Source organism: Acanthochromis polyacanthus, chromosome 10 (genome assembly GCF_021347895.1).
Source record: "Acanthochromis polyacanthus isolate Apoly-LR-REF ecotype Palm Island chromosome 10, KAUST_Apoly_ChrSc, whole genome shotgun sequence".
Classification (NCBI taxonomy): Eukaryota; Metazoa; Chordata; class Actinopteri; family Pomacentridae; genus Acanthochromis; species Acanthochromis polyacanthus.
Genome location: NC_067122.1, coordinates 8,829,548 through 8,957,031, shown reverse-complemented (window position 1 = coordinate 8,957,031; position 127,484 = coordinate 8,829,548). Strand labels below are relative to the sequence as shown.

The 127,484-nt window shown below is 40.9% G+C and overlaps 1 protein-coding gene across 12 annotated transcripts; it reads left to right on the top strand.

Moving 5' to 3' along the window:
• The first annotated feature begins 8,646 nt into the window (after positions 1-8,646).
• On the top strand, positions 8,647-125,733 carry rapgef2b (Rap guanine nucleotide exchange factor 2b). 12 transcript variants are annotated; one of them, XM_051954361.1, is made up of 31 exons: positions 8,647-9,339; positions 37,902-37,972; positions 41,870-41,926; positions 52,927-53,010; positions 65,617-65,692; positions 68,686-68,853; positions 77,438-77,455; positions 95,352-95,483; positions 100,798-100,975; positions 102,929-103,065; positions 103,970-104,128; positions 104,950-105,102; positions 105,262-105,426; positions 105,910-106,017; positions 106,113-106,316; positions 107,999-108,107; positions 108,193-108,469; positions 109,033-109,190; positions 109,673-109,687; positions 110,540-110,780; positions 111,160-111,543; positions 111,649-111,860; positions 112,486-112,609; positions 113,061-113,084; positions 114,231-114,454; positions 114,975-115,142; positions 115,605-115,754; positions 117,483-117,684; positions 117,784-118,298; positions 119,249-119,664; positions 122,980-125,733. In XM_051954361.1, the coding sequence occupies exons 1-30, from the start codon at positions 9,271-9,273 to the stop codon at positions 119,614-119,616; spliced, it is 4,950 nt and encodes a 1,649-aa protein (XP_051810321.1). In that variant the 5' UTR covers positions 8,647-9,270; the 3' UTR covers positions 119,617-119,664; positions 122,980-125,733. The 12 variants fall into 12 exon arrangements, with proteins under 12 accessions (XP_051810321.1, XP_022066727.1, XP_022066709.1 ...); XM_022211035.2 differs by having other exon boundaries at positions 117,784-118,313; positions 119,249-119,539; XM_022211017.2 differs by having other exon boundaries at positions 117,784-118,313.
• The last annotated feature ends 1,751 nt before the right edge of the window (positions 125,734-127,484 follow it).

Below are 127,484 nucleotides of genomic sequence, written 5' to 3'. Positions count from 1 at the left end.
CAATTGTGCAAAAATCCTACATATCATAAAATAATTGTTTTTTTTCTCTAAAGAAGTTTTCCTTTTTTATATAATAAAATAAATTTTGACATGTCATAGAAGGAGACAGTTGGATCAGTGGTTCCCAGTCTGGGGAGTAGGATTAGGTTTACAATAGTTAGACAGTGGCTTAAAAGAAAACTATGCTGAGTTTTAGGTTAGAATTAATGAATTAGACCAAGGCAGAGATTTTGATTAAGCTGTTCTTAATTGGGGATCCCTGATATAAAAGCTGTTTATTTATGAACCATCTGACTGCCATCTACTGTAACTGTGTGTGAGACACGTTCAGACTGTCTGTAAATGCATAAAATGTTCTGTCGCAACAAAACTCCCCCACAGCATGCCTCCAGGTGGAAGTCACGTCGAGGCAGCCTATTACAGCGATGGTATTACCTACAAATTGTCACTGACCCTAAGGAATAGATGTTTGTGTGGGTCATTATGGGACAATTGCCATCTTCTCTTGTGGTGAACAATCTATATAGTTATCTGCTCTAGACATAAGGGGATGTGATTGCTTTAGCTGTGGGGATGGATTATCAGGTGCTTCTCAAATAAGAGTCAGCATCCTTGACACTGTGAGAGGAGAGAAAGACCTCTGATGAACAATACCAGCTTGGTAATCAGTTATTTTTGGAGGGAAGCTTCAATTTGACGAATCATTGCCATATCTAATATGTTATCCCATCTTGAGCAGATTGTCAAAATCTCGGCTTATTCCACACTTGTTTGCCCTGTTCATTTTGTCAAAAATAGTTCTGAATTCTGAGTTGAGATAAAGTACAATCGTAAACGTGCACTTGTGCAGAACAACCTGTAAACAACCAGAATCTACTTGATCTAATAAATAATCAAAGTTTGCTTTTTTACTTAATCGTTCTGGCTGGAGGGCATAAAAAAACATGAAACTGCTGAAAAGTCAAGCCTTTATGGGAATTAGACGATGTTTAATCAAACTCAACACATCTCATTAACAGTAAGGTCCTCCATTTCCCCGTGGGTGACAGGATGCCATCTGCTGTTAGCTCTAACTGTCTCTAGGAAACTAGAGACAGTTAGAGACTAGAGACCTAGAGACTAGGTGTTGACTTCTTGTGAGTCATCCATCATGTTCTTTCTGAGAGGAAACAAATAAGAAGTCATTAGAGGCCACAAAGAGACACTGGGAGAAATAAATCAGGCAAGATCCAGTTGACATTACTGACATCTGTGGTCACTGGTTTACTGACAGACTGTGTTATTTTTTTTTTTGACTGAATGTTTTCTTACATTTTAAAGAGTCCCTTTTTCAGTCAGAGTCATGCACTTGTTACTTCAACAACGACTAGTTCAGTTTGAGAATTACAACTTGCATTGGTGAAGCTTAGAAAAAAGTATTTGAACTGAATGAATTTGCAGATTTAAAGTCTCACAGGTTAACACATACAGTAGAATCCTTAACTGGTTGACATAAACAGCTGTTTAATTTAGAATCATCCCTTTGACAGGGGTTTTACTGTACTGGATGTTTGTGTGTTCCCTGGAAATTATTTTTCAGTTCTACAATCAATAATCACAGACTGGGCACCGGTGAAGGATGGTTTTCAGTATCAGAGAGACAAGGCATCTTTATTGACTGCCTTTAAGTGTAAAGATGAAATTATGAAATGAGGAAAATGCATTTGGGAGGCCTGAGAGCCTGGGAGTTTAGCAAAGGTTACCTAAAGTACTTCAGTATTATATCTCACAGATCTCTGTCAACATAAAAGTGCTGTCATTCCCAGAATTTCATTATTAAGAGTAATCTTTTTTTGAACTTCTTTTTTGAATCGAACTGATGTTTGCCGAAAGCAGCTTGTTGTTATAAAATAGCTGTGTTTTCTGAGTGCATTTTTCCAGAGTCTGATGGTTTAAAAAAGCAGCCAGGGTCCCATGTGCTGTTGATAATTCATCCTTTCCCAACCACCTGCACATTACTTCTTTTGTTGAAGAGGTATTCTGCATAGCAAGCATTAGTCCAATGAAAAGCATTCGTCTCCCTTTGAACTTTTCCCCATTTATTGCCTTTCAACATTTAATCATGGTCAATTCAGGTTGGCTTTTTAAACACAAATTTACCCCCCAAAACAACAACAACAACAACAACAAAACAAACAAACATAAGTGCCTAAGTGAAAATGCCAATTAATGTAAATTATCCTCTGAAGTGACTCGCCTAATTCAACACAGGTGCAGCCAACTGGGGCTAAAATCACAGAAAGGTGTATTATCTAGGTGCAGGGAATGTGTCTCAAGTGATTGTATTCTAAAGACGCATGAAACTGGAAGGCCCAGTCACTGTACTCCTGGTTATGACTGCAACATAAAGACAAAAATACACTTCAAGCAACTCAGTAAAAAGGTTACTGAAAGTCTTAAGTCAGGGGATGGAAACAGAAACATTTCTAAGCCACTGAATATCCATCAATAAAAGATGGGAAGAATCAGGCACGTGTAAATCTGCCAACAGGCCATCCTCAAAAACTACAAAAAGGAGAGCAGTGAGGGAGGCCACCAAGACACCTATGAGTCTTCTGAATGAGATGGGAGAGATTTTGCATACAACAACTGTTGATCGGGTTCTTTACCAGTCAAAGCTTTATAGTACAGCGACAAAGAAAACGCCACTGCTGAAAAATCTCTTAAGGTAAAAAAAAAAAACCTTCCTCCAGTTGACTTCAGTCTCCCACATGCTTTCAGATGAGTCATAGGTGTCTTGGTGGTTTTCCTCGATCGATCGATCGATCGATCGATCGATCGATCGATAAATAGATAGATACTTCATTAATCCTGAGGGAAATTCAAGTACTCTCACATCAGTGACTGGGCCTCCTGCATACAGGTGTCTTTATATTACAATAATTTAAATCACATTCACTGTGCTCACATGATCTCCATTTCACTTATGTGACTTTTAGCACCAAATAGATGCACCTATGTTGAATTAGGTGGGTGTTTTTTAAAAGAATACCTATGAAATCAAGGAAGGAATGGAGGAATGTTCTCATTTCAACACAAAATAGTAGTTTTGGTCCAAAAACGCAAATTAAATTGACCACGATTCAATGTTAAAAAGAATTTTAAAAATCCAAGAGGGAATACTTTTTTAAGGCACTGTAGCTGCCTTGAAACCCTTTGTTTACCGTGATCATGAGTGTGATCTGGTGTGTTTTGCACTGCACATTTTAATGTATTATGTCCCATGTTTGTTTATTATCTGACACATTATCAGCTTCTCCTTTAAAGGAGGTTTTCTTCCAGTCTATTAGAGGATACCTCTTTCTGAACTCATTGACACACGCACCTTTGCCTTATCACTTGTTACTGCACACCTTTTGTTTATACTAAAGTATTATAGGTTTATTAAAACTGTTCAGTATATACTAATGCTGAACATTGTGCTGGTTCTATACAGTTCAAACATTTTTCACCCATGGAAATATGGTGTCTGTGCTTTAAAGAGGTTGTGCTATCTTGTGTTTGTGTCATTATCCACTGAACAAATCTGCAATATTATTTGCCTTTCATGTTGTGTTTTTGCTCAGTGGAAAGCAATTGTTGGACACCTCATGGTAAACATGCGCCTATTTGAGAACCGTAATGACAAATAAACGTAATATAATCTCTTTTTTGGAGCTGTCCGGACTTGGAGGATGATTTCATTACAAATAAACATAAACATGAAGACCTTGAATGCCAAATGTGTTGTCTTACCTTGCCTCTGAATTCTTTTCTGTGTATTTTAAGCCTGTCAGTTCACCACAGTTCAATAAGACAGTGATCTTTCCCTACATCAGTGCCTTATAAAGACATTTTTCTGCTTTTGCTTTTCCATCAGGTTTGCAGATGTTGATCTATATTATATTTCTGGCTTTTAACATTTTTTTTGTGAAAGAAAAACAACTTATATTAGGAGCTGCAGCGACAAAGATGAATGTATGCTGTCTTTCCCTGTAACAAGAATAAAAGTCTGCAGCTTAACGGCCCAAGAGGCAGCAATGTGGGCGACAAACTAAAAGGAAAATCAATATGAAATGCCTTAAACTGAACATGAGCAATAGAGGCTGTTGAAAACGGAGATAATAGTAATAGTCAGGAGTGATTCTGTACATAAAATAAGCACAGATAAAAGGGCAACACTTGCTGGCTTTTGCTGCTTGTACTCATGACCTGAGTATTTCTCAGTTTCTAGCTCAGCCTTTGCTGCGGTACCATCCATCAAAGATGTTCTCTCACTGATATTTTGATAATGAAGACAGAATACTGTCCTCCAAGAGGTGTTGTGTGCTCTGTATGGAGGCGTCTGCTTTCACTTTAACTTAATTTGCTGGAGCTGGTGTTCTGAAATCCCCAATATTAGTAGATCACGTTGCTATGCATTTGACAACGGGTTTATTCCATTTTAATACAGCTGTGACTAAGCTTGTCATGTCTTCCGGCTTAGTCCGATCTGAAAATTAAATAAAATACTTACAGATCCACAGCATCCTTTACATTTCCTATTGCTACGAGACTCTTGAAGTGTCATCCATCTATATCTATACATATCTTACATCTTTTTAAAGCATTAAATATGATGAATTTTGATTGAAGATATTGTATGTTTTAAAAAAAAGTTAAACTACCAGATCAACCTCACAGACTGTTTGTTTAGGTTGTTTTTTAATGTCAGCTGTGCGTCTGAGACCGTCTGGCTGACTTCTTACCTACAGCTTGCCTGCAAAAAGTGGAAGTGTTGCATTATGAATGGGGCAAGCAGATAACTTACAATGCAGTCACTCAACACTGTGCAAACCTGAGATGTTCTCACTTATCCTTTTGACACAGCACACATATGTAATACGATTCTTGGCGATAGACACAGAAGACATTCAATGTGCCTCTTTCAGTTCTGTCTTACTGTTTATTCTGAAACCTTTGAGTGACTCTGTCCTCCAACGCTGCCCGTAACTCAGTCTTCTGTTAGAAATAAAGAACATTATTATTTAACCCTCATCAGTGCATGTGGCAAAACCTATTAATCTGTTCATTGTATTTCATCCGTTTCACATTTCTGTCTTTATCCTCTCAATGTATATTTTCCTAAAACGTGTGTAGTCTATAGATACAAATATGACAGAAACAATGAAATTGCTATTGATGATTACTGACATGTAATGTATACAATATTAGTGTCAGAACTCCTAAATTAAAATGAAACACAATGCAACTGAAGCAGTCATCACAAGAGCAAACATACAGAAATAGAAGATGCACAGTCCTGCTGGGGTCAGGCTGGGGTCCACATGTACCTCAAATGATTTTATATATATAGATATATACTGTACCACAAACCTCGTTGGAATTAAATAAGCTTTAGTGTATGTGATGACAACTATGTGGGTGACAACTACCTAAAAGGGACTGAATAATCCAAATTACAAATAAAAATAGGACAAGTTATATACCCTTGTGGTATATACTGATCAGAGTCAATTAATATTGCATGTTCCATTATATTTTTGTCCTGAGAAGGAGAGTGACACTGAATGTGCATTCGTTAAAATATGCTGAGAGTTTTCTATTCTACAGTGTGTAAAACCAGTGTTGAAGATGTCAGCACTAATTCTATTAAAAATGATGCAACTGTTTATTCCAGGACTGACAAAATTTCTGCATCTGTTTCTCAAAGTCAAGCTCAACGAGATTTTGAACCGAAGCCAATGCCTCTGCGCAGCCATTTGCATAAGCTGCACACGGTCAAATGTAGTTGTACCTTAATTTGCATATTGCTGAGCAGCGTCCCACTGTTCAACAGCTGGTTGTACTGCCATCCCCAGCCCACCTCCCCCACGTAGGCCTGCCTAGGCATGGGTGGGTGGGCATGTGGCGCCGCTCGGCATAAGTAGCCGAGGTCACCGGTGGCCTCAGGTGATGCAGCGCCCACACCGATGTACCGGGAGAAATAATTGGATCTGGGCCTGTAGTCTCCAATTCCATCTGGACCTTTTTAGTGTATGAGAAAAGAAAGTACAAACAATGAAAATGAATCATTTACTCACAAATGTAATGCTACATTCTGGGTAAAAAAAAAGAAAGACGCCAAGGACAATAGTTTTTCAGAAAATACATTTCTGCTGATGCTTTTTTAATTCTTTCAGTTTGGTCTGTATTATGAGCAGTGACAATAAGATAAAAAAAAAGATGTGTGTTGTCAGTCGATTGGACATACTGAAGTGCTCCCTGTGACAGATTATTAGTAGTATAAAAATATAGACACTGACACAAAACAATCAGCAAATTGCAGTGTTAGAACACATATTGAACAGTCTGGCCATCATGTGTCCAATTACAGTGACACGGTACGGTTGGACAATAACTAATTATAGTATGGGTCTTTGTTTGAAGCACAACAGGAGACTGCTTTGTTCTATAATACATACTTTCCCACCAACTGGTATTGATGACAGTAACAACATGTTGGAGATGCAGCATTAGAGACATTGTGTCAAAACTAATTTCAAACTTTATGGACTTAGTTGCTTCTCCTACCTGTAAAAATCATCCTCTGTCCGTGCTGAGATCCTCCTGGAGTAGCTTCATTGTTTTGCATCATATTTTTCTACTGTTATGTATGGAAAATATGTGGATTAGTTGTAGACAAGTTACACCTATTAAATAGGCACCCGAGGGTGATAACATGAGCCCAGCAGTCCGTTCTGTCCTTGGGGTCATGGCTGGTTGTCATGCAACCACTGGTTGTCATGGCATCATTGCTTGTGGCCTAGTTACTTACATTCTAATAACAGGGGATGATTCAGCTGTTGAACCGCCTCATAACACGTTTGATATCAATTTATCCCTACATGACATTAATTAACAGTCCACAACAAAGTGTCAGAAAAAAACATATATTTAAAAAAATAGCACTTAAGTAACACAGAAGTATCTCCTCTTTAGCTATGCAAGCTTTGTTAGCTGCATAGTTAATGAAGTGAGAAGTTACACAGTATTTATGGACACTGGATGTGAGTTCCCACAGCATCTTGTTTAGTTTTCTGACAGAAAGAAAACCTAAAATAATTGAATTCACAGTGAATATTAAAAAAAATGCTGCTAGAACTTTGCATTAATTATTCACTGCGTAAAAAAGAAGAAATTCTTCCCGTAAAATTAGCTGAAATGCCACTTTACAGCTGAATTTTCACAAAGTAAAGTTTCCATTGTGTGTCTTATCACATTCATATAATTTTACTCTGTAATTCTCTGTGGCTTTTGTGGCTAATGTATGCCATTTAAATTAGATATTAATAGACAAATAGGTGGTTCATTTTTTGTACTCATTTAAATAAGCTATCCTCTATAAAGTCACATGGTGGCGCCAAAGCATAATTTTTGCCACATTACACCACACATTTCCTCTCTCTCTTTTTTTTTTCTTTTTTTGTTAAATGGACTCGCCCATGATGAGCCGCCTTCTTGGGACTAAATCTCTGTCAAGAGCGACACAAATAACAACGGCTAGAAGGGAAATGCAATGATTATGCCTTCAATATAGAGTACAAGCCTAATGAATATAAAAACACCTTTACTGAATGGAAAATCCACACTGAGTTAAATACAAGAAGAAACAAATGTATTTAACTAATAAATGCTGTGTTGTAGTGCAGGGTAGATTGCAGTCATTTATTTCAAAGCAAAAGGCAGCTACATAAATTTTGCATATGCTGTGGAATTTTTGTATTTATTTATTTTTGCATAAGTATTTGCAGAGAAATAAAATTTGAGGGAAAACAGTACAGAAGTTTATCTCTTTATTACAGACTCCTTCACTTTTAACATACAGGAGTCGTGCTAAAAAGTGATCATCTGCTCAGAAATTATTTATTTTCCAGTTTATATGCATTGAAAAATAATTATTACGCATATTGATGTCTGTTATGACAGCAAAGGTTAGTCTTTGTGATACTTCAGCATTTTTGTAGGGAAGTTATTTTAATAACCAATTAATGCTATGAATAATTTAATAAAAAATAAAAAAGTTCCTCTTTGATAGGAATTTGAAAATATTATTTTGGGCTTTGAGACACGCTGATCAGTATTTCCCCTCATTTTGTGACATTTAATAGACCAAACAATCGATTAATTGAGATTCATTTAATTGCTGCCCTAAATTAGACTATATTATATTATAACACTGCTTGTGATGTTTAGGCTGTACATATTCTTGTTTCGAATGCTTTTAATGTGATTTACAGATGGATTTTATACATGAAATTCTATGCGCTGTAATGTAATTTTGTCAAATTTAACCTGGAAACATTTCAGTCGTAATGTTGGGGCTGCTATCAGTTTTTGAAAAGTGAAAAATTGCATTATGTGCGATCTTTTAAAGCTATTTCAACCAGTTAAAAGACCTGGATTGGTTGTGATAACAGGTTAAAAATAAATGCAGAGACATATTTAATAACTGGTTAATTTTTAGCAGATGATCACTTTTTTGGCACCGCACCTGTTCAATCACCGCCTCTTTGTGTCAAGCTTTGGAGGTTTGTTTTGAAGGGCTGGCGGGGAGCTGCTGCGGCTAATGCTAGCTAGCTTGACGCTGGTGTTTCAGTCACCATGGTGGCACACAACAGAGCACAGCAGCGGCTGACCTATCCTCACTTTTAGCTCTATTAAAATGTCAATATGATGAATTTTCGCGGTGAGCGTACCGGGGTCTGCCTCTCACTATGGACGCCGGGTTGCCGTTGACGGGTTAGCTGCTAGCCGTTAGCTCACTTTTGTTGCTCGCTCGGGTCCTACATGGAATTTGTGTCGGTCGCTAGCAGAATGCCGAAGAGACAAGGCACGGCTTTGATGAATGCTGGCTCCAGTAAAGGAACAACGCGTTAAGAAGACGACTGCGAGAGAAAATTTGAGTTTTTTTAAGGGAAGTTTTTTTCCTTCCCAGCAAGGGGACTGGTGTTGGCGGCCGGTTTCGGACTCGGCCAGTGGAGAGGTAGAGGCAGCCACCCCCGAGGAGACCGCTCGGCTGTCTGGCTCCAGTCGTGGCCTGGCTTCGGGCACTCCCAGCTTATCCGCTAGCATCGGAGCACAGGCGACAAGAATAAAGCAAGACAGCGGGGACACTTTGTCTGTATATTTCCGAACCCCTGGATATTTTTAAACAGTTTTTTTTGTAAGGATAGGGAACTCCTTTTCCTCCAGACGGCGTCTTCCAAAACAATGGCGTCTTATGTGGATAACAGCTTTCGGCAGGCTGTGATGATGAATCCGGCTGAAAGGACGCAACAGGTCAGAGGATTATTGCATTTTACTACTCGTGGAATCTGTATTGAAAAGTGCTTGTTTCTTTTGTGTTTTGACACTGCCGCTCCGTTGAGACGTTGCAGCCTTCCTGGCAACACAACGTCCCGAAGTGCAACAGTTTAGCGGTGTTTCTGTGGGCAACTGTTGCCATTCAAGCTCGTTCCAGCCGCTACATCCCGCTAAGCCCTCTATCAGCGCAGATAATCAGGGCTACTTAACATAACAGGAGCTGCAGCCACGGTGGGACTCTAACCTGCCCCTCAGCTCCAGCTTGTGCCTCTTTTGCATTTGTGCACTTTGCAAAGGTTTGTCTTTGCAAACTGACTTCTTTTGCATTTTTTTCCGGGGGGGGGGCAAAAACATTAAAAGGTCAAGATGAGTAGCCTACATGAGATGAGAGCCACCGACTGTGTGGCTAATCCTAAGCTAGCCAGTAGCCTGCTGTTGGTGTTCCTTCATATTAGTCCTTTGTGTGTTAAAAGTGGCCTCACAGTGTTTCAGTTTGATTTCTATTGTTCTAGTATTCTGACTGCACTGTACCACCGCAGTATCCTCCTCTGAGAACTTTACAGAGCCAGTCAGATGGCTTCTGAACATGCAAATCTGTGGGCTGTGGTTATTAACCCATCAGCCACACATGCACATCCCCGCTTGCATGACTTCAGATATTTGCAGTTATGCTTTGCATTATTTCTAGACCAAACAGAAATCCAGTTTGGCATGTAAAGAGGATATCATTTCATTTGAGCTGTGTCTCCGCTGCAGACAGATGCTGCCTTAGCAAAGGCTTTGCACACAAAGGACAATCAATAAGCCACCATTTAAACCAGTGGGCTTCATTTAGTGGCACAGCCTCTGCCCGGCTATCTGACATTGAGGAAACAATTATTGTGTCATTGGTGGCTTGTTAAGTGCCCTAGGCCCGTGGTCTTTACAGCTTTATGGGAGCCATAATTTGTACAGATGACAGATGCCATCATGGAGATGGAAACAAACACGAGGATAAAGAATTTGGCTTGTGTCAGTAGCATGTCTTTATCAGTGATGGGTGTAAGCATTAGTATGCAAAGATATTCAAGTTAATGCAACTAAAAAGTTAATAAAAAAAATTATAGTTAGGTCTTTTTTGTGTCCTGTCTAGAAATTAAAAAAAAGTTCAAGCAACACTTTATATATGAGCATATAGGGAATTAATTGTCTAAAACTGTAAAACCTCACTTTTAAGAAGCTTTAGTTGAAAATGTTGGATTGACTTTCCATTGTCCGTCATTAGGTCATATTGTTTGCTTTGTACTTGACTGCTATGGGGATCTATTTTTTGTTTCCCACAGATGTGTTTTGATGGAAAACATTCTGTTTTGGCAGTCTGTTAGATGTGTGAGAGCCACCTGTCAGAATTGGCTTTCAGTGGTAAATCAAATCCTAACCTGTCAAGAATATGCAAAATGAAATTAAGAGCTTGGAGTTTCTGAGCTTGAATGTGATCAGTTTAAAATACTTAAATATAACAAGCCCTTTTGGAAGATACAGCTATAAATCACAGGTACATCTGTAGTCCTGTGATAAACTTTAGCCATGCTATCACCCCATGCTGTGTCAGTATGCAAACATTTAATTCCAGAGGTCTTTGAAATGGAGAAAAATGAGCAGAGGGGGCAAGTTTGAACAGTGACCAAATGACTGTGGGAAAAGCGGAAAGTCCTGACAGGATTTGATTGTTTAGAAATACTGCATCCATGTTGTTTTGCAGTTAAGAGAAGTCCACACAGGAATAAAAGCCACTCGGAAGCCTGGGGTTATTCAGTTTGATCTTCATGGTCTTGAGAATCATGTGACCGTGTGCCTGTGTTGCTCTTCACGTCTGTGTTTTTCAGTAGCAACACCTTTCTCAGTGCTCTTTTCAAATGTCTAGTGACTGCGGTGGCTCACACAGTTTATCCTAATGGTGTTGGCAGGGCCTCTCTGTCAGGATTAGCGAACGGTTAGAGGGATCCGTCTTTATCTCTCAAGACTCACTACTGTGGGGTTTGACCCTCTGACTCACTCTATTGTCACATGGCAGGTTAAATAACCCGACTGCTTGACAGGTAGTGCTCTCGCTGGTTTTGTCACTTCGCTTGCCATGATTTTGGAGTGTAACATGACTGAATTTTTGACAGCGTACAGAGGAGGCAGGCTGATAGTCCAGAAAGCAGATAGAGAAGGCGACGTCATTTTCAGTAGAGCACTGCTGCACTTTTTTTTCTTTTGGCAGTTGTGATATGAATTACGATAACACGACAGGGCTATTTGATCCTTAATATCTTTTTCACACCCAAATTAAATTATGTATCACAGAGAGAATTACATTACTTCAAATAACATGGTGTTCTTCAATGTGCAGTGTGGTTCTCAGTAGTACAGTATTGTGCTGTTTGTCACATTTCACCATATTTTCTCCCAAGCCAGTATTTTTTCTTTTCTCCTTTTATATCATTATAAATTAAACCCCTTGAGTTTTGAATCGATAAAATAAGTGGCCGTTCCTTGCTTTTTGTGTGTTTTATTTAAAATAGTAACTTCTTGGGAAGGATTATCAAACTCTGAGGACAGCCTTTGGTGTGAAGACGGCTTTAATAAGATGCATCTTTGTCAGTGTCACTTTTATTTGAACCATGCAATTCTGTATTTCATGATTCAACTCTTGTCATGCAGGATTAAGAAATAATCAAGACTGCACCAGCTAACCTAAAATAATGAGTAAAATCAGTTTCTTTAATTCTACAGAGACAAAGACCTGCACCCAGTTGGCTCTTAAGGGTTTACAGTTGATTTATTTTCAGCAAGTAGCGGGACCCAAGACAGACATCTCGCCTGTCGTTTAGCCAGGTGGCAAAGCTAAAGGCCAAAAAGAGCAGCCCTCCGCTGTGCTGACCCTGCTTCACAGCCTCATAGCTGGAAGGACAAGCTGCCTACTTTACATTGTTTCCACATATTCAGGACCAGCGGAGGAGATCAGTGCAGGCTTATAGTGACCTTACTCAGAAACAATAGGGGAAAAGCAAATGCATTTAATGGTCCTTCAGGTCAAGAATTGTGGCTTGCACAGAGTAAAATAAATCTTATTTTTTAGTCTGTGAGCCAGATATTACATTTTCATAATAATGATTTATGTTTCTCTGATAACTTGCAGTATGATGTACAGAAAGAAAGGGTCAGGAAAGTCGCTGGCAGTCAGACTGTGCCCTGTTATTGTGTTTTCCAAACTATTTAAATTAAAACGGCATTTATGTTCAGATTAAACTGAAACTGGACTTATTTTTTAGTATAGATCTGCCTTTGTTGTAGATTCTTTCACATCATAGGAGCAAAATTTACTTAAACAGTTTGCAACGGTTAGATTCTTATTACCCACCCAGTATACTATTTAAGTATACTATAGTTTAAAAAAATTGTCCTGATATACTGACAGTACTGAACCATTCCATTAGTTTCAGCTAATCTTGTGTGTAGAGGGGGTTTACATGTCATTTCTATAAATTAACATTTATAACCGTGATGACAGCGCCAATAAAACTGATAAGGATTGCTATTATTGCCAATTATTTATTTAGCAACACTTTTATTGCCCTGCTAAATTATAGTGAAGCTGATATTTAACCTGTACGGGAAGCATTTGCCATAAGTTGTAAAGTGACTGATGTGCACGGAGCTACTCAGTTGCTCAGCATCCTGCTCAACAATCAGGAAGAGGAAGAACGTCAGGATGCTTCTTGAGCGTAAGCAGGAAGAATGTCTTAGAACCTCTGTCGCCCCAGCGCCAGATTTGGTTGTTGTTTTTGTGACTCCTATTTCTGTAAGGGAAGAATCTTGTGAACATCTATTTAGGAACCCTCACTGTCACTGGCTCAAAAAAGTAGGATGGACTTATGTGGTAGCTTCTTGTTTTTCTACAGGAGTCAGAATAACGTAGTTTTCCCAGGAAACACAAGGTTTCCCAATTCTCTAAAACGTCCTTCTGTGTTGTGTATTTAGCCGTTTGTATGCGCTCTGCAGCACTAACTAACTAAAGTGATGTCACATGTTATTCTTGTGTTGAAAGTGGAGACAGAGGCTGCGGGCTGAGGTGGTTATACTCACCGCGGTCTCAGTGACGTAGTCCTCCCAGTTTAAATACAGGGGATGATTTCAGGAAGGGAAAAAAGAAACAAATGCACCAACGTATGATGCCCACACAGAAGACCGGTGCAGCTTCTGACTAGCTCATTTGAATCACGCTTTTAATCGCTCATGAGCTCTTTTTCATTACGCTGTGATATCAGTAAAGCATAGCATTGTCTACTGATCAGTGGACTATAAAAAGTATTGATTGTTTTATTAAAAAAGGATGTATTCGTCAGTGTTATGACTGTACAGGGAGCAGCTTATGAAAAGGTCGATCTTAAATCAAACCTGTAATCTCTTTTATTGCAAGGAGATGACATTTATGGATGGTTTACGGTTTATGGTTCAGGTAAATGTCTGATATCATGATGGACTACATGCCAGAAAACATTTGCATTCCAGAAGCAGTTTTCCTTATTGCAATACCCAAGGATGTTTTTGTAGCCTTGTGCACCAGTTACTCCCTATAATCTAATAATGAAAAGACCAATCCAGTGTAGTTTGTATTTGAATGCACCACTGAGATTGAAGTAATTCAAACACACACCCCATGAAGCATCGTTTAACTCTAGTGAAGCACAAAACCAAGCTGCAGCTCTTTAGTGTTGAGTAATGGTGCCGTTTTTCTTCTTTTTTGTTGCGCTCATATGTTTTTTTTATTTAATTGCGACTAAGGTAGGTGGAGAAGTATAGGTGTAGTTTAAAACCTTAAGTAATACTGTGACTCTCCTTATGAATGTTTGATATTGATGAAGGATGATAAGTGAGTAAATGACTTTTCTCTGGGCATGTGTGGATACTTTATCTGGTTGAGAAGAGTTTGAGGAGGTGATATACTCTGGTTGTTGTCTTGAAACTGATTTGCAAAGCTGTGATCATTGCATTCAGATGCACCGAGGCTACTGAGACAGATAACTTTGTAGAGATGCAAAAGAGGACTAACACAAAAACCTAATTTACCATTTAATTTCATAACTTGAATGCAGCAAAAAGAAGGCATTTACCAATTCGATTTTTTGTCCCCGAATCTGGTCCATTACAGTACATATGTGGCATCAGTGCTTTGTTTTACACGTTTAAGATCTCTATGCCTCCCTCTGTAAAGCTCCTTCAGGTTTTATATGAAGTAACAGGAAGTTTCTGGACTGTCATAATAAAAACTGAGTCAGCAGCTCAACCTAGTTTTAGGAAAGATTTAAGGTAAATACTTCCTCAGGAAGTGCATGAAAAAGAATATTTCATCTGCAGAACTTGCAAAAGAATTCTTGATTTCCTGCAGCTAAATCATGTTCGTTTTGCAACAATAGAGGCAGAGAGAAAGTTGATATAACACAATTTCTGATATGTCTTTTGAGAGACCCCATGGTGGCCTCTGGTTTCTGCACCCTGTTGTTGCTGCTTTCATTTTCTGTCTTGAATTCTGGTATATGGAAGGCTCACCCTGGGTTATGTCACTCATCTGCTGGTTGCTTTGATCACTTAGGTTGCACCTTTCTGTTTCTACTACTTTGCAGAACTTGGCATGAAGAAACGCCATCCCTTCTACATTCACAGTTTGCATGCAGTACCCTAAAGCCCTGCTCTCTGACTTAGTGCTGTGCTTAATTGGAAACTTGAATGTTCGTGTGCAGTCCTGAGGTTGCGTTGCCGCCGCACTTTTATCTTGTCAGATAAGCGAGGATGTTGCCTGCAGGGGTAGCTCCTTGCATTTGAACCAGCTGAATCACACACATTATAAAAAAGGCATGTTTCAGCACCTTGTGTTCGCATTCCTTGAGATATTTTTAAAGCAAAGCAAAACAGCTCTGGTGTCAAGGCTCCAGAAATTCCATTGGCCTTCACAGCAGAAGGCAATAGACCTCATGCCACTGAGCGACCACAATCTTTACATAACATAGCCCAAGACCCGCTTGGCTGCTTGGAGAGCTTAGAGAATAAACCATTCCTGACGTGCAATATTTGCATGACAACCATTGAGAAGCTCTTGGTGACTGTTACTCATTGTAGCAGTCATCAAAAGCTTAATTCCAAATTGAGATTTTGGAAATTCAAACATCTGGAGAAAGTGACGCCTACACTACAGAATAGACTATTAGTGAAACGAATTTAGGTAAATAAGGCCGTTCCTTAGTACTTCACTGACACAAATTATCGCTTTAACAATCAAGATCTTTGTATTATTGTAGTACTAAATGCCACTGAATTGAAGGCAAAGTTACTTTGTACATTCTGATGCTATTTAATCTATAATGACTGTAATATTCTTGTTGTAAACAACAGCCAAACTACTTTGAGTGAATTTGCTATCTAGCTTCAGTCCCACGCAGTACAGGCTCACTCTGGTGTATAAGCTACTGTATAATCCTTCCTCGTGGTGAACTGCTCAGACATGCTCTGGATCAGATGGAGAGCTGATTAATTTGTGTGATTAGAGATCTCTAATTCCCAGTATACGGGTTCACCATGAAGCTAATACTTGTTTACAGTATTTGTAACAATGGCACTTAAAGACAGTTGCTGCTACATGAATGGGTCAAAATCGGGGCAGTGTTCTTACTAGAGCTGCCTTTAAACAAAATTATAATACTTTTGTTTTTGCCGGTTTTAGTTTGGAAATCTGTGAATGAGTTGGGCAACACGCGCGTAGAGCTCCAATCCATTTGTTTTTCTGTCCCTAATATTTGGTAGGAATAAGGTTAAAGTAAATTCTCTAATGTTTACGTTTTGCGCAGGTTGAATTTAAAGTGTTCTCAGACATAGTTTTTATTTAATTAAGTATTTCTTTGTTAATTAAATGTATTGTTCACATGTATTCATTATCACAAGTATTATTTTCATTCATCCCACTACTCTGCAGTGGAACCACAGCCAAGTTCATTAGCATTATGCCTCAATGTGTCTGTCTACTTGTATACACTAGCCAGTTTCATTAACACTATACCTCTAGTGGATTGCTCACCTGCTTAAGCTAAAGCTTTCAAATATTTATCGGTGAGGCACTGCCAGCCTTCTTCACTGCACCGAGAGTTCTGTCTCTGTCATACCGATCAGTGTAACTGAGATGGTGCTCTTGATTTTCAGCTCCTCTTTGTTTTTGTGATATAGATATTTTATTCCAGAGAGTTGACATGACTTGCTCATGATAACAGATTTTTAAGAGGAGCATGAGACTCTCTTTGAGAAGGTCCATTACACTGTATTACTTGAGTTGGATGGAAGGAGATCACAGGAATGAATGGTGTGCCACTAGTGGTGCGACTTTAGACAGTAAGGTTACACAAAAACATAAGGTTTGATTTTGAGTTTTTATTTTGAATTAGCCTCACATATGTTTTAGAGCTGTGCATGGATAGAGTGAGGACATATTAAATTTCCTAAGTAAATATCATGGGATGACTGCCCATATAATTGTTTTTTAATGCTGTACCACTGTTTCAGTGACACACAAAGGCCAATTCATGGTATTCGCATCCCCATGGACTGACTGACACAGTCTTTGAACACAGACAGAAGGCTAACATGTGGTGTCTTTCATAATACAGTATACTATAAGGCATGTGTTGTGACAGTTGCATTTCCCCTCACATTGAACACAAAAAACCCCACAGGGCTTTGTCTGCTTTTGAAACAAAGTGGATGTGACTTTTCACTTTTTATAGCACATAACAAATCGTTACAGATTGTCCTGTAGGATTGTACAAATAATCATTCCTCATGTGTGCCAAGTGCTGTGAAGTAACTTTCTTCCAGAAATTGCTCCAGTCCCAGACACAGTGGGTGGACATAGCACAGGATTTGTTCAGACTTTGGAACTTCACAGTGATGGCAAGCATGTACCAATGAAAACTCCTAAGTCGGACAGTGACTTCTTCAATCATATCTCTCTTAATAATGAAAAATAAAGGCGTTAAAGATGGTGAATCTCCTTACACGGCCTCTCCTTCCAATAAACTTTTGTGTTGAGCACCATTTGTTTTCGTAGCATATGCAGTGTGTATTGGTGTGGCGTGTGTGCGATCACAAATTTTGGACAGCACGTGGACATTTTCGGAGGGGTCAGCACACAGTCTTGCTGGTTTGGGCTGATAATGAAATCCACATTGCGCAGATGTTTGGGTCCATTGCAGACACAGAAAGCTTGAATTAGACCTAACCTGGTGTGTCTGTTTGCTGCTTAGGGAGCCGTTTCACAGTAGAGCTACAACAATTAAACAGTTGTCAGCAGGTATTACATAATAGTAGGGCTGGCCTGAATAGTGATTTCTGGCCTCCGAATATTCGGGCCCTATTAAAGACGAATATCCGAATGTTCGTTCCGCCCCGTAACGTCCGATGGGTTTTGAGCATTTTTTTAAAAAGAAAAATTCAGTCAGAATTCTTTGATTCCAGCTTTTTAAGTTTAAATATTTTTTGATTTCTTTACTCTTCTATGGCAGTAAACTGAAAATCTTTAGGTTGTGGACAAAACAAGACGTGAGGAGACCATTTTGGGTTTTTGGGCAGCACTGATCAACATTTTGAGCCATTTTGTGACATTTTATAGACCAAACAACTAATTGAAATTGACAGATCAATCACCAATGAAAATAATCATGAGTGACAGCACTTCTAGTGACGATAGTTACCCTGATTGCTTTTCATAGATGAGGTACAGTCAGCTCAGTATGTTTTTGAAAAGATACACAGCAGAGGTATGTTGCATTTTGTGATCATTGGGTAAGAGCCAATCAGTTTGAAGTCATAAAGTTAATCTCCCTCCACCAGACCATTGTTGTCAGAGTGCAAAGAAAGTCCACCCCCTTCTAGTATAGTCAAATACACTGCAGATTAAGGAAGATCAGGATCTTTGTGAAGTGAAAGTTTAGGATGTTGAAAGATTAGCAGCGTTAAGAGAAGTTTTTCTGATAACATTATCAGTCACATACCACATCACAGCTGATACCACATTGTTTTGTGAAGACTTTGTGAAGCTCTACGGTGTGCTGCTTGTGCGTTTGAGCTTAACATGGCCTGCCATGCCTCATGCAAACTGTGGTTTATTAACAGCTGTGCCGGTGGTAGGCAGGTGATTACTTGCCATGTGAGCTAAAAGAGGTGATTCATTACGACACTAGCATGAGCGAAAACAGCTGTCTGTGCTAATGGATGCTGTTGTCAAAAGTGAAAACTGCTGGTGCAGCAGCAGTCCTTGAGTTCTGCCAGCAGAAATATGAGGGGCAGTGGACGGCCTAAAAAGACTGCAAGCATTTTCCCTGTTTATAAATCTGTGATTAGGAATACTGTTGTTCCACATCCTGTGTGCAGTGAAGCAAACTGCAGTACGATATCTGTCTTGTTGAAACCTTATCTTTGTAATTGGTCCCTGAGGGTTTGTCTAACCTGTGGCTGGTCACGTTTCCAACTCTGCAGCCCTCTGTCCCTCCGTTGCCCATCAGGGAAAATGTCCGTTCGTTACTAAGACCTCAACGTAATCTGATTCTTGCTGGAATGTTTGACAGTTTCTCACTGCTTCCTGCTTCTGGGATGAAGGGCATAATTATCTTAGCTTGCTTGAACTGAACCTCCAATTACATTCTCTTTCTAACGGCTCTGAGTGCAGATTGCTTGGGTGCCAGTCTGAGATTATCAGGATGCTGTCTCCTAGTGTTAAACCAGAGAGCTTGTGTGTGCCCAGAATTTTTTCGGATCTTTCCTTGGGGAGAAATTTGTGGAAACACATTTACTGCCGTGATGCAACATTCCCCTTGCAGCCCAGTCAACATTTATTTCACTCTGGTGACACTGTGGTATGCTTTTCTCACACCGTTCCAGCTGTAATTTCTCTCTAAATGTTGTGATGTCAGTTACAGCTGAGTATTATTTATTAAATAGCATTAGCTCATTGGCGCCTCAGACTTTGACCAGGCTAATTGACATTTGCCTCGGCTGACCTCAAACAGCCATCCACTCCCTGAAAGACATTTTCCCATATGGCCCTGTATTTCCTTCACACTTAAACCATTCCTGCTGAGACCAACCGCTTTTCATTAATCATCCAAGCCACGATTAGTATGCAGATCTCCTTATGTGTTATGTAGCCTTGATGTAGCAAAGACCAAGCATCAAAAATAGGCTTACATAAGGCCACTTTAGCAGTTCTTTTGGGAGGCTAATGCTTGTACAATCTTCTTAAAGTGGTATTTGCTTATTTGTGATTGAGCAATTTGGTTGCCGTCAATGTAAGCAAACATGCACTGGAAAAGGCCACAGATTACACTCTAGGAGGAAAGTATTGTTGAGAAAAGGGGCGTTAGTCTGAAACGACAACACTACACAATGGGCGTGAATCAGTCACAGTAACAAAGCCGTTTTGCAACACTTGTGAAAATGTCAGAATCATGATGGTCCTGCAAGTTTGTCACCCGCAAAAATCTCAGCGCATTTTCACTGTTCATCATTCATACCGCGAATGTGATTTTGTGTCGAGACTGAATGCTCGTCATTGCAGATTAGTCAGATACTGCGGCAAGTGTGTGAAATGAAAACTAAAGATGATGAGAAATGATTCAGAACCAAGGGCAGCGAGTGATGGTTGATGCTGCAGACATATTTTCATCACTTGGGGAAAAAACTTCTAAACTCATTTATTCTGTTTTTTTATTATTTAGAATAAACTGAATTAACTGTTTCCTGATATTTACACAAAATTCATAACCCAATATTGTCTTGATTAGGCTATGGATAATGAAGAGTGTGGTAGCTGTGCTGGCTACTGCATGTTGTTACCAGCTTCTATGCTCTGCTGAAAATAATGAAGGTACCAGTAAGCAACAATCTGTGCACACTGGTAGAGTCAATGTCATACTGGAGAGGTGAAATGAGGTAAAGAAAGTGAAAGCACCTCTGAGAAGGTATCATTTACACAGGTGTCATTAAATATATATGTAAGTATTCATCAGATGGCAACTTTAATATAGTCCCCATGGTTGTACTAGCAAAAAATTCAGTTTTATTTAATCAATTTCTGCACGCTGGAGGAGCAGAAGGGAAAATACTGCTTGCATCACATACACAAGAGAAAAAAAACAACTTCAGTGTTGCAATGAAAAATTCAGCTGGTTTTCTTGTCGCTGGTTTTTATTTGTATTGTAAGCAAAGAGTTTTGTCACTCAGCAATTTGTGGAATATTACAAGTGAATTTGACAGGACTGACATTTACGATTGATAAGATTGCTTAAGCACATTCAGTTCTTAACCAGCGTGACTAATTGCTGCTACAAATGTCATATGAAAAGACAGCTTTGAGATTCCAGTGTGACCGTGTCCAGTGTGTCAAGTTCTGGTGTTTATTTATGGTGTTTTCTGGGTTTCATCATATATGTGACTCACATTGTGCCAGAGTTCTTATGTGATAGTGTTCTCGCACTCCCCACCTGTGTAAGTCTGACTAAATGAGGACTATATTTTGATCATAATAGGAGAGAAAGATGCAGGCCATTCATGTATGCTTCCCTATAGGCTCGGGCACTTTGAATCCACCAGTAAGTATGGTGCAGACCCAAAACAATGGCTCCCTGTTACTACCAGCTTGTGCTTGTCAAAAACAGTTAAAATCATGCCAATTAAATTGTCGCCACACTGGGAACAACTGTTTTTAGCTAAATTGTACCTACTGCATGTGTGCATATATCAGACAAAGGCTTGTATTGTAGACCGTGAGATGCAATCTAACCCTAGTCTCAATTTACACTGCAGTTTCTGAAAAAGGCTGATAATTGCAATAAAAGAATTATGATAGATTATCAAGGAAAAAAAAAAAGCTCAAATAATTTAGTTTGAGCTTTGTTGTTAACTTGTAAAGGTAGGCAGGTACATGAGCTTCAAATATTCATTTTGTACACCGTTGCCAGATTATAGAGCTTTTAAAGGCTTTTACAATTTTCACTGCTTGTTCTGAGATGTGATTTAATTTTAAAAACAAAACGTTTTATTGATGGGAAAAATCAGTGCATGCAGCAGTATTCTCCAACAGAAGATAAGTCACTGATGACAAAACAAATTGTGATTAAACCCACCATTAAACTGACCTGTATAACATGAAACACTTCAATATCCCAAGAGAATGCAATGAATTTACATTGTGAAATAGGAAAAGATTTACAGTTTTCTCTCTTGTAAATTTGATTTACTTATATTTTGGCTAAGGAAAGGGAAAACCTTAACTTGTGACTGAAGTCCTAAAATCTCACAATGGTCCACCATGTTCCTTTTGTAAAACATCCTCAGGATATAGCCTGAAATCCCCGTCTGTCTGGAGCTGAGGCCTATTTTAGTCTGAGTGAAGTGAAAGGCCTTGGGTGGGATCATAAGGCAACTCTGTAAACAGGAAACGTCCATTCAAGACTAAGTGAGCTTGGTGCACCAATGTGGTACTTATGCAAAGCACAAGACCGCCATAATCATTTGCTCAGCAGTGACACTCATGGATCCTAAGCAGGCTTTGAGAATGCTCAAGCTTGTACTTAGTTATTGAACATGATTTCCAAACAGGTGACATTGTTACCTTTGTCAACTTAAGTGCTATCGCTTAGCAGCTGCAGTGAACTTAACGGGCACCTCACCAGATACATCAGCTCACATTAACCTAAGTGTTGTTTTCTCCCCGTTGGCCTTTAGAAAACAACACTGTCATTGTCTCCCTTGAATTGAAGGTTTACAATGTGACAGTCACAGCCTTTGAGATGAAAAGGTGAGGAGTCGCACCTAGCACAGGCAGGCGCTAGACCCCTTTCTATTGTCATGGCAAACCATGAAAGAGCATAGATGACAATGTCATCTAGGCACTAACAAAGGTGCTGGCTGGCACCCAGCTCAGAGGGAACATGCTGTTCATGTGCTGATAATACTGCAGCCCAGAGACCCTCTGGAAATGCTCCAAACACGAGACCACTAACGCTGCCAAGATTGCATTTCAAATCTATTTAGGAATTTGCTGCACCGGATTGCAATATTTATGTAAGTAATATTTTGTGTTTGAGTTTCATATAATATCAAGCACGCACATATTTCATGTGGCAGATTTTTGACTTATATAGACTTTTGTGCACCAAGGAGTACATACTATTTGACAGCCTTCTTTAATGTGTAATGCACTACGACTGTATTTTCCAATGTTGGCTTTGCTTTTCATGTTTGAAAATGACACGTTTCAGGTGAACAAAATGGAGTCACTAAAGTCGAAGGCCATCTGATTAAAACATTCAGCCAAGACACTACCATCAGATGTGTTAACATGAGTGTTGGTTTACCCACTAAAATACATCATTCTTTAATGCCACGACACAATGCTCCTGAGAATAGTACATCTGATTCTACATAAAATTTCTCCTAAACAAACTCCATTGTCCCTGCTGTTGACCAGGGAGTGTTTCCTTGGGGGCTGAAAAAGAGAAATCTGGCTTGTGTAAAAGCTGTTCTCGATAGAAAGAGTTTCTCTGGTGGTTCCCTAGCAACCAGCAGTCGGAGTAGCATTATAATGCTTGAATTACTTTATGCAGAAGGCCATAGGAGAAAGACGCAGAGATGTAAAAGATTGATTATTGAATTTCATAAATATTTCAAATGCACCAGGGAGAGGTTTTGGATTAATGGCTCTACACTTTAGGAAACAAACCAAATGGATGCAGTCGCAGGAAAGTATTGAACCCGGGCAGTTGGGAAGCAGTGTTATTTTTCTCCCATTGTGGAACTCTGGGGGATTTCATTAGTAACTCTCCTCCAGCCTTTGGCTTCAATTTGTGTCAAGTTAATTGGACAGAAGGAAAAAAGAGGGGGGAAGGCTGGAACCAAGCGTTTTTGGATCATTTAGGCCACCAAGCAAGCCATTTGGCCCAGGAAGATTAAAGCACATCTCCAGCCTACTATATCCACCCTACCCTTTTCTTCTTGTTTTTGCTTTGAGCTCTCATGAATTGATCTTTATATTGTGTTGCGTAACTTTGTGATGATTGAGCTGCACCTCTTTGAGGCCTTTGTTTGAGCGAGATGGGGCGGGTTTCATTTGGCCGGACAGTTGGCTTTGTTCCCGGCTACGGACCTGCTACGATGAGGTTCAATGACAGAGCTGAGAGGTCCCTTTGTGTCCAGCTTGGTCAAAGTCCACCGCTGAATCCACATTGAGCCATTGTTGTGGTTGGAGCTGGTTAAAATAAGGGTGACGCTTTTACCAAAGACACCAAGATTATTAGTCCTCCATATAATTGTAATTACTTGGACTGTGGTTTTAATTGGTTAATGATCAATTTTTGAGTGGAGTGCTGTTGAAAGAGGTAAAATCAGTATTGTTCTTGTGGTAATTGAACAGTTTATAGAAGTGTAGATTTGAAATTTATGATATCTCAAATATTTGCTCAATCAATAATGAGAATAATTGTCTATCAAGGAAACTGATCACTTTGCACACTGTAAATAAAAGCACATATACTACTTTAATAGGTGAGTAAAAGTAGTAGGGCTGGCCGGAATAGTGGTTTCTGGCCTCCGAATATTCGGATACCAAATTATTATCCGGATAGTGCCGTAGCGAACGAATATTCGGGATATTCGGGATATTCGGGTCCAGCCCTAAAAAGTAGTATGTACTTTTAGAAAATCTGCTGTTTTCATTTCTACACTGACATTCTGACACGATTATTAATTGTTCAGAGCTACAGCATGTGTGCTGATGCTGTGTTTATGTTTGAGCACAGTGGTTGACTCTGAATGAGGCTGTGGTCAGAGTGTGTTTGTGGTTACAGTGGTGTCTGTGGTGTCAGGAGGCTGCTGACCTGAGACTGTTTGCTTACACTGAGTCTGCATCAGTGACAAAGACTGCTCTGATTTCTGGTTTGAAATCTGGACTTGTGGCCAATCCAGATGGGTATCAAGTATAAGTGTCATCTTATTAAGTGGCATAAAGCAGCTGAAGAAGCAGGTTCTAACGTGATGCCTTCCTGTTTGAAAACATGCAAGTGGATATGGTGAGAAGCGACACGCAATAGCTGAACTTTTCACCTCAGGATTTCCTTAAGGTGGACCCTACAATTCTGTTTGCACATTTTAATCACAGAATTGTTCTCAAGAAGTGGCACACAGCTGCACTCGTTTGCACAAATAGTAGGGACATTTGAAGGAATGCTTAACTCACTAATTTCTGAACAGCTGAAAGCACTTTAGTTCAAGACCAGTTATATCTGAGTATGCATTTCACTTTATTTTCTCATCAGACTCGTTGAGTGTGTAATATTTTAAGCAGAGATCTTTAATTTATTCTCTTGATGCCGTGGATAGCTCTGACTTCTGGCCCTGCGTGACAGTATTCTGGTATTACAGGGTGTGACTGAGTCAGCAAATAGCATTCAGCGCTAATTAGATAGCTGTGAGATCCTGTTTCGGTGTGGTTTGACTAACACTGTGTGGATAATATTAAAACCCCACCATACTGATGCAGGAAAGTTCCCTCTCACTTAAGGGCCAGTTATCTTGTTGTTATCCTCAAGGACAGCAGTGCGGTGTTTTTGTCCTCACTGCGGCGTTTGAATTAGTAAACAGTATGGGGGCTTAAAGCAAGAAACTGCCTTGTCTCACCTTGTGCAGTTTCCCGTTTGTAAGTTATGCTTGTATTTATTAGCTAATTAATAAAATGTTCTTCACTTGTGCTTGGGAACAATGCAGTTCTTTCCCAAATGCTGACTTTTAAGTTCTTGTTTTTTGGGTGCTTGGCAAATAAACAATGGTTTGTACTTGTTATAAAAACCAAAGCATTTATTCATCGGTGATATGTCTTTCTACTAGAGGTCATGCTGAATGTGTTCTGAGCAAAAAGACTATGAAACTTTCTTTACTTTTCCACCTGAAAGTTTTTTTTTTTTTTTTTTTTTTTTTGAGAGAGAGGGTGTATTCTTAACACTGTAAGATATATTTTGACATTCCACTACGATACTCAAGCTGACTCTCCATATAGCACGACCTTTATCTTTAGATGAGGTTGCTGGAGGTTTGGCTGCACAGTTCTATTTTTGGACATGCTGGGCTGAAGATGCACACACTCATTCACTTCCAAACCAACATCTGTGTCGACTGGCTGCTGCACTGATCAAAGCAGATGGATTGGAGAGGTCAGTTACCCCTCGGCCTTTGCGTTGACATGCTTGCCGCTAACCTAGTTTTGCTTGCTTTTAATGAAATGCACACACTTCTAATTCCTAATTCTTGCAACGAAACTCACTCGGTTACTGCTACTTCTTCATGCCGGCTTGCATCTGATTTGCATGCCTCGAGAGACTGAGTGCAGTTTAGTTCTTGAGGGTTTTGTACTGGCAGGCAGCTCAAGTAGGTGCTGTTAAGCTCATTCACATGCCTCCCTGATTCCCGTTCCAACCAGTCACCATGTCCACCAGCTGCCTGACCACGGTGGGAAATAAACAGCGGCTCCCAAGTGCTTTTAAATTTTGTCTGTGACTGTGGAGTTGTTCTGCTCCATTGGCCACTTCAGCCACCCACCATCATTCAGAGGTGTAATTCTTTTCAATAAATTGCATCCAGCTTGTGCAAAAAAGTGAAAAGGGAGGATGTCTGGATGTATGAGACGCCTTCGTGTACAAAGAAGAGTCTTGCCGCTTTCTTTAACACGTCTGAACAGGTGGCAGTGGAAGTGTAACTGTTTGTTCAGCGCTTAATTCAGCATCCAAGGCAGAGAGGGGAGAAGGTGAGGACCATGTGCTCTGCTGGCTTATCCTGTTGAGCTAACACCAAGTGCTTAATGTTAATAAGACTGCTAATTAGCTTTGTCTAGTATGTGCCAATTTCATTCAGGTGGCACGTGGTTTTAATGTCGTCTTTGCGGCAAAACATGAAGGACAATCCGAGAATTTTGATCAAAATTTTGTGGATTTTCTCCTTTTAATCAGTCCATATTATAAAGAGTTCCACGGAGCAGCATAATTTGTGGTTTGCCTCAATCTTTTGTATTTTGTGGGCTCTTTTGAAGGATTAATGCCAGCTTATGTTTTTTTTAAAGAAATTGATGTGTTTAAAAATGGAAGCCATTCCTTTCTGTCAGTGACGCCTTTTTGTAATCACCACATGCTGTGTCTTTGTAGAATGGCCACTCAGACCTCACCGTTGGCCAGAAAAGCCACAGATAGCGGCGTAACGTCGCTCGTCACTGTGTGACCTTGTTGTAGCCCACAAAGCCTCCACCTGCTCTCTCACACAGGCTAATGGATAAAAATACCCAGCAGATCCCACACTCTGTCAATAGAGATCCAAGGACAGCTTCTGACCACCCTGTTAACACAGGGAATGTACAAACAAAGGCAAGGGAATACTCACATGCCCTCATTCACATTAATGCAAACACAGACAGACATGCACACAGTGGCACCCACTGGAGCATCATACTGCAGCCCTGAGGTGTATGATGAATGTTGTGCACATTTTGGAATAAACTGCCTTCGCTGCTGTTTTGTCCGCTTCAGGGGGGCCGTCCTCCTCAGTCCCACTTGGCACACTGACACAGACATGCTGCAGCGTTTGTGCTGAGCTGACAATATAATGCAATATATTGCCATTAGCAGATACTGCACCGTAGGCAACATGACCTTCCAACCTTCAGCACTGGCTGTCTGACTCCCAGTAGTCTGTTTACCTTGTTACACTGACACAAGCTGTTTACCTCCTCATATAGCAGCTCTGTCCACCTCATTATTCTCCAACACACACTTCAAATTGTTATTCAGTCTGCAGCCCAGACATATGCTCTTTATCAGACAGCCAGACATTGATGAGACTGACATTTCATTTCATGCAAAGCCGCATTAAAGGCCAGCATGAAGAATTTGGAAAAGGCACTGAAGGATTTTGCAGCCTTTGTGCTTGTTTTTAAAGGAAATGACAATTGGACGTTTAACGAATGGGGCCATGTAAGACCTGAGAGACAGTGTGCTTGGATGTGCTGTCTTGAAAAATAGGGCTGCGAGTGAAATTATTTTTACTTTTGATTAAGCAACAGTTAATTACAGATTTATTCTGGTTTTGAAAATCTCAGAAAACAGTGAAATTTGCCTTCAAATAGCTGTAAAAGAGAGACTCTGATGTCACTTTTAGTTAAATCAACACTCTAAAAACTGAATTTTATGCAGAACAGAGAATGAACATCAAATCCTCTCAAGTGAGAAACTACAAAGAGAAAACGTTGGACATTTTTGCTAAAAAAAACTGCATTATAGTGTTTTTTGTCGATTAAAGCCAGCTACTTGTGTTAGCTGTAGTGTAAATGGAAACAGTAAATAGTACAAAATAACAGTAAACTGATTGTCTTTATCTTTTTCATTAAGCATAAGAGATCATTTTTATACAGTCTTCAAATACAATCTGCTATAGAGTACATGATAATGACAGTTAATTTGGTTTCCATCTCATTATCTTAAAGGTTGCGCATTATTATCGTTTATTTTTTCTTATTCTAATGACAACGCTAGTTAGTTGCAGGCCTAGTATTTCTTTAGGACTGATAGTGTTCCATTAAGGCCTAATAGATGACCCACATGTCTCTTCCACTTTGTATGCTATATAGTACTTTCCATAGGTTAGTGAGCTGTAGGGGTTGAGAGGCAAGACTGAGATGGCCTCTTTCAGCCCTCTGTGTGTCTGTGCTTGTGTGTCAGTTATTGGGTGGACACTGAGACATCTAGCCGGTGTCATCTGAGGAATTCAAGCCTCACCCTGGCTCGACACCCAAGATGGCTCCTGTGCTGTCACAGGAAACAGGATCCAGGAATACCGATGCTTCTTTAAGTGACGGGTCATTGGCATAGAAAGGTAAACGCAGAAGAGCTCAGAACTTCACAGGAATGCTGCGGATCTTGACATGGTTATTCAGCTGCAATAAAGTTTTGAATAAAAGACTGAATTAATGATTAACAAAGGTGTTTTTTTAAAATTAGAAGTATGTTTTAATTAGGTTTAAAATTAGAAATGCTCCTCATTTGTATCTCCTTTGCTGCCTGCTAGTGAAAAAGTCTTATAGAAAGTCTGATGTCCAATCATATCATAGTTCACATAACAGGAATTAGCATCAAATTTCCTTCATTCTAGTCTTTCTGTACATCCCTAATGAGCTGTTTTTGCATACTCCATCCTTGTTGTTTGATTCCAACCTTGAAGCGGCCGCAGTAAAGTTCAGGGGGTGAAGGTATGAAGTGAAAAGCTCCCCCCGCGGTGACAAATGAGCAATTGTTATGAAACTAGGTCGTTCTCGCTCCCAAGTCGTGGGGGATTAATTTGTGCTTTTCGCAGCTATTTTTGTGAAACAGAACGACAACAAATCCTCCCTGCACAAAGTGCCGTGATTAGAAAGGCCATTCCTTCTTTGACTGCCAGGGATCAAGGTTGTAAGCATCTTAGACAGGGAGGGTGTAATGAGGCGAGTGGTGGTAAAATGCAGCTTGCCTCTTGCTTGCAGTCTCTTGCAAATTAGAAAGTGTAGTACTACTGCACTTTCTAATTGGATTCCATTATTGACTACATTATTTTCAACCACAAGTCAAGGATTTTCAGAGGTTTTATCAGTACTTTGCTGTTCCATTATCATCTTCCTGTTTAGGTACACTTTTGTGAAACTCTTAAACTCAAAAGGATCCAAAATGTACGTGATGATGAAAAGGAGGTGTCATGCTCTTTCACTTTGCCACATTTGAACTATGAGCGCTGGCGGCTCCTCTGAGCACCACCCTGGACAGAAGGAATGATCACAATTTGCCAGATTTCACAGTTTGCCAGTGAGATGTTACTCGCTGTGAAAACTCTTTCGGACAAGTTCTTTGCGAGTTGCCTGCCAGTGCTGACAGAGGTACATATGCCTCACAGTCGGCAGCTGCACTGGTTTTTCTCTCTCACACTGCCTCTCTTTGTACTTCTCCACATTGGCTTGATAAGAAAAGCTGTACAACTAGCAAAAGAGCTGATTTTTTTTTTTTTTTTTTTTTACATGCATAGGAAAAATCATTCCTGATGGCCATTTTTGGCTGCTTTGATAGACTAGCAATCAGAAAAAGATTGACTGACAGTTATTTTTTCATTGTGGTACTTGATTATTGTGTACCAAGTGTGACATGAATTTACACCATGATGTAGTCTCACACTTACATGACCACAAATAAGTAATCACTTGTTAAAGGAATCCAAAATTAGAAATCTTTGCTTTTCCCGGTTTCTCAGATGTGAGTATTTTCTGCTTTTCTTCATTTTTTTAAAAAAATGTTTGACTTTGAGACAAATAAAACGATTAAATGCGTCCTCTTGGGGTTTCAGAAATTCTGGTCGGTCACTTGGCATTTGACCAACTAAATGAATTGCTGATTGACGAAGCATAGTAACTGACAGTTTACCATTTATGGAAAAAAATTTGTAGCTGCATCAGTTCCACCATGCTTCTATGAGAGAGGATGCTTCTTGCATCAAATGCTGTGTTTGAGTGAGAGAAGAAATGAAAGTGCTGCATAATGAAAGTCTTGGTGCTTAGAAATCATGCCATTGAAGGTGTGGAACAAATTATTTCTTCTGTCATCACTTCTGAGATTCAGATATAATGACAGCCAGAACCACATACATTTCATGTGCTTTATACTATTTCAAAGATATCCCCCAGCACCTGAAACATTACCACAGAATGCAATATGAGGCTAGCAAGAAGCTCTGAACATTCTGGTCCAGACATGATATGGTGGTCTTTCTACTGTTGACAACCTGAACTTAAATTCTCCCCATATTTCAGTTGAACTAATGTATCGAATGATTAGTTGTGCTTGTTACTGCCTGGATACAAAGGCTATCCCTTAAACTCTAGGCTAAAGGACCAATTTACAAATATCAGAATCATGTTTTTGCTGCGATTTTATGAGCAAAGTTCTCACTAGAAAACGTGATTACTCTGTCATTTGGACATTTTTGCAAAGGTTCAGTAAGTGCTACCCATGAAGCCCCGTCTTGTTCTGTCTTGTATTCTGTCTCTGATAATGCATTGATTTTTACCTGTCTCCTCTGGGTCTCTCATCCTACAATTGAACTCCAAATCCACCATCTTGGACCACAACTGATAATGACATTCAGCCAGCTCATCATGAGCGAACTTTAGAGAGAGTACAACAAGCAGTACCATCACCAGGTTCACGTCTAAGATGGGGGAGTTGAGGTCTGTCAGTGGGACGAGAAACTCACTAAATGACATTTGAAACGGCTCCAGCAGTGGTGAGCCTGCAGGTACAGAAACACCAGCAAATAAACTGTAAATAAAATACTTAATCATAGCTCACATTGTAGATGTGATCTGTGTGATTTCTATGAAAATTTCTAAGATCATCCATAATAAAGGCTTGTTAGATCAGCCACACCTACCAACAAAACCAGTAACTCACCATCCCCAGAAACCTTACACAGGGACAAGTACAAGAGGCAAATGTGATGTTGAAAAGTAGTTGTCTTAAAACTGTAATCTCACGTCTCTCTCTGGATTCAAGAAACTGCATACACAGCATCAATCCCTTTTATTGCTGACACATAAAAACATCATATGGTATTGGATTTTTTCAGGTTAAAGTAACATTTCGCAGCTCAAACATGTAACTGGGATCCCTCAACTGAAGGATTTCCTCGACAGTCGCTAGACAAGAGGCTGGCTTCTGGGCAGTCATGCAGACAGCTGGAGATGTTAATGTTAACAAAGGAGACACGATCATTGATTTACTCTGCTGGGTGACTCAGTGAGGCCAGCGCATCACCGAACCAGTCGTTGTGCGGGTTTTATGGCTGGGCAGCACTTAATTAGTCATTACTACACAATATAAAAACATTACATCAGTACCAGCAGTTTGCTGGCTCGGTCTCTTGATACTCATTAACAGATTTGGCTTTTTATTCATTCTGTTGCCTTTTTTTTGTAGCTGGTCTAAGAAGGCTTTCTATCCACATATTTTCTAGTTTTGAATCGTTTGCTTTTATGTTGGTTGTTAAACTGAATCACTGGCCATTTATTGGGTCAAATTAAACATGCACATGCTGTAAAACTGGTATCTGAGCGTTGATCAGATATTCAGGCCATCCAGAAATGCCCTTCACCACCTCCTCCCTACCTGAGACCCTTTTGTTTACCGCTACTGCAGTGTCCCATTGTTTTTGAAATGTTTCAGCCCTTTCCTTTGATGTTTGTCTGCAGTGGGTGATAGATGAATGCAGAGGTCTGCTATCTGCACTCAGCCAGAGCCAAATGAATAAATGGATTGACCATTTGTGGCACAGTGAAAGGGCCTGACCAGAGGAAAGCTATCCTATCTGGCAAACAGACACTGTGGTGTTGGGAGATAAGAAAAGCAGAGCTGTTCTCAAACCATAGTTTAGGGTGACCCAGAGCTGTTGAATTTCTCCGAACAAATACTGAATTTACATTACTGACTGCTGCAGTGTTGAATTCTAAGATGTGCATGTTTTTCCTTTTTTTGGGTCTGGGATTATTGCTGAGAAGATTAATTGAATAATCCATTAGTTAGGCAGCAAACAACACGTCCTTGTCCTTGTCACTTTATTTATTTCCTTATTTAGATCATTGCCACCGTATAGATCAGTTCATCAATTGATTAGGCAATCAACAGAAGATTAAAGAACTGTTTGAAATATTGATGAGTCATTCAGTCAAGCAAAATGCCAAATGTTGTCTGGGTCCAGCTTCCTCAGATGCCACTATTTGCTGTTTTTCTTTGTCGTACACGGCAGTAATTGGATATCTGAAGGTGAAAGTGTTAGAATATGCAAATTGAAGACATTGCTGTGACATCTGAGAAATTGATCGCAATTTTTTTCAATATTTAATGCACCAAATAATTAATATAGAGAATATTCTGTGTATCAGTTTATAATCAGTGACTGTAGCAGTAATGTTTAGATTCATGTCAGTCAGATCCCACAGATTCATGTCACAGGAGCCAGGCGTCAATATCAATATTTTGAAGTGTGCGGAAAAAAAATCTGCTTTCTTTTGCCACTGTTAATGTCAAAATCAGATATGTAGCAAAACAAACAGTCCTATTATCCTTTTAAGTCACTGATATGATTTTTTTTTTTAGAGTGGTATCTTTCCATGCGACATATTTGTGTTCACTGCACCCTTAGGTTTTTTTTGTTTTCTGTGAAGTTGTAATGAACACAATGCGGGGAAAACAGCACAACTTCCTTGACCTCTCTTTGCACACTGAATGGCTTGCCACTCAACAGGCTGGCAACAGGCCCGACACTGCACCCTCTCCCTCTGGGGCCTAACACAAGGGGTAGAAAATGGAGGACGCCTTGGTCAGTGTGTGTGTGTGTGTGTACATGCGTGTGTGTGTGTTTTCAGGCCTCAAACAGGGAAGACAAGGCCTGCTATTGTTTAATTTGTATCCTGGAGAGGAAATGCCTCCACTCGTTTGGCTGCATTGCGCTGCTACCATCTGTCTCACAAACGAAGGTGTAAAGTAGTGACATGTTTCGTTGCATCCAGGAAATAACTGGGGAAGTTTACAGAGAGATTGGCAGTATGTGACTGGTATGTGAGGAACGCCATGGATATTTTTGCGCAAACAGCTTTTTGAAGTATCCCCACGGTTTTATTAAGAACAGCATCTTGGTATGTTTTTCCTCCTGTGGGGGCCACCTGTGTTCCTGGAAGGATTAGTTTGTAAGACGGAAGGGGGAGGGATTAGATGGTGTTACTGGTGTAGCCTGGGAGTTTGAGCTGCCAGCAGTTTTTAAAAAATGAACGAGCTTTGTCTTTATTCAACACACACAATGAGCCGAGTTTTGGCTGGATGCAGCCTTCATCAGCATGTCCCAGTTTCTGCTACCCACTGTTCTTTTTCCTTCCTGCCTCTGTTCTATGAGAGATTGTTGATCCTGCTCTCAGCCAAAGATGTGAATTAACACCAAGCACGCATCACTTAAGTGGTGTTAACAGCTTGGATCAAACACGCTCCACTTTTGATCTTGGTGCGAAGAGGCAAAAGCATAAAATTTAGCTTTTAGAGTAACTGCAGTTCACGCAACGTCCTTTGTTTTGGGATGAATGGGAAAGTAAAGCAAATAGAGCACATTAAAATGCAGTGAAGGTTGCTTTGGGTTTGATGCTCCTGTCTGTACCCTGGAACTTTCATGTTTCCTTTTTCTTGTGCACTTATTGGTGATTGTGTTTGCGCTCAGTGTAAACGGAGACCAGTAAGAGAAAAAGAAAGAAAATCAGACCGGAAAATGTAAGGCCTAGGGAGTGGAAAAGATGGGGTCCTTTACATTCTTTCCATACAGTCAATCTGAAATATTTGAGACTGAAGCCACAATTGATGGTTCTGCATATTTCTCTGTGTGAGGCTGCGTTTCAGTGGCGCTGTATTATTCACTGTGATGTCACTGTGGAGAGGGTAAAAGAACTCACAACACTGCCATCTAGTGGTGTCTCTTACGTTATTGTACCTTTAGTGCTTAAACAGTTAAAGTAATCCCTTTCTTTTACAGTAAACAATTACAAATGATCTTTGTGTTTTATAGTGGTAGCCAAAGGCTAAATACTCTTCACCATTTGTTGTATTTCTTTTGTTTAGCTTTGTTTTATTTCATAAGTTTTGAATAAGAAATCTTATTCTGGTGTTAGATGAGAAATGATTGTCTTTCTTTCATAGTATTTTTTTCGTGTGTTTTTGCATGTAGCGCTAAAAATGATAGAGAGAAGAGGGGATGAAATGCAACCAGGTTCCTGGCAGAGATCCTTTGTGGTTGCACAGTTAGAGAAGTGGTGATGTTGCAGTTATGCGGTTTGTGCTTTTGACCACTGGGGCCACCATACCACCTCAGACAGTGGTTAGCATGGATTCTTTTCTCCGTCTATCATAAATGTAAAGACATAATGTCTAAGAAGGTCTTTACAACATTGTGTTACAAGACACCAATATACAATAAATGCTTTCATGAGTAGTTTTACTGCTTTTACAGTGTTCACCAGTGCACACTAGTATTTTGAAAAGCCTACTTAATATTGTAGGAGTTTCAGTATGTTGCTGACGTGCAAATGTGTTAACACTCAGAGAGATTTGTTAAACCAGACCAATGCACCAGATGAAATGATTTCTTCAGAAGCTAATTCTGAAATTCTGTAATTTCATTTAGCAGATGCTTTTATCCAAAGTGACGTACATCTGATAGCAGATACAATACAATTCAATTTTATTTATATAGCACCAATTACAGGTTAAATTATCTCAAGAGGCTTTACAGAACCCATATCCCTGAACCCCCAGAGCAAGCTCTAAGGCGACAGTGGAAAGAAAACTACCCTTTTAACAAGGAAGAAACCTTGAACAAAACCTGTCTCGTTATGTGGGAGGACCCATCTGCCTCCTGGATGGTGGGCTGAGAGGGACAGAAGAGGTAGAAGGGTAGAGAGGGGAAGGGATGGGAGAAGAGGAGGGTGGGGAACAAGGAACATATAAGACACAACTGGATACACGCATGATAAGGTAGCTGATACGTCCAAAGTACAAACTTTCATTGAAATAGATTCATAGTTTACTGTTATGGTGTATGGCTTTGGCATTAAATATACTACATATATAGCTGGCAGTAAAATTCAAACAGTATGCAGATGAGCATATCGGGTATAGTGAGGGTGATGCAGAGTAGACTGGTGGAAATGGGCAGCTGGAAGCAGTGGGTTGGAGGAAAGTCAGCAGCAGCATCCCACAGTGGACATACAAGTAAGGATCTAATCAGGAGAAAACAACCTGGATAAGTTAATGCATGCCAAACTGACCTAACACTGACCTACACCTTGCATTTGTTGCAGAGCCTCATCACCTGGATTGACATTCTGGGTTCCTGTCTGAAATGAGCTTAGTTAATCAAAGCTGTAGTTCCCCGGTGTGACACTAGGTGGCAGTAAATGTCTGAACATCGCCCCTGTTGGACAACTGCTCCTGTTCATTGTGTTTCTGACCACAGACACTTTGAACATAAGGATTTGGTTAGTGAGAATATGACTGTGTGATGTAACAGGGCCAGGCAGCCCTCTGGAGGATGCAAGTTTCTTTCTGTGTCTGTTTGATCAAAGCCAAACCCAAATAAAAAAGAGTTTAGGCTGATTTTAAGGGACCAACGCCCAGTGCTGTAGTTTCATATCACAGTCCGAATATTAATCTAGCGCCTGCAGTAATAGTGGATTCACATGGTTAGTTGCAATAAGTCGTAATCACAGATTTTATTGCACTGTTCCTAAGTGTGCCATTGATTTGCTGTTTGTTTCTAATTATGCATTTAAATTTAAGGTTTGATTTTGAATAGTGAGTAAACGGACAGAACCATTTTGGTGGGGGTTGTTTTTCCTTTTTGCTGTTGTTTGTTTTGTTGTTCCATGGTCGTGTTTAGTAGTCAGAGTGTTTCTGGCTCCGAATGGGAGTTTGAGAGGTAACTATGCACAGCAGTAAGCAGGATCCGTCCACTTACAGTAAAAGCAGTGAGTGTGCGTTACATTATATTTCAGAAATCAATGCGTTTTCTTGTTATTTCCAACTATTTAATGAACAAAAATATCTGTTATGCTCGAATAAATGAAACCCCAGTTAGCAATTCTGGTTAAAAATAGAAATGCTGTTTTTGTGCTTTATTCTTATCATTTTGGCGCTGGTAATGTTAACAACTAAAACCTCTTTGGCGGGGTGTCAAAAATTCTACTATGCAGGAAAAGCCCTGGCAGATTCTGATTTTTACCAAAAATATCACTAATTATGATCAATTTTGTGAAGACTTGGCCCTGCTGGGTGCCTCAGCTTGACATCAAGCCCCTATTTTTTGTATTGTGGTTAGTATTTTATGAAAAGTAGTGTCTTTCTGTAAAAATATAATTACAGTATTGCTCACTGTTTTATTCAGTGTTTCCCATTTCCCTAATGGACTGTACAAAAGCCTGGAACCAGAGGTCTCCTGACACCTCCTCCTCCACTGACACTGACTTTTTGTGACACTTAACCAGCACAAACTGTGTTATTCAGCTTTTGTGGTCAACATTTCATAAAATTTTCAATAAGCTTATGATTGTGGCTCTCGGAAACATAACCTGGAGACAGGGTGCCCATTCTGTGTGGTTTCATATGTGTGTTTGTGTGTCTGGCGAGGTCCTAACACAAGCTCTCTGTTGGCCCCCCGCTCTGCTGTCGCCACATCTACCTCCAGTTGCTGCCGACAAAGGCTTCCCAGTGGCTTCGGCCAGCGCTGCACCACAAAAAGACACACAAACACGCAGTCAGTGCCCCAGTGTGCACCAGTAGACAGTGGAGTAGCTGTGCGGGCTGCCAGCTCTCAGAGACGGCCACTTTGTTTCACCTCTGACTTGGATTCAGACCAAACAATCTGAGAGTCACTCACTGGGTCACTTGATGAAGTAATTGAATGGGGAGTTTATAGTTGTGCAGCACAGCTCTGTTATTTTGTCTCTGCGAGGTGCTTTATTACTTTATATCCCAATGTTCAGCCACACAAATCAATGACAGTCTCCCTGTAAAATGTTTTCTGTTGTGTGAGTAGACTGTTTGTGTACTGCAGCGTGGATAACCAGCATTAAGTGTAGATGTTAATAATCATAACTTAGCCACGTTTCAGTGGCTTTTATCAAAATATTTTGTTTCAGTAGTGTCATGATCAGCTCTCTAAGCACTTGATTCTGATGTTAGTGATTCTCCAAGTAATTTACCAGAGGAGAATGTCCCAGGGTTTCAAAATTGGATGGTTTCCTTTGTTTTATGCCATAAAATGTGATTTCTATGGATTTTTGACTGTCCATTGGATTTAACAGATAATTAAAAGATGCAGTTCTTTATTTTTGGTCAACTATTTTGGGTATTTCTCATAATTTTAAAGACCAACTCATCAGATATTTGTTGTGGCATGAGTTAATGATCATTTTGTGCCACCACATTGAAAATAGAGCTGCAACTACCAATTATTTTCATTATTTCACCAACCGCTGATTATGTTTTCAACTAATCATTAAGTCTATTATAAAACAGCCAACCCTTCCCATCACGATTTATTAATTTCTAGACTCCAGGGTTACATATTACCTTGTTTTGTCTGAACAATAATCCAAAGCACAAATCATATAGAACAGAAAAGGCAGAATCAACTTGAAAGTATGTGTTTTCAGAAATCAATGAAATGACTAATTGCTTATTTATTGTGCATATAATATAAAATATATGTGATGAAACTTAATATTCTCTCCATGGCTTTACTGATCGGTCAGTTTATTATTTCAGCTTTAATTAGCACCAAATATTCTTGTGACACCTCTGTTTGACATCATCTTTACTCTTTGTCCTCAGGACCTGGAGATCGTCTACTCTTATCTCCATGGGATGGAGGCTTTGTCCAACCTACGAGAGCATCAGCTGAGGTGAGTTTCTGTACACATCGCCGGTGCTTCATTAGTGTATCACTGAGCTTGATATTCCAATGAATGAATTTAAAATGCAGACTGTAAAGTAGTGGCAACTCCTCAGTGTGTGCAGCACAACAGTTGTAGTCAGGAGTGGGAGATTAACACGGAGCTGCCAGCTTTGTGAATTTTATCTGGTTTTCTAATCCTGCAGCCACTCTGCTTCTTAACATGCGTTGGCTGGAATTATTTATTCTAAGAAAGTCAATGAATAATAGAAATGACATATTTTATGAATGGTCAGAAACATTTAATACTATGTTAATTAGCAGAACGAAATATAGTTGGCCTTAATAGTTTTAGTTGATTGATATTAACGTAGAAGTTTGCTGGAAACTCTTCAGAGGGTCCTCTGAAGTATCAGAGAATCACTCATTTGATATTCTGCTTTAAGTATAAAACTTATGTATCAAATCAAGTTGTGTTAAGTTTAGAATCTCGATTGTATACTTCAGACATAATTGTGAAAAGTCTCTTTGCCGTCTGAAACTACTGGACAGAGCGACGTCTAACAAGTTTTTGTAACTGTCTGACCACATGGCCAAATCATGTTTTCCACAAGAGCCTATGTGACATAAATTTCATCATCCACTCTAGCCTGCGGCCGTCTCCATGCGCCACAAAATTTAAGACGGTGTGGACTATCCGCACAGCAAGCATACCAGCTGTGCACGTCCCAGCAAAGTAAACTGGATGGTCTTTTCTTTTTCTTTCTGACTCTTACATGTTGTCCAGCCAAATAAACAGCATAAACAATGCAGCCATCATGTTTTGTGGTACACATGCATAGTGCCTTCATGCAAACATCTAATTCTAGTATTGATAGATGAGAATTTAAACCCACTGCTAAATCTGCAGCTGTCAAAATACTCAGACGTGGAAACTATGACTTGGCTTTCAGTCAGAGGTGTTAAAGCATCTTCCAGCTTGCTTCATTTGAGGCATGCTGACACCTAAGTATAATTATGCTACCAAACACTTAATCAGAATTCAGAGCTGCTCAGAAGGCTCTGTGTAAAGATTCTCAGTCATACAGGTCGTGGTACATCTAAGTGCTAAAACGAATCAAACTGCACCTAATTGAGTTCTTTGAAGGCGTTTCACCTCTTATCTGAAAGGATTCTTCTGCTCTAACTGCCTGATGGAGAGTCCTAGGTAAAACAAAAGTTTTTTTCTTCTTTAAATTCTCTTTTTGACTCCTTGGACAAATCTACTGCCCCTTGTGTAAAAAACATACATATTTACTACACACTAATACAGCAGCTCTTTATGCATAATTAAAATTTAGTTAACTGAAAATTTGTATGTGTATTTTACATTTTTAATCTTTTTTAATTTGTATTCATTTTAATCTTTGTTTTTTGTTTCTTCCTGTATAATCAGATCTAAAGTCCATATGAAACCGTTTCCTCTGTTGGAACCAGACCTTTCCACCTAAAGCGATGAGAACTCCCTGCTCGGCTAGTCATACGCGATTTTGCCTTTTGCTCTTCTGTCACCACATTAGTCCTCCAGCCTTTTCTGCCCGGCAGAGACTCTCCAAACAGTGCTTGTCAGAAGTCTGTTCCCAGCATGCCTTGTGTGCATACATGTGGATTATACTGGCGAGGGAACAATGTAACAGTGCATGACCTGCGAGCTAGAACATTCCAGTGTGTGACCCCTCAGAGGCCTCCCACCCAACAATAACCCCTCTCCCTTCTCCCTGTTTGGATCCTGAGGAATGTCCCCGTGGTCCCACGGACCAACCCACTGCTCATGCTGGTTTCAGTTTTTTTTTACTTACAAAAATGAAAAACTCCCAGCCAGCCAGACATCCCACTAACTATGGGATTATGTTATAGTTCTTTCTTTCTCAACATTTTCATCTGGGAGGAATGTGTTGTTTTTCTTCTGTGGTTCTTTTTACAGCGGCTTGTTTTTTTGTTTTTTGTTTTTTTTCTGGGATTGTTTTTTAGTCCTTGTGCAAAGGGGCTGCAACACAACGTCCGCCCCCAGCTATTTTTGAAGCCTTGTGCATTTTGATCAGTTACTGTTTACTATAGTTGCCTGCCTGTAATATTCAGGGGAGCTTGTCTTCTTTCGAGGCGCCTGGAGAAAGCCTGATATGGAGGACTTTTTCACACTTTAAGCGGAGAAAAATGGTTTCATTTCAAAATCAGAGACCCATTATTTACTCTTATGAAAGAACTCATTAAAAGAAAAATGAAATTGCTCATATGCCAGATTAAAGAGTTAAATCTGTGGTTGAAAAGTGATAATATATTTCTCATTTAACACAATCGAACGAAGGAAAATATAACGAACTTTCACTAATGCAAACTGTTGGGTCACAAATGACTCTGTAGTTAATTTTGGAATAGAAAACGAATGTGTGCTCAATCAATTATCTAATCCCTTGCGCTGTTAATGTGTAACTGACCTCGATAAATGACATCTGGTTTTTGAGGGGGCAGAGGCATATCCAGGCTGGGAGGTTAATACTTCAAATCCTAAAGAAAACTTGCAGTGTTGTTGTGCTTCCCATAAGCAAAACGCTAAACCTCTAGCTGCTAGAGTGGAGGTACTTAGTGACCAAATATACAGGACTTGGATTGGTCAGGTCGGCTTCCATGTGTCATGAGTGCAACTGTAGGTGTGTTGCATCATATTAACTTTAGTAGTATGTTATAAAACTAACATAGAATGATAAAATTATCTGTTCTGTCCTAAAGCGCCAAGCAGTTTTGAAGCTCTAAGGTAAAGGGAGAGGTTATTCTGCAATGTGGGCCTATGGAATGATGAAGCTCCTTCAACAGTTTTTTATAAGGAACAACAAAGCAGATGCAGTGAGAAATCTGAGACCTCTAACTGTAACATAGAGAATTATTTTTGTCATGTGATATGTCCTATATGCCCTCGAAAGAGACAGAGCAACACACTTCCCCTCAACAGTGCCTGAACCAACTGTAATGCACTGCAGCCACCAGACTCTCATGCTCCGTTAATGTGAATTTGGTTTTCTCCTCATCAGCCATACATTTCAAAATGCATTTAGCAGTTCATCCATTCCATCCGCTATCTCCTGTCTATTCTGGGTTGTGTTGTGGTGGGAGCAGGCTAAAGCAGAGCATTCCAGACGTCTCTCCAGCGTTTTCCAGTTCCTCCTAGGGCTTCCCATGGCCCTTCCAAGCCAGATGAGATATGTAATCCCTAGAGCGGGTTCTTCGTCTACCCCAGGGTCTCCTCCCAGTTGGATGTGCCCAGAAATCCTCCAAAGGAAGGCACACCAGGAGGCATCCTAATCATATGTCCACACCACCTCAGCTGGCTCCTTTTGATGTAAAAGCTCTGGATGTCTGAGTTCCTTATCTTATCTCTTAGTCTGAGCCCAGTCACCCTGTAGAGGAAACACATATATCCACAATCTCACTCTTTAAGTCACCACTCAAAGCTCATGACCATACATGAGAGCTGGAACATGCTCCACCAACTATTTGTACGTCTCATGCTCTATTTTACTGTTACTCATACACAAGACCCTGTTATACCTAAACTCTTTCACTAACACAAGCCAATCCAACCATTCAGGACTCCAGTTTGTCGTATATTGGAGCAACAACATGTTTACTGCCTGTCAGTGATGATGGCTAAATGCAACTCTGGGAAATGTAGGAAATTACTATTTGTACATTGGACTTAAAAATAAATGACTATATTTGATCTTAAAACATGTTTACTGGCTCTGTTCAGTATTTATGCTTGTTTTTTGTCAATTTTGTGACATTTCTAACCAGAGTACTATTGAAATTAACTTATTTCTGCTTGTTGTTCCTAACTGCCACGTTCCCTCCCTTTTCTTCTCTGTTCCTGCAGGATAATGTGTGAGACGGTGCGTTATGAGAGACACGAGGCTAATGAAGTGCTCTACTAGTAAGTACTGGCAATGTGTGGATGGCTGTGTGTGAATGGATATTGATGGTATTTGATCATATATTCACACCTCAATCAGTGAATGAACACAGCAGAAAACAAGGCAACCAGTGTAACAGTATTTCAATTCTGTTTGATTAAAACACATCCAGATTCAGACTGAAACTCAGAGTAGTTAATGACCTGAACACGCCGGCTGTACACAGCAGAGCGACCTGCAACTGAAATATAAATAAATGTCCGTCAAGCACAGAAGTAGTTAAACAATTCCCGTATGAAAATTGTTGTACGTGTGCTTCAGTGTTGCCCTAAATCACTCAATAAGTAGCACAGCTCAAAAAATGGACTAAAGAAAATGCAGTCTAACATCAGCTTGAATTCAAGAATTCACTGTGACAAAATCGACAAAGAACATATTGCAGCTACAACAGCACCTAAAAGCATTTCCTTCATTGTGTAGAAAGCTAGTTTGGCACTAGCAGTAATATGCACATGCTTTCCTCCTTTGAGTTGTGTGTTGTGGAGGTTAATTTGATCAGAAAGCTGTATTGACAGCTTCCAGACAGCGTCTGAGTGTGTTTGGATCCATTTTGATAGACTGCCACAACTGTGTTAAGCAGGAAAACACACACGGTGTGTGACTGCTGTCACCGTTGACGTCTTCCAAACACCATGGTGAGAATTAAGACAGTTAATTAACTCTGTCAGCATCTCGAGGGGATGGAGAGGGTGAATTGTCCCCTTTTCTGGTGTGTATTGGGGATGATGTGGAAGAGTCAACACCTCATTAGAAAGCCCGCTTGGCTGTGTGGGAGCTGATTAAACAATAGGAATGCAGATTAAACGGTGGTCGCATAATACACTCCAGCTTCAGCAAGATTACCTCAGGCCTCTCACCAGCTGACCACCACACACACCAACGCATGGAATCAGATGATATATATATATATTATATATATATATATATATATACAGCCATGGCCATAAGTTTGGACAAAGTACCATGACGCTTGTGAATCTTAGAAAATACCAACAAAATTGTCACTTACAATACAGTACACAACTCCTGAGAACTATATTAAGTTTCATATTTAAAAAACATCAAGAGTTTGGTGTCATTTTGTTATTATCTTACCTGAAATTCGGTATGTGAAGTAGCTGCATTTTTTTGCTTTATTTTCTTCATAATAATTGTTTTGGGAACAAAGGTTTGTTCCAATGTGTTGGAATTTATTGATAATATTATATGCCTTGTTGATTTGTTTGACTAATTAACTAGAGTGGCTGTCAAAAAATATTAGTTAATTTTCTGTAATAGACATTCAAAAGCATAAGTAAGGTCATGCTGTGTCCAAACTTATGGCCATGGCTGTGTATATATATATATATATATATATATATATATAAACTGTATATTTGGCTTATCCTCGTCAAAAAGCCTGCATTTTGGAAAGAGTGTTTCTGGATGTGAGTGTAAATACAAAAGGATTAATATCTCAACTCTAAACTAGCTGAATCCCTAAAAAGGCGTGTTTTCCCTTCTCATTTGTCATGTGTCCACACTTTGTAGCACTTTCCTAAGCAACTTCCAGAGTGGATAAACCTTAAAATGTAGGCCTTTGAAGTTTAGTGTGGATGGGTAGCATAGAGCCTTAGGAAACTGTGATGTAACCTGCCTAGATACAGTCTTGTGGTGGGTGCCAGCTCTGTCGCTTCTTACTCCCTTTATAATCATTCATTTCTAATGGCAGCATAGTCACTTGAATCGTCCTGTCCATTACATTTTGGTCAAATGATCATATAAAAGTGAGTTGATTATGTCTGTGCTGTGGCAAAAGGAAATATGCTCATGATTAACAGCTACTATACTATGTATCAGCTGCCTATCAAATCTGTATTTAATTCTCATTCAGGTGTCTGAGACAGAGAGCAGAAAATGGAAGAATATTAAATCAGAACCCCTAAATCTGGAGTTTGGCTGCATTAAATCTCAGTACAGACGTTCACAGAGAGAAAAGCGCACTGATCAGACATTTAACGAACAAAGACTCAGCAGAGGAACGGCTGCTTTGGTGGTCCTCTCACAAGTAATTTGCAAACATGTTGTCTGACCACCTTGGCAAGCAAAGTGTTTATAGTTAATCAGAACGTCACAGAGGGAAGGGAAAGTGAAAGCAGCTGTTTTTTTTTGACAGCCGAGAGATGTGAGGGTAATGGTGTACATTGTCTGACACTGTACAGGGAGACATTCACACTGCTACTGCTAGCTAATAACAGAGTAACATTTATGTAAATGTCAGATTATATGTTTTGGAACTCTACAGGGATGATCACACACAAACTGAAGTCAGAAAGGTGATTTTCTGACACTGTCCTGACCAGCCAACAAGTAGTTTGGAGGAGCATCGCTAAGCCCATTTCACAATGTTGTTTGCCCCACTCTTTCCAGATGTCAGCTTTGATGAACACTTCAACTGTTTTCTCATGAAAAAAGAGAATGCAATGAAGAGATTCCCATTCAGATCTTTAATGAAATAAAAAGTGATGTGGACAGGTTTGATTTTCACATGTAAAGAGCATTTTCAGATGCAGTTGGCTTACTGTGGTCACAGTATTAGAGAAATGTCTCTGTTTTCCTACTGTTACCCTGGGCTAAAGCACAAGAAACACAGCAGGTTATTTTCTTTCTGGTTTATTGGCTCATTTCATTTGCCCAAGTGTGTGCATCTGTGACATTGCTTCTGGTTGTGTGTCTTTGCACAGCTGTATGTCAGTACGTATCTGTGCATGTGTGTTAGTTGTAACCTATAAAATTGGTCAAGGCTCTCCCTGATAAGGGCTGGGTATTAAACAGCAGAACATCTGATTGCGTTTCCTTCCGCTGCAGGATCCTAATCAGCCTGCTCTTCTGAAAACACAAGCTTTTAACAGCCTGTCTTCATGTTCTCATCTGTTTATAGCATCGACAATATTATGCTGTGCAACGAAGGCTGTAAAATCAATGGGAGAATTTAACTACTGTAGTATCTCTGTTAAGTTGTGCAGCTTTTACATTAAAATCAGATAAAGGTAGTTAAAAAACATCTGTCACAGTTCTCTAAACCTTAAGTGGCATCGTTAAATCATTTCAGTTAACAAAAGAGCGCATCAATTATTTGCAGTTAGAAGCTGAACTATTGATTTAAACAATAATCAATTTGTGTTTAAAAATGTTGCCGATTGATTTCTATCTAAATTTTCTATATAAAGCTTTTATAGGAGGTTTTTAAACTTTCAAATAGGCTGAGAGGGTTGTGCTTTACAAATGTAAAGCAGTCCGAGACTATAATGGGAAATATTTATATAAACTGGAGCTGAAGTTCACTGGTTATGGACACCAGACTTCATTTGTGATTTGTCATCTAGATTTTACACGGAACTAAATTCTGGCTACATGTCTAGATATTTCTTTCTTGTTTTGCAACCACTGACAATGTCAGATAAAATTCACAGACATGACCTAGTTTCATGACCTGCACACTCAAAGCCTCACTCTGACTATCTACTGGAGTAATGATAGGAGGATAAGGTAACAGTACTCGTATAAGTACTCGTATGTCCTGCCTGGAGCTCTGGATTGCTCGAGTGCGTACACGACATGCATTCACATGTGCACATGCTCACACAACACACACGCACACGCACACAGTGTCACTCTCAGTATCTCATGAAAACATCCCATCCTGCGACAAGCTGAACCTCTCGGATTAGCATCCAGAGATTACAGTGCTAAAGCCTCCTGAGAGGAGGCTGACCTGGCACATTGTACAGTGGCTGCTGAAGAGTGTTAGCATCTTCTGGTCGCCCTTTAACCCCTCCATGTCAGCTCTTTTAGTGCAAACCCTTAACCATTGACCCACCCTGGTAAAGTGTGGTCCAATTGAAACAATCCACCTGTATACATTTGTAGTGTCGAAGTGTTTTCTTCTTTCTGTTGTCATTAGGGAGCCGCAGGAGTCTTAATTCCTTTTATAAATTCTGATAAGCCACGGGTGTTGGAGTAACTCGGTTAAATTTAAGTAGAGCTGAAATCAGAAATTAGAGTCCAATAAAACTTTTGTCAGTCAGCAACAGTTTTTGAGCCATTTAGAAAGCTTCTGGCTCAGTTTGTATTTTTTGGTTTCCTGTTTTTTTTCAGACAATCAGAAAAAGATCAAATTAAGCTAATCACAACAGTTACTCTAATTGTTCTGAACTGTGTCGGCAGAAAATTGCTAGCTTAAAGATATTGACACTGCCAATTATTTACACACATTGGTAACACACCAACATCAATAACTCTTTGACAGAGTGAGAAGGTCATAAAATCATGAAACAACAACTAGCTGCAGCGCTGTACTTAATGCAATCTGTTTTTTGTACACATTCTTCCGCTTGCATCGGAAAAATAACTTAAAGTGAAGATGGTTGCTTATTTCCTTCACTTTCCACTTCCATCGTATCATGAAAGCTGAAATTTCTTTTACACGTGTCTGGTTTTGCCGTCTGGTGTGACCGTCGTGCTGACATCCCATTTTTACAGCCAGAGGTCCAAACATGTTGACGAAAATGGTTATAAAGAGGAAGAAGCAGCACTAGTCTGTCATAGCTGGATGACACTGGTCAGAAATAGACAGACGGAAACATGGCAACAGTGTCGAATAATCACAATTAGCAACTCAACAGTCGCCAGGAGAGAACAACAGAAAAAATTCTAGCAAACATCAGTAGCAATATCAGCTGTTCTCTGACTTTACTTTATTCTTTATCCTTGTTTGCTGCTGCATTTTATTTCGTCACATAGAAAATAGCGTCTATGCTAACAGTGTGACAATTCTGAAGAAGAACAGTTTGCAGACTGCGATATTTTGACCCCTGGCTGAGGTTCAGAGGCAGCAGCTGTCGGAAAGTTACCCCCCTCATGCGACTCCTGCTCCCTGCGACACCGTGAAGCTGCTCGCCTTCAGAAGCAGCGTCGCAGTAGGTTAGATGAGGAAACTTGCCGGGAGAGGGAACTGAAAAACTCCTCACTTCCCATCAACCAGTCGGCTTATATAATTATACATTCCAGCACACACTGTGCAGTACGTGTGGCACTGACATGGAGACAGTTGATCTCATTACCTAAGTATCTGGGAGAGCTGCTCTTTAATTTGGGAAAAAGAAATGAAAATCACAGAATTAAATATGTTTTTTGTGTTAGAGCAAGGAAGTTTTATTCGATCTTAGTAGGAAATATTTTGGTGTCATGCAGAATCTCAAGTATGTAGGTCAAGATTTCATTGAGAGGCTGTACATTAACCAGCAGACTCTCTGTCGTCTCCCACCCACTCCCCGTGGCCTTTTTTAGTTTTCTTTGTTGGACAATTGAAAAGTGAAAGGCTTTATTTCATAATATCACCGCACTATTTTGACACTGCCCGTCTCCTGAGGATTTCATGGTGAAAGCAGCATGACAATAACAACTTGAAGTGGTCATAGTTGCTTGTTTATTCAGAGCCCCTAAATGTGCGTGTCGGTACAGACACACCTCTGTTGTTTTGAAACTCCTGACTCGATATATCTGATATAACCCTTTGTTTAATGCAGACGATGACTTCCTATTGTTTGTGGACCCGCGCACCCACTAAAATCAACCGTTGCTCTACCACAAAATGTTCATTCTATCATGTGGTAAAGACTTGAGGTCAAACTCTTCCCTTTGACACATTTTTTGGATTTTTTTTTCAGGGCTGATGAGAATACTGATTATTAGCTAACATTTCGACTCTGTATACATTTACAGTAAAAGTCACAATTTTAATCTCAAAATACAAAAATACAAAACTTAGTTATAAGACCTTTGACTAATAATTTTAGGACATGTTAATTTAATAGATACCTTTCAATATTTATTCTTTGGTGTTGTTGGGCTGTTACTTTTAATGTTTAACCAATCAGATCACAGAGCAGTGACGACACACATACAGAAGATCAGAGTCACAGCAGGGCATTTTTAAATTAATCTATTTTATCAGGAAGCATTTAACAAAATGATTTGCTGAATATTGGATCCAAGTTGATTATTGGTCGATTCCTAATCTCAATTGGATTCTCACATTACATGTTTAAGCCCCTACAGCATTGTTATGACAACTAATATATGGTTTTATGCTTAGCAAGTGTTAAATGAGCAAAACATTTTCGTCTTGAGGTCATTTTACGGATCTGAATCAACTCCGGCTTCCTCCCACAGTCCAAAAATATGCTGAGGTTAATTGGTTACTCTAAATTGCCCGTAGGTGTGAATGTGAGTGTGATTGTTTGTCTGTATATGTAGCCCTGTTACAGACTGGCGACCTGTCCAGGGTGTCCCCTGCCTTTGCCTGAGTCAGCTGGGATAGGCTCCAGCACCCCCACGACCCTAGTGAGGATAAAGCGGTGTATAAAGAATGGATGGACTTAAAAACATTTTCTGATTTCAGCTTCTCAAGTGTAAACATTTCCTGCTTTTATTGGTTATACATATTATAAATAACATATATGGATGAGCTTTGGTCTGTCAGAATAACAGAAGAATGCTGAAAATGTCAGCTTGACATTTTTCATGTGTGACCAAGTCTTAAATAATAATCTTGAAAATAACTGGCAGATTAATCAGCACTGAAAATAACTGCAGCTCTACTTTCTGACAAAAATGTACTGTTTGTTAGTGTACAGAGGAACTTCTATTTGGACTAAAACAGATGATTGAAATTTATTTATGAATCTTGATAGAGTTATCCAGGAGCTGTAGTGATGTTTGTAAATCATTGTATCATGCTTTTACAGCTGAGGTCTCTGTCATTTCCAACTGGCGGCTTTTTCTGGCAAATGTTATCAATTTTTGCTCAGGTTTATAAGGAATTGGAAAAAGTAGTTTACCATTGAGGTGATCCAAAAAATGGAGGGTTTGCGTTGTAGCCGTTTTAAAGGTGACACAAAACTAGATGGCTTTCAAAAGTAAATACTTACATTGTGCTGAAATTTTTGAATTGTGAATGTTTGTGTCTGCGTAGTAATTTTCCCACAGCAACATCCATCTCACAACTTGTTTCGAAAAGAGAATTTTCTTTGTTTAATGAAACTGTTCGTTTCATAAGAGCCCAGCCTCATTTCATGCACGTCTTCATGCTATAATCATTCTTCCGCCATCCTTTTACCTCCACTGCCGCCTCCATGGCACTCGCATAACCCGTCTCCCCCGTTAAAGGCTTCCCTGTGGGGTTTCGGTGGCTGATGTTTACCGTTTGACTATCGCTTCAAGTACGCGTGACCCAGTTCAGTCAAGTTGTCGTTGCGCATAAGAGCCTTCTATCTCCTACTTTTTTGGTGTTGTATCTCCTCCTCCTCCTCCTCAGCTCTGTGAGGTGCTTCCCTCGCTTGGTACATCTGCGTGCCGGCAATTAATAATTGAGCATTTCATTCCTGTTGTGTCCGAATGCAAGAGAAGCCATATGAAGGATGGATCAAATATGGAGCGAGACAGATGGAGATCAGAAGAAAGGAAAAAAGAAAAAAAAACAAAAGAAGGGATGCTTTTGTAGGAGGCGGCAGAGATTTTGCTGTGCATCAGTAGGGTGTGCTGTCTACAGCCTCATTAGTTCTGCGAGAAAAAGTGTGGCGAGAAAGAGGAAGGAGGGGCGAGACTTTGTTCAAAGTGATTAAAAAAAAAAAGCGAACTCAGTCAGCACAGCAATGGTGGGTGTGAATGAATGTGTCTGTGTGGGAGCAGGTGTGTATAATAAGAGCACCCATCCTTTACCTTTCTGTAAGTAACAACCAATCCCACATTGCAGATGTGTGACTGGTCATTGATTCCCCTTTTTACTTCCCAATTAAAAAGTCTCACTTAGAGCAGGTGAGAATGCTGAGTGATTATCACTGAAGCTGCAGCCTTATTAACAGCAGAGGTTTGATTTCACAGTGATGAGCAGATCCTCTTTGATGAGATGGAGCTGCTAAACAGACAGGTGGAGGCTTCATACAGAGGCATTTGTTTGAATTTCCCATTAAGCTAATGCTATGCCATGCATTTATGGCAAGCATATGAACAGATTTTCTGCTTTCAGGTGAAACATAACCTTATGAAACCAGTAAATGTATAGTTAATTTGTTTAAAATTATGTTTACAATTTGCACTGTATGACGTTAGCAAAGGAGAGAGGTAGATTTTCTTTCAATCTTGCAGTGAATTAGGTGGGAAAATTGATACAACTCAAACCTCTGCATGGTCCTGCCAGCAGCTCCTTAGCTTTATTTAACTGAAAGATATACTGATTGATAAGTCACCCGATTGGACATTATCAACCCATTAAAGAGCCATTATTACTCATGTACATGTGGACCATTAGGAACTCAAGTAAACACAGATGAAAGCAAACGTCAAAACTAGACTTGAACAAAAAATAAAACGCCAGTAATGGTCCAAGATAACGCCACCACCAGCCTCCTCCAACCCAGCCCTTTTAGTTCCTCTTTATAAGTGCAAAGTCTCGGCTCATCCGCCATTAAATGAGATGATAATGGCGTTCCATTAAAAGGGGTGATAATGCGCCTACTGAGCCTACTAAGAGGTGAAGGAGGTTCCTGCAGGCTTATATGTATGAGAATGATCTGCAATGATAACAGCCATTTAATGCGCTGATAGCATTCATAACGGGTGATAAGTGCACATTAGAGGTGCTTGTAGGTGGAAGTTGTTGCCTTTGGACCTAAGCTATCGCTCTCCTGTTGATTCCAGTCCTTGTGCTGAGCTAACCAGCTTCTGTCTCTAACTTTATAATTACTGCACAGACATAAGTGTGGTATAAATCTTCTGTCTAGCGTTCAGCAATAAAACAAATAAGCACATCTCCTGAAATGTCAAACAATTCCCTGAAGGAGTAAGGAGATTTTTATTATCATTATCTTATCATCTGTGCTTCAAACAAGCATGCAGGAAGTGAAGTGGAGTTCATTAGTCATGCACAGTCGTATTTCAAGTTTTTAGTCATAACTCATTTTAACCTGTGTCGATCAATTATGCAACTCGTGTTGTTAAGAGCCATGACGGTAAAATGAAAGCAGGTTTTGGTTACCGGCATGTCTATTTTCGTCCAGCATCACCGAAAGTTCAGCACGCCTGTCAAATTCCCAGCACCGGAGAAAGATGGTATCGGTGTTACATGACATGTGAATACTTCCTGCTCTGGATTTCTCCTTCCTCTTTACTGTCAGAGAACTGTTGGTTGACAAAGGCCATCAAATAACGACACAAATTTCCCTAAACCAAAACCACTATTGAGTATCTGTTTTTTTAGTAAAAATCTAAAAAACTAAATTAAAGTTAAAAAAAAAAGAGACTTGACTGTGGCACATAAATCACAAACAAGGTTGTTTGAACAGCCGCTTCTCCCATGATATTTGACCGGGCTCATAAATTGCATATGTAATGTTTACCCTTTGAGCCCTCTGGCCCACTGTATACAGATGGAACCAAGCATTAACGTTTTCATCTGTGTCCTTTGCATTTGTTTGCATTCTCAGTAGATTAACATACGCAGCCTTTTCGATAATCCTCCATATACAAAGTGTAGATGATTCATCCTTGTGAGATTATCTCCCCTGCAATCCCCGTAGAAACCGTGACGGCCCAAGGATAAGTGAGCTGAGTAACCAAACAAAACTGATGCATTTTAAAATCTGCGATGTCCTTTCAGCATTACAAGTGTGGTTTATTAACAGTGACAGACCAAATTAAATTTCTGGATATTATGCTGAGGGAGTTGTTTATCTGGAGGCAAATCCTCCTCAGCAGAATCTTTGATGTCTCTTAATAAGGCCGGTGGTTCACAAGTAATGCCGCATAATTCCTAAAACCTGGGGAAAAAAGTGTCTGTGATTTAAATAACATTTGCTAAAGTGTCTTCTAAGTATGGCAGCAGTGTTTGCTGTGTGTGTTTGTTTACTAGTCATGCTGTAAGAACTTGACAGCCAGCTGCATCATCCAGGGGTCAGTCTGAGTTCATTTCGTCTATGATGCCCAATTTCCTTGTCTGTGTGTTTCACCAGGGCCATGGGTGTGGGAGGATGAGAAATGAGTCTTCAGTTCATTCATAGTTCTCTCTCTCTAACACTGTGCACTCTTATCTTTCTCATGTTTCTTCCCTTTCGCTTTTTCTCTTTTTCAAAGTCACTTGGCACAGTTAGGAGTCTTGCATTGCTGATGCATTAAGTCACAGTACCAGCAGATAAAGACATTAAGATTAAGCAAATGACAAAGCAAAACTAACTGATCCATTAAAAACTTAACTATTATTGTCGATTAAGAATTCTAAGAAAACAAATTAAATTTGAGACGTCTTAATGAGTGAATATTTGACATTTTTGCTTTAAAAAGATGCATTGATCGTGTGTCAGTCCACTAAACTATTTTAAATATCAAAATATATGCTATTTTCAATGTCCGAACCTTCACAAGTGAATACACACTAGAGGGTTTTCCAGTACAGGAGTTTGAGGCAGGTTGGAGGTGGAAATGTTTACTGTAGCGGCCCTTTCAGCCTCCATAGTGGATCCAACGGCTTTGACTGTGATGTTAACTCTGAGTGTGTAAAGACAACAACAAATCCTAGTTGCTTTGCTCCTGTGAGTACATATGAAGTGGAGTCAATATGGCAGCTCCTATTTAATGTAGAACCTTTTCAGGAGCAAAAAATACCCTAAGAAAGGGTCTACAGGGCTGGTTCTTGCAGTCAGAGCATGCATAAAGATTTGAGGTGCCGTGAATCGCACTGGCAAACTGCTAAAATATCAGATTTTGACATTGAAGTCTCATATCAGCCCACATCTTGCCAGTTTTTAACAAGTCCTCCTCGCTCAATTCGCTGTTCATAATAATTATACATATTCTCTGCTTCCTGTCAAAATGTCACCATCGCTGTATTATGTGCTAATTTTACATCCCTCTTTCTGTCTTCCAGCCCTGATGACATTGGAAGCTGCTGGTACATCCTGTTGTCCGGCTCCGTTTTCATCAAGGAGTCCATGTTTCTGCCCAGAAGCAGGTAAGATCATTGAGCATTTTAGGTGCTGGAAGTTAAAGAGAAATCCTTCACAGATCTCTTGTTCTTCTATCAAAGATTCCAGATGCAATAAGAGGGAGAATTAAATACACACTATTACAAAAATATTTCTGAAAATGTTACATGTTAAATCCACATACCTGCAAGTATTTCCAGGGTCTGGCTTTGCACAAGTACTCTCTGTGGCTGTTTAATACTGCAAACATTGTCTCAGCAGTGCATGCTAGCATACCAAGCTCCTCAGCAGTCCTGTTTCACGCTCACCTGGACATCCATGACCTTACCATCACTCCTAATTAGCAGATTTATGCATAAAACAGATATGACTTAAAGTGCAAAGTGAAAAAAAATCATTGGCTGTGTCCGAAATCGCATACTAACGTACTACTCATACTAAATGTGACGTCAAAATAAGTATGTAGTGCGTTCACATTGAATAGTATGAATAGATTGAGTACGCGAGAAATACCCAAATGTATACTATATCCGGAAAAGTTTTAAGTATGCGCGGTGACCACACTAGTCATACTCAACCGCCCCATAATGCTTTGCGAGCTACCCACCGAAATGCAAGCCTCCGCGGGATATGTGGCCGGATTGCGGCGATTTTTATTTTATTTTATGTGGTTAAGTAGTCATCCTAATCACCCCACAGATTTGAGAAATAGGCGTTTTCTGACCAACGTTTTAAATTTGTCAGACGCCTCACAACGTGCTACTGAATGCTAGCAACTAGTTATAGCAGCTCGCTTTGCATACAGAACAAGTAGCAGCTACCTCGAGTAGCCTGCAGCTACAACTGAAACGATTCGCATAATCTGGCTAATAACTGCATGAGGAGTGCCGGCTTGAAATTGCCACATTAATTATGCGACTGTTTGTTAGCGTAAAATCGACCTGAAGCCGGCATTCAGCCGAGATATTTGATAGCCGTACTTCCGGTTTTTGTCGTCGGAGGTTTGAAATGCATTATGGGAAACGGAGTAGTATACGACAGTGTGAACGGTCGGCATTCTAATCATACTTATAGTACGTAGTATACAGTATATACTCATTGAGAATGTAGTATGTAGTACGTTAGTATGCGATTTCGGACACAGCCATTATGTTCACTTTACACTTGTTAGCTTAGCTTAACATGCACACTTGCCCAGTTAAAAGGGTGTATCTGTAAAATTAGACGACCAGTTCAAACACAACACATTCTCCTTCTACAAATTTTACATCCAAAAGTAATTTCTCCCACAGAAATATTTTACCAAACTCTTGAGAAAATTAGAAGTTAGAATTATTAAACACTTAGAAATTTAATTCGTATTTATTTTCTACTTACAGTTTATTAACAAGGGGAATAAAAGTAAAGACGGTAATATTCTTTATATGATGTCAAGCAGCAATGTTCCATCTCTCCATTTAATATTAATCTAAATCATGGCATCTTTAAACTTGGACTGCCATCAATGTCCACAGCTTTAACTGAAGTATTGTTATTGTCACCCCTCTAGCATAGTTAAAATACTTTGAAGTCACTTTAAATATCTCACGATTTCCGTCTAATTCTTTTCCTGATAAGATGGCTCACATTAAACAACCATTGTGTTTAGTATTTGCATAGTTTCTGAAGAAAGTGGAGTGCTAGAGAGCAGGCCTCACCTCCATAATGGATAATAATTATCTATAGCACTGTCAGAGGACTTAAGATTTACGTTCCACTCTCCAGCGCACAGCCATCAACTCACAGCAGTTATCGCCACCTCTGAAGCCAAGACCCAAATGTTAAAAAGCTACGATTTCACAAGTGGATCTGTTACATGAACCATCTCCGTGGGCGCCTTGAAAACAATGATCTTTTCATCCATTAGGCTTGCATAACACACCTACGGCCACTCAGTGCTCGAGGCCGTCACATTAGCCTGTGGAGCAGAACTGTTCTGGCAGTACAGCAGGGGTCGACAGCGGTCATTCTCCCGGTTTCGTATGAACGTGGGAGGCATTTAAAGCGGAAGACTCGATCGGGAATGTGCCAAAAACCCGGTCTCTTCTTAAATATAACCTTTTCAGTTTTGCCAAGGTGAAAGTGTGTGGGATGCGGAGTGGGGATTTGCAGGTATTGGCAGATTAAAGTTAATGCCCGACCGCAGTCACAGAGGAGGAGAGGGCCCAGAAAGTGTTTACGAAGCATATGTTGCAAAGGAGCCTGTGTAGGGATCCGCTCTGCTGCGTGAGACTGTGTGGGGTTGATAATTAGCTCAGTTGTTCAAAGTGATGCCACGTTTCTGTCTCCTGCACTAAATTATACATGACGTACCAACTGCACGTTGAGCAGTTTTAGTCCTAATGACCGAAATCACAAAGTAAAATGTGCCAGGTTTGTCTTTGTGGCGTTGCTGAGGGTCGCATGAGCATCCAGATCAAAAAAGAGAAAGTGGCACTAAATGCAGGGGGATGTCACAGTGTACGGTGAATGCTGTTTGCGCATAACAACATAATACAGAGTTTTTCCTGGCTCACTAAAGGATTTTCAGGGCTGACAGTAAAGGTAGTCAGTCTGTTACCGTATTTGACATTTGTTATTTCTGATCATTTGATAAGCAAAAATTGTTTACCAAGCTGGTTAAAAAAATGATTGTTTATTTTTGTCATTTTGACATTGGTGCCTTTCCTTTGGCACTGGCTAAAACCTCTTTGAAGGGTCGCCAAGAATTCCTTTATTCAGGAAAAACTGTCTAGCCTCCATTTGTTTACTTGGATAAAATCGTACCTCAATTCTGAAATCCCTAAAACAATGTATTCTTCCATTTTCTTCACAACAGTCTTTTGTGGTTGCATGAATAACTACTCACAAAAACAAACAAGATGTAGAGTGATGTTACCTTTCCCTAAACTTAACCAAGTGCTTGTCGTTACATAATTGAAGCCATTCAGACCTAAGGCTTCCTGTAAACACACAGCAGGTACACTCGTATGTTGCATCAGTTCTTGATGGATTAATTGAACTTCGCTCAGGATTGTCATGACTGTTCTTTCGCTCTTTCATCATTGCTGGCATTTCCTTTTTTGTATCACCACACGAACTGGTTTTCCATGACATATTTATATGTTCATTTTCAGTCATGGCATTAAAAGACATTAAAGGAAATGACAAAATTTGCAAAAGTTTCAGTGCTCACTTGAGGCAGTATTTGACTTTCTTGACAACAGTTATTGCACATAATGGAAGATAAAAAAATCTTTTTTTAAATGCATTTTGACATGGATCTAAACTGGTCAGCTGTTTCCTCATCTTTTGTTTTCTTCAACAATGGACAGCATGAAGAATGAAACAAATAATTGCAGCTTGCCCCATTGAAAATCCTTTTTTTCCCCTCGTAGATGGCTAAATTTTTGTTTATTTTTCAGTGGTTGCCAAACAGCTGGTTATTTTTTATTTCTTCCACTCTGTTTATTGTCGCCATGTGTAACATAGCCAACGCACGCCTTCGTTTATTCCTTTTAAAGCAGCTAATGGAATTTAAGTCTGTGTAAGGCTGCATTTTTTTTTTCTTTGAGGAAAAGGAAGCAGACCTGTTTCCCCAGTGACAAACAGACAGTTTTGAAATGACACATTCACAATGACACTTTCTGATTCAAGGTTTCAAGGACTTGTGGGTCATGAAACTCACTCAGTTCTTGAATGACAGTGTACATTTTCAGTTCAAGGATAAAAAGGGGAAGAATTTGCCTTTTTTTTCTTGACAGCAGTGGTACGGCTGTATTCCCAGTAATGTTTTTTTATTTAGTTAACAATGACTGTGATACTTCCTGCATTAACACGTGTACCAGTGTTATGACTTTGTAGCAGTGATTTATGGCTTTGAATATAATGCGTGTAGTGAAATTTCCTCATTCTCAGCATCTCAAAGCCTAAACCATTGTTGTTGTTTAATTTCTTCCTTCATAACTAGAATTCTTTTTTCATTATAGAAAAGAAAATCCCCACACCGCCTCACCTAGTGTATAAAGAGAAATACTGAGAGCAAAATGGCTCGGAGGGGAAATTGGTTGTGACACGAGGAACTGAATGGAGTCCAGCGGGACTTCCTGAACCTTTTAAAGATGTGGTGGAATTGGGTTTCAGACAGGCTCTACCCAGAAATGGCTGTTCATATCTACACTGGCAGCAAGGTTGAAAACCTGATATGTCTCCATCATTCTCTCAGTGCTTCTCTCTCTCTGCTCCTCTCCCTGGTAGCTGTAAAGAGATCTGATCCAGGGGAAGATGAATGACTCAGTCATTAGGTGAAGAAGCAAGAGCTCTGTGCCTTCTATAACCCAGAGGCTAGCGTGAAATCAAATACAACCCAGATAAATAAATCTTAATAAGTAGGTGATGGAGATTTAAAGCACGTACAGACAGATGTATTGTTTTATGTAAGGTCAAGAGACACGGGACATTAAAAGGTGGTCCTTGAATCTTTCATGATCTGTGAATGTTGGTAATTTATACGGGACGGTCAACCTGGAAACATTCATTGAATCTCAGCAGTGAGGACAGCTCTCTTCTTCCTTCTAGTTTGTTAGAAAGAGACAAGTGGGTGAGCAGGATTCATATATATATATGTATACGTACAGAGGGTGACAGCACACCCACAGATATGATTAATTTGCTGAAAAGTGACTTCAGGGTGTCAGTCAAGTGTTTTCACCTGAATGAAATTATACAGTCATCCATAAACATTCATCTTTTGCTTCACTGTGTACACTCTGCTCCTGCTGGTCATCTTCATGGAAACATGTCACAGCAGTTGTCAAAGTGGGTGAGACGAGGAAAAAAAAAACGGGACATGTCCGTCTTTCTACCATCTGTTGCGTCGGTTGTTTCCCACTGTGCCAAAGGGTAAAAACATCAAGTGTTGCAGACAATGTTCACTTTCTTTGCAGATGTCCCACATCTTTCGGTCTCGCTGTTATTGAGCTGATTGCGCTTTTTCTTTGAGACATTTTATGATGAAGTTCTGCAGAAGAAATGTAATCTTTCTTTGTGTTATCTACTGATGTGACACAGCCTTGTGGTTGTGTGAGGGAGGAATTTTCCTTCCTAAAAGTTGCCAATGTAGGTTCATTTCTAAAATTAGATGTGTCATTTTGGCCGCTCTCAATGTTTTTACAACAGGAAGACAAATGCTTAGATCATGATTTTAAGAGCTTCATTTTCACGTGTTCTGCAAAAACCGCATTGAAATATTTTTGTGCGTTTCAATAACACCCTGCTGTATGGAACTGGTAGCTTCCACCTTTATATACACTTTAATAACCCCAAGCTGGTTTCACTTCCCCCTCCTCCACAGTGCTGCGTACATTCATTATCAGCAGACTGCTCTAAGGACTTCACCTTCAGTCATCCACAAAACAGTTTACCGATCATCAGTCCTCATGTTTTCTACCTAAACTACAACTCCTAAGTGAATCATCTCATATCAGGACTTTAATTAGCGGTGGAATGTCAGCCTCATCAAATTTGTTAGGATGAGCCGCCGGGAAAAAAGGTCAGTAGATATCAAATCATTTCTCGACAGCCAGCGCAAGGCCAGACAGACTCATCCGTGACTGTAGATGACAAACCTGTCCGGTAACAGTTTATCCACTAATTGTGCAAAAGCAGATTTCTCATTGTTTCAGTTTTGCTGATGTGCTGTACATTCTGCAGAAGCTGACAGACAGTATTAGGCTTGATGGGTGATTTTTGCCATTTTCTGGGATAAAAGCAACACTCACATTTGCCGATATCATGTTTTTGATAATTGGATGGAATGTGTTTGTTGTCATTCACGTGGCGTGAGTTGTTCGACTCTGTTCTCAACCAAGTGAGCCTTCTTTTTACTCTTTATAGAACAGCATAGATAAAAATAGCTTTTCTATTTGTTGTGAACAGTGATTGAAATGAGTGTCAGCACCAGAGTATCAAATCCATTCACAGAAGACTGACTGCCTGTAAAATCAATCCACTGTAAAGACAAATAAATAAGTGTTTTGACATTGAATTATAAGTGACAAGGCACACTGCCAGTGACATTTTTTCCTGAGCTGTTCTCATGTAAAACTCACACAGTTAGCTGAAAGGAGCCACTCCACCGAAAAACATTGATTCCATCATCAGGGTTATCTTGGTTTTGGCTTTGAGGCTTTAAGTTTTTAATAGAAAGTCTGCTCTATAATTGGGGCCACACAGTTCGAAAGACGTGGGCATTTACCTGCCAGTGCTGTTGGAAAAAATAAACACAATCAGACTGCATTATGGGAAGTGTAGAGCCCAGAATTTTTATCGCACTCTGTGTGATTTCTTTAAATATGTCTCTAAGGTAACTAAAGTGAGTAGTTCAAGTACAATTCTAAGTTGCTTTAACAAAGTGAGTTAGAATGAGAAATTAAGTTAAGGCAGCAACTCTTCAATTAGGATTTACTATTAAATATTATTGTTAGTGTCTTTGTTCCCACTTAGAGTATGTTTATAATTTCATATGTAAATTAGTTTTTAAGTCAGATTCTTCATGCACTTTACATCTGAAGCACATCCAGAGTAAGATTAACCCACAATCAAAAAGAGGAGGTATTAGAAAATATTCTTTAAAAAAGCGCCTTTACATTGTATGTATTCTTTATACAAGTTTATAACTTTACAGCAACAGATAAACACGTTTGCGTCCTGGTGCCGAAGAAAAAAGCTCATTTCCTTGTTCACGACAATCTATTTTGACATGAATTTGAATATACATGTTAAATTTGGGTTAATGCTTGAAATGATGGATTATTACCCTTTTGAACTGTTTTGACAGTTTCAGGCTCTGATAAATGATATAATTTTGGTGAGGTTTTGGGGTCAGAAGGTTAAGGGTGTGATCGCTTTGAGTGAGAGGTGTGTAATATCACTGACAATCCATGGCTGAGAGACATTTGTCTGACCTGCTGCTGCTTCTCTCCCCCTCCCCCTCTTTTTTTTTGCTCATTTTTGGATTAGCGGGGGGTTTGGAGGAATGAGGAACTGCTGGCTGGAGCCAGCTTCAAACTGAAAATAATTGTTGACATCAGAGGATCATCCATCTTTATATACAGTCTACGGCTTCAGTAGTTTAAATTTTCATATAGAACACCATATAACTCAACTGAGACCTATAAAAAACACATAAAGGCATGGTCTCATGTAAAGTAGAGGAGAAAGAAGACATTTTTAAAAGCTAGCAATGAAGCTTCTAAACCACAATGAGACATTTAGGCGACACATGTGTCAAGACATATACTTGTAACTATAAGCTAAAATGAATCTGATGCCAGTAATTAAAAGATGTCAGTTGATTTGACTTGAAACTGACAGACTCAGTATGGTAAGTAACCTCCACCATGAGGGGAGGATCAGCTGTCCACACCTTCCTACCCCCTCCAAACACAGTCCACCCTCACTCACTCACTCACTCACTCGTAACTCTGTAGCAGGAAGTGAGTCGTACGCTGGAATGCTGGCTGTAGTCAACACACCACATTACACCGAGAGAGGGAGGGCGGAAGGGGGCCGAGCCAGTGGACAGAAGCTGATCCACACACACTTTCAGAGCCACACACTCCCGTTCTCACTCGCAAATCTCAGACAGCAGCACCGGGGTGTGTGCAGGACGATAATGCCGCAGTCACACCAAAGCCTCGGGACTCGGAACGTGCGTGACGGACTTTCTCTGGACTAACACGGGGGGATATTTCAGAAGGAGGGGGATCCTCTTATCCTGTCAGGTGGCTGTGTCACTCTGGGAGCAGTTTGAAGTGTCGGGGGTGAGTGTCCAGACTTCAGCAGCAACTAACTCTTTCCAGTTAAAAACAAAAGCGTGTGTTGCTCACTACAGCTGTGCCTAGAAACTCCTGTGTTTTTGGTTGTGATTTAAAAGTCTGACTCTTCTCCAAGCCGGGAGCTGGTTGCGGCAAAACCTTCAAGTCTGGAATGTGAAACATGCCTTTGATGTTATTTCGGGTCTGTCAGTGTGCGGAGTGTGCTGCCAGTAAAAGGGGTGTGTGCTCTTCATGTTTGGGGGGGTTATACACAACTTTTGGCAACTTTGAAACCAAAACAAAGATGGAGCTCCTGCTGCGGGCGGAACGTGTTCGAAATGGATGATAGCTGCAGCGGTGATTGATTGATGCGTCTCGGAAAAGTTGAGAACGGCTAGCGCAGTCGCTCTCTTTCTCTAAGCTCTCTGCTTCTGTGCCCTTTTCTCTTTGCCATTACAATGTCAGTGAAGTTGTATTTCGGGAGGCAAAAGTCACGAGTCAATCGCACATTCTTGGCTGTGGTGTCAGCTTCTATTTCCGAAGTGGCAGGGCAAAGGTTTAGGGTATGCGTATGGTGCGACCACGCCGTTACTGCAAGGAATTCCATGTATGTTTGCAGGGTAGGAGATGACTGGACGGTCAGCTGCAGCTCTGACAACATGTTGGTGAATGTTCTAAGCCTGGATGTGGTTTTCATTGACTCAACAGTCACTCCTGAGACTCCTGTCCTCATCCCTCCTCTGACCTCGGCTTCCCTCCTTCCCTATGCCAGGTCTAAAGTCTTGCATAACCAGGGAGTTTAATCTTTGTCCTTCTTAAGGGTCTGATTTGTCAAAAAAGCCAGTGTGCCCTCTCACCACTTACTCAGTTAAACGGCTTATTGAAGTGAGGAAAGACCCCCCCCACTCCTTCTCCAATTCCCTTCTCTTTCCCTCCACCTTCTTCCTCCAGCTCGGACCAGGGGTGCAGATTAGGGATTGCACTGGTTCACACAGACGACAGGATGGATGTGAGGCTGTGGCGGTGGGCTGCCGGGCTGGCTGAGTGAAAGGCTGGTGATGCATGTGGAATGACATTCCAGACGCCCAGGCTTGTTGTATAACAGAGGGGGAATGCAAGGCCGCCGAGACGGTGGGAGAGATGTCAGTCAGCCGGGCTTCAGGGTTTCATTTGAAAAGGAGATACTGGCTCCGTGTCTGATGAGAGAATATTAGTCAAATCTGGGAGTGTTTTCACGTTTAGAATAGTTTCACTTCTCTAACGTAAAGTTTGATTAATAGAGTGAAGTTTCAGTGTAGAGATATTTAGTTTAAGCATTGGTTCTTTTGCTTATCACCACACTATGACATTTAATTTAATTCTGGACAAGTTGGATAAATCTAAAGTTCCCTTGAAGAAGTATAATCTGCATGTTAATTTGAATTAGAGGCTAATAAGCTGCCATGGAAAAAACAAAGAAGTTATGTCTTAATATGAAGTGTTGCTCATTCAAGATTGATTTTATGGATTATTTCTGTCTTTATTTGTCATGTTTTTATGTACTGTATTTTACACTTGCTTCTGCAGAGTGAATTTATCTTAAAAGTACAATACGTCCAAGTGAAGATAAGGATTTCCTAACAATATATTGTACAGTTACACAGCTAGTGTCGAAGCATTTAGCGCGGGAAGTGTGACGGTGATAATCTTTGCTCGGTTCCCTGGTCTGTTACAAAACAGTTGCATACCTGCTCGAGCATGTGACACCTTCCTTATCTTTTTTTTATCCTCTTATCTGGTTTTGTAAGTTTATCAGCCAACATACACTGCAGTTCTCAGGAAAGAAACCTTACATCAACATGTGGACATGAATTCCAGAGTGCTAAATTATTCATAGCAAATAGTCTGTGCACAGACTTCAGCATCATTAGCAGAGGTTAGAAAAATTAAATATTTGCACGAGTCAAACTTTGTAGTGTGTGCTGTGCAACAGTGTTGATTTCTGCCGGGATGCCCAGGCGACAGTCCTTCGGTGGAAATTTCTGATTTTATTCAAGGTGTAACGTATCTGTTTCCTAATATACATTACACACTTGGCGGCTCTTGTACTTTATATTTGCTCAGGACTAGTCATAGAGCAGTGGAGGCTTTAATCTCCAAACAAGACACTTTTGTGTTAGTAAAAAAAACCCTCCCACACACCCACTCTCCACTTCCATAATCCGTTCTTTAATATCTCACATTGCCTGTGGCATTTGCCTCCTGCAAAATGGAGGATTGGATTATTAATGTCAGGAATGTAATGGAGGAACACGATTGAACATGTCACTTTGCTGTTTGCATTTGGTGGCCTAACGTGTTTTGTGACGCCCAATGGGTGGAATCACTGCTCCCTTTTCCACGGCAGAATGAGCCAAGAGCAGCTCAACGGGATCAGAGCCGATACCAACTCCAAACGTTCATAACACCAGATCAAAAGCACTCGGTCGGTTCTCTGAAGCTGCTGTCCAGCTGACAAATCATCTTTTCTGGAAATAAGTTGCACAAGAATTCCAGCGTTTGTCTTCTTGGGAGGACGTGAGTGAAAGTACTGAGTAAGCTTTCTGTTCTGTAGCTCTGTTTGGCCCCATGGTGGAATTCAGGCTTGCGTATGTCAGGGATACAAGCAGAGTTGAGAGCATTAAACAGAGGCTCGGGCAAAGCAAACAGCAACAATCAGCATTAACCCACTCGCTGCCGTTACCGAACCAGCCTCCCGTGGTCCGGCCAGACACTCGTGCTGTCTTTGATTTCAGTTTAAGCTTCTCAGCAATAGTTAACTATGTAATAACCTCCATAGAGTTATTTGAATCATAAAGTTGACAAATTGGACAAGCAAAATTGCAGCCCTGGCAGAGAAACAACAGAACGGCTGACAAAAGAGGAAAAACACAAAAACCTCACAAAGGCTTGTGAAAGGAGGCAGAAAGGAAAAAGCCAAGCCAGCTAAATTGACGAGAAAATAAAAGGCACCACAGAAATCATTATTTGCTCTTTGCCAAAGTGGCAGGTAGAGTGTCACCAGCGTTTTGCAGCTGGCTGGTGTTTATTTCACAGTCTGACCGAGCTGTGGCAGAAGCATGTAGCCACAAGCCCAGGGCTCCAGAGCATTTAGGCCATGCTGTGCCTGAGGCCTGCTGCTGTCGGGGTGATTGATGAAAGCCGCCACCTTTATAGCCTCAGTGCAGGTAGCCGCACACCACTACTCACTGCTCACTTCATCTGTGGGCGCCGAGGAGAACTTTCACACCTCGACTTACTCAGTTTGTGTCAGTCATGAAGCGAGGTTTAGGAGAAACTGACTCAATGTCTCACTAGGAGACACAGAGAACTTCGAAAAAAACAATGCCAGTGATATGACATTAGAAGAACATTGGTTACAACTAGTGTTAATTATTCTCCATGTTTAAGATTTTTTGTTTTGTTTATTGTAAACACTGAAACCACCCATTAAAACTTTCCAGAATCCAAAGCTATGTCCCTTTAAATCTGATGTTTTATTTGACTAACACCAAGACGCATTTCATGTTTTTACATGTATAAAATTATTGCATGCAGCAAATATTCATATTTGAAAGCCTGGGGTTGGCAATTACTAAGTGTTTTTGCTGAGAAAAACACTGAAATTGATGATCAAAATAGTGAAAATGGTTGCAGATCAATATTATTTGAATGACTGCAACTAATTACAGAACTATAGAATATAGATACAAAATAGATAATCAAGCAGATTTGAAAACGGGGGAAAAATAAGAAGAAACAAAATAAACTGACAAATGAAAAAGTAATGATTAGAATAATATAAACAGATAAATCACAATCTGCTATTATTGATTTATTTTTCTTTCTATTTGTATCTATGAGCTGTTAAGAGGCATTAAGTTTACAGTTGTAGAAGAGAAGCTGGACACGGTGGATTATATTGTGCTTAAAAATGACTTAATTTAGATGATAAATTATCAGAATTGGTGCTGTTTAATTTTCTAAATTGATCATTTTAATTATAAGGATCTGGAAAAAATACTTTTCTTCTTGAGGCCCCTTTATGTAAATTATAGAGAAATAATTCCCTCTCAGTCTTATCTTTTAAATCTATATAATGCCATAAAGCACATTACTGGCACAGAAACCCAACAGAGGTCTGTTCTTTAGCAGTCACTTGGGTTTATCTTGCAGAACAATCGGCAAACCAATAAGATGTCGGTCGCATTCTGTATCGAAAGATGTTAAAAATAACAAACAACGACGTCCTTGTATCTCTACATCTGGACAAAGGCGGCATTCTTCTCCCAACCCACAAGCCGGGTCTCCTCATGCTCAGAATTTCCATGGCTGCTCGCCGTCTTTGAGACATTTCAGTCTCTGCTGCTTTTAATATTCCCTGCTTCCCCCCTCATTAAGGGCGAGACATACTGTATAAATTGTGACGTCGTGAAAGTGCACTTTTCCAGAGGCGGGTGTTTCCCTTCAGAGGGGAGGGATCACAGCTGAATGGAAGACCTGTCCCTTCAGTGCTGCTCTGTTTTGCATTTTATACAGAAATTCCATAGTGCATATTTAAGATGCTGGACAAAGAGTTACATATAGACTCGCACAAACATTTACATGATCTTTCAGTCCCTTTGCCTGCCGTGGTGAGAGTCAGAACTCTACAGAAATATGCCAAGGTGCCTCATGCTTATAGACAGTACTGGACAAAACCCAAAGAGACTTGAGCTTAGCTGGCTTCAGAACAATCTTGACTTCTAATTTGTTATTTTTGTCTTTTTTTTGTCTTAGTTTTGGAAAGCGATCAGCCGGCAGCCTGCGACGTGGATGTGAGTGCATCGTCCTGGAACCTTCAGAGATGATTGTGGTGAGTCCCATTTTTCAGGCTTTTAGCACACCAGTGTCACAGGCATTACTCCATGCACGCACACATGGACACACCATCCAACACACAAAACGGAGTAGTAATTATTATGTTAACAGAGCTTTTCCTGTTGTATTATCAGAATAAAAATGGAGGAAATAAAAAAATGCAGCAGCAGAGAGCAGAGAACTCACATTTTCCCACCCTAGTGATATTTTTCTATCGATTATAGGCCTAATTCAGACATCCATTTTGTGTTATTTTTTTAACTTAAAGTTGAAACAGCAGCTTTCACTTAGGGCCCCTCAGGTCACATTCTGATTCTTTTCCACCCTAATGAGTACAAAATTGCACTTGTCATTTCCTATCTAAAATAAATCCTCTATTCAAGCTTCAACATAAACTGGACTGAAAAAAGCAAAAACTTGGCTTTAGTTGTTTTTGATGTTAGGATGCAAAAAAACGATAATAATTATTGATTTTGTTATTCTGCCATCTCCATTAAAACCTTGATGGATCACCAACCTGATGATACCCACAGCAGAGTGTTGCTATAGTTGAAAATAGCATCTTAATCAGCTGATGATGATGTGTATTTATGATATGAATGCCTCTTTTTGACATTTCACCACAGCATTTGAGGACAGCTGTATGTGCTATGCATGAGTGGTTGAAACTCTTGTGCAGCTTTATGGTAAACCAAATGTTGCTTAAAAGTAAAAAATTGTTGAGTACAAACCATTCCCATCTGGCACAGTAGCTGAAGCAGCAGCACAATCCAGTCATCTGTTGAACAGAGGCCCTCAGAGGCTCACACGTCACAACAGATGCAGTTCTGCCGATGATTTTGCACTAAAGGGCCACGATGTACCACTGTTGAAACAAAATGATAAATCTAAACAGGTGTATATTTGGTGCGACTTCGGGTCCATTTATTTGATGACATGCTGCGTTGATAGGTTGACCTTGAAAATTGCAGGCTAAAATATGACCCGACATGCAGTCTGAAAAGTTGAATTGAAACTCTGCTGGAGGTTTGATTGAAGAATGTTTTGCGATTCCTCTGAAAGCTTGCTTCACTTTTTAAAATATAATTCTGTCCATCAGTAGGGAGGTCCGTCGTCGGCATAAAACGCAGGGTTATATAGAGCTGCAACTAACAATTATGTCATTATGGCGAAATCATCACAATTTCTGAAAGACTGTTTAATGCACATAAGACAGAGCAACAGATATTTGCAAAAACATTACAGATTTTTTTAACATTACAGATTTTTGAGTTAATCCGAGCGATTATTACAGTTGTGTAAATACATACTAACACTATTAGCAATGCCTCCAGTCATGTGGCGTTAACTTGATCCACATTTAGAACCATCTTAGGTTGAGATGAGCCTTCTTAGACATATAGCGTACCATATGTGTGTTTGTGCTCATGGTTATGTAAACAAAACCTGTTACTGATTTGTGTTAAATGAGGAATGTAGGAGCGGTAAAGAAGCAATGCAAAATGGGGCACACGTGAAAAACGTATTCAATATTATTAACATGCAGTTGTTGAGGGGCAGCTGTTCAAATGTAGTCAGTCAGCCTGCAGACACTGTGGCGAATGATAAAACATTCTGGTTGCACATTTGGCATTTGTCCAGTACCAAAATGCCAATGCTGATTTGGTTTTTAGAAGTTTATTCTGCCACATTACCATCACACATGGACAAACGCACGCCGTCTACCACCATTCTATCAAATACAAATCCATCTTTTTGTCATTTTCTTTTAACGCAAGACATTAAATATAAATCAGATCTTCTCAGTATAAAATAACAGCTGTTTGGCTCTGCTGCAGCCACAGTACATCTCCTCTTCAGTTCCTGTAATTGCTGTGTCTCCATGAGAGCGTGCTGCAGATTGGGGGCTTCTGTTAACCAAACCACTATCAGATACACACATACCCCTCAATAATACCACCCTTTTCTTCTGCTTGCTGCAGACACTTCGTGGCCTTACCCCGTTTGCTATTATAGGTGCTAACCTATAATTACCAACAAGGGTTTTGTGCTACTGGAAGGCCGACGCATGCTGCAAGTTAATAGCGCACAGAAAGATTCACACACGCAGACGTACACGGACACAGCAGAAATAGTCACGTGTGCGTACTGTACACACACATGCAGGTTCACACTGCTGCGAGATTTGCAATTAGACACACAATCACACTTATGCTCTCACTCATACACAGCTCCACTGCCGTTGTCATGGCAGCAGTTGGTAAGGCAGAGAGAGAGATTTTAGCGGTGTAATCCCAAAGGCTGAGCGCTGTGAAATGTGAAGCCACAGTGAAAGTAGTAAGCTAACGGAGAGGAGGAACGGGCCCGAAACAGAAAAACTCAAATATATCATTCCATCGTGACCCAAAGTCGCCTGGCAGCAGAATGGTAGCATTTAAGTAGTATTTAACGAGAAAAATTTTAGAAGACTGTAGAATTTGACTTCGATGATGCCATGTTAAAGAGGCATCCTTTGCCAGTTTCCACATAGAAAATGTTTTTTCCCTTCCTTCCAGTTCATTAAAAATGGAAACATGGATTTTATCTTGTGTTAACGTGTAATTTCATTGTGGTTAATATGTTTAACAGAGACTGAGAGAGTTCAGTATCTCTGCTTCTGCATTTACTCTTTCCTCCAGCAGGCTCCATCTCTGTTTATCTCCACCTGTCCATCGCTTGTCTCTCGCTCACTCCTTCCATCTGAATTCCTCGCTCAGCCCTCTGATTCTTCCTCCCTGTCTCTCTTCTTGTGTTGTGAGCACCCTTTGACGTAGGTGTGCATCAAGCAGCCCACACACACTTCTATTTTTACGCAATAAGAGGGGCGGGAGGCAGGGAGGAGGAGGAGGTTTTGGTTTTTTTTTGAGGGGGGTGGAGGGGTGTGAATGAAGACAGAGTCCGTCACTCCCCTTCTCCTCTGTGCCTCCCCTCCCTTCCTATCATTTCCAGGTGGACTATATGGATGAAAATGAGGAGTACTTTCAGCGACAAGCCTCGCACAGACAGTCCCGCCGGCGCTTTCGGAAGATCAACCAGAAGGGGGAGAGGCAGACAATCATCGACACCGTGGATCCGTACCCCACCGGAAAGCCACCCATAGCCCGGGGATACCACACGGTGAGTTGCACCCCGCGCTGTAGTTTTGTGTTTACCCTCGCTGCGGGGGGATCGCTGTGTGCTCCAGCGGTGGCTCAGTGTTGCTCTGTTGCCATGTTGCGCCCTGTTTGTGTCGAGCTTCCCGTCCAGAGCCTGTCGTGCGTTCCCGCTTTGAATCGTAGCAGAAAATGTGTGTTCCCTGTTACATCAAGTTTGTGTTTCGTCTCTCTTTGGTGCCCTCAGCTGACCCTTGGTTGTAGGTTGTTGCACTGTGATGTGTTGTTTTCTGGGGAAATGCGAGGTGTGCTTTGAGTCTGTTTTTCCTAATGCCCCCCTCGTAGTGTTTAATTGTTGTTTTACCCTTCCTTGCTAGAATAGAGTTGCTACACTTTCGTGCAATGTGTATAGCTCCTGCTGACTTTTGTGTGTTGTTCTGTCCTCTCTGTAATACATGTTTTTGTAGTTTGCTGAGCATCTCCGTTTCTCTGTGCTGCCTACTTGAATCCCTGTCTGTCTGCACTTTTCTACATTTCTTGTTTCTTGCACTCCATAGACAAGATATTCATGAGCAAAATCTGAGTGTATATGTTTCAATCCTTTGCTTTACAGGTAAAATGCACCATTCAAACCCAACTCTATGACTCTTTGTTGACCAAGTAATGCTGATAGAAAGCTGTTAGATAAATGCCTTTCATATATTTGCATTGGGTGTTTCTAGCATTGGGAGCAGTCATCGACCTATGAATCATATAGAGACAAATTCCTTGGTAATGATCCACTTTTTAAACCAGTTTGACAAAGTGTGTTTATATGTTTTTAAGGTCAGTTTATGCTGAAGACTGCAAGTTTGAATGTGAAATCTGGGGGTGTGCGGTTAGAGAAATGGGAGATTACCAGACCTCTGTGACTCACTCCTCGTTACTGCTTGAGGACAGCTGCTCGAGACTGCATGAATCTTTGACCGAAGTGTCGGAGGGGCAGGTGCAGGAACCACCTTTTGACTGGGAAGCAGGAAAAATAAGACCTTATCTCTGGTTTAGGTGCATTGGCTTAGACTCAGACTATGTCAACGGAGAGCTAGCGATGCTAAATCGCTCTAAAACAAATCAGTTTCGACACCTGTTTTCAATTTCAAGAAGATGTTATTCAACATTTTAACATAATCTTTGGTATTTCTGACACTTCTGCAGCACATTTAATGAAGCACAGAGCAGCAGTTGATTTTTAGAACATTTTGTGGTTGTTTGCTACATATAGAGCTGTGTAGAGAGAGAGAATGAAGAGGAGAGTTTGGGAAAAGGACAATGTTGCTCTTGGAAGATGGTGTCTCTTTTCATGAGTCTTACAGCTGTTCTATTCTTGTAAACTCTCATTTACATACTCAACAGGGAGGCTGGTGTTGATGGATTTATTTATTTATTTTTATTACCAGTGCTAAATGATTTATATCCGATACATTTCTTAGGCAATACTGCATGTCAGAGCGCAGGCAAACTGCAGATTTCAGAGTAGAAATGATGATGCAAACAAAAATGTTGTTTGCTACTCTGACTTTCTAAAGTCTGATCCAATTACAGCAGCGTGTAAAGTGTTGACCGTACCCATGTGAGGGGATTCGACTCCATAGCAGAGTTAGCTGCCCGTTGTGCTGCACCAGACCTTCTCCCCTCTCTGCTTTCTTTCCCTGGGAATAGGAAGCAAAGCATTTTCACACTAATGATGCAAATACCCAGCATGCAGTTTGCTACACACAGTTTTGCACAATTTCACTGCATTCCCTTCATTCCTGACGCTCCCTTGGGTGTTCTGTCAGTGTACCCGGCTTCTCTTGGAACACTGTGAAACAATCGCGCTTAAAATGGGAAAATGCAGCAAGCGTCATCTTCCTCCCGCCTCCGTCCAGCCCCACCCTGTTTCCCAAAATAGACATGCTGTGTTTTTGATTCAAAAGACTGCACTGAACTTTCTCATGGCCCGACATCTCCTGTCACACACTCAACTCTCCTCGCTCTGGTACCGCTCCTGTGGGAAGGATGGAGCGGGCGCCATGGCAACCAGCAGTCCCAAATGGGCTCTGCTCGAGTGCACTTAGAAGTACAGTACAGTAGGGAAGGGAGCTAACTTAGCAAGAGTGCAGTACACTGCTGCTGCTGCTGCTGCTGCTGCTGACAGAGGGGTGGAGGGGAGCAGAGTGACAGAGAAGCTGAATCTGGGCGGATGCTAAGCTGACATAGCAAGCTAATCTCCAGCATTTAGAATGCCAGACACCGCTCAGATTTTCTCCTCTCCTTCCCCGAGGCATATTTAGGAGGTAAGAAACGCACCGAGGAGAAACTTGGGACTGAAGAAAGGAAATCTCTCCAGTGGGCAAGGTTTTTATTCTTCTTAGTCACTGCTATGAAGGCAAATGTGAGGACAGGTACGGAGGCATGCCAGGGTTTGCTCATCTGGGGGCTTCAGAGCTGTTCTAATGTGAGGAATACTGCAGACAGAACAGATCTATTCGGGACTGAGATGATGCTTGATGAATCTATTCACTTACTTTTTGATAGTTTTATTACTAAGTTGTAAAATGACAGTGAAACATGCATGTTAACTTCCCAGAGCTTCAGATGATGTCTTTAGTGAGGTCTTTTATCAGAAAAAGGCATCAAATCCTTACATGTGAGAAGCTGGAAATGATCATTTAGCAGGATATTTGACTTGTCAAAATATTTTATGTCAATTAGTAAAAGCTGTAATGATTAACAGACCACCCAATAGACAAAATGTGATTACTGATTAATAATTCAAGACAGTTTTTATGCAAAAGTGCCAAATAGTGTTTAGTCACAGATAGATACTTAAATAGATACTAGTGCAGTTCTCTAAAATAGATTATTATTTTTGGGTTTTGGGCTGGTTGACAAACAATTAATTTATTTATGTTTTTTCAGTATTTTTGAAGTTTTAGGAAACCAGGAATAATGCAATAATTAAAATTTAGTTAAATTAGTTTTATCTGGACCACATCTACAACTCAAAATCTTTTATCTCTTAGCATGCAGTATTTTATGTGTTATCTGTTCTGCAATGTTATCATAACTTAGTTTTCCGATAATTAACAATTATCTGTCAAATGTGATTTCTGCTCTGATCATGTAATTGTTGCTGTAAGGAAAAAGTTATTGGGAGCACAAATTCCAGCCATCTGACGATGGGCTCATCTCATACTCATTTATTTTGTTCATAGTCAAAGTCTTCCTTTAAAATTTAATGGTTAAGCTATATTTTGGTTACTCAACAAGCATGACGGGATGTCCCGTACCAATGCCAGCCCCCATCCTTGGTGCAGCATTAAATCCTGAAATAGCTAATGCTTTGCTTTGCCAGCAGCAGCAGTGGCCTTCATTGTTTGTGAGAGATTGTTCTGTAACTCCGAGGTCATGGAGTGTCTGCAAACAGCTGTGTGAGCTTCTCTTGTCTCTGAGCAGCACGCTGAACATGTCCAGTCATTGTAAGTTACTCTGGAGAGGGCCAGCCTAATAGCTGAAGTATAAAAAGTAATGCTAACCCAGTATTGAAACTCTCAGTGGGAGAGCTGAGACACGCAGCCCACAATCTGAAGCAGATGTATAAGTGAAGATTATTTGGCTCTTAGGGATTCAAACACAATGCAAGCTAATTGTTGGGACAATTAAATACAGTCTGACCTGAGAACACTGTTCAAGTGAATGGCTTCATTTGTATCTGTTTGGACTGTTGCTATCACTTGGTGGATTTGACGTACATGTGCTGCTCCATTAGATGCAAAGTTTGGAGTCATTTGGTGATTTAGTCTTAATGCAAGTAAACTGATTTTTATGAAATTTATGATGGCTTGCTTCTGAATTAGAAAGAAATATTGAAATAAACATTGTGCGTTAATAAAAAGGGATTCAGGAATTGTCTGCTTGTTTTCGGACAGAATTGCCAGTCATTTAACATACTGTTAGATCATTGATTAAGTGTGTGGCTCTTTCAGAGCATCTTTGTGATGGACGTGAGTCATCAGAGGATGTGAGGGTTTTAAAAAAAAAAAAAATTTAACGAAGCTTTGAAGTAAACAAATAATCCACATGCCTCGCCATTTCTCTTTCAGTGATTATGTTATCATGTATTAGAAAAGGATGTTTTGTTGCCTCAACCAATTTAAAGTGATTTGAGCGGTTGACGTGGTTTACAGGTGACGCAGAAGCTGGTAAGGGCTTGTTGATGAAGGAAATATGTGGATTTAGGCTTTGTCATGTCAATCTCATCCACTGTCGTTGCCATTTTCATTCATTTTCCACTCTAAATCCCACCTGTAAAGATGTGATTGAGACGGTTATCAGCGAAGTTTGATGGTATAGACTAGAATGATTCGAATTCTGATGAATTGCAAGTGTTCCCACTGTGAAAATTATCATGCTATTTACAGAATAATTGCTTTGATTGTTGTGCTTTTGCTGATGTTAGGTCAAAATTGGAGTTGTTTAGATTAAAGTTGGCGTAGGTAGAAGTTTTTTGGCATTAATGGCCAAAAATAGCCTTTCAGTAAAATGTAATTTAAGTTGTCTGAGAGAAAAGAAGACTCTGTACCTCTTCTTGACTCCTTTCGTCGGCTTTAGAAAATCCACCCAGTGACAGAAAGATTTTAGCCAAGCACGTGTCTTTTCATCCAGAGCAGGTAAGATGGTATAAAAGTCTACGGGGAAAGTAGGTTATGGTGGCATAACTGGTTAGACTATCACTGGAAGAGCAGAGTTTGAATCCTGTGTGAAGTCACAAATAAATGTTTACCTCAAGCTTGACTATCTTTGTGTGATTGAAGCTCATATTCATCTGGTGGGGTGTGTGTGTGGGGGGGCTTAGAACAGTAGTTCAGTGCCATCATATATCTATGTTTTCTAATTCTGCTGAGATATCTGCCACCCCAGCTTTAAGTGTGAGATTTCGGAGCTGACTTACTAATTTATAATTACATTTAGAAGTTGAACAAGGGGAAAACTGTTCATTTTAGAAAATACAAAATGACATGAATGTGACTTAAATAGTGAATATGTTTGAACAGCATTTAAAGTTGGGCCGATGCACACAGTGAATCAATAGTCGTTGTTTATGTATTGGCCAGTTAGCAGCACATTACAATTATGCATGCTTCCTGCGTTCACGTGCACTGTGTTGCTGCTTCCTCCAGGAGAAGAAATGAACTGACCTTTGTGATATTTTGAAGGTGAAAGATGGCAGTTTCTGTTTCACTTCTAACACGCTGCTCTGATTTATTGTCAGAGTCACTGACCACACCTCGTTTCTTCTCCTTGTTGGGTAACATTGAAAGCTTTTGATTAAAGGCGTGATGTAAGTCTTTCCTCTCTTTGACTTCCATTTCACTATGGCTAGGTATTTTTCCTCATACGTCTAAAGGAGGTCACGCTCTTGTTCCTAAAACGATATGGAAAATATCACACTGTATGTAGTCAGTGCTCTAAACTTCCTGGAAAGGAACATTTCAAAGTTTAAATTTATAGTTTGGCCGCGTTCGAATCAAAGCCTGAAAGATAGATATATAAAAATGCATTTCTGTTTCTGTGGATAGATCAGGGCAGTGAAAGAGAGCAGTGTTTAGGATTCAACACACGCCTCCTGTGTGCTCGGAGCAGTGAGTTGACACTTGTGTGCCTTGTTTAGAATGGACACACACACACACACACACACACACACACACACACACACACACACACACACACACACACACACTTGATCTTTCTATATTCTGCCTCGCAAAGGTTCATAATCTCCATTTCTCAGTCGCTCTCCATTTTGCACTTTATCTCACGCATGCTATCTCTTCCTCCAGTATCAGCAGCCACATGCACCCACAGATTTTCCCTCTGATCTCTCACTCAGCCTCTCACTTACGGCCTTTGTGCAGATTCTGTCTGTCACTCACTCTGAAATGAAACGTCGACATGGCTGCCGTCGAGGCCTGGTGTTTACTGAACGCCTCGCTGCTGATTTTATCCATTGCAAATCTGAGCAATTTCCTGCCCTTTACCCGCTGTCCATCCTTTCCTATGAAGTCCTCCTCGGCCCACTTTAGACACCCGAAACTCTCATGAGCAGATGAGTAATATTCGTCCTCTGGGTTTTGTCAGTGGCCAGCAGGACATCCAAAGCCCCAAACAGATGTTCTATAATTATACAAGCAGCGGGAGGCAGCCAATCAATACTCCTTTTACTCTTTCCCTCCACCCAGGCGGCCTGGCGGCTAGTGAGGCCGCCCAGTAATCAGAAGGTCACAGGTTTAATCCCAAACAGCCAATGTGTCCATCAGCAGTCGTGTGCTCTGTTGGAGTGTCCTTGGCAGTGACATTGCTCACTCATCTACCAACGACGTGTTAATATCTTTAAGGTACACATGGACAGGGAGTTATTCCAGATAAGGATGCTGTCAGCCTCTTCGAGAAGTATTTATATTTGAGAGGTCTTGAAGTTAAATTGGTATACATATATGAGAGGTTTCCACTGGCCTCTGGAAATCATTATACAACTTGCATCAGAGTTTCAGCTTTGATGTACAGTTTCACTTGACATGAACTTCCGCTTACCTTTACCTCATATAGCTGGCAGAAGTGCTGATTTGTGGATGTTTTTTGTTTTTTTTTTAAAAAAAGGGAAATGCTCTTATTTACTTTTGAAGATTGGCACCGCTCTTGGCTCTGTACAGCCGCTGATTAGCTTAGCTTAGCATAATGAACTTGCCCCGTCCAAAGGTAACAAATCTGCCCACCAGCACCTCTAACATGCACTGCTAATAACATTCTAGCTTCTTTGTTAAATCCTTTTAATAACCCAAGTGTAAAAACAACAATCTGTGGATTGGCGGCACCAGTCTACCTGCAGTCGTTGCTAATAAGCTAATCTAGTCCAAGAAATCTGCTGTAGGTTCACGTTAAGTAAACAGAAACAAGCATTGTATCAGTCTCCTCTGGCTCTGTCAAAAAGAAAAAAAGTCTATTATATCACCAAAAACATTCTTTCAACAATATGTTTTTATCGAGGTAGAGCTGCTTAGCTACACCAAGCCGATTGTGTACGTTTTTGCTCCCGTCACATTTTTACTCACTCTGAACTTAAAAATGCTACATGCTATAGATATTTACATTTTTATTTGTTTCCACACCTGTTTCCTCTCTTGTCTGTGTAAACACAGTCTGTAAATCAGCCCAGTCCATCCGAATAGTCCCTGAATTTTTCACACGACTGTCTGTTGTGGTTGAGTCACTCCTGGCTTTTCAGTTGTGCTGAGGAACATGGAATTGTTAGTTTTTTTGCAGAATCTGGTTACGGTAAATGATGCAGTGATTTAAAAGCTCAGATTTTGTCAGTATCCTGATAGGAAGGCATGAGACATGCGTAGTTCGAGGACCACCAGAATTTGAAAATTGTTCAATTCTGTATGTTTTTACCATTTCTTTCTTCGATTAATGCAGTAATTTTGGCATTTACCAACAAAAAAAAAAAAATAAGGTGACTTTCAAACCTGCTGCTGTTGTTCAGAGGGTTAAGCTGCTATATGTAGCACTGCACATGTACCATATGGTAGCTTATATTCATGTGTTAACATTTAGATAGATTCTGATTAGTTTGAAATGGGCTTTCTTCTGGCTGATTGGTTCAAAGAGACAAACGGATTCAACCTCAAAAAGTCAACACAGTCTGTTCGTGCATATATACACCACCACTTCAGCCTGGAGTTTCTCAGAAATAATGATCCAAATGCAGCATTGGTCCAGAATATTGGAATGAAATGTTACAGAAATGAACAGACTTTGAGGTGTGGCATTTAATTTGAAAACAGCTAGCAGTGCTCTAAGGTTTCTCCATCATGGTATCTTGTGTTTGACGTAATAATATCAAAGGTTCCAAAGTTAATTTATAAAATATATAGCGATTTTTAAAAACATACACCACCTTGTAATTATTGTCAGCGTAGAGGTCAAAATTGTCCTGCAGTGGGAATAAGGAGGTTGAGAAGTTGAAGGGAGCTGCTCAGTAATCTGCAGGCGTGCTGAATGGAGGGATGTGTGCACAAGGCAGCATAATAATGCCTGCGTATGTGTGTTCCCTACCTGTCTTTGGATAAGAACACAGAGAAAGTTGAAATTTCACCTTGAAAATGAGTTAATCTTCAAAGTCGCGAAACAATGAAACAGATTTTCCTAGTAGGTCGATTCAGTCTTTGTTTTCAGTATAAGTAACTTTGAAAAGAGTGGAATTGTCTGTTTTAACATTGGAGCTCTGTAGTTTTCATGGAAAATAATCATATAGGAAAACCAAGAGAAACTATTCCTTGTCATTGGGTGAAAAGTAAGCATTAGACAAAGCTGGAAAGACTTTTCAGAGGAGACACTGACATGCAGCTAAATTCATTCTCTGTCTAACCGGGACATTTTTTCTCAGTGTGGTGCAGAATGTTTCATTTTAACATGTCACCGAAGCCTTCACCTACAGTTTCTCACATCCTCGACTGGCAAGTGGCACGCTTGATAACTTTCATCTCCTCTGCTTCTTTTCATGGCTCTCTCCTTAATCTGGCTTCCAGGAATGCAATAAACCTCAGGTACCGTATCTATTAACAGTGTTGTCTGTTGTGTTTCCAGTGTGCGTCTTCTGCTTTCCGTCTGTGTTTGTGCTTCTGCTGTTAGTTTTATCTGTGTCTGTTCCCCATTCCTCGTATCTGTAGCTACTGGTAGACTTCCTTAATAAATACCCTCCATTTGCTGGCATGGAGGCTGATAAAGACGTAGAGGGAACCCTGCACCGCACTCCAATTCTATTACCACAACATCAACAGCAACATGAATTTGATTCTTCTAAACAGTCGTGATAAAAAGATAAAAAATGAAATAAAATGCCCCGTCCTCTGCTTCCGTCCACATTATCCTGTTTTTGATCTGAAAAAGGAGCATGCCCGGTTGAGAACAGACCTCATCACGTCACCAGTGATGACAGGGAGATGATAAACATCGCTCCAGTGTAGCTGATGGGCCTGCAAACTGAGATAATGGTGACAATTTAGCTGATTGAGGTGCATGGGACTGTATCCCAAACAGTGTGCCTCTCTGCTGAGGCGCTTGATAATGTTATTGACTGTCTTTAGGCTCTTTGGATTATTATTATCCCTGCTGTGTGGGTGTGGTTGGTGGGTTTTGCCTCAGTGTGGATGACTGATGATGATTTACTGATTGCATAAAACAGCCATTTAAATGCCTATCTAACATTGGCCCTGCATGAACTGCACTTGTAAAGCAAATAAACATACTACTACCGCTATGTCTGGGACATATATAAGTATTCCATCTCCATATTTCATCATAGAGTCCTGCCATGTCCAAGCAGAAACGGATTATGAGGAAGAGGTTGAAAAGATCAGAGCTCAAAGTGTTGAGCAGTCAGACCTGCTGATATATGCAGAGAGAACAAACCTTCCACTCTCGGCCGCAGAAAAGCCGAGCTCCTATTTTTAGAGCTGTCCTTTGTGACAACCTGCTCTGCTTCAGCTGTGCAGAGATACAAAAGCCTTGGTTTTGAATAGACATTGTGTAGGAACTGCAGTGGTGAAAGCAGAAACGGTTCATTGTACACTTCTTTTTTTTCCCCCTTCGCTTTCTTGCCTCCTGCATTCCTTCATCTTTGGAGTTTGGAATTATTCAAAGGGATTTTTAGAGCTGATGTTTATTTTCTTTTGTTCCAGAAAATGTAAAAGACAATCACAATATATATTTTTGTTGTGCTCAAATGGCAACTTGCACAATTGATCAGTCATTAGAAGTGCTGCAAATTTATTCTCTGTTGATATCTAACTGAATAATCAACAAGCTGCTTGGGCTCCAGAGCTTCTGCGATGTTCTTAAATCGATGAAAGCACTGACGGGCAGAGAATAGAAGTCTTCAATTTGTGTATGTAATGCAGTAAATGTGCATTGTGATTTTCAGCTGCAGTTAACGTTTCCTTTGTTTCGTTGAATTGAACGCCCCCACCTCGTTTTCCCAGCTTGGACAACTAAAGCAAAATCGGTGTCTGTAGTTATTAATAGCCAAATATCAAACGTTATGCTTTGATGGAAATAGAACAGATATTTCTGGGGAGAGTTCATACTCGACAATCCAGCAGAAATGGTTCCATGTGCAAAAAATAAATAAATAAATGAATGAACCTGTCATTTACCCGCTGTGGCTCATTGCTCGACCAATGTTAAAGAACACGCCTTCTGACATTTGATGTGCTTTTCATGTCAGTTTTGACATTCAAAGACCTTTTTGAAAGTTGGGTATTTTCAAAAAAGCTTGACGGGTGACATTTATTTTGATGGTAATGAGGCCGTATGGCGAGGATAACTCGGTACTCTGTTTTTTTGTTGTTCGTATCGCCTACATTTGATCGGAACCTCTCCGAACAATTGGCGGCTGAATTGTTTGATTGGTTCAGTGCTGAGCTGGTGCAATGCGATGCTAAATGAGGTATTTAAAAGGTTATTAACAATACCTCGTCTGCTTCACTGAGTGACTAAGGATTAAAATGCATTTTGTGTGAGCCTCTAAATAAGATTTGTAGAGCTGCCTTTTTAAATGTGGAGTCCACCGTCCCGTATATGCATGCTAATGTTGGAAAACAATTATAATAAAAGACTGTGTAGTACTGATGTGTTGGGTTTTGTCCGCTTTGGAAACAAAAGTCTGGCATACAGGCATGAAGAGAGACTTTTTATTAAACCGTCAAATAAAACCGCTACATTGAAATGTCAGTAGCAACGACTCCACCGTGATACAGTCTGTGATCTTGAATAAAATTAAAGAATAGAAGTTGCTCAAGGTAATATCTTCTTGCATAAAGTTATACAATGTAATGAACTGTTAAGCTGTAAAAGATGATATCAATTAACACATTAAATTCCACATGGGCAATAATTGTTCACCCAGGGATCCATTTGTATCTGACTCAAAGCACCCTTCAGCAAATTAAACTATAAAACCGGTTTTAAATCCTGACATAATGACCATGCGTCTCATCAAGGAAGTATTCACTCTCCGTTCTACTCTCTTCTCTCTTACTCCTCAACAGATTGTGATTGTTAGTGAAGTTGTTTCATAATGATGATTCTGTGAGACTGCTGCTGCCTGAGGAATGTGCTGTGGGTTTATTATATCCTGTTGGATTGTTGTTGCTGGCAAATTGTCACTGCAAATCCTGCTATTACATCACGCTGTCTTCATTTGACCGGTTATCTGCATGAAAATTTACTGCTTGCTCTGATAGATCTCCTTCCTTTGACACCGTAGCAGCAATTAAAAAAGGACTTGTTAATGTGTGCTTTAGTGACATATGCAGTGCCACCTAGAGTAGCTAAATGGGTATGTTTCCAAGGTGATTAAAGCAAAATACCGTAACTTAACAACTTGTCTTGACAACGTGCTTGACTTGCTGACTTTTTCATCTGGGTTCATAGATAAATATAGCTCTGTGTCATCTGCATAGCATGGGGAGCATGTACTTGGTGAAAAGTGTCAGCCAACCCTGTCGAATGATCGTTGCTGACAAGAACAAACTGTCTTACAAATGCAATTTAGAACAGCCCTGTGTATTTAAATTCCTCTGGCTTGTTCCAGTGCCTGTAATAAAATGTGGTGATCAGACGTATCAAATGCAGCAGTCAGATCTAGTCTGACAAGTATGAAGCCTCGTCCATTGTCTAGACCGGTCTGTGTGAAATGCTGTGACATGACATATGTTGAGAATTGGCGCTATATAAATAAAACTGCATTGGACTGAAATTAAGTCTGCCAAGGCCTGCAGCACTTTTAGGAGATACAGCCAGAGCTGCTTTTAGCCATGCTGGAGGCACGACACTATTAAAGGCAGTGTGGCTCGGTGTGTTGGTCCAACTCTTCAGGACTGACTAAAATATATCAGCTGCTATAGGGTGGATTGGTGTGACAATTTGGACAGATGTCCATGATCCCAATGAGGATCAATCCTAAAGAATGAACTGAAATACCTCCAACCTGTAAATGCCATGTTCTGCTGGGAACAGGATCTGAAAATGTCAATCAGTTATCTATTTTTTGTTCTTATTATTCTGCGGCTTTGTTTTACTTGGTGCATTTTGACCTGCTATGGTTAAAGATTTCCTTTGCCCTGCATTGAGCGAGAAACAAAGAGGAACCACGCGCCCTGTGACTGACTGTTGCATTAAGATCACCTCATTCTTCCTCCTCCGCTGTTCATTGCAAAGTTAAAGACTTCCAGTTCATAACCTTCCACGGTTAGTCTATAACTTGATCCGGAAGCCTCTAGTTACTGATCAATGTTTCACTCACTTTGCCGCTCATTCTCTGAACGCATCTCGTTAAATTCACTTTTTTTCCCTCCTCTTTTGATTTATGCACCTTGTAGCAGGTGCAGGGGCACGACAGATGTTTTGCCCCTGTGAACCTACAAGTGTAATCTTTTAGACGTGCCTGGCTGCCTGCGTTTCTGCCAAATTATTTTCAGAGCGGCGTGCAGGTGACAACAGCTTGAAAAATGAAATAATCCCCTGGGCTATGGCAGCCATGAAAATGGAGTCTCTTTATTAGATCATCTCTCTCATTCTAACAATGCTATTTAGAGCTATCGTAATGGGACCAACAGCAAGGATTAATGCGCTGTGTTCTCTATGCATCTTCTGGTGGCTTACAAACAAAGTCACTGAGCAAGTTTAGACACAGATCAATAAATCAATAAAGTATGTTGAGTCTGATACGGTCCTATCCATTGTGTGTCCTGATGAGTAGAGAAAATCTTGAAAAACTGCCGGCACAAACACACTTGCAAGACATAAGAGCACTGAGTTTCACTGTCTGATTATATATGATCTTCTTTTGTTGTTGTTGTTGTCAGATTCTGGTTATTGGATCCTATGGGCCTTCGTGTTTTTCTTTTCTTTTTTTTCTCTGACGTGCACAGCAGAACTGTCAGTGTTAATTCAAATGCACAAGCCGAACAATGGAGTGGTCCCATTGTGAAGCATTGTCTGTTTATCCAAAGGAGGGTGTTTTTTTCTACTGTGTCATAGAATTTCATTGTTGTCCAAATGCCAGTGTTTTATGTTGTTCCACAGCTGAAAATAGTTCCTAAAAATACACAGTTTACTCACAGCTTCAATGCCATTTGATAGTGCAGTGTTTAAGGAACATTGCTTTTAATGACAAATTTGTTTCATTTTTTTTAAAGATTTGCATTTTCAAGAGGAAATAATGGACCTGAGTGCAAAAAAAAAGAAGCAAAACTAGTCAGCTTGTATTCAGAGACGGACTCCTGCATTGGTTGTTTTGAGAAAAAAAATAGCATAACACAGGTCGTATTCATTTATTATGACAATTATCCAAATGACAACATTTTAGAGTTAATTTTAGTTCATTTGATCATTTTGTTAGCTTATTTGACATTGACAGCTCATAACATTCCTGTCAAAGCCTGTCTCTTTTAACGGTGTAATATTTTAGTCTTAAGTTCCTACAGTCTGTGTTTGTTTTTCCATAGTGATGTTGTTTATTATCGTTTAACTTCAGCTCATATCTGCCCTCAGGCTGCTTTGGATAAGACCCACATATAACGTGCAAAATTGCTCTTGAGAAAATTAAATCCTGGCTGTGGAACTGCATTTGACACATAATTGGTTTGGTTTTTTTAGGTGCTAATGTGCATGCATGTTACAATGCAGTCAGCTGCTGTTCTTTTGAAATCATGAAATGCGATGACCTTACGTTGTTGAAGAAAGAACATGAGAAGGGTTGCATTATAGAAGGTGAATGGCATTTGAAGATGTTTCCATATAATGATTGCTTTCTGTGTTATCACCATCAAAACAGTCGCCTGTGTGTGTGTGTGTCATGTGTTTGTAGGCGGGTGTGTCATCCAGCAGCGTAATGAGGTTTTTATTGCTCTAATGCTACGCACCAGCAAGCAAAACACCATTACAGGGCCTTCCCTATAAATGCGTGGAGCGGCTGCAGCCACGCTGGGTCCACAGACTGTTTACAAATGGCAGATGAGACCCCGACAACCCCCTCCTCACCACTCCTTCCTCACGCATTTAGCGATTGAACATGAGTGCATTAACATTATTCTCAAGTGGCGTTTTTCCCGTCGCCGTCACAATCCTGTAAGATCGATGCTCACCTGCTTCTTTGCCTTTACATTTAGCTTGTGATTAGTCAGGAAAAAAAAGATTAATTGGCTTGTTTGTCCCTAGAAAGCTTGAAACGAGGGGGGTTGGGCAAAGACGTGTGATACTCCCCCGACGCAGCCCAGTTACCGCGGTGATGTAATGATGCCCCGGTCCGCTTCCCCCCCTCAGCGATTGTTGGAGACGTTAATGATCAGGCTGCACGGCAAAGCACCTGAGCTCTTTTTTTGTGTTATTGTTTTGATACATTACATCATGGCTCGGGGCAGGAGAGGTGATGTCATACCGGGTCTCCAGCTCCCCTCCTCCTCACCGCCTCCCACTCACCTCCCCACTGCTTTGACTGGAGCAGCTCCAAAACCAGCTCGTAGTACGCTGCTTTCTAGGCATTGTCTGAGGCAGAGCAGTCAGACTCTTTATTCAGTCAGCCCTCAGCCATCTGCATACACAAAAACATAAATATGTCAAATGTTTGGTTGCTGTTTGTATTTTCAAATATGCATAAATCATTGTTAGAAAATAAAATTTATGTTGTGTTTTTTTCCCCACCGTTTCTCACCTAATCGGAAAGAGTAAAGCTGCAAAACTCTTATCACGATTCCTGCTTGTAAATAATGTACAACCACGGCTAAGGATTGTTTTTATTATTGATTTATCTGTTTAATTATTTGTTTAACCTCTTTTTTAAATTACTAAAGCTACAGGAAAATTGCCATTGCAACTTTCCATGCCTAAAATGACACTTTTCTATTGCTTTTTTTGGTCAAATAAACACAAAAACGATATATAATGATAAGATTTGACAATATGTACCCCACGAATATATGACATATTTACCTAATAGAGTATTGAAACAGGAAATGTGTTAATAAAAGTGTATTTGTTTACAGATGATAAATTGAAGCACTGAAATGGCGTTTTAGCTGTTCAATTCTTTTTTGCGAATGTTGTGGTGGCATTTTCCTAAAGGGAATTGACAGTTCAGTCTCTTTTTTTTAACCAGAACAGCAAACTGACAAGAAAATAACAGCGATGATGGAACAAAACAGAGAATGATTGGCAGCGTCAAAAAAAACACAGGAATATGCTCTGACTACAAAATGACAAGCAAGAAATAAACAATGCATGTGACATCTGCCGCTTTAGGTTTTCTTGGTGGCGTTTTTGTTTCATCTGCTAATAATTGCAGATAAATTGTAAGTTGTTGCAGCTGTAGTTGGTTTTATTTTGTCTGATTGTGTGATGTGGAGATGAACTGCAGCAGGTTTATTGTCTTGGTTGGCCTTTCAGCTTCTATTGTTTCCTGCGGTGTGAGTTTTTTTTTGTGCTCTTCATATCTCCGTCTGTCAGGTGACAATTACATGTGGCACCTTCTACGTATCCAATATCTCCGAGTCTCCAGCGGCACGTGTTATCGACACATTTTCTCAGTTTTCCTCTCACAAAGCACAGAAGAGTTGTGTTGTTTATTTGTCATTTGAGGCCCTGCTGGTGACGCTGCAGCTCATTGTAGTACAGCTGAGTGAAGGTGAAGTGGCAGAGTCTATTGCCACTTTTTCTGTCTCTTTTACGCACCCTCTCCCTCCCCCTCCTCCCACTATTTCGGCATGTCTTGCTGCCTCCGTCGCCACAGCAACTGAAGGCCCTGGAGGGTGTGTAGGGGGGCTGGTTGGGTGGGTGGGTGCGGGGGGTTCGTTGCCATGGCTATTCCAGCTGAGCAGCGGCAACAGTGTGACATCATTGCCAGCATCTGCAGCTGGACCACCGTCCCCCTCCGTCCAGCTCCCTCTTTCATTCTCTCCCTCTGTCCATCTCCCTCTTTTTACTCTCTCAAAAGGAAGTGCTGCTGTCTCCCTGCCCAGGAAATGGCTTTCCTTCCTCCGGTTACTATGCCAACCAACTCCAGCCTCAGTCTTGTGCTGAAGTGAGCGTGATAATGGCATTACTCGCACTGTGCTCCTCTCCTCCTCCCATCCCTCCATCATCACCGTCTATCTCGTCTGCCTCTTGATGTTTTCCCTCTCCCATCCTCCCACCTCTAACAGCTCCCTCCCTGTTCTTTAGCTTGCATCTCTCCACTTCTTCACTTTCATTTTGTCCCCCTTTTTTCCATCTTGGCTGGGGGTGTTGTGAACCCCTCCAGAGGAGCACAGCCACAGTGGGCTGCTCTTACAGCATCACTGTCAGGCAAGGGGAGGAGGTCCTTCCTTCCCCCCCTCCTCCCTCACCATCCTCCCCTCCTCCACCACTGACACACATCCCCACATCTCCCCCCCGCCCCTCTCTGCTCCCGTTACAAACAAACCGCTGGGTTTTAGCGTACAGTACCTCGGCGGAGGCTGCAGGCGTCTCAGTCTTCAAATAACCTAATGGTGCATAAAGGCGTTTGTGTGCGTGTGTTTTTTGTCGTGCGCGTTGCTTTACTTTCGAGCCGAGGGAGGGATGAGAAAAGAGAGCTGGAGAAGGGAAGGCGGAGGGAGCAAACGTGAGTGAAAGTGTTGTCAGCCATTTTTTGTCATCTTTTTTTTTTTTGCCTGTTTTCTGCGCGTGTCGCTGCTCTCCGACTGGAGATGTGATTGTCAAGTGCGCGGAGAGGAGGAGAAGAAGGAAGGAGAAGAAGCTGGCTGGATGAAAAGGATATTTCCCCCTCTTTTTTCCTCTGTGGCTTTTATTTTTTGAAGCACTTCTTTTGGGGAAGCAAGTGGAATAAAAAAACGCAGAAGGTGGCGTCGCTGTGGAGAGAGTGATCAGGGCCGAGGAGCAGCGGATACTCCCAGAACTGTCAAGCCGCCTCCTCCTTCCAGGGAGACGGTGCGGCCGAGGGGAGGGGAGAGGGCACGCGGCTCGGATGGAGATGATGATGATGATGGGGGTCTGTGCTCCAGTAGCTTAGAGCAGCTCCGGGATGTTAGATTTTAGCCCGGCGAACAATTTTTCATTATGAAACCATTAGCAGCAGCAGACAGCAATGGAGTCCCGAGCCAGCAAGATAAAACCCCGGTAAGTAGCCTATCGACGTGCAGCGTTTTCTCTCCATCTTTATTTATTTATTTCGTCTTCTCTCACCCTCATTTACGACCCCACCCCCCTCCTCATCCCGCTCCTGATATGATTACCGGCCGTATAATGGATGTGCATCAGATTTCTATCGAGCCGAGATGAATGAACGCAGGCCCAGACCAAGGACGCTCCAGAAGGGCCGGTTATTGCCTCCGATGTGTGTCAGTGTGTTGTACTAGAAGCGGCCGCCATGTGCTTGCTGTCACTGACACGCACGCTCGGCTGAATATCAAGCACCCTATCGATCTCGTAGGCCTTCTAATAAACCACCAGATCATCCAAAATAACCCGACACCTGCTCTTCTTTTGCGCGATTGTGACTTAAAGTTGCGCTCATGCGGGCCCTTGGAGGCATCATAGTAAATTTCCTCTGCTTGTACACACACACACACACACACACACACACACACACACACACACACACACACACACACACACACACACACACACACACACACACTGACACACAGCGGTGCAGATGCAGCCTGTATGTGTGTGTTTAATGACCGACGTCTGTGCCCTCATTATGTTTTACGACGCACCGAGATGACAATACTTGATTGTAGGTCCAAGACGCGTCCATGAAATAAACCACGCCAGATGTCATTTGCATTAGAGAAAAATTAAGAAATATAACATGCAGCCAGTAAATCAGGGTGTTTTTCCCCTCTCCTCTCTCTTTTTCTGGGAGGTGATGTCATGTGCGCAGAGATGAAGCTCCCCCTAAATTCACTTATCCCACCTTTTAGTGTCCAGGAGCAGATCGAGTTACACTCACTCGTCCAAGATGAGTTATTTTAAAAGCAGAAAATGGCTAAATCGACCCCTTCTGAGAATACACTCGTGTGTTTTTTTTACCCCTCCTTCGTCATGATCACCAGCTGAGTCTGACAGCGGCCTCTCGCTGGCGGCGCTGTCCGTGGTGCTGGAAGCAGCTCCGGCAGACACTTGGAGGCCTGAGCTGATCTGCACTTGAACGTTAAACGGATTGATCGGCTGTCAACGCCGCCGGCATCACTCACACACCGGGACCACACACACACAGGCGCGCGCGTGTTAAGGCAAGGCTGTACATCACGCTGATGGACGCTTCCTGGGTCGCAGAGCACAGATGCCAAACGAAAAATCACCTTAATATTCCTATAATAGTCATAGATGTGTCAGTGCTGGTGACATATCTCATCCTCTCTCCTCACAGTCTGCGCTGCCTCCCTGACTGAGGCCTGTAGGATGGGAAGGCAACCAGCGTTTCCTAAAATAATGGTCATTTTTTGATAAAAAATATGTGCACTACCTTTCAAAGGGTTGGAGTCTCTTCCTTATTATTGAAAGAAAAACTTTTTTTGGGGGGAGGGTGGGGTGAAGATAACATTAAATTAGTCAGAAATGCAGTCTAGACATTGTTAATGTGGTAAATGACTGTTCTAGCTGGAAACGGCTGATTTTTAATGGAATATCTACATCAGAGTACAGAGGAACATTTCCAGCAACCATCACGCCTGTGTTCTAATGCTACATTGTGTTAGCTAATGGTGTTGAAAGGCTGATTGATGATTAGAAAACCCTTGTGCAATTATGCTAGCATATGGATAAAAATGTGAGTTTTGATGGAAAACATGAAATTGCCTGGTTGACTCCAAAAATTTTGAGCTGCAGTGTATATACATCATCACCATATCTTCATGATGCTGACTGCCTCTGGTGAAATCATCCTCAGTTGAGCAGATGATGTGATTCTACACCTGTTGCATACTGGCCTAGGTCAAGGTTTAGTGTGATGTGGTTCAGTTTTTTTTGTGTTCCCTGGGGGGGAAAAAATTAAGAAGGTGTGGATTTTTAAAAATGTTGCAAATTTCTTTTTTCTTTTCTGAACATTTTTCTCATTTTTTGCTTCAGTGTTAGCTGCTATTTGTGCACAATTCTTAATGTCTTTTAAGATGTAAGACCAAAAGCCACAAGTGAGGCTAGATTTCTGCATGTTAAAGCTCCTCTTATCCACTTTGAATACTCTAATTTTTGAAATGTGCTATACAAATGCAAATACCTTGTCATGCCTGTAATTTTAGCAGGTTGCAGAGTCTAAAACATGCACATATAAAGTATGGCACTGGTTTATTTGTCAGTCTTGATATTACCTTTTATGAAGGGAATACATCCTCCAGATATGTTTATCCCCAAAGGACTTTAATTTTGAAAAACAAACAAAAACCCACTGTTCTGCTGACCAATTGTGCATAAATTTCGACTTTTCTTTAGCATAAAGACATTTGCATGATGAATTTATGCTCAAATGAAACAAGTTGGTGCATTCAAGTTCAAAGCATGGGTGTATGTATATATATATATATATGTGTGTGTGTGTGTGTGTGTATGTATATATATATATATATACACACACACACACACATACACACACCCATGCTTTTATGTCACATTTTAATCAGTCTGACATTTCTAAATCTTTATAATTTATAGAAACAAAGATATGCAGTGTCACTGCACTGATACTTCTGTCAAAATAGAGCTTTCATTGTTGATTTGACTGGTTTTCCAGAAATGCAAAGACTTCTAACTACTCCACACACTATAATAGTCCTTAGAACATTTATTATAGGGTTACTATAATGAGTTAAAGACAAAACAGCTATCGAATCGCACATAGTTCTAATTAAAGAATTGCTATTAGCAGCGGAGAAGACTTAGTAGTGCCAAAATATGAGTGGAAACCTGAAACACCTCAAGTTAGACAAAACATGCAGACAAGCCACGAAGTTAAAGATGCTGCCAATCATGAGCTCAGTGATCTAAGTATGACTTGTTTCTTTGATTTGCTGCCTTTCAGAAAATGGAGGTAGTGACATATTCTGCAGTCAGGATATATCATTTTCTTTTTTTCTTCTTTTTTTTGCACTAATTGGTACATTTTATTGCATTCTTTTCCACAAGCTTGCCTTAAATTCATATATGCGGCACCCCCAATTTTTATTTCTCTGTCTTGTCTCCAGGCCCCTTCATTTGACTTTTGTTTTCTTATGTTTTTAGCATACAAATGGAGGCTTGTGTAAATATTCATTTATCCCAGCAGGAGACCCACCATGGGCTGAGTCAATAACAACCACCAGATCTTATTACAGGAATGACATCACCCCAGTAGGCTCATCACCATTGGCTGCTATAAGGGCAATTCCCTGATTGCTTATCTTTCCTCTGAAGACCAGGGATTTCCATTGTTATGGTTGTGCTTTATCTTTATTGCATCAGGCTATGTGCTGCTGCACACACTCACAGTTGATTTATCAAGTTTTTATAGACTTTATGACTTTGTCTTCTGCTGATAGCTTGATTGTGAATGCTGTGTCCTTATCTATGGACATTTTATGGAATAGGTGTTCACATACTGAAGATCTGTGCCCAAACCTTTCCCTTGATACAGTCGGATGTTATAGTCAAGGACTCAACACTGATAGCTTCCTTTGCACTGCTAATATTTTTTCCTTTATTCACTTAAAATATATATTCCACCCATTTCCCTTAACCCTTTACGCTTCAGTGCGTCATAGGTGTACCGCCGGCGGTACACCTACTAATTTGCATAGGAATTTCAAGAATGTCCGACGGCTGCAAACCCGATTATACAAACACTATACGCCGATGGAAAGCTTAGATTCTCATGAATCCGCCGGTATAAACCACTTTCAGATGTGATTACCACAGCGGGTGAGAAAAACACATTTGTCCGACAAAAACAAATATTCATCCATCCGTTCTCTATACACGGCTTCAACGCACACAGCGCGACTCACATTTCCGGGTTCATTATTACACACAGATGAAAAGATTCCACAAAAAACGGCCATAATCCAACCTTGTACATCCAGACAACACAAGCCAGTAAACTATTTTGTCCAAAACATGTCCTGAAGTCGGTATAAAATCCATGAATCGGTCGTTTTCAAGGAAATGCACCTCGCGATGTGCGTCCAATATTCCCTGTATTTTTCGTAATTTTTTTTATTTAAAAATAGAATATTAGCGATTTTTTTTTGTACTGAAAATGGCTGGAATTGACTGCAGCTTAAAGGGTTAAAACTGGCAGTAACATTAAAACTGTGCATACAAATGAATCACAGTACCTCGCATTTGTAATTAGTCTGATTCTAGTGGTGGTGTAGAAGATTGTCTCGTTGCAGGTAATCGTCTCCCCCCATGTCTAACTCCTGCCTTGAGTGGTACTGACTGTTGGACCTGTATCTGGGGAAGGGAAAGCCCAGAGAGCATATCAACCCATTTAATCGGACACCCAGCCGAAAGGATTTTAATCTCTTGATCCGTGAGGCTCAGGAAAGCGAGAAGCTGCCACCATGATCAGGGAAAACTCTGGGATGTGCCTGCTGCCTCTCGGCCCTCCAACATGGACGCTTTTCCATTCGATAACAAGAAGTTAAACCCGCCCGTGAAATGTTTTAAAGGAGCAGCACAGCTTCAGGCACTTCACAACTGCTTGAAATCAGAAAGAACAATCATTTGGCTGTTGTCTTTTTTTGCTCAATAATTTAAACCTATTAAACCAACAGTTGGAAGTTGACTATTTTCAGTGGAAGCAGGGAGCTCTTTTCAAGACTCTTTGATGCTTTGCACGCCGCTGAGAACTGCATTCTCCACCGAGGGAACGTCTTCACCCACAGGAAGGGGCATCTAGTGTAGCTGCACAGATTCACCCCCAGCCACAGAAAGGCGGTAAAGAGATTGAGAGCCAGCCAGAGCTTCCACTCAGGGCTTCCACCCAGCAATCTAGGTCATTAGGTCTGCAGTGTAATTTAAGGAGTGCCACATCTGCTCACATGTAGGCAGAACTGAGTGTTGTGGCTCGAGCATTAGAGCGATGCTTAATCCTCCTGTGACAGCTGATTGTATGTATTTTCGGCCCGCTGTTCTGCAGAGCTCACTTCGTTTGTTTGCGAGAGAACACTAGATTTGGAACACAGGAGTACAGAGAGACCTATATAAGGTAGGGGAATAATCACAATCTCACGCTGTGGTTGGTGTTCAGTATATCACCGACAGATTCTTTAGCATTCTATCTGCTATCGACTCTGCAGATCGATGATTGGAGTTAACAGCATGTATTGCTGTGTTGTCATGCCACCGATTGGAAAAGCTTAATGAGTGCATGTCGTCGTTGTTGTGCTGGCATCCATCTTAGCCCCGGATCTTGCATGCCTTTGGGCCGAAGAGGTCAACGGACCACATGCTTATAGACAGAATGGACCCTCGTTTATTGACCGACAGACGGATGACCTAAATGAGGGGAGAGAAAGGATTAAGTGTTTATCATCCTCTCCCTTTATCCCTCCTTCCTGCCCTCCCTTTATCTCGCGCTCTTTCCAGGGGGAGGGGCTTGTGTATGTTGTGGGTTTTGTTTGGAGGAGGTTGAATCATTCTGGCTGGTTGTGGAAACCAGCGGGGATATTATTATTGACATGCAGACCACTCAAGAGTCCGGTTGGAAGGTCGTATCGACAAACTCCACATGACCCTTCTTGTACTCTCATTAATGACAATATTCAATTAGTTTAACCCTTGTGCACTCCCATTTATTGAGCCAAAATGTTTAAAATATTGCAGCAACTCAGCTGTTTATACTTGATTCCAAAGTATGCTAAGATTGGGACAAGATTGGTGATATTCTGTATTTCTGTCATTGTTAAACCCATGATAAATGAAAAACCCACAATTCGTCAGTCTCTCTCACCATGTTTTCTGGCTTCTCTGCCCTGTCTGTAGCCCAAAGCCTGTTCAGTTATTCAGTAAACTTTAATCTTATAATCTCATTATAAGATTTTATATTTAATATTTTTTTTCTATTATCGCTATTGTTACTTTCTTAACTGATAACTGAGAAAGTAAATCATTTCAAAATGTGCTCTTTTGGCTGCTGCTTGTATCTTTCCAACATCACAGAAGAGAAAATGTTAAAAAGCTCTCTTTAATTAAACACTTGTAGCATAAATTTTTCAAATGTATGTCAGTTCTAAATATTGGTCTCCTGGATTAATAATATTTGGTATCAGTGTCAGCCCTGAAAAACATTTTGTCAGCTTCATTTATAATAACGAAGGAACATCTCACAGCAGCAGTGTAACTCGCTGGTCTGTTTTTGATATCAAGCTTCCTCCAGTAGTTTATTGCCAGCTGTGTGTAATCCCTGGGTACAAACCAAATTTCCTTAGGGATAACGATAAAGTTGGTGTTGTGCCTCAAAGCTGCAGCACTCTGACGACAAATGTGTTATCATAAATATAATTAGTCACAGCGTCGGCTCCAAGATAGCTTCACTTTCCGATTTTTGCACCACAAAGAGCGATGTGCTGCACCGTAGAAGTCACCAGAAGGAAATGTGATGAGGCTTTATCACTGCAGCGACAAAAGAGATTCATCACACAGCATTGTCCAAGCAGTCATGATAACGTAGGAAGTCAGCTGGAGGCGCTCGGAGTGAAGTCAGCCAGACGAGGGGATGGGAAATAGCAGCCTGGGGGGAGTTAGTGACTGACTGGGCCCTCCGGTCGACCATTTTGGTTAGTGCAGCCAGCCAGATAATTAAACGTGATGGCAATCTTTGACACAGTGTAATCACATCACACCTCAGTGCCACAGGAGCTCCACTGTCTGCCTCTCAGTGTCTTGTCACTGACACAGAAAGGAGCTTTGCAGATTAATATATCTCATATTCTAATTTTTCCCCTCACAAAGAGCTCAGAAAGGTCTCCAAATAACTTACCACGCCTCCAAAATCACCCAGGACCATCGAGCTCCTCGATTTCCTTGTCACTCCGTCTCATGAATGCTAAAAAGTCTTTTTTTTACTCAGAAGTAGTCTCCGATATTCCACAGTGATAATTCTGGCAGCAAAACACTTTTCCCCTCATCTACAGCACTCTTTAATTAAGCCGTAATGCAGATGAGTGCCTCGGAAGCTGCGACGATGGACGTTTTCTTAGAGTGCGTACGAGAGTTGAGGATGGCTCGAACCCATTTACTTGCAAATGAACCTCCCAAGATGTATTTCTGTCCAATCTATTCCATTTGTCATCCAAGTGAGACTTCACAGTATTGAGACTGATTTCAGGCAGTGATTTTGAGGCAGTGAGGTTATTTACAGCAGCACATTTTAGGGGGGTGACGTTAACACAAAGACTACTACGCTTCAGAGACCATTTTCACTTTCATAGCTCAGATGTGAAGCGCTAAAAGCCTCGATAGTAGCTGCACAATCAGTGTGTCACCCTGACATCAGGATCTATTGAAGGAAAGTTGGTTTTATCTTTGAACTTCATCATCTCACCCTTCTTCACCAGCACTGGGTCAAATGTTTTCTACTGTCTAGAGGGAAACTCTTAAAATAACCCAAATAAATAAAAATCTAAATCCTGTTTACTATCAAGATTTAAAATTACAGCCTGTAGGAGACTTTAAAACCCAAGACGTTCGGTTTGCCTCTGATTTCCTGCCGTACCATAACTGAGCCAGACTAGTTAAATCAGCTCCATTTGACTTTTAGGTTTAAAAATGTAATCTTGATGATCTGCCACAGCCAGAAGTGGAGTTGAAAGTGGCCCAGAGCAAACGGTCTCCCTGCTGAGTATCAAATATATATTGGTAAATAAAACATTTAGCCATCAAATATTCACGTCCATAGACACCATGAACCAGTTTATGCTGTTTGATTATTCAGCCCTCCGGCGCTTTAATCAAATACGATGGCTTTAATTTGAACACTATGTATATTGTAGAAAAATCTATGAAATATCAGTCGGAATAAAGATGAGCCTTAAATTTACTTCACATTTATGGATGTAAATTATCCAAATTCTTATGCGTTTTAGATGTAAGGTTTGAGATAGATTATTGCATATTAGAGTACTGTGACAAAAGCTTGTAGAGTAATTATTTTGTCTGTAAAATGTAAGAAAATTGGAAAAACCATGCCCCAAAACTCGCAGAAATATAGAATCTTAATGGTGTTGAAGGAGGGGGAAAAATGGGACATTTATGAAGCTAATTCCAGCAATAAAAAAAGACTGTTTTTCCCAAAAAAGTGGTTCAAATCATCAATCGATTATCAAAATAGTTATTGATTTAGTGGCTGTGCATTATTTGCTCCTTAATACTACACATACAGAAGCAATTACAGCATGTTTAGTCCTTAAACTCCTCGGAGCTGCTCCTGTTCTAAGCGCAACATTTCTTTTTTTTTTATTCATCCACTCCTAAAACTTCAGCATGGGGTTTGTGAAGTATTTTACATTTCAGGGTCATCTCCACAGAGAAGTGGGTTGGCTCGTTTACAGTATCGCTAATTACAGCGCGCCTTTTCCTGTACTTTATATCATATGAATAACTCAGAGGGGTTTCCCCCCATTACCGCCTCGTGCTCATTTAGGTTACTCAAGTCGCGTACCTTAATTAGGGTGTTTCCTTGATGTATGCAGTGCTCTGTGTTTGTTTACTCAGTTGGTGAAAGGAATTCCTTTGCACTTATGTGGTGCCGAAATAAATACAACTCAACATTTTCACATAGCAGTATAACGACGATCGTGCCATTTACGTTTTAGAAGTACCAACAGATGTTAGATGTTAGATTTCCCATGGTTTTACCTACAGTAATAGCAGGTTTAGTGTTCTCTTCCCATATGGTTAAACTAAATGTTTTTGACATATTCTTTGAAAGTCAGACATTTTAATTAACATCTCCATTTTTCTGCCATTTCTCTCCTTTAATAATAAACTATGTGTAAAATTGAGCTCTTGCAGTGTGACTAATTAATATTTTTTGCTCTGTTAACATTGTGTAATCGCTGCTGTTGAATATAGACAAAGATAAATCCCTTTTCTTCAATAGAAGATAGTGTTTTAAGGCTACTTTCCAATTAAAATAGATTTTTCAGAGCGCGTTTGTAGTTACAAAAAAATACATTGTGTTTTAACAGTGTTCACTCAATATCAGACGATAAAGCGGGGGGGTAAAAAATGCAGTGATTCAAACAGAAAGAGAGTTTTATTTTTAGATCCTTAGTCTTTTAATTTCCAGACAGACTGGAGGACAACATGCGGCCAAGTGTGTAACGCCTGGCAGTCAGCATGAGTGTCAGTGTGAGTGACCAGTAGTGTCTGCTGGGCTGGCTGATACTGACCATCTGTGTGTATGTTGTGTGTGTGTATGTGCAGCTCCCCGCAGACTTCAGCAGACTTCACCTGGCCGACGGCTTACATCCACAGGTGACCCACGTCTCCTCCAGCCACTCAGGATGTAGTATCACCAGCGACTCTGGAAGCAGCAGCCTGTCAGACATTTACCAGGTAAGGCCTCCCCATCTTGGCGCTGGATCCCCAGCTCGGACTCCTCTGGATCGTTAAGTAGGTGTGATAGTTCACTAGCTAGTAACTTGTAGAGTATATCCTAAATGTGGCCATGAAACCTCCCTCAGTCTAGCTAGGGCATGTTTTGTTTGTTTCGCCTTTTTTCAGCGATTTAAAAACCTTGAAATGATCAGACATTTTGGGAAATATCTTCATGACTGTCCTGCAAATGTGAAACTAAAGCCAGTTGGCTTCACTTATCACAAAGACTGGGGTCATGACATGTTTTACGGAATAAACAAGGAAGATGTAACATGTTAATTAGTGATTTTTGTTTTTCCAGATGCAGATTTTTTGCACCCCTTTCCCAGAATTCAATCCTCTAAAGCCCAAGCAGTTTCTGTCACATTTTTACTCACAGTGGTCTCATTTTTACTGCAATATATAACAATATCTAGTCCTGCAGCTCCTGTGAAAACAGTACAACTATGACTAAATAGGCACAATGGCTTTGGTACAGTCAAAGTTAGCATGCTATAGATACTAGAAAAAGAAAAAATTGTTTTTTTTAACCAAAAATTGGGGGGAAAAACAAAACACAGAATTAACATATGCAGCAGTTTTCCAAATGCCCACAGACTTTCCAAACACTGGGGAAAATGATAACTCCACTTACAATAGGTATTTTACTACTTATGTCCATACTGCAGTTCAGCTAAAAAGTCTCTGAATTACTGTCACTAATGACTTCCTGGTTGCACCAAGGAGTAAATCATTTTTTGGTTGTTCAGAATCAGGTTAGAGCAAATGTTGTATTTTTAATGACTCTGTTACATGATATATGATGAATTCAAGAATTTTGATTTAAGTATTGCAGTTTACAAAACTGAAAGTCACACAGAAATTGAAGGATGATTGGAGAGTTGAAAATCCGAAGATTCTTTCTGGGTATTTTTTCTGTGTCTGGCTGCAATAAATGGTGCAATTTTGTCGATTAAGAAAACAAACAAGCATGTCTTCTAAAACTACCAGTAGGTTTTGGGGTGTAGAGGGTTAAGTGTTTCCCTTTTCCAGTCTTTATCCTAAGCTATACTAACAGTCTTCTGGCAGTAGCTTTATATTTACCTCACAAGACAAGAGAGTCTTGACAAGAAAGGACTTTTTTTCCCTAAAATGTCACATTTTTATAGAAGAGTTTTATGTAGGTCACATATTGCGTAAAATATATATTTTTTAAGATGGCAAAGATCATGCATAGTATCCAAATGAATGTATTAATAGTTAGAGAAATACATTTATTTGGGCTATCATTCTTCAAGAATGTGACATGTATTTGTTAGTGTATAAGCTGAACTTTTAGGTAATGATGCAATCTGAAGACAAATCTGTGTGATTGAATTAAGCAGCAGACTTGCACTGATGTGCAGCAAGGTGGGGAAACTCCTCCTTGTGGTGAACTGAGGTTGGTGTCATTAAGAGGGACAAACATTACTGAGAGGAATGTAAAGACTTGGCTGCCAAAAAGGCTTTAAGACACTAATAGGAGGCTGTCGGCGCTCAGCGGGAGGCCAGCAGGCAGGCGGGTGGCTGTGAGCAGGTGGTCCCGCCCACATCCCGACTCCAGGTCTGGCTCTCATCACCTCACAGCAGAAGTACAGAACTCCCAGGGAGCTGTGACGTACATGTGAAAAGAAGCCTCATGAGCAATTTTATGCTCATAATTTCACTTAAAGCACCGGTGGAATTAGTTTGGTGGTGTTAGTGTTATAAGCTCATACATAAATAACAATGAGAAGAAAAGAGTAAATTAAAAGAAGGAGTATTATGTTATGTTTTCAATTTATCTTTATTTAATCAGGAAATCTGCGTTCAAGAGGCTTCTAAAAGGAACTATTCAACTCAAAAGAATACACGTACACAAAATCTCGTGAATGTGGACGTGCCCCAAACCCTGCGACTAATCCTCTTAACATAGCACACCCACCCCAGTGGCTCCTAATACTGTCACCTACTGTGTGCCTGTTTATGTGTTTGTTTGTTAGTGTGCTTGTGACTGTGTTCAGGGGCTTCGGGCGCAATCATTTTGTTATGTTTAGACCCTTTTCCCCACTGGTGTTTGTGCCGGCCGAGGGCATTAGCTCCGTTTGCAGGAATACAGCTCTGTGTTACGTATGAGGAATGTATGATTGTGTGTCGTCGTAGAGAAGTGTGTGTATATGTTTTGGCTTTGCTGTGGCTGGCTGGGGCAGGTTGAACAGGCTCTACTGTCCCCAGTCTGTGATCCCGGTCTTAGCGCCATCTGCTAGCAGCTCTGCGGCAGCCTCTTGATTTCTCTCTCTGAATCACAAACACTGTCCTGCTTTTTCCTCTTCTTCTCTATCCTCTTTGGCGGGACCCCTACTCTGATGCTTTTCCTGTCTCTAAATGCGACATTTTCTTGCCTTATCCTCTCTTCTGTCTCAGCGTGTCTGTGTTTTTGTCTTATTTCACATATGATCAAACTTCTCCACTCAACTCACAGATGAACTACTTATATGCGAGCATGTGCTTTCTCTGTTTACCAACGGAAGCGATTTCAGTGTCTCAGATTTGCTGGCTTTCTGTGTCTTTAATGATAATAAAGTGATTATGTTTGGGTTTTGGATTGTTATTTGAGCAAAGCAAGCTATGCGACTTTGTCACTTTTGGCTCAGGGAAACAATAGTTTTTTTGTACTTGCAACCTCTTGCCAGTAAACTCCTCTCTCATCCAGGACGAATATTGTCAGAAAAAAACAGCATTTCATGTTGCAAAAATATATTTTCCTTGCTTTTTCGCTTCCTAATCATTGCCTGATCCCTCCACCTCTCATTCATCGAGGAATAAATGGCAGTCATTAAATAAAGGACATAGGTGGTATTTTACTTTGGTAGGTTAATCTACAGGAGTCACCTGTTTCAGATCACAAGCACCCTTATCGAGCTATTACACAGTTCATCCTGTTAGGTGCACATGTAGCTAAAATAGCGTTTAAAATAGATGAAATACTTCATATTAATCTCTTACTATCCTCGGGAACCCGGCACGACTCCTCAAACTGTTTGTTTTATGCAACATTACTTTTTTTTATTGTTAGCTGAAGTCGTACCCTGCAGGTTCTCCACAATAATAGTGTGGAGCTGTATATCAGTAGCGTGCTGTCCTCACTGGGGGTGTTTCAGAATAAACGGATCAGAGGAGGTTTGGTGCTTTACACTCAAGATCACAATACGTTGATGGTACAAGGACATATGGTGACATGAAATTTTAATTTTATTCTGTGTTGCATTTTCTCAACACTTCATTGATGCTGTTAGAGAGCATGGGGTTGGGATTATTGATGGGAGCTATGAATAATCTAACTGCTCGGCTACTCTGCTGCTCTAATCCCCACAGCCTCCTCTGGCCTGTTTGACTGAAGCGCCTCATGAAGAGTCCCATATCATTCTCACGTCACGGCTAACATGGCGCGCTGTTTGTGTCTGAATAAATCATGAAATTGGTCCTCCAGAAGGACTTTGAAAGCATTGATCCAAGAATAGCCCTGATGAAATATTAACAGCACCTGACTTGCCCGCTGACTCTTAATGCCTACTGAACATTTATGGATTTTTGACACATGCACGACACGAAAACAAGCCGGTGCATGAATACAAAGGTGCTCAGGCAATCTGCATTTTAAATAATGTGTGTAAGTGCTTGGATTGTAACAGCCTGTCTCCATGTGCTGTGTTAAGTGTTTTGCGCCCTGCTGTAAAAACAAATGAAGGCCGTGTGGTGTGTATGAAGAGATATGCATCCTCGGTTCTTTTGTCTGGTTTTATGTTTGTTTTGTAAAATGTTGTGTAAAGTGTCATAAACCTTTGCTCCCAGTCCATCTGTAGAAAAGAGGCAATGAATGTGCAGCTGTCTGGTTTGAAAACAAAGAGTACCCAAGAAGAAATCCTTCCATTTTCACTTCTGGAAAGGCAGCATGGTGACAGGACTTATGTTTTAGTTTGTGCGTATTCATGATAGTTTGAGTATCCTCCTCCTAATCTGTGACTCTTCACCGTCCAAAGGCCTCAAGCAGACACCCCACATCCTCTTTGCGAACCCCGCCCTGGCCCCGCCCGCCTGGGTGTGCACCAGTGATGCCCAAATGGCCAGTCAGACGCTGAATCATTAATGAGCCTTTTGCACATGGCATTCGAGGAGAAATGACAGAGGGTTTCTGTGAGAGACTGGGTACGGGGGCTCAGAGCATTAAAAAATTAAAAGCGTCCTGACAGTCAGGGAGGTGAAGATGCGTCTAGCGCTGGGATTTTGTGGACAGTTTGCAAAGGCAACCTTTTCTTCTCTTTCTGTTAAGAAGCTTGAGGTTGGGCGCCACGTTGGGGTAAGAGGGTTCGTCGTTGGGAGGTAGCAGAGCCGATGTTTTGAAGTCCTTTTCTTCAAGTGCTTTGATTTTGTCTGTGAGAGGTTCTCATGCTGTCTGAGCAGGAATCAGGCAATACGGTCTCTGTGTCATTTATAGAAATATTTTCTTTGATGGTGGCAGAAGAACTCCGTTAGTATCGCTCATGCACAAGTAATTGGATTACGTTTGCTTCTCATCTTAGTTCATTTTCACGACTCCACACATATTTCATCTTGTGCTTTCAAAGAACAGGATCTGGCTGCGAGGCAGGCTGTGGAGTTTGCTGAGGGGGAGAGGAGAGGAAAGTTGGGAGTTAATTAGCTTGTTACTATGCATAGCAGACTGTTTGGTATGCAGTGTTGATGCCTGTCTTTCTCATACTGTACTGAATACCTCTTATCCGTTTCACAAAATAGGTCAAATCTGCAGTTTTATACAGTTTTAAGTAGTAACAGTTTTATAGACTTTGGTTGGAAATGCGGTGTGTTGCAGCTGATGTTTGTACTGTAAAATGACTTCAGCAGTGTGTCTGTGTGTGTGTGTGTGTGAGTACGCTGTGCAACCTCTGCATGCGTTTTGTGAAATGTTACGCTGGCTGTTTATGAATGCGTTCACTCTGTTTTGACAGCCGATCATGAGCGGGGCTTTTTAAGCATTTTGCTGGGAATCTAAAGCTTTGTTTGCAACGAGCATACAGGTAGGAGGTTCAGTGTCTCGCTGAAAGACGCTTGGACAAGGAGCAGGGCTGTAGATGGACATGCTGGTCACTGCAGAGATCTGACCTTATGGTCATGGGACAGCTGTAGTTTTCCACCTGCTGCTGAATGGAGTGGCCAAATCCCTCCTCGTGTCCATCACTAATCACTGACTCATCGCTCGTCTGTTTGCTCCTTTTAGGCCACAGAGAACGAACCAGGTGACATGGACCTGAGTGGCCTGCCGGAGACAGCCGTCGACTCCGAGGAGGACGACGATGAGGAGGACATCGAGCGAGCGTCGGACCCCCTCATGAGCCGGGACATCGTGCGGGACTGCCTGGAGAAGGACCCCATGGACAGGACCGACGATGACATAGGTGAGCACCCGATTAAGGCTTTTATTTCCTTCTATTGTATCTGTTGTAAGTTTAAACTCAAACTGAATAAGCTACAGTGTTTGTGTCTCAGTGCAGCTTATGAATGCCACTATTGTAAACAAAAACATGTGGCAATGCGGTGTTTATTTTAAATAAGTTCTGCCTATTCTCGTGCACGCCTCAGAGTGCTGTATTTGCATGATATTTTTGGAGAATGGTGTGAAAGATATCAGTAAAAAAAACACAAAAAAAAACACAAGCAGCATTGTTCTCGGCTGGGACTGCACTTCTTGTCCCAATTTTAGATTAATTTGCTGCTCTATAAAAACCACTCCCTCCTTTCTTATTAAAATGTTTTGCAGAAAATTTACATTTGTCTGAAGTCTGCACAGCTCTCATTTGCGATGTCGGCTTTCGAGTAATTCTCGAATCCACATCAGGCTTGCGGTATCATATCCCTTAAAGCGATGACTCAACTCTAATGATAGTGATAGGCATATTTAAAAAAAATAAGTACGCACACTCAAAGCTTAGCTACAGATGTGGACTTGGGCAGGATGATGCATTTGGATGCAGAGAGAGTACGAACAAGTGCCAACCCCCTCCCCCTCTTTCGCTGATCTCCCTGCTGCACACCCCTCCCTCTGCCGGCAGGCTTTTCTAGGTCACTCCGGCACATCCTCTCGCCTCACCTCTCCCAGCACATTAAACTTTCAGTGCTTCCGCAGCTTCACACACAACGCTGTTGCCAAACCCAGGTCAGCCAGTGCACCAGATTGCTGCTGGCCAACTTGAAGGGGAGAGCTGGTTGGTAGATGGGGGACAGACGGCTGTCTTCACTCTTTTGCCATAAGTGTGTAGTGCTGCAGAATGTCCTGGATCTTGTATTAAAGATAGCATTTCCCCTTGGTGACACACCCGGTGAAATGTAGCCAAACTGAAGCATTTGTTCACCCAGATTATGAAACTTTTACCATCAGGAGATAATAGTTGACAACAGTTATAATTTGACATGTCTGTGTTTTAATGTACACTGAGAATTTTGCAAACTTGAACAGAAATATGTGTTTTCTAATTTATTTGGTTGGGACATTAGGATACACTGTCATCACAGTTGTCATTTTTTGGCTGTTTTCATATTAAGTCATTTATTGCTGGTAATTGATCAGTTTTTCATTATATGTCTGTTTTGTAGCCTTTCATTGCAATGTAATGCTTTAAACTGAGCCCGGATGCTCACGTTAAAGTTAAACGGTCATATAGAGACAAAAAACATGTGTCTGCTGCTCAACACAGACAAAATAGACAAATACATTTGAATGTTAAAAATGATAGATTAGAAATATTATCAGAAACACTACTCTTTATAATCTCCAGATTTGACTATGGACAGATTTCACTCAACTCCTTCATGCTAAAGATGTCAGATGTTCACAGTAGTTTGTGGAATTTAGAGGGAATTGTTTTGGAAAAGGCAAATGCTTTGTTTTTAATGTATATTTTTTCATGCTTTGAGAAGAAATATGGTAATTCTGTACAGATATTAGAATGTAGATATGTTAAAAAAGTTGTTTTCTGGCCATGTACATGAATAATGGCTTTAAACTTTAATATCAGTCTGATTTCAGCTGCAGTTTAACGTCTAGTGTCTCCTTTAACTCACACAGAGGTCACTGAGTGAATTGTCAGCAATTATCCTTGGCTTGCCCTGAAGTTTATATCAATAGAATTGATATTTGGCTTTGCCTTCTTCCCACAATGATTCCTCTGTAGACGATATAGTCATTGTGTCGATGATGCATTTTGATGCTCAGCCTCCAGCTCGTGCCTTCTTGGCCAGATCGAGGGCAACTCAGGCTTGCCAAGAGCGCTTCCTGCCCTCTGTGATGTCAAGACTCTGTTTGCTGTTTTCTTAAACTCCTCCTCTGTGTCTCTCCTTTGTCCTTCTCGCAGAGCAATTACTGGAGTTCATGCATCAACTGCCAGCATTTGCCAACATGACCATGTCAGTGAGGAGGGAACTCTGCGCTGTCATGGTCTTCGCTGTGGTCGAACGCGCCGGCACTATCGTTCTCAACGATGGAGAGGAGGTCTGTGTTGGTGCATATTCATGCTCACATAAACCCTGTCCTGTTTCTGTCTCCTGCCTTAACTTGTATTTTTATATATGTGTGTATGTATGTGTGTGTCTCAAAGAAGTGAACCTTAGTCTCACCTCTTCACACCAATGAGTCTTTCTTCTTCCATTCAATGTTTTTTCTGCTCTATTAACCCTGAATGGTGGACAGCTCTTATCGCTGGGTCTTCCTAGGGTCCCTGAGGCAGCCGAGGGCAGCCTCACTTACTTTTTCTCTCTCTGGTGAAGACACAACATGAAGTTTCAATGAAGACAATTTGGTTGTTTTTTGCTATAATGCACCCAAACAATAGATAGCAGAAGTTGCCTTTAAGGCCTGGCCCCATTAGTTAATGTCCGGTCATACAGGTTCACCGGGCATATTGTCGCTATCGGGATAAAAGATGGGAACCTTCAAAATGTCAGCTTTTCAGGAATTCTTGAAAGCATCCTTTTTTTTTTTTACATAATCCTTCAAAAGGATAAAAGTTTTTTAAATGTTAAACAGTCTTGTATGACTTGTGATAACGCTTTGAGTGTTTTGAAACTTCTTAAAGTCATGTTTTGCTGGGCAGCTCTAACAGCTTCTTGCTATTGCTGTATCCCTCTGAGGACAGTCAGAAACCATCTGTTAGTGCAGCAGTTCCCTTGTAGTTACTGCATATGGCTGTTTTTGATAAATAACTTTGACTCATTAAGCAACACCAGCTGTTGGGAATATTACCAGACTGAACTTAGTCTGATCTACAAAGTTATCATTGTTGTAGCATTATGTTTTTTTTTCCGTCTCTTTTTTTTTTCAAATTTTTTGCTTGTTTGTTTGTGTTCTCTTTATTTCTGAAACATTTACTTATTGTGCTTTTGTGTCATGACTCCAGCTGGACTCGTGGTCGGTGATCCTGAACGGTTCGGTGGAGGTGACGTACCCTGACAGCCGGACAGAAATCCTGTGCATGGGGAACAGTTTTGGGGTGTCGCCGACCATGGAGAAGGAATACATGAAAGGTGTCATGAAGACAAAGGTGGACGACTGCCAGGTAGATTCCGCATTTTAAATATTTCTGCGTGGGGTTTAGGTCCATTTAATCTGCATTTTAGCGTGTAAAGCACAGCCCTCGCTCTACCATCTTGTTATTAAATCCCACTGTGACCCACTTGTGCTGAAAGTGTTTGCTAGCACGACACCAAAAGTTGCTTTGGGCAATAGCATCCCGTTAAATGTGAGATATTATGAAAGAGAATAGGCCAGCATTATTTGCATCATGCGTTTGGGAGTAAAGTGCTCAGCAGTGAAAGTAAAGGCACCAAAATGTTTTTTTAGTCTTCTAATCATCAGCAGAACTCATCAGGCTGGGAGGAGAAAATATGTGCAGCCAATTAGTGAAATCCTCCTTTTTTGTAATTATTCAGTGTAGATAGAAGTTTAGTTGCTGTGCAGGATCTCTTTCTAGTTAGTTCTTATCTGTCATGTGAATTATATTTTTAGCCTTCACACATTGCTGTACATTAAAGCTATTCAGTGACACAAATAGTGTTACGCATGTATAATAAATATATGCTTTCTAGTTTATATTTAACATTTAAAATAACAGACATTGAACCCAAGTGTATTCTATTTAAAAAAAAAATATTTATGAAATTTAATGTTCATGTAAAGACCCTACATTGCTATTTATTATGTATTTTACTTTAACATACATTTACAGTTTTAATTTAAATAACTGGGTGAAGCCCAACAGTACTAAATAAAAATAAAATACCAAAGAGAGAAAAGGCTAGCAGAGACAAGAGAACATTAAATTGGATTAAATCTGTTCCTAAGGCGTGTTTCCCTGTTTTTTGTTTTTTTTTTTTTCAGTTTGTGTGTATAGCCCAGCAGGACTACTGCTGCATCCTCAACCAGGTAGAGAAGAACATGCAGAAGGTTGAAGAAGAAGGAGAGATCGTCATGGTGAAGGAACATCGTGAACTGGACCGCACCGGCACCAGGAAAGGACACATCGTCATCAAGGTGAGAAATGAACATTTAGTCGCTCTACATTTTATTACAACCAGAAAAACTTATAGGTTTCACTTAACAGGTAACCAGATAATTATTTGTAGTTGTTTAAGCTACCATATCCAGGCTAGTCATCTTCTGAAGGACTAACGCTGTGATCTTAAATGTCAGGGCACGGCGGAGCGTCTCACCATGCACCTAGTGGAGGAGCACTCAGTGGTGGACCCAACCTACATCGAGGACTTCCTGTTGACCTACAGGACCTTCCTCTCCAGCCCCATGGTCGTGGGCAAGAAGCTGCTGGAGTGGTTCCACGACCCCAGTCTCAGGGACAAGGTATGAGCTGCTGAACTGTTATATATCTGTATAGTACCCTTAAAGCAAGCAAACTAAATAAACTCACACACAGACTTAGTGTGACCTTCAGAAACCCCCTTGGTTTGCAGAATTCAGACTTAAAATGTGCTTTAGACAAATTTCATTTAGGTACATAAAACACAAACTTTGACCTTAAGCATTAATTTACTGAAGAAAGAATTTGAAAGCAAGTCAGTCAGAGCATCTAATTACATAAAATGGAGACTAGATCCTGCAGTTAGACACAACTTAAAGATCAAATAAGCTGATTAGCTGTTTTAAATCATAAACTTCACACCTTCAAGATTTGGTGTCTGTAAACCTGTACACAAATGTATGCATGCAGGGACATTTCCCATGAGCTTTTTTAGGTCAGGATATGAAATGCAGTGTATCACCTGGCTGCAGTCAGTCAAGCAGTAAATCGTCTGTTGACCTGCGTCGCTCGTGTGATTCCTCCAGGTTACACGGGTAGTCTTGCTGTGGGTAAACAATCACTTCAATGACTTTGAGGGCGACCCTGCCATGACTCACTTTTTGGAAGAGTTTGAAAACAATCTGGAGAAAGAAGTAAGTGTAACATGCAAACAGAGATTTAAGATATGCTGAAAAAAAAAAATTTAATTCATAGATTCTATTCTTCATGTCTGTTTTGTTTTTCCTAGAAAATGTGTGGGCACCTCAGACTGTTAAACATAGCATGTGCTGCTAAAGCCAAGCCACGGCTGGTGACCCTGACCAAGCCGTCCAGGGACTCTCCACTGGCATTCAGCCTTCTCGGGGGTCAGGAGAAAGGTTTCCGCATCTTTATTGATGCCGTGGAGGCAGGGAGCAAGGCGGCAGAAGTCGGCCTGAAGCGTGGCGATCAGGTAAGATCATCCTCCTCACCGTTTTTGCTGTAGTTACGCATCTGTCATATGTCAACACAACGGTTTGGTGTCTTCCTCAAAGGTATTTTTTCAATCCTCCGTAAATTTTGAGCATAATTTATCCTGGTTATGCGATTTCATAAGGGAATTTATGTAGCCTCCAACAGTCTAAAAAACACTTGATTTTCTGTAGACTGCAACTCTGCAGAGAAATCCCTCCAGTCACACAGATGAACGCTGGAATTGATTGCTTTTTTCCTGTTCAAATTCATTTTTTGTTGTGAAATTGGTTTTACATTTTGCTCTAACTAGCATTAAAAGGGCTCCTTTGAAAAGCCTTAAATTGAACTTGCCAGTAGCTGTGGGGCACCCTGTGTTGGATTTCTCCTCACAATTTGACTTCTCAACCGTTTTCACACTCTGCAGTCCTCGGGGGCTTTAAGTAAAGTCCCTTAATCCTTGAAACCATCTTGAGAGTGTCTGGATGTGAGTTAAGCCCTCTTGACTCCAAACATCCCCTGCAGCTGTTTCTCCCAAAAGGAAGCAGGGAAGCTGACATCCTTGGAAGCTTTCACTCTCTCACACCCTTCACACCTTTTTTCTTTTTTTTTTTTTTTTTAACTGTTCACTTAGTTTGTCATCAGGCCATTCGCTGAAATTTATCAGAGGTGAACTCCTGGCAACATTTCACTTATCACTGTTGATCCCAAACCAGACATTTGGCCGTGTATGTCAGCGTTAACTGGCCTCACAGCAGCAGAGAATGGCCTGCGTGTAAATTGCGGTTAAAGGTGACTTCCTCTTCCACTGAAAAGGAAATGGCAGCTTAGTGAGAAGATTGTGCTTAAATGCAAATATCCGGCTCATCTGGAACTGTCAAGCTGTAAAGATAAAGACAAGGCAATTTGAAATTTCACATAGGCCACGCTAATGTCACAATCTGGTGTTGGACTAAATGTCACAATGTATAAAAATCTCAGTTCTGGGAGTTTTTTGCCATTTTGTTTAAATATATAGAACATGGATTAATACCTCGAACTTTTTCTCAGTTTCAAAATCTACCATTTATCTGCGCACAGACAGTCTATCATAACCTGCAGTTTGACGTGACGGGGTGACCACGGAAGTCATCGAGTACTTCCAGTATCACAGTTTACTGGCAGGGCTTGCTTTCTCTCTAGCATGTAGGTTCTTAGTCCCTTGAACTCTCGAATCCACCAGCGGGTTAGAAAGGTGTGTTGTCTTAAAAAAAAAAAAAATTAAAAGTGACATTATTTACCAAAGTGGGGAAAAAAACATTCACTAGATGAGAACTTTTCCTACAGTCCTTGAACAAATCATGTGTGAGAAGCAGTTCCTTCAGGACACACAATCAAATCTGAGCTTAAAAATGTGAAATTTTGACAAAATAAAATAAAAAATATAGTAACTGTTTGCAACAGGTATTGTGACTTTATACTGCAATGAAAAATGGGTCAACAGTGAGTGAAAATGTGATGGAAGCAAAATATCTACATGCATAATGATGCATCAGCTATTAAGACAAGATTTTATTTCTTATAAAGACGAGTTGGCAGTAAAATCACATCAGTATTTTTGCTCAAATGAGACAAAAGGATGGAAAATGTTATGTTTGGTCATATATCTTGAACACAGCTGATTAGTTTGTTTTCTTTCTGCAGATCTTGGAGGTCAACGGGCAGAACTTTGAGAATGTCCAGCTCAGCAAAGCCAACGAGATCCTGAAGAACAACACTCACTTGTCCATAACTGTGAAGACAAACCTTTTAGGTAAGGCTTCAGGTACTTTTACAGTGTTCTAATTTAGGCAGACAACATGAATGGATCGTTATCGTACCTAATTGTTCCCGTTTAGTGTTTAAAGAGCTGCTAACGAGGCCGGAACAAGACCACGACTTGGATGGCGAGGAGGAGCACGACAGAAAGAACGGGGCACCTCACCTTCCAAAGATTGGGGACATCAAGAAGGCCAGCCGCTACTCCATCCCTGACCTGGCGGTGGATGTGGAGCAGGTGATGGGCCTGGAGAAAGTCAGCAAGAAAGCCAAGACCAACACGGTGGGAGGACGCAACAAGCTGAAGAAGATCTTCGACAAGACGCTCACCAGCATCCTGCCCCCTAAACCTTACAAGTAAATAAGACACGACTTTTTTAGTGGCAAGCAAATCAGCAGCAGTCAGGGCTTAATTATAAAAGCTGCACAAGTTAGCTTTCAGTGTTGACAGTTGTAGGTGACATTAAATTGTAATATTCTATTATCTTACACACAGCTTCTTTTATTTACAAAACTAGCACGTCTGAGATTATTTAATATCAAAGGAAGCAAAAGAAGTAAAAGTGGTTTATTTAATCCTGTGCTTAGTGCAGAAAATATGTTTATTTGTGTCTTCACTTGGATATTCTGCAGGGACACCTAGAAATAAGGGACAAAAATGGTGATTTTCAACCTGTATTCCCTAACAGAAGTAGATGTTTCGTTGGGTTTGCCATTCTAATCACCGAGGCTTAGGCTTCTGTCAGCCACTCTAAATATGAGCCCGTGATGACCCCAGTCAGTCAGTACTGTGGTATATTTTATGTGGAGTCCATTGTATGGATTGTGCAGCTTCCAGCTCATGCCAACACAAACATCGCCCCCTGCCTGTTGTTTACAGGACTGTGATCTCACCCCCCCTCTTCCTCTTGTTTCCATAGTGACGTTTGCGTGGGCCAATCGCAGGATGACAGCATAGTGGGGATGAAGCAGTCGAAACAGATCCCACCAGCTCTGCCAGTCAGTGGAAATCTCTCGTCGTCGAACCCGGACCTTCTGCAGTCTCACCACCGCATCCTCGACTTCAACAACCAGCCTGGTGGGTGTTTATCATCTGTGTGGACATAAAGGGAGACTGAGAAGTTTGTGGCACCAGTATTTTTTCAGCATATATGACATTAATTTTAGGGTAATGCAATGAAGTAAACATGTGACATTAAGGTATTTGTCATATTAATGCTTCAATATTGTAAATCTGATATGACGACAAAGAAATTTGGGTTCTCTCCACAAGATAACATTTAAAAGTCTTAATCTTACTTTGTAGAAGTGCCCTGAGATGACTTATGTTGTGAATTGGCACTGTATAAAACATTTAATTGAACTATAATGGCCAAATACCCTTTCTAACATCTTATATTACAACCGGTTCCAGAGACATAAAGGTAGCTTCCTAAATAGACACAGTCAGTAATAGCAGACAGATTCTATACCTTTACTACACAATTAAAAGGAGATATAGAACATGGTCTCTATATTTCATTAACTCCTGTCCAAAATATGTTGTTTGTGTCCCTCCAGTCCCGGTCATACTGAGTGAGTATCTTCTCTCCTCGTGATCCTGCTTCTCCTGGAGCAGTCATTTCTTTGTCGGTGCTGTCAGCCTCTGTTTCAGACTTACAGACATTCATCAGCTGTAGGGGGCAGACGTAACATAAACTCAATTAATCTGCATCCACGCTTGTGAAAGATAATCGAGTAAAGCTAACCGCATTGCACTGACCACTGACCTTCAAATTTTCTGTAGACACGTGTGCTTTCACTGAGATTTATGTGATCTGTTGGAATGTGTTTCTGATCAAACTAATGGCTGATGGGAAATGAGGCTTTAGGGTGACGTCGCAAAGATGCTGGTGTCTTTTCTTGAAGGGTGCTGGTAAATATTGAATGGCTATTGCTAAACCTTAAAAAGCAGCCAATAAAATCACTTTTTCTTGTTTTTTTCTTTGATTATGAGATTCACAATATAAAGACGTCTGTTCAAAATGTTGGGGTCACTTAGAAATGTCCTACTTTTTGAAAGAAAAACATTTTTTTCAGTGAAGATAACATTAAATTAATCAGAAATACAGCCTAGACATTGTTTATGTGGTAAATGACTGTTCTAGCTGGAAACGGCTGATTTTTAATGGAATATCTCCATAGGGGTACAGAGGAACATTTCCAGCAACCATCACTCCTGTGTTCTGATGCTACATTGTGTTAGCTAATGGTGTTGAAAGGCTAATTGATGATTAGAAAACCCCTGTGCAATTATGTGAGCACCTGAATGAAAGCGTGAGTTTTCACAGAAAACATGAAATTCTCTGGGTGACCCCAAACTTTTGAACAGTATTGTATATTTAATAGAAAAAGCAAAGCCTCATTATCACTAATTGTTCTCCACAGATATGTCAGACCAGGTGCTACGAGTCTTCAAGGCGGACCAGCAGTCTCGGTACATCATGATCGGGAAGGACACGACGGCGAAGGAGGTGGTGGCCCAGGCTATCAGGGAGTTTGCCCTGACGGCTGCACCAGAGGCTTATTCGCTGTGCGAGGTGTCCGTCACACCAGAGGGCGTCATCAAACAGAGGCGGTTACCAGACCAGCTTTCTAAACTTGCTGACAGGATTCAGCTGAGCGGCAGGTAATAACATTTCAGTGTCAACTTTTGTTTTTCTTTTTCCTTACACTGATATTGATGTTCTAGCATAATTTTTGCTGCTATTTTAACCAGGCGCTTCATACAACATATCCTAAACTTCGGAGGCCACCCTGGTTAAATACAGAGCAAATAATAATACATTAAGTTGGTCTTGTTAACTGCAGTCAGTACAGTAGTCATATTTTTGTAAGTTGATGGCTTAAAATTTCTCATTTTTCAAACCTGCACTGAGAAATCTGATGTAATTTGTTCCAAAATCCTGTAAAAAGTAGCAGTAAATTCTCACAATAGACAAACTAAAATCAAAATGCTTCATTTTCATTGGATTGATTTAATGACTTAAACCCTGCTCCACCCTTAGATACTACCTAAAGAGTAACATGGAGACAGAGACATTATGTTCAGACGAGGACGCCCAGGACCTCCTTCGAGAAGGCCAGATCTCTTTGTTACAGCTCAGCACCGTGGAGGTGGCCACGCAGCTCTCCATGCGAGCTTTCGAACTTTTCTGTGCCATCGAACCCACCGAATACATCGACGACCTGTTCAAGCTGCGATCCAAGACCGGCTCCGCCAGCCTGAAGCGCTTTGAGGAGGCCATCAACCACGAGACCTTCTGGGTGGCCACGGAGGTGACGCGGGAGCCCAACCAGCTCAAACGCATGAAGACCGTCAAGCACTTCATCAAGATCGCCCTGCACTGTCGGGAGTGCAAGAACTTCAACTCCATGTTCGCCATCATCAGGTGAGACGGGGAACAATGAATGCGTGTTGAACTTGACTGCTATACTTTACCTCTGTCGTACTTTAGTTTGCTTGCACTTTGTAATACTTGTGGTTCTCTGTGCAGTGGTCTGAACCTGGCTCCGGTCTCCAGACTGAGAGGCACATGGGAGAAGTTACCGAGCAAGTACGAGAAGCTGTTTGGGGACCTGCAGGACCTTTTCGACCCCTCCAGAAATATGGCCAAGTACAGGAATGTCCTCAACAATCAGAACCTCCAGCCACCAATCATCCCCCTGTTCCCTGTCATCAAGAAGGACCTCACTTTCCTACATGAAGGTAGATGACTTGACAGATGCTCGTAACTTTAGTATGGTAGTAATTTGTAGGCCTAATGAATGTGTTCAGCAACTGAAATTAATTTGTTGGTGGTTAGATACAAGCAGTGCTTTCACTATATATACAGCATGGCTGGTATACAAAGATAAGCACAAATTCCTTTATTTTAATTCAGTAAATATTGTTATTCACCGTACGTGTTTTTTAAAATGCAGATTCTGAACTTTTTTGTCTTTGTCTTGGGGTAGTTTGTCGTAGATGTGGCAAATAACCATTTGAAACAGTCCACTCTTTAGAGGCTGAAATTACAGTTACAGCTACACCACTAAGCTAGCACTGTTTTGGTTTAGCATGCCCTACTTCCTTTTTTCATGGTCATGTTTGCCTACTAGCATATTTATGTGACAGTACAAACAAAATACTAATATTTCAAACCATCAACATGTATTCTTTTTGTTACAGAAACTGTTAAAAAATAATAGAAAATGTAGTTGTAGGTGAAGTCAGCATGTGATATTTCAACAGTTTTTTGTAGCTGTAGCATAGTTACATAGTTAGGTTGTTTTCTTAGAAATTACATAACTGAAGAGCTAGTGATAATCTTTTTTTCCTTTGTATTCTCCAGGCAATGACTCCAAAGTGGACGGCCTGGTGAACTTTGAGAAGCTGAGGATGATTGCCAAAGAAATTCGCCATGTTGGTCGCATGGCGTCTGTCAACATGGACCCAGCACTCATGTTCCGAACCAGGTTAGGATGCCTTCAGGAACAAAGGCACATTTGAAATGAATAATGATCCTTCACCCTCCCTGTAGGACCCGTCAGCACTCCACTGACTAACCGGCTCTGTGGGGTTAGCAGGTTCACGTAGATTCAGTAACATTTCCGCATCACGCTTTTTTTTTTCAAGCAGCTGCTCCCTTTGGCAACTGTTTGCTCTAGCAACTGTTTGCCTAAACGCATTGTTGGCATAAGATGTGCTCAGTGCTTCTGTGACAGTGTGTCTTTGTCTAATGATGTCTCCTCTTAATGGAGTACTTGATTTCCTTTCTGCTGACTTTCACGTGGGTCTTTGGTGAAATTGCTTCTCTTTGGTGATCTTGGTGTTCCGTCCTGTCCTAAGCTTTGTCTCCTCTCTCTCTCTCGTCTTATCCTCCCTTTCTCCCCCCATGCTTCTCTGTTCTTGGCACCCACCCTCTAGGAAGAAGAAATGGAGAAGTTTAGGGTAAGTGTGGTGACCCTACAACCTTTGCCTTCCCCGCACCATGGCCTTTCTTTCTGCCAATTTGCGTGCTTCTTTTCTTCTTTTCTGAAACCTTTTTTCCATTAACTGGTTTGAGTTGAATCCTCCCACTAACACTGCCTGACACTAACCTCAGGGTAATCAATAAAACAAAGGTCACCTGTGCTAACATTAGGCTGAAATGCACTAAAAGGAAAACATTGTTGTGCGTGTAATATGATTTAGAGAATTTATGACTGAATCCAGCCTTAAATTAGCAAATGTGACCTTTTGTGACATGTTTGACAGCAAAATGCATGCAGCTTCAGTTTCAGAGTTGTACCTGTCTTTGAGGTTTCAAATGCACATCAGTCCTCCGAACAGCCAGAGATTCTGGATATAGATTATCATGCTTTACATTCTTGTGGTCAAATGGGTTATCTTTACGCATACCGAACATTTGATGGAAAACACATGGAAGCCCATGACATGAACTCCAAACAGAAGAAGAAATGTTTTCACTTCTCCACCTGCAATTAAGACGTAGTATCTTGAAATTACAAGCGCCGTATAATAAGACACTAATCTCTAAAATATGAGCTGCTTAGTTGTAATTACAAGATACTGAAGCTGTAATTACTTGAAAATGTTTTTTTATGGGATGTGACGTCTTTCTTTTCACTGACAAGAACAAGTGTGATTTCCCACTGAGTAACACTGAGGGCAATTGTCAGGGTTGGCTGAGACCAAGAGCAAAGAAAAAAAAAAGATTTTACTACTACTACTACGAGCTCTGACTCAAGCCACAGAAATGTAAACTATGACTGTGCTACACTAGTCCCTGTTTCTACTCCCCTGTTGTTCGACTACAGCCACCATCCCTCTGCCCCCCTCTGCTGTCTGGAATGTCTGGAATGTTTTGGAGTGAGAGAAATATCTAAAGCTGCTCTCTGCATGTCAGACTTTGAGTGCCATGCTCCATATGTAGCCCCTTAGTATTAAATACTCAGTTTTACTAAAATATTGGTGCATTTACACACACATTGTATTAAAGCAGCACATTAATGAGTCTTCCTCTACCCTCTTCTACTTGTGTGTCCGTCTTTGTTTTTCCTCTTCCTCTGTCCATGTGGACGCGTGTGCGCCCAGGTCTCTAAGTCAGGGTAGTGCCAACGCGGCGGTGCTTGACGTCACTCAGACAGGTGGGCACAAGAAGCGGGTGCGACGCAGCTCCTTCCTGAACGCCAAAAAGCTTTACGAGGACGCCCAGATGGCCAGGAAGGTCAAACAGTACCTGTCCAACCTCAGCCTGGAGACGAACGAGGAGAGTCTGCAGACGTTCTCGCTGCAGTGCGAACCCTCCATCAGCACATGTGAGTTTCTATCAGCCATATACGTCAAGAAGATGTACTCATTTATGTGTTAATTTTAATAGGAAATAAAAATTTGATGCAGAAGGTGAACCCATTATGTCACGTATCCCGCTGCAGAGGCGTCCTTCTGCGAATCATTTGGAGAATTAGGCACTGAGGTCTTTATGTTGTTTATGAGCATATTCCTCCAGAGACACGCACACATTCCCAGGATTCACAGCCCAGAGGCAGATGCTTAAGGACTCATTGGCTGGGAACAAAAATGACTGAGCTGTCAGGCCCGTTTCCCATTGTTAATGCCAAACCTCACTGGCTGTTAAAGCACTAGGGAGTGGTGGTCGAAGGATTCTGTATGGCAAACAGGCTTACAGTTGTGATCGCTACAGCAGCCCTGATGATTGTTTTCTTGAACTCCACAGTAAATTCCTGCTTCCTCATAAGTCCTCTTTCGTGCACATTTCTCATTGAAGCCTAAAATGTGACTTTTTATTAAAACTTAAATGTTTTTCCCCCACATTAGTACCCAAGAATGCTAGTGGCAAACGACCAGACACTTCTCCGGTTGTGCCCAGAGCTGCCAGTCAACAAAGGGGCCAGTTGGCCAAAGGAAACCAGGCCCTCCAGGTCCCCGCCGTGGCCCTCTACCCATCCCGAAAGAAAGTGCCAGTCAAGGATCTGCCACCTTTTGGTAAGAATAAGCAGTGTACGTTTAGGTAACCTAATAATTTTAATACATATCAGATTCATAGCATTTCAGAAAAGGACTTTCTTTTAATCTCACTGTGAGTTTTTTTGTATTAATCCAGTGATTCAAAGCTGCCCGTATCCTAAAAAATAGTGGTTCTAACTGTAATAATATAAATATTCTTCTTCTCTTAATAATGCTGTGAAGGTTTACTAGAAGAGGAGGTTGTTTACACCTTCTGTTTGTCTTCCTGCATGCCATATTTTTCCTTCCTCATCCTGTTATTTGCAGACAATAGCAGAGCTACTTTCTTTGTGACAGTGCTGCCACCTGCAGGCCGTCTGGCGACAAACAAATTTAAAAAAAAAAAAAACCCAGACAATGCAGTTTAGCATCCCAACACCCCGGGGGGAATGGCAGCCTTCCTCATGTTAATTCTGCTCATCTTCTCGCAAATGTCCACAGGCACCAGCTCCCCTCAGTCCCTGAAGAAGATCCTTTCTTTGTCAGAAGAGGCGAGCGACCGGCACCGGAGGCAGGCAGAGGACACCATGTCCAACGCCTCCTCCCAGCTCTCCTCCCCTCCCACCTCCCCCCAGAGCTCGCCCAAGAAGGGTAAGCCAATAATCTTACCTCCCTCCCTCTCTTTGACACCACACTCCAGGCTGCTTGTCTCTGTTATAACTGGCCACAAATGCCACCTGGTGGCAGCCACATGCACGGCAGCTCTCATTTTGCTAAGTTATGTGTTCAGATGCCAGTATTTTCCCTCAAAAATGAAACTTTTGTTTCAACCTTATTCTAAACCGAAGTTGGTTTTTGTTAATTTTGTTACCTAGGAAACATTAGCAGACTAAAGAGTGCAGCAGAATGAAGTCGAAAATGTATGTACAAGAAGCTTACTATGAATTTTATGAACTACCATGAGTCAACAAATTCCTGTCACAGATACGGCAAGTCATGCTAAGGCCAAGAGTTTTCTTACAGGACTGAACTAGTACAGGTCTGGTGGTAGCTAGTCTGGAGTCTTTACACATGGATTCCCGCCTAACTGTGTAGAATTTATGTACAGGTCTGGCTCTGGTTGTAGATTCCGTTGAATGGGATCGTTTGCCTGTAGCCCACGGGACTTTTTTTAGACACTTTAGGTTGTAAATATTCTGATTTCACAGCAAGACCTCATGGGTTTTTCTGCAGTTCTGAATGTTGAGCAAAAATCCAGCAGCACTTTTCGTTTGGAAGCTGCACACCTACAGGGCCCTGTGGGTTGATGCTTCATCCTTTTTTACTGTTATATCATCCAGGAGATTCTATTTTTGACATTTACAGCAGTTGGCACTCAAACCCATCTCGCCAGACTTCTGCTCTCTCCACATATCTGTCGTAAAGGCTTCTCTTAAAGTTTCATTTCAGTATTCTGGGGAGGTTATTAGAATTATTTATGCTTATAGTAGGTGCAAAATATGACCACTACACTAGGAAAACTCCATAGCTCAGCGGTGGTAAAAGCCTTAATGACTGTTGCCTATAACTAGAAAATATGTCCTTACACCTTTAAGCAGTCAGCAGCCGTGATTTATCCATATTTTCACAGACTTTACTGCACCATTCAAAACTTTTCCACACACTTCAGCATTGTGATTTAACCCAGAATGTCTTGGTAAACTGCTGTTTCAGTAACAATCCAATGTACCCATCCCCAGAGAGCTAGTCGGCTAACGTGGAGACGGGACTGTACCATTACCTCTGCATGTGATGCCTTGTTTAGAGCTGACAGAGTTGAGATATTAGAACTAGAACACAAGTTCAAAAAATGTTTACCGGCATAAAGTAATTAGGGAGACCAGCGTGTAGAGAACTGTGTGAAGGCTTTATCATCCTTGGAACTGGCTTTAATGTGGTATTTTCTATTCTCTCAGATAAATGGAATGATTTTAAATCTTGTCAACCAAATTTCCATCTTGAAAAAATAATATAATAATCACAAGTTTATTTAGATGGCACCCTTAAGAACAGCATTTACAAAGTGCTTTGACAGTCAAAACGTGCAAACACAGCAAAAATCAAGCAAGACATAAGGAGACGAGGCAGGACAGTCAAATAAGTGAATAATTAATGAGATTAAGATGCACCTCAAACAAAGGAACTGGGGCAGTTTAAAGTTAGAAATAAAAAATTAAAGAATTAAAGATGACGTCACATAGAAGAACCAGGCAGCTAAAATTAAGATAAAGTACAATAGTATTACAAAGACGCATTTAAGACTGAGGTTGACATGCTAAGTTAAACTAATTACACTCGCAGTCTCAACAATAACCCTCCTCCTTCTCCTCTCTCCATCAGGTTACAACCGGATGGGAGACGCCTACTCAGACTCTGGTCACAGTGAGATCTCCTCTCGCTCCAGTCTCGTCAGTAACTCCTCCTTTGACATGGCCCAGGAGGAGAGGAGGCTTCGTCACTCTGGAGGAGTCGGAGAAGCTCACATTGGGGGACCACGGCTCGAACGACGAGCCACCACCGACCCCGACCAGTACAGCCTGGGGTAGGAGCACCGAGAGCTCGATTAGAAACTCTTTTTTTTTCTTCAGAAGAGGTGACATCACTTTCTTGTTTTTTCTCCTTTTTTTTAATCACATCCTAGGTCATATTCATCAATGCAGGACTGTCGGGGTATTTACGCTGGCTGCCCCACAGTACTCTCCTCACCCAGCTCAGAGGAACTGACTCAGGATCAGGGCGATCGCGTTTCCCTTGATGCTGCAGACAGCGGCCGCGGCTCCTGGACTTCCTGCTCCTCCGGTTCTCACGACAACATCCAGACCATGCAGCAGGGACGGAGCTGGGAGACTCTGGCCTTTGGGGGAGGCGGTGGTGGAGGCGGGATTGGAGGCCTCCCTCCAGGAGGACCAGAAGCCTTATTAGGGGGTCCTGCTGCGCTGTGGGCAGCACAGGCCAGGGGAAGCTGGGCGTCTGCCAGCTCCTCCTCATCCTCAGCAGCGTACTGGGGGGAGGACTCTGAGGGAGACACCGGCACCATCAAGAGGAGAGGAGGAAAGGATGTCAACGCCGACCCAGAAACAAGTAGCATCACATCCACCGGATCAGAGGAGGCAAAGCAGCTCGGCCGACCGTCTCCATCGCCCATCACTGCTGGGGGTAAAGGCCTCATTTGTGAGTGAACTCTGTTCACAGTCCTGTTCATTTATTAATGTTTGTTTTGATAGAATATATGTGTACTGTTATCATACCATGTGCTGCACAGTGGATCAATGGTTAGCATTGTTGCCTCACAGCTAGAAGATCAACGGATCGCGTCCCAGCCTGGAATTTTTCTGTGTGGAGTTTGTATGTTCTCCTTGTACATGTGTGGGTTTTCTCCGGCTCCTTTCCACACTCCAAAAACATGCTGAGGTTAATTGGTGATTCTAAGTTGTCCATAAGTGTGATTGTTTGTCTCTATATGTAGCCCTGCGATCGCTCTGAGTTGACTGGAACAGACTGCAGTCCTCCCTGTGATGAGGGGGGATGGAGCCTATCAATGAGGATTAAGCTGTGTATAAATCATGGATGGATGTTGTTATAGCTGTTTAGAAATACAGACACCCACAGAAAAAAGCAGTGCAAAAACTAAAGGATAAGAATGACTGGTTTTGTTTCTAGCGGCTGCTGTGCTGGGCTATTTATTGTGGCTTTCTGAAATGTCAACACATTTTTATACACATTGTGCTGACTAAACAGACATATGTGTTAATTAGTAAGCATCAGAGCAGGCTTCATGCTAAAGGCCAGTCTTTATGCTGACTAAAACTGTGGGCAGATATGAGGGTGGCATGCCCTTCTCATGTAACTCTTGCATATTTTCCAAAATCTCAGTTCTTTTAAAGATGCAGAAATTTGTGCTTCAGACAAGACATGTTAATCAAGCAGTGTAGGTTGAAGAAATTCAGCATTTAATGACAACATTATACATGGAGTTTAAGCTGGAAATCTTTTTGTTGTTCTACTCTCTATGTTCATTTTCATTTCCTGTCATCCCTCCACTATCAAAATTTTCAAGGAGTTTTATCTTCAGCCGTCAATAAGTGTCTTCTTTTGTGCCCCTTCAGCTCGGAAAGAGGGCCGTTACCGCGAGCCTCCCCCGACTCCCCCCGGCTACACTGCTCTGACCATCTCTGACCTTGCTGAAGGACAGCACCCAGCCCCGTCTGTCCCCACGTCCACAGCGACCCACTCGGGCCGCCGGCCACCGGACTACACCACGGCTCTGCAGCGCTCTCGTATGGTCACCCAGTCGCCCGACTCCCATCAGGCCCACCAGGGGGCCAAACAGCGGGCGGGCGGCCTCCACCGCACTCGCTCTCCAACTGAGGAGCAAGAGCCTGAGGAGGAAGAGGAGGGTGAGTCCTTGTCTTCCAAACTAGTCGCTCTGAGGAAGCCAGTGGCTCAGCACACACCAGAGACTCCCAGACCATGAGAGTGTGTGTACGGGGGTAAACAGGCAGGGCCCCTCTCCCCAAGGCAGGTAAAAACTCATTTATCAGGTCCAGTGAACCTGCATGTGATTGGGAACACACAGCACTAGTAGGACTGGTCCCGCTCCAAATTCCAAATGTCAGCTGAAATTCTGTACGATCTGGGGATTGTTTATTTGGAGCGGGACCCTCACCTTTAACCCACAATGTGCCATCATGCATGAGTCATACCAGTTGGATTAGAAACTCACTACTTCTCTGCCACCACACATTCTGCTCTTCTCTCTCACTCTCTCACACACTGTGTCCGACAGCATCCATCAGCAGACACGGTGTCGCTAGGATCCTCTCACCCATGCAATCAGACTCAATGCCTGAAAACATGCACCTCCATCCTCCTGCACCAGCACGCACCCGACTCGCCTGCACTCACTCTGGATGAATTTTGTGTCATTTTAGCCGTTTAGCGCCGAACAGAAATCCTGAAATGTGAATCGCTGTGTGACTATTATGCAGTAAGTGAGGTTGTGCCACAGTCTGGTCAAGGTGATACATGAGCTTGTAAATTCCAATTTGAAAATGTTCTCCTATCTAGCAGACAGCTGTTTGTTTCCACATTATTGACAACTGCTGTTCCAGGGCGAACCAAACTGCAATTTTTATCCTCTGCACTGTGACAGATGTTACTTGTCTGTGCAGCACAAGCACACGGCTCAGTAAAAACCATCACCAGCTACTTTTACAAACACCAGTCTTGAGAGCATTTTTCCACCTGCCAGGCTGCCATTGTTCTTTCTTCATGTCATAGAAACAAGGCTGCAGCTATCGATTATTTTAGTAATCGAATATTCTCAAGTAATCAGATTAAGCGCTTGGCATGTGTGTTTGAGCACCAAAAGCGAAAGTGAGCACACTGCGCAACAGAAATAACCGTCCTGGTGGAACACAGGCAGACATCTGCAGTGTGTTGTACATATGTAGTGTAGTACAGGGGTATTTAACTAAAACTCTAAGCCATGGGAACCTACATGTATTTAGTGGGTGATGCAGAAATCATATAAATATGTTTTTGTTTTTTTCCGTTTAAACTGCTACTGATAGAACACAAATAAGAAAACTGATGAATTTATTAGTATTTATTACAGAGAATATTCAATCAGTAACTCTAGTTTCACTTTGATTTGGCCATATGCAGAATGAATATGATGAGGACATATGATGCAGAAAGTCTGAGTTAACAAAGAAAGTTTATAACCATCTTTGTATCGCTTAGCTCTGAGGTTTTAATTTTTGTGAGCTCACACAAAGAAAGTCTCACTATGTCTGCCTCAGTAGTTCAGCCCTCTGATCTGCTAAACGCCGTAAACACTAGAAAAGCCGCGCTGGTTAAAATAGAAGCGTCCCGTCAAATTTAAATAAGATGGCGTCTGGGTCAAACCGCGGTTCACCGCTTACTGACCTGGGGTGTAGTATATGGTGGATTAAACGAAGCCTCGATTCAGAGAATTCTGCCTCGAGGAGTTTTAATCATTGAATAACTCAAGGAATCATTTCAGCCCTACATGGAAAAACAAATTGCAGACTTCAGATTTGATTGAGAAAAGTAAATAATCACAGTGAAACAGAAACACAGAGCAAATGTGGACTTAGTTAAGCTCCTTACTCTTGAGGGGATGGTGACACATAAACCACTGCTTGGTCTCCTCTATTTATTGAAGGAAAAAGTCAATTCCTGCTCTCTGCTTTGATTTGTTGACAGGTTCCAATGCCAAGGATGTTTCTCAAGACATGCCAGTCATGAAGTAACATAGTGCTGCTTAAACGCACAGCACAGTTCCACTCATAGTTTCATGATAGACCGCAGCTGTGTTGGAGGAGTGTCCCACACGCTCAAGATTCCCCCAAAACATTTTAGTCCTCTTGACAACAAGTCAGTGGTTTCTATATATTTTACAAAACGAAGCCCAAATCTGCAATCCACACACAAAATCTGAAAACAAATCAGTTTTTGGGGCTCCATGAGACACCTGTATTGTAGATTTGATCTTGTAGTACGTATATAATGTTGATGCTGTGGTATATGATGAACTTCAGAGTGATATTCTGGGCTGTATTTATCCACTGTGTCTCTTAATGTCTGCAATTTCTGAGAAAAGTCCTTGTACTAAAAGATTTGAGTAATCAATATGATATGACAGGGTTTTTAGTAACTTACTGTTTCAGTCCTAACATGAGCATGAAAACTTGTTTTTGTTATTTCTAACTGAGTAGGTAAAAGAGACTAGAGATGAGGGGATGGAGGAAAGAAGAAGTGAAAGTTTCCACACTGTGAATACACCAGACTTGTCTAGAGTGTGAACTGGAGCAGGACAGTCATTAACCCTCGTGTTGTCCTGCGAGCCAAAATTGACCCGTTTTAATGTTTGAAAATGTGGGAAAAAATATTTATTTTCACAGTGAAGCTTCTGATACCACATTTTCAACATTTTTGGGAAATTTTTGAACATTTTTCAGTGGGATACAAGAAATGTTAAAAGTGTTTCTTAACAACATTCACTTTTTTTGTGAATGGTCTTGAAAAAAATGTTAGAAGTTTTCCTGATAAATGTGTCATCACTTTAAATATTTTTAGGATTCTTTTTTTTTTGGAAGATCTTTACCCATTTTTTTGAAAATATTTGAAAGATTTTTCTTGCCAAATTTGGGGATTTTTTTAAAATACTTTTAAGGGAAACTTTTAAGGAATTATTGGAATTTTCTTCCTGAATGTTTTGCAAATTTTCAAAAAAATTTGGAGAATTTTTTTGCTGACTTTTTGAATTTTTTTTCAGACAAGGAAAGAGTATTTTTTGGTGCCTGTAAATGAGGACAACAGGAGGGCTAAACAGAGCCAGAACACATCTGCCACCCAACGTAAATGTTTGTATCGCATCAAAATGCCAGCAAATAAGCTTAAAACTACTTCTGCAAATGAAGCTGCATAAGACGCTCGGCTGGTCAGGTGTCAGCGGGTGGTGGCGTTTCCAGCAGAGTTTAAATCAGCTGCTGCTCACAAAGGATCGGCATGCATCAGTAACCTCCGTTGAAGACTGAAAATGACAAAAAGTCATCCATCACTGTCGAGCTTTAAATTGCTCCCAGCTAAGTTGATTGGACGGCAGGAAATCAATCAGAAAAGTGATGGGATGCTTTGGCAAAACATCCCGCATTAAAGTCATTCAGTTTGTCTCTATGACCTCAAGGAAGGCAGGTTTTCTTTCTGGTCACACATCGCTGCAGCATGAAGTCTGGAGCCTTGTTAGCAGTTTAAAATAAAATGCTGCTCATTGTAACCTCTGACTGTCTGTGTCCCTTTCTCTCCACAGAAGATGAACAGGTGTCAGCGGTCTGAGGGACAACAGCGGACGCTTTTTTTGCAGTAACTTGAAGTCCCCCTGGTTCGGGGTGGGCAGGATTAAAGAGACCAATAGACTCATCATCCGTTACGTATGTGCCTGCCTCTTCCACTCGGCTCTCCCTCCTAATCAGTGGATTCCTCTGCTCATCTCCCTCCCCTGCCTTAAAGCATCATGGGGGGTTGAATGACCCTGCATGCAAAAAAAAATACTGTGAAGAAGAGACGGAGAGAAGGTCAAAGACGATGACAAAATGCCTGGCACTTTGGAGAAAAATAAAACAAGAAGAAAAAAAAAAAAGGGACTACAGAAAGCTAAGTGGTGCCGGCAGGGTGGACCCGGCAGCATCCACACAGAACCACACAGATGTCGCTGTTAGGAACGGGACCGGCTCCTTGAGACTGCCCCCCCACCCCGTAAATCCAGTGACAAACCCCCCCACCTGTTAACACAACGGCATCATGACGTGTTGAGCTTCATCTGCACTTTCTCATTTTCTACTTTCTAAGAAAACAGAACAAATAAAAAACCAACGAAGCAGACTGTTGTTGAAGACGGAGAGAAATACCAGTTTGACTTGACTCTTTGATTTTCAACTTCCCACTACATTTCTTTTCCTTGTTTTGTTTTTTTTTCTTGTTTTTTTTTTGTAGTGATTGCACTCTGGGGGCCCGAAAAAGAGCAACCGAGTCGGAACGTCGTTTCTCTCCCTGGACTGAAGCAGCCCGTCTGTCGTCGAGTGTTCGAACTTCTGAATCCAGTATTATCAAGTTCACATGTGAAAGCTGATCACTTGTTGGTTTGGAGGAGGGCTCAGCTGGGAGAACCAACATGCACAGTGTACTGACATGCCTACACACACAAAATACATTTTATTTACCAGTGCATAGACAAAAAAAAAAAACTGTTTAATTCTAAAACTAGCACTTTCAGCACAATCCTAGATGTTCCCAGACATTTGGCCTGGATACCAGGGTATGAGTGAACCATATCTTCCTGTCCCACCTCAGAGCGTGTCTGGTTTAGATCTCAGTCTTCTCATCATCTCGTCGCTTTCTGTCACGCTGAGATTCTACTGTTTTGACGCCGACCTGCAGGTGATATGAAAAAGCACAGAGGTGATCGACCACCCGCTGAAAGCCACGTGAGACCCCATCGTGTTGGGCTCCACGGCTGAGCTAACCGAAGCTACAGATTTGTGAATCGTGACCTGAAGGAATCACAGACCAGCAGGATTTCAGAAGCTGCCAATGTGTTCATGTTGAGTGTACCTCTATCAAAGCTACCTTTGCAAAAATGATCTTGTACAGAGTCTTAGAATACATGTATTTCCTTTGAAAAATGAAAGTATCCACTAATTCCAATTTGGCTTTTTTTCCAACCCCGACACACGCCACATCTTGTGAATGTCCAAAGCGCCTTATGATGCCATGTTTGCATACGTTTCTTTGCATCGCTGTTCCCAATGAGAATCACCTGGTGGAGTGAAATGCCTTATTCAAGATACTTTCCCTGACTTTTTTGATATGTTAAGACTCGGTACAAGATGAAGTCGAGCGTTTTCTTTCGGGTTCGGTATCATCAGACTTGGACTGCGGCCGTTCTTCTCCATTACGGTGCTGTAGATCCTTTTGTCTGCTGCACACAGGGTGAGCGTGCATCCTTCCCTCTGCTGCCGTGCTACTAGATTCATCCTCAAACTCTCCTCGCCTGTTACAGACATCAGCTCAGTGGATGCTGTATTTATCTCGCTAACGCCTGCATCCAGTTCTCCACCATATCCCGCCATCAGTGGAAGTGACTGAAGATATTTTTTTTCTTAGACTCCGGTGGGGAAGTTGACATGAAGGTTTTTTGTTTTTCTTTTCAAGGCTGCCAATCAGAACGATTCTAAATCCAATTGTCAAAAATGTAACTTTTTTGTTTTGTTTTCTTCTATCACTGAGTCGCACTGATCACATTGATCAGTCTTGGAAACTACAGACTGAGGAAAAAGATGAATGAGTGCAGTGTTTTCCACTGTGTTCTGTGACTACACACTAATAATTTCAAAGGTTTCCTTTTTGTTCTTGTAATTTTTTGTAATGGCTGCAGATAGATTGTTAATAATTTGTTTGTAATACAGTGGTGACATGCATCATTCACTTTCATTCAATTCTGAAGATAGTGTGCATATTAGCGGGCCGAGTCCTATTTCGAAAAACAAAAAGTTGCACAAAAATGTACAAGCGTAAAGATAAGTGTAGTAGGTAGAACTGCTACTCCGTTTGGTGTGTGATGTCAGTGAGAAATGTACATTTAGCTGGTGATGACCTTCTTTTCTTCATTCTTTCTTGTACTACTTTGACCTGTATGTCTTTTAAAAAGACAATTGGTGGAGTATGTATCAGTTGTTTTTGTATTTTTAATACAATAATTGTAAATATTGGTTATATTTTTGTTCAAATGTACTATGTTTATGCCTCAACATCCAGTTTATATGAAGCTGGGAATCAATAAATACTGCATAAAGAATCAACACCTAGGTTTTAATGCACTTATTCATTTCTTCTGCATTTTGATGTCTTTTTTTTTTCAAGGTCATTTTTCTTTCCGAGGTCTCCCCCCCTCCCCCCGATACCGTCTAGTGTTTGCACAAGTCATGGAAGCAACTTGAAAAGTGTAACGCTCATACTTTTCTATCTGACCGCAGTGTGTCAGAATTAATAAAAAAGAGATATTGAAGTCTCCCCTTGCTTTTATTTACTTGTTTGTTATTGTCTTATCTCGAGTTGAGAGAATAGCGCAGGTCTCCGCTGTCATTTTTTTACTATTCTAATTTATTTCATTTCTCGCTCGCTTCTTTCATTAGCTCTTTCATTTTCTAATAAAATCCAACAACTCCAGCTCACGTCTCCATAATATGAAAAATGAAGTGATATGAAGCTTATTACGTCTGGCCACTGCTTTGGAAATACCTGCTGCTTTTGTTTAGTTATTCTGTAAGCAATGCATTGAATTCACATTTTCTTTTTCAACATTAACCCTCGTGTCGTCCTGCAGGTCAAAATTGACCCGTTTTGAAGTTTAAAAATGTGGGAAAAAAATATATATTATCATCGTGAAACTTCTGATGTCCGGAAATCTTTGAACATTTTTTGGTGGAAGAAGAAATGTTAAAAATGTTTCTTGAGAACATTCACAAAAAAAATCAACCAAAATCCAGCGAATTTTGCTGGATTTTGGTTGATTTTTTTTGTGACTGTTCTCAAGAAAATATTAAAAGTTTTACTGATATGTATGTAATCACTTTAGATATTTTTAGGATTTTTTTGGGAAGATTTTTACTCATTCTTTTAAAATATTTACAAGAATTTTTTGCCAGGTTTGGGTTGTTTTTTGTTGTTGTTTTTTTTTAAAATAAAACTTTCAAGGGAAACTTTTGAGGAATTATTGGATTTTTTTTCCTGGAGGTTTTGCAATTTTTTCATAAAATTGGGGGATTTTTTTTGCCAAATTTTTGGAATTTTTTTCAGACAAGGAAACCATATTTTTTGGTGCCTGTAAATGAGGACAACAGGAGGGTTAATGCTGGGAATTACTTCTATTTTTATTCACTCTAGGAAGATTCAAATCAGAGTTACTACTGTTCAAAACTGCAGTCATCTTCAGCTAAATTATATAAGTATAGCATTCTGTTTTTTTGAATAATTATAGTACTTTTAAGAGCTGGAATGATTAGTTTTCCATCTTACCTGCTGTAACCACAAGAGGGCACTGTTGCTTTTATAATCAGGCTCCGGACTGGGCATGACTGGGTTTAAATATGTCACTGTGATTGAGAAGTCTTCAGTACAGGCCTCGTTTTGATGGGGAAAAAAAGAATATGCTCATTACAAGCCCACTCCATCCACCAGATAAACAACTCCTCCGACGTTATCGTCATCATTGGTGTCGTAAAGCTTCCTGTTTATCAGAGCGTGGGTTCAGATGAGGAGATGCCCTGCGTTTGTACGCTTTGACATTCCGACTGCAGCTTTGTTACGCCAGTAAACACCACATCGCACCTCGACATTTCCAGTCCTCATGAATAATGCAGCTAGATGGTCCTGCTTTCCGCTATCACAGAGCCGAGGGCCCCGATTTGTCACACTCTCCAAAAAAAAAAAAAAAAAGACACATCCCCAGCGCAAAGGACAATGAGCTGCCTGCATATACACCCAAACTTTCAGCCTAGCAAATAAAGGTAAAAAAATGTTTCCCTGCTTCACTTCTGTGTCTATTCTCAGAATCATACAGAGAGAAATTTGGAAGATGTGACATATTTTTGCCAAATTCCAATAATGGGAGGTTGTTTTCAGGCTTCCAGGTTGGATTTGGAAGCTAGACACCTTCTCTGCTCTGAAAAGTAGGCTTAAAACGGTACTTTTTGATAACGTTTATAGTAGAGCAAGCTCAGCTATATCTTTCCTCTACTCTGCATATCTTAATATGCT

Coding starts and splice junctions, on each gene's coding strand:
- rapgef2b (XM_022211017.2), top strand. CDS start 9,271: ATGGCGTCTTATGTGGATAACAGCTTTCGGCAGGCTGTGATGATGAAT. Junction 104,129..104,949: donor CAAAGGTGGACGACTGCCAG/GTAGATTCCGCA, acceptor TTTTTTTTTCAG/TTTGTGTGTATAGCCCAGCA. Junction 112,610..113,060: donor GCACTCATGTTCCGAACCAG/GTTAGGATGCCT, acceptor CCCACCCTCTAG/GAAGAAGAAATGGAGAAGTT.